This window comes from Ambystoma mexicanum, chromosome 1p (assembly GCF_040938575.1).
Source record: "Ambystoma mexicanum isolate Mex_15411 chromosome 1p, UKY_AmexF1_1, whole genome shotgun sequence".
Lineage (NCBI taxonomy): Eukaryota > Metazoa > Chordata > Amphibia > Caudata > Ambystomatidae > Ambystoma > Ambystoma mexicanum.
This window is the reverse complement of record NC_090921.1, coordinates 260,420,520-260,564,698: the sequence shown is the minus strand read 5'-3', so window position 1 is coordinate 260,564,698 and position 144,179 is coordinate 260,420,520. Positions and strand designations below refer to the sequence as shown.

The following is a 144,179-nucleotide window of genomic DNA, read 5'->3' as shown; positions in this document are numbered from 1 at the left end:
CATCATTTCTTCGTAGAACTTCGGCAACTAGGAGACAAAAGAAAACCACAAAGTGAGCCGAGGGAACCAACAAATACAATTCTTACCACCATAGACTTACCTGATTTACCACCGGAGGCATCCTTTTGTGACGCTCCATATTTTCACGTGCCGCATCTGTAAAGAAAGACAGAAACAACACGTTTTCCTCGTGCAACATTTACTAGACAGCGCCGGGTAATACAGACTCTTACCTGAGCGCCACCAGCTGCCACAAGAGCATCTTTTCATGAGCCAGCTGCAAGACAAGAAAGGAAGGGGGGAACAAGAGTGAACATTGGACATATTGAACTCTATGAACTTAATACTTACTGGTCCTCACCAGGAACCTCAGAGTCAATACTCTCCGGAACTCTCCCGAGCCTTCAAACCAGTGAAGTAACTGGAATCGACACACCCCTGCAAATCCACGCAGGATGGAGAGCTCATCTTTCAAGAATATAAGGAGACTATTTCTATGGGTTAAGCAGACAAGATTATGAGGGCAGATCCAGTCAGTCATCGCTGCACTACGCATCACGTGGGTGGAGACCGCAGCTGTCTGGGTCCGACTGATGCCTCTGTGGGAGCCAGGTGAGCGTAACAATGAACTCTCAATTGCCCAGTGGAGTAAGGAGACCCCAGATGCTGATTTGATCACGGCACAAAAAGGGGATTCAATTATTGGGAAATGTTACCAACACATTGAGGACCCTGTGAACTTTCCTCTGATGGAAACTGATTACATTGGGAAAGAGAATCTCCGGTTGTTGATGTAGTTTCCCAAAATGTTCTGAATCCAAGACAGTTTGTTGGTAAGGAGATCCATTTCAGGATGTGACCGGTGGGTGGTACCTACCTCATTCCAAAGCCTGATGCTAAGGCCCGCCCATGAGGTGGCCACTGCCAGTCATCGGGGTTTCATACTACTTTAGAAATCTTGCGAGAGGTCACATACTGGCCACACATGGGCCAGGACCTAGACCAATATTTGAAGGGGTGTCTTGTGTGTCCACAATTTCAACCAAGTTCACTCACACACCGAGCTCCCCTCCAGAAAAGGGGGGTGACACTGCTGTGGTCAGATTTACAAGTAGAAATCATTGGGCCCGTGATTTGCTCCTCTAGAGGGAACAAGTACATGTTAACAGTAACATGCTTGTTTACCAAATGGGTGGAATGTCTCCCGGCCCCAAATTGCAAGGCAGAAGCAGCAGCTGCCCTGATGATCAAGCACATCTTCTCACATTTCGGCCTTCCCCAAAGGATTGAGTCAGACCGGGGTAGTCAGTTCACCAGTGAAGTGATGACAAAGATGTGGGAGATACTTGGGGTAAAGAGAGCACTCCATGTTGCATACCGCTCAGCCTCAAGTGGGGGAGTCCAGAGGTACAATAAAACCATTGTGAGCATTCTTAAGACATTTGTGGCGGACTCTGGGCCTAGTTGGGACATCCGATTGCTGCTTGTCCTGATGGCTATCAGATCTACACCATCTTCTTCGATCAAAATGTCTCCATTTGAGCTAATGACTGGACGAAAAATTGTGCTACCTCAGCATCTGCTCTATAGAACACAAGAGCAGACACTGATTAACACGTCCACAACACATGAATATGTTGAGAATCTGAGAAAACACCTTCAGTATGCTTTTGCGTACGCTCGTAGGAATCTGGAGAAATCAGCAGAGGGGATGAAAACCCACTACGATTTAAAGAAAACTAAAAAAGAATATCAAGTAGGAGACAGAGTCTACTTGTACAATTATCAGAGGTACCAGACCAAGCAGCAGAAATTCCTCCCCTCCTGGCGCGGTCCCTTTGTAATTGTAGACAAAATTTCACCTGTTGCCTATAAAATCCGGATCCCCAAAGGAGAGCTGTCCGAAGAAAAAGGGGTCTGCATAAATCAGTTAAAAAGCTGTCACCCCAGACACACTTTACAGCTGATTGATGAGCCAAAGGAAAATCAAGCAGAGGAACCATTGGAAGAATGAGAAGAAAGGAAAGAAAAAAGCAGAGGGAAGTATTTAGATGCATAGGTATAGCTATATAACAGGGATTATTTGACTTGATGTAATTGTACAAAATCAGAAAAAGTTGTTGACCTTGTTCTGTTGAGTAATTTATTTGGTGTGATTCTAAAAAAAAAAGGGAGAGGGATACATATCCTGAAAATTGTAAATGATAATCATGGTTCCACTGTTGTAAATCTTCCGGGAACAATGTCAGTATAAATTACTAAAACTTGTTTTTATCTATCTTCTATTAGATCATTAACATCATTACCTTATAGCCTGGCAAGGATCACCCCGGGGACCTGGAAGGGAAGGAAGGAAAGAGGGTGCCTTCCCATACCCTCCAACAAAAGAGGCAAGGGGATCCTGGAGTGCCGCTCCATGATGAACGAGAATTCTGCCGAATGAACCCCACTCTGCCCTACTCTACCTCAACAAAAAGTCATGGAAGAGCAGGGGGCGGGGGGAATCTGTGGGGTACATTTGAGGCCCTAAGCAGAAATCCCATTGAAACACACCCCTGCAGGCCTTATTTCATCTGATTGCCAAAAGGTTAGGCCATACCTCCCAAGAACGGCATTGTCTACTAATAAATCTCATGAGGGGCAGAGAGTCCTGTGTTTCACTCAACACAGCTTTGTTTCCTTTTGATGTGAACCATTGCACTCTAATTGCATTAAATGAAAGAAATAATGTGGTGTTTCTTCTTCCATGTAAATATCAATGAAATCCTGTGCAGCATCCTTTTGTGTCCATTAACCAACATATATGCAAAAAAAAAAAAAGTCTCATTGGAAAACAATCCTGTGGTCTGCAGAACCACACTTGTAAACTTGCAATGAAAGACCTGCACACGTGTGAATCTGCTCTTTTGAAAATAATGAAAATGCTGTTTAAAAGTTAAATGTAAAATGACAGCTTTTGAACACACAGAAATGTGATTGAATATGTGGGTAGGGTTCGGCTACATAATGTACATTATATTTGTCCCCACAAGACTTGGTTACATAGAAAAAACTCAGAAACCAGTAAAACCTGGATTTTGGCCCAGGTGCTGAATTCAATGGCCAGCCCTGCCTCCCACTGAAAAGTCGCATCCATAAGTGAACCGGCCCACAATGACATATGAAAAGGCAGGGAGTCTGAGGATTCACTGCCCTGCTAGACTATCAGGCAGCCCTGGTAGAAGAAACAATGTGAGCCAGTACGGCTGGTGCATGTCCAAGGGGTGCGAATTCCTCCAGTACCCACTCTGAAGGAGGAACTGTCAAACTTCAAAGGGCATCATAAAAGTCCTTTGTTGTAAACCGAGCCTGGCAGAGACAGTTTGCTGTGGTGGTCTGCAGCACCGCACACACATGTGACAAATCTACCCCATTGACATTAAAGAACTTCTGCAGTTTAAGACATTTTTCCCAGCACCCTAAATAAATAGTCATTTTGTATTATGCCAGTTTTCCATGTGATTTTTAGACGAATGTGAAGAGTCCAAGTACATGTTTCTAGCACTTGGTAATGAAAGGCGCATTTCGGGGTGAATTATAATTAGGAACAATATGAATCTAGGTGGATGATGCAAAGTGTTATTGGGAATATGTGTAGTCAATGGCAGAATTTTGTAATATTTTGCATTTCATAAAATGATGAAAATGTGCCAATTCCCTGTGACCTATTGAATCTGCATATCTACTTCTTATGGCGGTGGCTAGTATAAGTTTGAAGTGTTGATCTATAACTCATTTTGGTAAAAAGTAGGCTGGAGAGACAAAGAAAGGTTATACATGCAAACACATAAATTATGTAATTTACCCTGAACCAATCGTCCCAGGGTGAGGAGAGAGGACCGGTAGGTGGTCCTGTCCCAGGAGAGGAATAATTCCAGGGTACTACCCCCAGGTTGTAAATTCGATGATGCCATTTTGGCTACATAAGGGGGAGACAGAGAAACACAAGGGACTCACTCAGGACTCAAGAATAAAAATCCATTCATCCAGATCCAGGCACACCCAAGAATCTAGGCAGAAAGGGGAGGAGGAGGCTGATCCCATCCTAGTGACCAGTCATTGCTTAGCTGTCCAGCATCCCATCCAGGAGTGCCTAGTGACCAGATCACTTGGCCCAGCTGTCCCAGTGACCATATCCCTTGGCCCAGCCATCCAGAGTGACCAGATCCCTTGGCCCAGCTGTGCCAGTAACCAGATCCCTTGGCCCAGCTGTCCAGTGTGACCAGATCCCTTGGCCTAGCTGTCCAGAGACCTTGCTGGCTTTCTAGAATCCCAAATATATGCTTTCATTGTAAGTAACACATAACCCCAGTTACTGCATATCCCGCTCTTTTGACCCTTGCATCCCATTGAAATCCCATCAAAGTCCCAAATTGACAGTATAATCTGTTCACCTTTCCATAGACAAATCTGTATTAGCCTGTGCATGTTAGTGCATTCCTTTCATAAATCTTTCAAAAGTCTGTATAGATCCTTAGCTTTATTTGCAAGTAAATCAATTAATTCCCCTATAAGGAGAATCACAGTGAGTATCACAGTGAGTTGGTTGACATTCAAAATCAAACACCTCATATCAAGTGCCTTCCTTTAATGATTATTATAATATCACCTCAACAGATTTAGTCCTTGTATAACAAAAACTGAATTTGCCTATGTTTTATGTTCTTCCTACCATTTCTAAGTTGCATTTGGCCCATAGAAAAACCCAAACTGTAGTCCCATTAAGAGTAACTCCTTTCTGTCAGAATCCTATTTGTTATGTGCCTCTGTTCCTTGTCCTAAAAACTGATTTTCGATTCTGACAGCCAAGCCCATTCCATGGCTGCCTGTCATCACAAGTCCTGTGTAGAAACAAATTTCCATTCTGCTGCATGTGTTTCTTTTGCATTTCTTTTCTTTTTCCCAAACTCAACTTTCTTACCTTGTGTTCACATTGTCTTGGTGCCCTGCTGAGTAGTCTGTAAGCTTCTTTATCTCTCAAGTGTAGCAACACAAAGGTCTGTCCTAGCTATCCCATCTCGGTTGTAAACTGCTGTGCGAGTAACAACTGAAATCCGATTATACCGTTTTGCTCATGAATAAGGTTTTCATTTTCCTTCCTGGCTTCCCATAAAATTAAAAAATATCATATTGTTGCATACCGGCCTGGTTCTTTGTCCATTGCGACACGGGGTGTTTGTTAAGGTGTGTGTGAGACGGGTTGGGGGCCTACTCAAATAAAGAACCCGTGGTTGATTAAAGATAAAGAGCATTTTTATTGTGCGCCACATTCATTGTCAGTGGAAGGAGTCACTGGCTGGAGTGTGCCATGTTATAAAACCGTCACAAAAGTATTTATGGATCTAAAACAGAAAAACCAAAAAAAAGAGATTTTTTTTGTGTCAAAAATACTTATAATGAAGTTAAAAAAATGAATCACTTATTATACCAGGATCACAATTTATGCTATGATTTTTGCCAACAATTCAGCTGGTTACTCGCCCTTCTTTTCTCTAAGTAGATAAACAATTAATGTTTGTATTCTTCAATTTACAGGTTCTGTTTAATATCCATCTTAATAGTCACTGCTGATCTCCTGTGATGCTTGATTAATTAAATTTCTGTTTTATGGCTCGCAAGCTTAACATGTGTATAGACATGAGTCTTTATACAATTGCAAGTACATTTTGCAATAGATATGAAAATGCCGGAATGCTCGCATTCATGTGCAGCGTCATCGCGTCATTTACCGCAAAAATATCATCACGTTCAAAACATGCAGCAGACAACTTTTTTTCATGAAGCTGGTACCCATAGTATTTACTTGAGTGCAATGTGATTTTATTGGCTTATATGCCATAAAACATAAGTGTAAGAGGAGCCAAATCTTCATTCCACTACTTATGAGTTCTATAAGCAATCTAAATCTTGGAAAAGATGAAAAAAGAAAGATTGATGGCTTTTTGAAGTGTCAGCTCGTTTTTCAGTGCCATGATATCATCACGTTCAAACGTGTGGTTACCATTGTAATTGCAGCGTTTTACTACCATGGGAATATGTTGCGTTTTGATGATATTGCATGGCTATTAAGCCAAACAATTGTGGAGTGAATATGAAGGTTTGAGAGGATTGAAAAGATTTGTGTTTCTCAAAGTTTATCAGTTATATACAGGTACTCATGTATACTAATGGCCTCATCACGAGTTGGGCAGTGCAGTAAAAATGTGGCGGTAATAGCGTTACTGCCGCATTACAGCATCACTCAACTGAGAGTTTTGGGGAAACTTGGAGGATTCACATCCAGCTATTAGCTTGCAGTAAATCTGCCAACTTTCTGCCCATTTTTTACACAATTACTGCCACAGTAATTGCACTGAAAATGCCCCATTGATTCCTATGGACTCATAGAAGATGGGGACTTACACTGCCACCACCACTTGAATCCACTGGTAATACCGCCAAACCAAGTGGCACTAACGGAGATTGCGCTGGGCGATGTTCCGGAGGATTTACTATCGGGACACAGCCCAACTCGGGATGAGGCCTTAACTGTTATATCTTGAGTGTTCCTGACTTATGTTATACTTGATAGATTTACTGACAATAGTTATCTGCCAGATATATTTTGCGTATTTCTTCTCCATAATTAAGTTGAAACAATTAATGAGGATACAGATATGCTTCACAAATAGTTGTACATTTCATTGTTGATTTAGGTCGGATTCACATGTGTCTAATTTATTAATCCATTTTGCTTCTTTCTGACATAGCAGCAATTCTGTATTTCCACCTGTGGGTGGTAGTTCCAATTTTTCTAATCCCAGCAATGCCGTTGCTAATGATTCATTGTTATGTTCTCTGTGGAAATGGGTTGCCATTGGGTATTTGGTATCATTGTTCTTGACAGCTCTGAGGTGTTCCATGATCCTTATCTTGAGTGGACCTATGGTGCTTCCCAGTTACCATATTTTACATATACATTCCATTCCATAAATGACATATCGGGTATTGCAATTAATGAATTTGTGAATTGTCTCTGTGTTGCCATTTGGTAGATCTATGTTGTCATTACCATTCATCATTTGTAGGCAGATCTTGCAATTTCCACATTTGTGATTACCTATTATTGGTGGCAGATTCCACATGGATGTAAGATCATTGGATTTTTTCATGGGCCTCAGAAAACTGGAAGTCATTTAGATTTTTATGGTTTGTGCCTTCTGATAGGTTTCTGCCAGTTGATCATCTATATATTTACTAATGTCTTTATCCAATTTTAGCATGTTCTAAGGTTTACTTAGAGATTTTCACATATTTTTGACATCAGAAATTAAATCTAATTTTATTTATGGTTTTGCTTACTGCATTGGTTTCTTTGTTACACAGTAGATTCAGTCTCTCCTTGGTGTTTGCTCTTGTCAATTCTCTATGTAGGATATTGTTGTTATATCCTCTTTGTTTGAATGTATCCGCTGTCTTCTTTACATGTATTGCATTTTCATGATTGTCACTATATTTTCACTATATTTTGTTTTGATTCTGAGTATCTCTCCATATGGTATATTGTGTATGATGTGCCTAGGATGATTACTATTTGCTTGTAGGATGCTGTTTCTTGCTGTTGGTTTTATGTACAGAGTTGTTTGGATTATATTGTTTTTGAAATATAGTTCTAAGTCCAAAAAGCGTATCCTTTCTGTGCTTTGGTTCATTGTCAGTTTGATGCTGTAGTTATGGGTGTTAAGGCGCTTGACATATTGTAATAAAGAAGGTTTGTCACCATCCCAGATCATAAAGATGTCATCAATGAAGCGCCGTCAGTACACAACATTCTTATTGTCTGTGAATGATGGTTGTGTCCAGGCATGCTCTATTTCATAATTCCCCAAGAAGAGATTTGCAGTCGCTGGGGCATATTTTGACCACATGGCAGTTCCTTGCGTTGCTGATAGATTTGATCATTGAATAAAAAGATGTTATTCATCAGTGTAAAATTGAGCATTGGTATCTGCATCTGGTTTTGCACTTGATAGATATTGGGCCTCATTCCGACTCAGGCGTTAATGGGTTTACGGCGCCGTAAACGGCGCCGACCCTTAACGCCTGATTACAAGGTTCCCTTTGCGGGATGGCTGTTTAACGGCTGCTTTTTGCAGCCGTTAAAATCCATGCCGCAAAGGGACCTTGGCGATAATTACGGCACCGTAATTTACGGTGCCGTAATTATCGCCTTTCCCCATTCCCATTATGCCCTATGGGGCAAAAATGGGAATGGGGAAGGGGCCATTAGTGAATGGGGAATTACCGCCCCACTCACCTTGGAATGGGGCAGTAATTCTGCCATCCCCATGGCGGAATTGCAACCTTAGCGGCATGGACCATGGTGCTAATAGCACCATGGTCCTCCGCCAAGGTTGTAATGAGGGCCATTGATTCGGATTTAAGGAAGTATTCTGTGGTTTGGAACTCTCTTTGTGGGACTCTACACCAAGGGCCTCTTGTGTGGATACCCTGATTTTCTGCTCCTCTTACCCGGTTTCCTAGTCTTCCACCCTGATACTTTCATCTCTCCTCATTCTCAACATCCATTGACGCAAAACATTTTTTTCATTTGTCATTTATAAAGTGCTCACACAGCCCGCATGCATCGAGGCGCTGTTACAGAAAGTGTTTGTTTTTCTATGTTGCCATCGTGGTTTTTTTGTCTTAGTTACGCATTTATAACGCGCTTAAACACCCAAGCGCGACCCGGGGATCGAACCTGTTGTTGTTTCGTGTCGTCTTGCTTCCAAGACGCGCACGCTGCCGCTGAGCTATCCTCCCGGGACGACATTACTGCTAGAGATTCCATCTTCAACCTACTACTAAAGATATGTTTTATAGTTCTGGTTACCTACATTTTATACCCTACAAAGGTTCAAATGGGCTTTAAAAAGCATGTTTTGAAACCCAGTTTTTTTCAAATTTGGACACGAACCCTCCAAACCCTTTTTAGGGGCTGATTAAAAGTTTGTCGGCACTAGGAGAAAATCTGTTTTTTTTTAAAAAAAAACGGATTGTTTCACCACTGCATACAACTACCACTGTCAATCCTGAAACTCCTCATCTCCACATGCTTGTGTGTTACTGTAATTACTGCAATGAAGAAGCCTAACCACATGCATTGTTTACTCCACTCAGAGGCTCATTGCAAGTTTGATGGTGTGTGGAAAAAGTGGAGCTAATACCATTTTCCTCCATTTTTCACACACCGCCACACTACAAGGTTGCCGGTATTAACTCCACTGGTATTACTGGATGGTAATACCAGCGATTTTTCGAGATAAAGTGGAGGAGTTACCATTAAATGGAGGTCTCCATTAACACCAGGAAACCACCACTTGTAATCAGGTGATATTACCGCCAGAGGTAATACCTCCAGTGGTAATACCAAGTGGTGATATCAGTAATTCTGTTTGTTGGTGTTCTGGAGGATTTACTGCCAAAATACTGGCAAACTCATAATGAGCCTCTAAGTCTCCAAAATGGAGAATACATTTTGGGTCCACATGACTCAATCATGCGGACGCGTAAAGTTACAGAATGCTTACTGCATGCGCTAATAGTATTACCATTTTGCAGTATTTCTGGTGGGAATTCTACAAAACACGTGATTACGCCCGTGGAGGGATATGCCAGCTTGCACAGTGTAATATAGAGCAACTTTGTAAAATATTACCAGGGCCACTTTCGGTTCCCATTCCACCCGGCCCATATGCCCTGTGGTCCTTCCAGAACATAGAATTTCACATGCAGCAGGTAAAAATGAAGAAGTCTGCTGGCTCTGTACATTTAAGTCGCGGCCCGCACCACCCTCTGTGGCTCAGGTGAAGAGTGAATAGGGTCTGTACCCTAAGATGAAAGACAAACTTCAACTGGACCCTTTATTGTCAAGAGATGGTCCCAGCTATTGTTTCAAGGCCCAGTCGAAACTCCTAGCAACATCAGCCACCACCTCGGCACTCTACATCTCTGCCCGTGCAGTCCGTGCAGTCCTTTGTATGGCCATTTCCATCACAGAGTCGCCGACTCTGGCGAGGGAGGAGGGAGAGGGGCGTGCCTCTGTGCGTGCCAAATGGAAATAGAAAAAAAATAAAACAACGTGTCGATTTCACTTAAAAACATTTTGGTCTGACATTAAAGTGCCTTACCGCCATCATGTAGGGGAGCTCAGTATAAGCGCAGAGACTATGCACAGAAAAGGGATAGGCATTGTTCGAAACTGCCATTTCTGCCGCTTCTGTTACATTTAAAGGACGGAACCTGAGCAGGGCCGACGTTAGGGGTGAGCCACCCAGGAGACCGACCGGGGCTCCCTGCCACAAACCCCCACCATAACCTGGGCATTTGTCCATTATTATACAAATATACATTACTCTTGCTCATTCATCTCAACCCCTTTCTTCTCCCAACCAGTAAGGTGCAGAATGAGACATGTCTTCTTTTTGGCATAAAAAAGGCAGCAGATTTATTTTCACACATAATAGAAAACACAGCAAACAATTGTGAAACTAGTTCGGAAGGTGCGGCGACTGCTCGTGTCCAAAACCTGCTTCCACTTTAACCAACAAAGTCCACAGCAGGCACAACTCTTCCAACCCTTCGTGCCTGAGACCAGCCTGCCCCTGCAGGTGTTCATAGGCTGGGAGAGTGCCGTTTCTTAGGGGGAAGCTTAGGCTCCCAAGAGGCGCTGGTCCGAGAAGAGCGAAGACCATTCCGGCTGTGCAATGGCTCATTCAGAGTCTGTCTCTTGTCACCGGTCGCCAAAACACCACCTCGCCGTCCCGCGACTTCAACATCCAGGCCTCGCCGTAGCTGTCCCTTATGCAGGGTGGTTGGGTGGAAAATGAAAATCCTTCTTGGAGTTGGCGGGTGTCCTTCTGCTGCAGGCTATAGTCTGTGCAGCCAGCGCCCGCTGCTTATATGGGGCTTGCCAGCCCCTTTCTTTTGTTGCCTTTTTGCAGGCTTTCCAAGTGCTTTTGGCGCACTTGGACTTATCCCTCCCCCTAACCCAGGGAGGAGGGAGGAAGAGGACCCTGCCCGGGTTATCGGGGTGCCTCCTCCATCTTGTTCTGTCTTTCCATCGTCACCTTCATAACCTTGGCATTTGTCTATTATTATACCAATATACATTACTATTGTTCATTCCTCTCAGCCCCTTTCTTCTCCCCACCAGTAAGGTGCAGAATGAGACATGTCTTCTTTTTGGCATAAAAAAGGACGCAGATTTATTTTCACACATAATAGAAAAAAACACAGCAAAACATTTTGAAAATAGGTGCGGTGACTGCTCTGTGTCCGAAACCTGCTTCCCCCTTTTCCCAACAAAGTCCACAGTAGGCCCAACTCTCCCAACCCTTCATGCCTGTGACCAGCCTGCCCCTGCAGGTGTTCCTAGGCTGGGAGAGCAATGTTTCCTCGGGGAAAGCTGGGTCCTCATTGCTACCACCAGGCGCCCCCGCTGATTAGGCTCCCAAGAGGCACTGGTCCGAGAAGAGCGAAAACCCTTCCGGCTGTGCAATTGCTCACTCAGAGTCTGTCTCTTGTCACTGGTCGCCAAAACACCACCACGCCGAAGGTGGGTTACTGCCCACCACCGCTCCCCCCTTTCCTCTTCCATAGTTCCAGGAGCTTAGTGCACTTAGTGCACAATTTTTGTAAAAAAACATCCATGCCCCATGCTAGCCAATGCACTCCCTCTTTTGCATATTCAACCAGGGACTTTGCATTTGACCAGGTCATGCCTGGTCTTGAGAACACTTCTGCCCCTTCCACCATTCTTCCTTGCCTTGGCCTGATCTCAAACCACCGGCTCCTGCTTTTAACCCCGCTGTGTGGTCAACTCATTTGTCCTACTTCACCTGCAGTCATTTCCTCACCATATTTTATTAGGTTAACGCTCCCCAACCAACTTATCCTTGCTCTGCCTGCCTTTGCAGGAGTTACCATGTCGGGAGAGCGCCATACTTGACAGGTGAAGTTGAGCTGCAAGTTGAGCTGTATTCCTTTGCAACTTTCAGTAGGCCACAGCTCCCCAGCCATAGTCCCCACAGACTGCCTAACTGCATACAATCCGCGACTGGGGAGTGCCATTCAAGACCTGGATAATCTGAGCTTGTCCTTGTTTCCTTTAGTCCATCCTCGGCCATCTGTCTGGCACTTAAGTAGTGTCTTACTAAACGTATACTGCTCCCTATCAGCTGCACCAGCACCACTGTTACTTGTCGGTCAACCCCGGAAGGATGAAAGGCTGAGTCGACCTTGCTGACCTGTTGATCCAAAACCCTAACCTAAAGCCCATACCATGCCCCAATTCATTGCTTACAACCTTCATTTAGCAAATTAAGCCTTTCTTAATTGACCTTGTAGTTTGGTAGTGTCTCACACACAGCCCCAAGTCATACCTTCAGAAATCTAGCCGTCCCCTGGGGTAGCCGCCTCGTGCGAGTTAACTTTCCCCGCGTCCTGCATGCTTCAGTGCCCCACCAGATCCGTACTGTTAGTGTGACCTGGAGTACCTCACTCAAGTTACGCCCCCACGCTATCCGCCATCAATGGGTCATTAATTCAATACTATCCTTCCAATCTGTTTTGCTCTCCTACTGACCGTCGCTGTCCCTGTAAAGACCCAACTACCACTAGCGACGCCCAACCTAAGATCCATTCCTTTAACCGCTGGTTAAAGCCACACACCCATTTTGGGTGACTGCCTTAAAGGATAGTTCCGGGACTTTTTTTTTATTGTCCCTACGGTTCGGCCATGTGTTTTTAAGCATAAATCGGTAGATCGTAGAAAACTTTCCTATGGACCTTACCCGACTTTTCGTCCATTAACGCACTCGAAATCAGCCGCCATTTTCTGATAATCCTATCATTTCCCCCCATCGCCCTGGCTCACCTGCTTTTGCGGCACTAAATCAAATCCCCCGCCCCTGAGCCTGACATCAGCAGACGCGTACCGCCCATTTCCCAACGCCAAAGCACGTTTCGTGTCAACAATCGCTGCGCCTCAGCTAATGAAGTGTCGCCATGGAAATGGCAGGACGCCTCTTTCCTCAATAAGTATAAACACACCGTTTCACAACACACAGCAGCATATTTTCGATTCCATTACTCTCTCTGTGTTACTTTGAGTATTCTGTGACTCGTTTCTGTGCTCTGGTCAGCTACCTTCGCAGTTCTAGGCCTTGTGAACACCTGTACCATCTCTGTAAATTATTTTACTTTCTTTACCACACAATGGCTACAATAATGCCGTATATGTACGAGCCCGAGTACACCGAGGAAGAACTACTGGAAAGGCAAGCACGCGAAAACGATGGGGATTCGGAAGGCAGTTGGGAGGACCAGTCAACGGATGAAGAGCCTGGACCATGTCGCATGGACGGCGTCTCCACCTGGTGCACGTGCAATCGGTGCGAGCTAATGCCAACTGAGGAGGAGAACTGCTGCTGCCGTGAAAATTCCGGGTGCTTGGCCTACATTTCGGAAGGCGAGCCAAGTCCGCAATGCATCACCGAGCTGCCAGAGTTCAGGGAAGCCTGCCTCTCACGGACCGTGTTGAGGATGATGATGGTGCTTATGCACGAATTTCGCGGCACTGTTCGTCCGCGTAATCCGAGTAACGAGTAAGTATGATCTGGTTGTGATGTCAGTGATGCCACTACTATTTCATGGTCGTCTCCCACATATAAAATTACATCTACATATCATTCGAATGCATGTAAATTGGTTCCATATTGTGCATTTTCTAGATAGAATTTTTTTCAAAGCAGAATGACATTTTTTACCTGAATCGACAGTGATAAGAAAGTTTTGTCATTTTAATACAGTTTGCATCTTTCATTTTCACAGGTGGTACAGGCTGGTGGCCTATCGTTGCTTCACTTGGTGGCTTCACGGGAGGCTCGGACACCGCGTTCGGAGAGTAATACCTGCCTGTGCGGTACTTGCCATTAGACAACATTTCCCCAGCGACAGTGGACAATACCGCAGATTTTCCCTGGATGTGCTGCAACCGGAACTTTACAATGTGTAATGTTTAATATTTATGTTCAATTGAAATTAAGATCTAAAATAAAACCCAACATATATTTTAACAATGGTTGTTTTGATTTTTTAAATGAATCTAGTGTGTCTCCATTGAATAGTCTTCCTGTGCCTTGTCTTGTCACACCACATGTCTCCGGCCAGCATCCTCCCTCACGCTGGCCGCCCACCTTCAATCCACATAACCGTTGAACCCATATGCAGCAGACATACATATGTTATTTTGCGGGTTGGCATCAAGCCTCCCGGCCTTGCCTCCTCCCCCAAAAATACTTACCACACCACTTTGTTCAAGCGTTGGCAATAAAAGGAAGGCCGTTGGATTTTATTGATACAAAACATGGTTATAGGTAAATAATCCATATGGTTGATCATAATAAATCATCCTTTTGGGCACCGGGTACAGAGATTACCCCCTCTGGCCCGTGCCGCCTTGCCACCACAGGCCAGCCTGCTGCTGACTAACTGCCTAGGCATCCAGGGTCTCCAGGGTGAACTGCACCCATATATTCTCCTGGGAGGGTGAGGTATTTATAAACTCACACCCCTGCCTTCCATGTACTAGATCCTGCAGCCTGCCTCTTACATGCAGTTAGATGGCCTCTCCTTGGTGAGGCCCTGCGGCAAACGAGTCTTGTTTGCACGACCACCGCCCCAATCCACCCCCCCGCCCTATCAAAGGCAGTTCGCACCGGGGTACTTGTGCTGGCAAGTGGAGCTGTCAGGGAGCGATAAAGGCCAAGAGGTGCCAAAGACCATGTACACTTCAAAGTGGTCTATAGAGCATGGGTTGTTGTTCCCATGTCTACCTCCAGACCCCGTGTCTCCTGCCAAGCATCCCCCCTCACGCTGGACGGCCCCCTGCAATCCACATAAGTGTGTCTCCATACACGAGTCTTCCTGTGTCTTGTCTGCACGACCACCGCCCCAATCCACCCCCCCCCCGCCCTATCAAAGGCAGTTCGCACCGGGGTACTTGTGCTGGCAAGTGGAGCTGTCAGGGAGCGATAAAGGCCAAGAGGTGCCAAAGACCATGTACACTTCAAAGTGGTCTATAGAGCATGGGTTGTTGTTCCCATGTCTACCTCCAGACCCCGTGTCTCCTGCCAAGCATCCCCCCTCACGCTGGACGGCCCCCTGCAAACCGCATAATGCCACGACATATACACGTCATTCATTCACAAACACACCCCTGTTTTGAATTCTTTATAACCCACCTCATATTTCTAATGAGAACTTCTTTGCGCTTTGCTAGTCAACCCGTGAAGGTGCTGGTTATCTGCTCTTCGTCTCTGTGAACTTCCGTGACCACTTCGAGGAAACTCGTCAGTTTGCAAACCTGTGAACTGCTCCCTGTTTTACGACAAGAAACTACTCTGATCCCTGCATCTAACTGTTTGTTCGTCAAGGTAAGGCCATGTACCATAATCATTTTGCCTCCAATTTCTTTTTGTTCAAGACAGTACATGCAAGGAACTAGTCGCATGTTCTGAGTTTAGTCAAATTATCTTTCTATTTTTTTTAAGTTATTCGAATACTTATCCGCATGTGAATAACGTGTATAGTTCCAAGAACCAAAACGAACCTTGCATTGAACCTTTTATGTGTCATTTAATTTTTTAACACATTGGTATTCATAGAGAATTGTTGATCTTTACTTTTCAGAACTTTCCACAATGCCTGCCTGTTCCATTGGCGGTTGCCCTTCGAAGACCCATAATAAATCTGAAGGTACTATAATGCATGTTTTCCCTAAGACAATAGATCAGATAAGAGAATGGGTCCGATATTGCGGATATCCACCGTCTGAGCTTGAAAGTAGAGTCCTAGAAGTCTTTGCGGACAAGAGGGGTGATCGATACCGCATCTGCAGCAGGCACTTTAGCTCAGACATGTACTCCACATCGTTGCTAATAAAGAATAACACACCGCGAGCGAGGCGAAAATTGCTCTCAACCGCTATTCCCACTCTATTCGTCCACATCCCTCCACTGGTGAGTCAAGTTTACGTATTTATCTCTCGGCCTTGCGGTAGTGTGTAGCATTAGCTAACAATAATTTCCCCATTTATGTATCCACTCAATATGAAGGCGGAAGATTCTCCATCCGTGTCGTTATTGCAGTCATCAGCCACTTCAAGCGCCTATCGGGTAATCTTACTTAGCTATTCTGCCACTGACTTGTTTTAGGCATGTAAATCAATAGTTTTAATTTATCGTGTGATTATTTTACCTAATGGTACACCCTTGTACTCGTCCTCTAGTCTTTGTTTTCAGTTATAATTATTGTTATCCAAAATAATGCAAGTACTGTCTTTCAGGGAGATGCTGAGGAGTCCAACGTATTGACGACAACCGTTGATGTCACTCAGATGCTCGAGGTACGTTTCCGGACAGTTCCATCGATGGAGATCATCAGATCTTGCATTCTTGTAGCGTGATTGTTACACACAATGTTTCTTTTGTTTTTAGCCATTGATATGTCCTTCTGTCGTCGCCCTCCTATGTGTCTTCTTTTTTCAATATTGTGTTCATTACTAATGAAAGTGCTATGTTTCAGGGAGTCGATGGAGCATTAGTCCAAGAAGAAGGGGGAGCATGCAGTTACGGGTCGGCGCAACAGCTTGCAGAAGTGTGCACCGCAGTTACATCGTCCCTTGAAGTTCTTATGCATTTCGAGGTATGGATACTGACAGTTCGATCAAGCGAAATCATATGACGTGATTACATCCGCTATACTTCCTTCTTTATTAACGCAAGTACTATGTTTCAGGGAGATGACGGAGCTTCTTCTACAAGAACATCACCCCTAGTAGTTGGTGCAGATCTCTGGGTGGTGACACTTCCAACGATCGAGCAAATCGAATCATATTTACATATCCATTATTTATTTTAGACAACTGATCATTTGTGCAGGTCTATTTAGATGAGCCGTTGACGCCTGCACAAAGTTTATGTTCTTTTTAACAAAATAGAAAACCATACTAATGCAATTACTGTGTTTCAGGGAGTTACTGAAGCATCATCTTCAATAATATCATCAATGGAAGTCTATGAGGAGCCCGAGGTATGGATCTTGACAGTTCCATCTAACTAGATCAACAATGCGTGAATAATTGTCGTTTGAATGTTCTACAGAAAGCATTCATTCGTGTTTTGCTATTGAGATGTACGTGGGTATTGGTCCCCAAGTACATTTTGTGTTTTCAATATTATTATACATACTAATGGAAGTTCTATGTTTCAGGGAGTCGATGGAGCGTCAGTGCGTGATGGATGTGCTTATCATGAAAATATAGTCGTTGCAGCGCAAGAGGAAGTGGAGACATGCACACACGAGTCGGAGCAACAGCGTCTTGATGTTGAAGTTCGAGGCAAGAAAGTTTCAAAGAAAAGAAAGCAAAAGAAGGTTAGTGTCCTGGTCACTATATTATGTTGTTTTTCACTGTTAATAGTTCAATACTGTAAGTTGTGTTTAAACTGAACATCCCTTTTCCAATCTGTCCTCTAGTTGCGAGTGGGTGTACGAACTAGATCTACACAGACAGTGAAGCGAACGAGAGATGTTGCTTGTCAAACCTTTTGACAGGGACTTGAGACTGGAGATGCATCGTGCCAATGGGAAGAATATGAAGTGATTGACAACGGAGCTATACCACCACCAGCCATTGATAGTGAATGTCCTCCTGGTAGTTCGGATGCAGTCGGAGATCAATTCACAGAATCCACACCCGCAAAAACTAAGACCACGAGAAAGTTGAAGAAATTGTTTTATTCACCCATCGCCGGAGAAGGAACAGATGTTGCAATGGAAGAGAATGAAGTGGACGACAATGAAACACCATCAATATCACTGAACATAGCGGAAGACGATATCAGAGATTCTACCCTTCATGTGAGTGACATGTCCTCAACGTTACAGGCCGAACCAGCTGGGATGCATAGTGACAGTATAAGGAAAGAGGCCAAATTCATTGTATTCGATAGTTGTTTGATTGATATTATTATTCGGATGAAATGTGGGCATTCGGTTGGTGGGGAAGTATGTGGGGAGCCATTGATTAATGTGACTCGTGCAATTCGAGGCACTAACCTTAAAATACATGCCACCTGTACAAAATATCATCCTTTCTCATGGTCTGCACAACCCATGCTGGGGCAACTGCCAGCAGGCAATCTACTTTGTGCAGCGGCTGCACTTTTTAGTGGTTCAAGTTTTAAAAAGTTAGAGTCTTTCTTTCAGTTTGTGGGAATCCATTTCATTGCGAAAACTCAGTTCTACAAATACCAAACCGATTATCTATTTCCAGCCATTAGCGAAGCTTGGAGAATGGAAAAAATGTCTATTGATAGTACATTCGTGGGCAAACGGTTCAGGCTAGCCGGTGATGGACAGTGCGACAGCCCAGGATTTTCAGCCAAGTACTGCACCTACCACTTTCAGGACATGGAAAGTAAGAAAATTGTGAGTTCGGTGGTCGTGCAGGTGTCACAAAGTACATCCTCAGTGGCCATGGAGAAAGTTGGCTTTGTAGCATCATTGCAAGAACTACAATCGCGGGGAATGGTGATCGACCTGATAGCCACGGACAGACACGTTTCAATTGCCAAGACAATGAGAGAAGAGTACAAAAATATAAATCACCAATTTGACGTTTGGCATCTTGCAAAAACAATCAATGAAAAAATGTCGGCTGCAGGTAAAAAAAAAGATATGCAAGGTATTTCACAGTGGTCCAAGTGAATCAGCAACCATCTTTGGTGGAGCTCAAAAACATGTGGAGGGTCGTTGGAAATTCTACTGGAAAAATGGCGGTCAGTAATGTTACACTGTAGCAACGTTCACTGCTGGAACACGAACCAACATTTCCACAATTGTGAACATGGCCATTTGTCCACAGAGGAGGCACGGAAGAAGAAGTGGTTGATTCCTTCATCACCCACTCACAAAGCCATTGAAAGGATTGTATTTGATAAAACTATAACAAGAGATTTGAGGGGACTCACGGAATTCTGCCACACAGGAGATTTGGAGGTGTTCCACAATATGTGCCTAAAGTACAGACCAAAACGATTGCATTTTGGCATGGAGGGCATGATAAATCGGACTCTTCTAGCGGTCTTGGCACATAACCATAATGTTGGCCGTCAACAAAGTAGGACGACCGGAACTTTAGGGACGCTTCGCTACAATAAGGCCTTCACTAAAAGAAGTAAATAATGGGTGATCAAACCAGTGTTTGAGGATATGCAATATGAGTTTATTGAGAGACTTATTGTTGATGTTATAGATAGGCACATACATGGAGTTGTGAACAAACCTGTGCAGGGGACAACTGCATTGCCACCCAACATTGCCTCTGTTCCATGTCCACCTAAAGCAGAGCTCATTGAGAAATACACATCACGGTTTAAATGATTGTAATTTGATTGTCTGTTCTCTCGAGTCTCCTCATGTTGCAGGCCCATTGAATATGTGTATCTATGTAATGTGTAAATAAAAGTGATTGCTCAGTGTACATGCAATGTGTCTATCCAACCTTGTTCATTTGCGCATTAAATTAAACCAAACAGTAATATAAATCATTTTTCAAAAAATATAGAATGTCTCCGTATTTATGGTTCTCTGGGGCTGCAAAGCACGCAGACAAAATGCAAAGATGGAGTGTAAATTTCAAGTCCTGTGAGATGGCCTTACACTGAATGTAGCTAACTAGGAATGTGTGCTCGTTCAAAGTGAAGGTCAGCTGCTTTGATTTTTTGCTCGGGTGCCGGAATGGCCCACGACTCAGTATAAGGTTCTATTGTTATTTGACCTTGACAGGCCGGGACCATCCCGAAAGACTTCTTTTTGGGGGTGTGGTGCAATAACGTAAGAAACGATAATGAATAAAATTTCAGAAACGATAGCCACGTTCATTAGAAGAAATAACGTCGCCATAGAAGGAGTGGTATTTCGGGGCTGCCCTACGCACAGACACAATGGAAAATGCAAATATAATGTAAGTAACTCTTTAGATGAGTTTATACCGCAATTTAATTACTATACAGTAGCTTTAAAGACGTGTTAAGTTGTACTTGTTCGTTCTATGTGGCATATTGTTTTGTACCGCGCACTATCTTGAGGAGAACCATCTCCTTTTAGGGAAGCACCTGAAAACCTTCCTCTTTACTTCTGCTTTCTCTCTCCCTCTACCCTGCTACAACTGGTCCACTGTCTGCGACCTCGGTCCTGGGCCCTTCCACTCTCCACCTGCACTCCCTCCCTGTCAACCCCTGCACTGGGGGACTGTCTCAGTATCCTACAGCCCCCCCTTCCCAGCACTTGTTCTGCACTTACCTTGCACTTGCCACCAGCTGGCCCTATGTATTTATTATTTTATGCTACTTACCTTGTACTCCACTTCCCCCCTCCCCTTCCCCTTGCACTTTTACCTTCCCCCTAACCCTGCACTTGCGCGATCTGAATGACACCTGGCCTAGTAGGATCGTTGTCTGTCTTCTCCTTGTCCACCCCCCCTCCCTGCCTCACCACGCCTTCAAACACTTGTGTATAGGCGCGTTGCAAATGCCATATTATATCATATCAGTGACGAAGTGGTCCACTGGCGCTCAGGCGGCTCTGAAAAAGGCGGAGGAGAGGGGGTGGGTTACTGGAAATGACGTATAATACCCAGTAGCGCTGTCCTAGCTATGAAATGAATAATTTTAATAAAGATCTGATGGTGAGACTAATTTCATTTTTTATGTTTTTAAAACAGGTACATCCTTCATTATTGTCTGTGTCACGAGTACCAGACACCGGCGGATGGCTTTTTCAACCGCCAGTTGCTTCTCCGCGTGAACAACGTTACCACCCTGACCATTTTATGGGACGATCGCCAAGTACAAGTATGCCCTTACGCGGTACTAACGGCTAGATGCAACATACATACCGTTGTGGTGGCCTAGTGCCTCGTTGTTGGAACAGCCATGCGATTATCAGTGCGACCGAAGAGCTTATTTTATCGTAAACCAACACCCTGTGTACTGCACACGAACATCGCTTGCCTCAAGAAGAACTATTTTGGATCGAGAGCAAAGAAAAATGCAAATCGCTGAATATTCTCTAAACATTTGATGTCCAATAAATGTACTTTACCAAATTTACAATCTTGCGGTTTGATTTAAAAGTACAGTTTCATATTCCGAATTGTGGCGCGCTGTGTTGTGAGCTGATCTGTGTTGGTTTCCGGGTTCTGTGTGGAGTCGCGTAGAAGACGCCTGGGCGCGTTTGCCTACGCAGCACAGTCACGTCACGGATAGAGGCGGGGAATATGAATGTTTTGATAAAGTCTGTTTCAGGGGATATGATTTAGTGCCGCAAACGCAGGTGAGCCAGGTCGATGGGGGGGAAATGATAGGATTATCACAAAATGGAGGCTGATTTCGAGTGCGTTAATGGACGAAAAGTCGGGTAAGGTCCATAGGAGAGTTTTCTACAATCTACCGATTTATGCTTAAAAACACATGGCCGAACCGTAGGGACAATAAAAAAAAAGTCCCGGAACTATCCTTTAATGTAACATCCCCTAATGCAATCCTTCGTATCCCAGCAAATCTCCTTAGCCATTTCTCACAGGCACCTTTATCGTTCTTTTCCGCTAATCCCAGCTTGGAGTGCCAGAAGTACGGGTACCAACCGGTTCCCCTCCCTCTCGGTAAAGACCCAGCTGCCCCTAGCTGCGGGCCGTGTCCAAAACCGGTTACTGCCGCCCTGTGATCCCCCAATGTATCGCGCAGCCTCAACAGAAAAGAGCTGGATAATACCCCAGAGCACTGCTCCGCTTTCCATAACCTAACCCTAACATGAATATTCCGCTCCCTCTCGTCCTAGGCCCAGTGTTAGGTATTCCAAGGCTCCTTCCGCATTGCACCCCAACCAACCATCAGGGTGCGGTAGGCACATAACCTAGTGGTTTACTTGCAAAGCTTTCACCCGTGGGAGCCAACTGCCTCCTCCAGCCATAACTCGGGCATTTAGTTCTGTATTTACTCGTTCTTTTAACTCCAACCTTCTTCCCACTATAGAGCCTTAACCATACCTAGCGCCTGTAACCACATTATTGCATCTCCTCTGCATTATGTTATTTTGTGCTACCTCAACAAACATATACTCTTACGCCTGCGGCACAGGCCCCCCCAAACGACCATAAGCATACCGCTGCCCGCGATAAACTAGCACGATACATCGCAATTGAAATTCGCCCCTACTCATGCAGCTGTAAGCGATAACTAGCAAGTTACAAATAAGCCTGGTAATCCACGGCGCCGCTGGAAAGTGGAGGGGTCACCCCTTCGCTTAAAAGCGTGCCTTGAAACACTTGTGTATAGGTGCGTTACGACCATCCTATCATAACATAACATGCAGCACGAAAACAACCCATATCTGAACAACCTTTGGCATGCGGCGGCCATGCCCCATGTCCTGCGTCTCCCCACTTCGCCTCCCCCCGTAACTTCCCTTTTATAGAAACTTTGTTTGCGTCCAAGCAATCCCACGAGTAGAGCAGCGGCGACGTGCTGTAAAACCAGAGATCAGATGTAAAATCATCCATGAGCAGAAAATCAGCCAATTGGGCGGCCAAAAATGGTAGGTGAAAGGTGCCCAGCTAACACCTTGACCCGCCTACAGGCGGCCGTGTGTCGTACCACCCTGTATTTTGGCTGTAATCTGCTGGGCTGTTAGTAATTGGTAGGTAGTAGAAAAAAAGGGGGACCAACCTTTGCTTACTATACTGGTTTAGTGAGCTCAGTACCATATTTTATTTATGGAAAAGGGGCTGTCAATTGACCAGTGCTGTCACAATGTTTGGCACCGGTACCCATAAACCCTTGTCTGAAGGCAACAAAACACCTCCGGACGCGGTTTGCCCCCAGAGAACAGCCTAACGCGTGTCTGTGTTTAACCTCTACTTCCAACCGCATAGTTACGTAAATGACACTGCTCAACCACTAGCAATACGTGAATTTTAAAAGCTCCAGCCTTGATATTTTAATACCACCCGACATACGACATCGGACCTTTGCAAAAGATACAACCATGCTGTCTTATAGCAAGTTGTCTCGCAAAAACTTTTAATTTCCCCTACGCTTCATTGATTGCGTGCAGGCCCCAGCTTATGACAAACCAAAATCCTGCCCCAGAGCCGCGCAGTACTGCTGACAACCAACCAAACCCCTCATACCAAACCAACTCCCCCATCTTGCCTGGGCCCATGAGACACAAATAGTGAGATCACAACCTTGCCTGACACAACTAGCCAAATCTCAACCTTAACTCCTTAAATGTGTCCCACCGTCTTTTATAAACAAGCGTGCGCAGGCCCTTTTGTCATGCGAGTAGGCTGCACGCACTCTATTTCACATTATAGTTTGGGAACGAACCCGCACATATGGCACAGACATGCGCAACCTGAAGCCCTCCTTGTGCTTCCAGTGTTGGTTAACCAGCGACCAGAGTCTGACCAGCCCCCGTAGGGGGTGCTAGAGGGACATCCTACATAGCGGGCTGTGCCCTCTGGCCACCCCTTTCCGGGGGTTGGTCTAGCCTCTACTCTTCCTCCCCTGCTTGGGCGGAAGAGGCGTCCCCGGGGAACTGGTTTCCGGTCTAGTGGACCGGGGACGCTTATAAGGGCTGGAGCTGCAGGTGCTCAGTCTCTTTGAGCAAGCAGTACCCGCCGTCAGTTGATCACACACCCACCCACTCCAATGTTTATAGCAAGGGACTGAGTGCGAAAGGAGTATTGGTCTGAGGACATGTGAGTTTAGCATTAAGTTGTGGGTAGCCTTTTATGTACATATAAAATAATTTGTAGAATCAAGGTGATGCATTCGCAGCACCGACAGTAATAGTTTGTGTAGAAGTTGAATCTGAAGTATTGTATAAAATAATAGTATTGTGTTGTGTGATGAGATGCTAACTTTCTTTTTTGTAAATTTTCTTTTGTTGCAGGCGGAGTATCGGGGCGGTCCTAGCCAGTGAGGGACTTCACGCTGCAGCTTCATCGGCAGCGATTCGGGATTGGCCAGGCTCGAGCCGATCCCTTAACGGGCACTGACTTCTCTTCCTTAGGGCTCTAGACCAACAGCCTCCTGGTCAGTGCCCCTGAGTGTCCTGCTGGTAGTAACCAGTGTTAGCTGGTAGTAACCAGAAATGTGTCAGTTTTTGCCGGTGGCAAATAGGATGACATGGTTCACCTGTAACCTGACTGTAATTATTATGCGGCTGGGACCTTCCCAAATTATTGTCTTGCTCCTAATAAACTGCGACCGTGTACTTTCCAAAAATCTTACAAAGTTGTCTGTTTACTTATTCTGGTATCTGTTACACAGACCAAAGGAGGTGGGGGTGTCCAATGGGGATCTCCCCGCTATGTCCCTGGGAACCCTCAACCCATCCTGCACCAACCACCCCTTCTCTTTGCAAGGGCCCCTACTTCCATGTAATCTTTATAACGTGCCGACTTGGTGCGCCGCATCGTGTCTAACACCCAGAATGAACAGGGTATTAATTAGGCTCCCCAGACAATCTATGTAACACATGCTGAGATTATGGGACTGCGCCCGCAGATCCGTGGGCCTTTTTTGCCAATGTTGTTACCAGGGGAGTTTTGCTCAGTAATTTCGCCACTAAGACCGGGTTCATCGCCTAGCGATCTAGGAGTTGAAGCCTCTATTACCCCATAAAACTGGCTGAGTTGAAGAAACAGAGATCTCTGATGTCATTTGGGAAGTAAGTTTTTATATATGTACCTGCACCATGATATTAATGTGGTTAACATTCTGTTGCAACAACCTGCACAGGGACAATGTTGGCCCGTAGCAAGAAATGCAAAGTTCCCTGTGGGCCAGAGTAACATTTCACATCAGTGCGGGATCCAGTAATGTGTAAAATAAAACGATTGTACATACAATATCAGCCCGCCTTTGCTGGTTCTATATTACCCGAAAGCCCTGTACCCGCTATGGGTTGCTCACAGACTTCCCCAAACGCTGCGCCATCTACCAACCCGTAACCTTACATCCTTGAACTGCACTTTAGCCTCCAGGTTTTCACCCCGTAGTCATTCATTCAACTGCATAACTGCCTTTCGATTTGTACGACAATTATGTCGAAAATGCGCAATCTCAGGGTTATATTTAAGTGGATCCCTTCCCAACTGCCCCCGTCGCCATTGACCACGCGGCTTTGAGCTGATTCCCCATGCACTTAACATTGTTCCCAGTTCAAAACCTTTCGTATTGCCGCAAACACTAAGTTCGCTAAACAACCTATCAAACTGTTTCAGCTATTACCCTACAATTAGCACTGTGCTAATACTAGCATTCTGGGAGCTCTGTACTCGCTTCCCATCAATGTTAGCTGGTTGTGTGAAAGATTCCAAAATCATTGTTGTCTGTTAGGTATTGTAAACGAATAATGACATTGTCTCATGGTTCCTTGTAATTGTGCGTTTTTAACAAGCCTGACTAGTACTGCTCGTGTCAGTTCCGTGTTTTATGAGAGAAAGTCACTGCACCACGTGACTTGTGCTCCCGCACCTACGAGGCAACCCCCCCTTGGACCCACTCCACAACATTTCATAAGCGTTGCCCGGGCAGTTGCATCGTAACTGCTGAACCCATATGCATGCATACATTTGTTTGCCGATCCCATACCCTCATCCAGAATAAATTGGCTCACACATTGTTTGTCAAGTGTTGGCAATAAAAGGCTGCAGGTTTTTATTGTACAGATATGGTTATGGAGATAACAATAATCACATATCATGATAGTAACATACTTTTGGGCACCGGGCTTGAGGTTACCCCCTCTGGTCCATGCCCGCCTTCTCATGTCCCACGACTTGTTGTGGGCACCGTACAGTGCCTTGTACTTCTTATCCTTTGTTCTTCTCCCTTATTTGTAGGGTGGGAGGGTTTTGTGGTAAAGAAGCAAAGGTTTGGAAGGCACTGAGTAAACAGTGCACCTCCTGTGTGTTTGGGTCCCCGTTCAGGGTCCACAAACTGTTTGTGTTTACTCAGAGCATGCCGCTCTGTATTTATAAGACCCAGGCGAGCCCTGGTTCTTTGATATGTATAGTAGTGGGGGCTGATATGTTTCAGCCCCCGGCCGGATAGCCGACTATCTGGCCACCGGGGGGCAGGTCTTTGAACCGGATCCCTGCCTGCCTGTTGGTTTCCTTAGGTGCTTAGCACCTTGCTGCATGACGGAAGGGTGAGGTGATTGCTCACACCTCACCCTTACTCAGCATTGTGTTGCACAGACTGCGTGTCTCTTCGGCTTGGGGGAAGGAGAGGAGCAGAGAGGGGGAGAGGTTGGGCTGCCCCTCTCCAGGCCTACTGATGGTAACAGCAGTTACCCTGCCTCGCTTTGGGCAGCCCTGCAGCATTGCCCATAACTGCTGAACCCATATGCATGCATACATTTGTTTGCCGATCCCATACCCTCACCCAGAATAAATTGGCTCACACATTGTTTGTCAAGTGTTGGCAATAAAAGGCCGTAGGTTTTTATTGTACAGATATGGTTATGGAGATAACAATAATCACATATCATGATAGTAACATATTCTGGGCACCGGGTCTTGAGGTACCCCTCTCTGGCCCGTGCCGCCACACGTGGGCAGGTTGGCGGCTGACCGTGTTCCCCCAACAAGTATCTCCTACTGGCAACCCATGAAGGCTAGAGTTGCTGTAATTTCTCAAAAGAAATGTTCCATGCCCTGTTTTGATGGGTGCAGTCTTTGTGAAAAAGGTCCGGGTCACCCAGTGTAATGGCTGGGTGCTTTATGACGCCCAGTCCTCTTGCTATACAGAATTATTCTAGCCTCCTGTTGAGTTTTCTTCTAGAAATGTCTAGGGATTTGTAGCAGTTGGCCCGTTGCCATTTCTTTCTGGGTAGGATGGCTGAGAAATATATTTCCGTTCCTTTCCAATTGTGTGAAATGCAAGCAAAGGGAGGAGCACATGTCCTCATATAAATTTCTCCTTCCAGTGGACACTAGGTCATTGCCCCCTAGGTCTATGATCAGAAATTCTGGCAGGTCTCTGTATGCGACCAGCTCTGCTAGTGTTTTGTGGATTTCTGCCCATCGTAGGCCTCTGTATCCCCACCATGAGGAAATGGTGTTTCTGAAAGGTGGCCTTTCTTTGGTCTCCTCTGCCCATCGGCCCGTCCTGAAGATAAAAGAGTGGCCGACTATGCATGCTGATTGGAGAGTGTCCCTCCCTTCGCCTGGTGTTTCTGTATGAAGGGGGGAGAAAGAAAAATGAGGGCTGCTGGCTATATTAGCTGTGGTCTGATGTATCTTTTGTAACAATCTGACTTCCAACCCCTATGTTTTTTAGTTATTGAGGAGCTAAACCTCCTTGCCATGCTGAAGTGGCGGAACCTATTCTGAAGGAGTGAGTGCCAAAATCTTTGGGGTCCCACCCTGCATTGCTGATTGCTTTCATCAGCGCCCCTTTGAATTGGTAGCGGCTTAGTGCTGAGGTGTCCTTGTGGATTAAAAACCTCCCCCAACCTTGGGTATTTGCGTGTAATAGAGGTTGGTGATACATACCCGGCAGTTTACTGCCTCATTAATGTAACAAATGTTGATAGTTCTTTTTGCCCCAGTTTTAATTGTTGGATTTCTATGCTGTCGCTCTCCTGTCTAACCCTGACATCCATGACGCCCAGACCATTGGTGGCCTTGGTGCTGGAAGCAATGAGCTCTCCTACATGGAAGACCCTGAAGTACGCCAGGAAAAAAGCTGTTTTGAACAATAAGATCTCGTATGGATGCCAGCATATGGCTTCCAGCTGGTTTGCAATTTGTACCAGTTTGTTGAAATCAAGGGGGCAACGGGTGTCCACCTGGGGGCCTTCTATTCTGCCCCAACCTTTCAAACCGTAAGAAATGAGAGCGCTTTCGGTGGGGTCTGAATCACCCCGTATTTTTGAGAAATATGAGATTGCAACTAGGTGTCTTTTAGCCCAATCTCTCATAAAGCCCTGTTCATGCACCCATTTTAAAAATATTTCTATATCTTTAATCGTTATTAACTCTACATGGTATACGCCTGTGGCTTTAAATACTGTTTGTAACCACTTACTGTACTGCGCTGTGGTGATGCTTGCCAGCCCTTTCCCTGCCATCTCTCTGAGGAAGCATAGGGAGTTGTTGGCACCCATCTTTGAGGTGCCTAGTTCTTGTTGGACATCCCGACCTTGGCTCTCTGGCACTGGCGTTGATGCCGTTATATTGTTGGCACCCGTCTTTGAAGTGCCTGGTTCTTGTTGGACATGTTAGGCTCACCTGGTATCCACAGGGACGCCACCCAGCTGCGGGGACTCTGGTGCCCTTCTCAGCCGCTTCCTGGTATAATCAGCGGGGAAATTCTGCCTGGAAAACAGGTGGGCAATGTTCAAGACTGGTCAACTGGGGTAAGAGCCTCCCAACACCCCATATGCCCGCAGCCCCTCCCCAGACCTTTCCTCACCTTGTTATGGATTTTGGCATGCTCTCTGTCCTGCCTTCTTGGCAGGGGCGCGTTGTCCTTTGTGGGCGAGTGCGATCTAGTTACTTCACTGATGCTGCCCTTTAGAGTCTTTCAGGTAGGTCTTATTACGGTTATACTGTAAGCCTTTCTTGGATTCAATAATGTCTTTTCTCTCTCCTTAGGTGCACGGAAGTTCGCTGTGGAACGTTGGCTGAATTTGGACTCACCGGCAGGTGATGGTGTTTCGAGAGCGCCATGATGCGGTAAGTAGGCGCTATGCGCAGCGCTATGATGCCTTGCCTTTGCTAACCTGTTGTCTTTTGTTCCCGTAGGTTGCGGTGCTCACCCGGAGCAAGAAGTCCCAAGGAGGTGCTGGTCGATGGGCGACTTGAGAGGTAAGCTGCTGGCACAATTGTAAATGTCTAATGTCTTGTTGCTCTCCTTTTGCAGATCTGACGGTCCGGGAGGCTCGCTGTTCCTTGGATGCTGTTTGCAGGAGCAGAGGGCAGCTAGCGGTGGAATCACAGGTACGCTACTGCTAATAACAATGTCCCTTTTGTTTTTCAGGTGCTGTTCTTCCGAGGTTCGCAGATGCTGCTCAACACGATGAGCGTCACGTTGCAGGATTGCAAAGTAATGCGAAGCGTGTTCTCCAAGTCGGGTGTGGCTTAAATAGCATCAAGTAAGTAGTCCAGGTAAAATAGTCCCTAGGCTACCACACCCAAAACCCTATACCGCATAGCTTGGTTCCAAGGAGCCAAGCTATGTGGATGCCTCCATGTTGACTGGCATTAAAATAAAGTAGTTCCCAAGCACAAGTCTTCATTAAGTATGAGCCTGGCGCCAAAGGCGCCAGGACTGGCCCCAAGAGGGCCTAGGCAAAGGATGCCTAAGCTTGTTGGGGGCCCGAGCCGAGACCCCTCCTGGCCCATGGGCCTGCCGGGGGGGGTTTCAGGAAGTGGGTCGTGACAGGACATCCTGACCTTGGCTCTCTAGCACTGGCGTTGATGCCGTTATTTTGTTGGCACCTGTCTTTGAGGTGCCTGTATCTTGTTGGGCATCCCGGTCTTGGCTCTCTGGCACTGGCGTTGATGGCGTTATTTTGTTGGCACCCGTTATTGAGGTGCCTGTATCTTGTTGGGCATCCCTGCCTGGCCTCTCTGGCACTGGCGTTGATGCCGTTATTTTTGGTTTCCCATTATTTCCCAGCATTCCGCCGGTATTGGCGTCATCTGTAGCCGGGCATACAGCACCAGGTCCCGGAATCTTGGCCACTGAAAGCGAGATAAAGCATCTGCAATGTCATTATCTGTCCCAGCGATGTGCTTTGCTTTGACCATAATGTTTTCTTGTAGTGTGATTGCTGTGATGGCTCGTAGGACTTTTAGCACTAAAGGGCATTTGGTAGACCTTCTGTTTATGGAGCCTACTACTGCCATGTTGTCGAACCAGACCAAGAGTTCTGTGTTAGCTAGCTGCCTGCCCCTGATGTATAATGTTAGCCAGATGGGAAATATTTCTAGGAGGGTGATGTTTTTAGTTCACCCTGCCTGATGCCATGAGTTGGGCCAGTCTCCTGCCACCGACTCTGTGTCTAGTAAGGCTCCAAACCCCTTGCTCCCGGCTGCATCGGTGAAAAGGACCCTTTTTGTCCATGTATTCAAAGGCGTTCGCCAAAGTGAGGTCCCGTTGAAATCTTTGAGGAAATTCCCCCAAATTTCCAGATCTTGTTTCACCTCTGCCCCTAGTCGGATGTGTAGATGGGGTTTGGTGAATGATTTGATTTGACTTCTGGAAAATACCCTCCCTGGAGGGAGTATTCTAGCAGCGAAATTGAGACTGCCTGCTAATGATTGAATTTCTTTAACTGTGCCCTTGTCTTCTGTTGTCAGGGCTTGTATTTTCTCCACGAGCTCTGCAATTTTTGTTTTCGGGATCTTGTATAAGCCCTGTGCAGAGTCAATTTCAATGCCCAGGAAATATATGTTGGTGGCTGGTTTGGTTGTTTTTTCTTTTGCTAGAGGTATGCCCCACTATGCGGCCATTCCTTCTAATTTCACCAGAGCCCAGTTGCATTCACTATAAAGTCATCTAGGTAGTGTACTACCTTGGTCCCTGGTCTCTGTTTTTGGAAAGCCCATTGAAAAAAGGAGCTGAATTGCCCGAATAGGGTGCAGGATACTGCGCTCCCCATGGGGAGGCATCTGTCTCCATAGAATTTGTTGTTAAAAGTCAAACTTAACCATTGCTGGGAATCTGGATGGACTGGCAAAAGTCTGAAAATGGATTTGATGTCTAGTTTGGCCATCAGGGCGTTCCTGCCACATTCCTGTATGGATCTTAACGCCTCCTGGAAGTGTGTGTAGGATACTACGGATTCCGTGTGTGGAATGCCGTTGTTCAGTGATTGGCCTTTGGGATAGGATAAATGATGAATTAGCCTCATTTTCCCAGGTTCTTTTTTGGGGACCAGTCCTAGTGGTGATATTATGTAATCTTTGAGGGGCATGTGGTCCCAGGGTCCTGCGATCCTGCCTAAAAGCAGTTCCTTCTTGATTTTGTTCTACACTATTTGGGGGTTATCCCTGGCCAACGTTGGGTTCAATGGGATGTTCTGTGACCCTTTGCCCTTAAATGGGATGATAAAGCCCTTGGAAAACCCCCGCCAGATTGCCTCGCTGGTTTCCCTGTCTGGGTAATTCCAGAGTGCTTCTCTAAAATTGGTTGGGTTGATGGGAGTTATGTCTGGTGCCAGGCCTGGGGTTCAAAAGGCATGGTTGGCACTAATCTTTTGAGTTTTTGTCTGATAGTCTGGTGCAGTTGCTTGCTGCGTGATCACCGTTGCAATTTGTGCAAGCGTGTTTGTACCAGCATTCCTTACCCCAGGTGCACTGGTTTTTCCCAAAATTCCTGCATGTAACGTTGCCTTTTGTAGTGTGGTTCTTATTTTGCCTGTGGGTATTAAACTTAGCCGCCCATGGCTGGTTCTTACGAAAGGGCTGTTCCCCCTTTTTATGTTCGTCATTATCGTTATTTCTGGAACTTTGTGTATTTTTGTTATTTTTGGAGGAGTTCTGTGAGGCCTCTTCCTCCGCTGGGGCTCAGCATTTAACATGTACAAGTCATTTTGTACCTCGTCCCATTCTATGGCTGGCATCTCTGACATGGTTCTCCTAAATCGGATGTCGTATGCTAGCAAGGTCTTCCCTTTCTGAGCGACTTTCACTTCTCTTATTTTGTCCATGTAAGCCCATATTTTTCTGCCATCGTGGGGAAATTTCTCCTCGTATATTGTTGCCAAGATGGCAAACGTCTGAAGCCAGTTGTCCCAGTTCTGTCATACCTGGGCGTTTCAGGCTATGGCTTTCTCTTCAATCTTTTTGGGTTCCCAAAAAGCATCTTTCCCTTTGCGTTGGGCTTCTATTAATGAAAAGATTTCTATGAACTCCTTGGCCCATATAGCTTCTTTGATTGTGGTATCAATATTACATGCTAGGCATCTTTTATATCTATTCAGTATTTCAGTCTGAAAGGATTTCATTTTTAAATCTAATTGGGCATTGCAGATCATTGCTATGCCTGTTGGGTTGCTGTTGCTTTGCCCAGTTTGGCCCATTGGGTCTGTACTGGGGGTTACCCATGCTTTTAAAGCACCTGTTGAGTCTGCCGTGGTTGCCGTTGGTGCAACTGTGGTGGCAGCTTTTGGCGTTGCTGGCACCTGTGACGTGATGTGGCTGGTGCTGCTATTGTTTGGATAGTTGCTGGTGCCGGGGGGGGGGGTAACCAATATGGTAAATTCTTAGGGTATGTTGTGGTTTGTGGGCCCCTGTTGCCTTGTTTGGGGCAATTGTTTCTCTCTCATTTCCCGCAATAACTGTTGCATTTCTGACATATTCTCGTACAATTCCACCAGTTTATTGTTACCTTTTCTAGGGCCATCTGTCACTTTCTGTCTCTTTGATGGAGTTGTGATGTCATCTTGACTGGGTGGTATGGGAGTCCCTTCCCTTGGTAGGCCGTACATATTTTCCCTGACCCAGGCCCAACCGTAGTGTTCTGCTGCCTCGAGGGCTGCCCGCAGGTGGGGTGATTTGGGCTTCTGTGCTGGTGTGATGGGTTCCTGTGATTTCCGTTTGGGACCCATGTTTCCCTTTCAGCCTGTTTTGATTAAAAGAAAATAAATTTTTGAAAAGACTGTGTTTGGCCCTGTAGGGGTTTGAAACCGTGTCAGCAGTCTCTGTACAGATGTCAAAATAAGTTTTCTGGTTGCTGCGGAAATGTACTGGCTCTCATGCACATTATTTGTGAGATTCGTTGTGGGTTTGAAACTGTTGTTACCCGTGCTAGGTAACTGACCAATGTTGCCCCAAAACATTAATCTGGTTTAGTTCAAATAAACAGTCATGCAGTGGATTTTTGGGAGCAGGTTATTTCTTGTGCCCAGATTCGCTTTCTCTTGTTAGCTGTAACTGTTTGTGCATGCCCGTTGTTGTCATGGACCTTAAGAATGCCCCAGTTGCTGTATGAGGGACAAAATTGTATGCATGTTGTCAAAAAAGAGGGGGGGCGTTGTTGCCTTAAAAAAAGCCCCCAGGTGTTGTATGAGGGCACAAGTATATGCCCGCTATCGAAAACGGGACCTGTTTCAAAATTCGTCATGCATTGAATATAATGTTCCCCAGCACAGGATTTTCCCGCAGTCTCTGTGTTTCAAATTTGCAATTGTACTCTCAAAATAGACACGCAGTGCGTGTTCCGAGTCCACCGGGGAAACGGCTGCCTGCGGATGTTTACTTTGTTTGCTCGCACTTAGAAACAGTGTTTCTGTTGCGTGCTCGGGGGCCCAGCGAGGCGGCTTACCTTGTAATTGACAGCTTTCTTGAAGACATTCCCTACGCCGGGCTGAACTGCAGGCTCCTCATTCGTGCTGGTAAGTGGAACTCCCGCTTCTTTGTTTGTTCAATGTCCGCCGCTCGTCTCCCGGCCGTGCAAAGGTTCATGAACAGCACAATGTTCACAGGGAAATAAAGACGCTGCGAATGCAGCGAGCTTCAAAGTTTGCTAAAGAAGCAAAGGTTTGGAAGGCACTGAGTAAACAGTGCACCTTCTGTGTGTATGGGTCCCCAATCAGGGTCCACAAACTGTTTGTGTTTTCTCAGAGCATGCCGCTCTGTATTTATAAGACCCACGCGAGTCCTGGTTCTTTGATATGTATAGTAGTGGGGGCTGTTATGTTCCAGCCCCCGGCCGGATCGCCGACTAACTGGCCCCACGGGGGGGCAGGTCTTTGAACCTGATCCCTGCCTGCCTGTTGGTTTCCTTAGGTGTTTAGAACCTTGCTGCATGACGGAAGGGTGGGGTGATTGCTCACACCTCACCCTTCCTCAGCATCGTGTTGCACAGACTGCGTGTCTCTTCGGCTTGAGGGAAGGAGAGGAGCAGAGAGGGGGAGAGGTTGGGCTGCCCCTCTCCAGGCCTGCTGATGGTAACAGCAGTTACCCTGCCTCGCTTTGGGCGGCCCTGCAGCATTGCCCACAATAATGTTCACCCCTGGTGGCGCGGATGTGCACTAAGCCATCTCCCAATGTTAAAAAAGGCTTCCCCGTCAATAAAGGTTTCCCTTGAATTCAGCTTTGTCGTGTTTAATTAGCCAAATTCACCCGATGGCAGCCCAGATGTTGGACCACTTTGTTATGGCTCGAATTGTTCGTCCCCCAGGCATCCACACTCTGATGTCTTTCACCCCTTCAGCGGCCCTGCTGCTCGCTCGGGCAAGCCCACAATGTTTTGTAATGTCTTTCACCCCTCAGCGGCACGGGTGCCTTTCAGCATCAACACGCAGCTTCCTCCCCAGTTCCGCCTATATTTGCTCCTCACGTAGAGTGTCAGGCTGCATGGACCGCGTTGCCGGAGTGGTCCAACCACTCCGCTCCTCTCGCTTGCTGCTACCGCTGTCCCTTTTTTCCTGCGCCGCTCTGGTCTCCACACTCAATCCTGCGCCGACGTCCGTCTGCTTCCCGCCTGCAGTTTCTTCTCCTGCTGTGCCCGCAGCAGCCCCCCGGTCACCAGCACCGCTGCACCAGCTTGCCTTCTCTTGTTGCTGCGACTATTCACGCGGCAGCCCCAGGCACCAGCACTGCAGCTTCAGCCATGCATCCTCGCCCGCTGCTTCTTCGCTTACGTTGCGCATTGCGGCTCCCGCCCGATGTCTTCTCTGCTTCCTACAGCTGGGATAACCGCTCCAAAAGTTCTCCGGCTGCACCTAAGAAATGAAAATGAAAATCCTTCTTGGCGTTGGCGGGTGTCCTTCTGCTGAAAACCTTCTTGGCGTTTGCGGGCGTCCTTCTGCTGCATGGTTGTAGTCTGTGCAGCCAGCGCCCGCTGCTTATATGGGGCTTGGCCCGCCCCTTTCTTTTGTTGCCCTTTCGCAGGCTTTCCATGCGCTTTTGGTGCCCTTGGTCTTATCCCTCCCCTAACCCAGGGAGGAAGGATGAGAAGGACACTGCCCTGGTTATTGGGGTGCCTCCTCCATCTTGTTCTGTCTTTCCGTCGTCACCTTCATGACAGCTCAGGGGAGTCTTTCATGGTCTAACCCGAGCTGGCGTGGTGCGAGAATGCATGAAAGACGCCCTATTGAAATTAAATCCTCTCCGCTCTCGGGGAGCTGATGCAAAGCATCGTCGCCTATTGAAAAATGTTGCGTGCCCCCCCCTCCATCAAGTGCGTCCCTGGTCATGAAGTGGGGGGGGGGGTGTCACATTTTTTTTGCCGTCCTGGGCACTACGGCTGCAGAGGCCAGCCGTGACTCTGAGGGTCGCTCACTTCATCCACTCCAGGGGCAGGCGCTATTCGAATTCCAAAACCAGGCCCTTGCTTGAACTTTGCAGTCACACCTATCTAGGGGACTCTGGGACACCACCACTGTGACCATGTAGCCGTATCGTGCGTAATTCTATTTCACAGCCTGCCATATTCTATGGGTTGCCTTGCAGGTACAGTTGGGGATTGTTCTCTTTAGGTCCCCCTTTCGTAGCACTTTATGGCACCATAGCGCACAGAAGCATATAGTGCCTACTTCACTCCCAGGCTACATGCACTTCTGTGCAGCGCACTTGCAGCCTTCACTCTTTAGGTGGGCTACGCCTCGTAGCAACCAACAGTACTGAACCCGGTGCTGGGTGGTCATGTTTTCTCAAGTGCGACTACAGGGCCTGCCACGCTCTGCCTGTCCCCCATCTACCACATTATCCGTGTTCTGGGCCATTCTTTCATTTGCCTTTTCTTTCTTGATGCTGATTCCGTTAATTTCACTGTTTTCTTCTGTACAGTGTGTAGTTGTCCCTTAAGTGCGTGTGCTATAACGCTTAAATAAATATAAAACGTGTTCACAGTGCCTAACTTGAGCTTCTGGAGACCTGCTAAAGACGGATTGTGAACAGTAAAAAAAAGGACCGGCCTTATAACTCCATCCATTTGCTCAGCGCATTTCAACGAGTTGTTGGCCACCAGCCTTCCTTTACCCCTTTCATGTTTCCAATGTTAGGAGGGGTGTTTATAGGAGGAGGGAGAGGTGGGTATTCGGGTGCTCTGTCTGTTTTGATTGGCAGGTTCCACTGTGTTGCCGAGGCCACTGCCCCTATCTTTCCTGCATTGCCATTGGCAGCAATGCCTTTCAAGCACTTGGGGCACCTCCAGCAGGCGTGGCCAGCTCCATGCCCCCACTTGAAGTGTGTCCTTGTGCAGTGCCTGTATGCCAGCGGGGTCAGACCGTCTATCCTGGCTTCTCTGTGATGTGGCCGGGGAGCTGCTTAATCAATACACTGCGTAATCTTGAGGACTGAAGGGCACGGGTTGCAGGAGAAGCAAAGACTGCAGATTGCGACCTCCAAGTAATAAGCCTGTGAGCACTACCGTATACTGGAGGGGAGTGTGTGATCACCACAACGTGCCTGCACCTTCTATTGCACCTGAGACCCACAGAGCCTGTGAACCTTATAGTGTGAGTCCCACACTGGAAACAGAGACCCGGTTTACACCCTAGTAGAAGATCTGGCCGGAGCCATGGCTGACCACAAGAGTGGGAAGGACACTGCACTGGACTTCTGCCTTGCAACTGGAGAGGACTTTGAAGGGGTCATGGCCATCTCTGGAGACGTGTACGGAGGCATGGACTACTTACCCCAGCAATACCATCGATGGATGCAGGACCCCAACCGCAGGACGTTTGTTGCCAAAAGGGAAGGACAAGTGGTGAGTGACCCAAGGAGCTGGTCTTGCAGTGGGCATCCCGGTGGCCTCCTGTGCCTGCCCCACATCAGCACCCACACATCACTAGGCCTGGTGAGGGGATACCCAGAGCTTGAGAGCCATCCACCTGCAGCTCACACCCCCTACCCAGCTCTATCCTTTCCTCAATTACTGCATCTAAGTTCTATTCTCCCCACTGTGATTCTATGCCCACCTCTGCACCTCATCCCTAGTTCAGTCTTCTGCTTTGCTTGAGTTACTCTTGCTAACTTCCCATTCCTCTGAGTGCACCTGGGCTCTCGGCTTCCTCTCGCTCTCTTTGGGGGTCTGTACACACAGTTCTCTACCATTTTCCAGCTGCGGTTTCTCCGTACTATGACTGTACCCCAGTGTCTATTCATATCCCATCTCTTTCATCTCCCTCTTGTGATAATTGCTTTTCTGGTCTCCACTCTTTTCCTTACTATGACCGTGTCGCGTCTCTTTTCCACCTTCACATGTCTCTGGTCTGATTACGTGCATGGATCCTTTTTCACAATGCTTAGAATCTATGGGGGTGTCTCTGCCACCCTAAAGTCTCTGATCTCTCTTTTCTGAGAGTGCAAGGGCTTCTGCCCAACCTGCTGTCACTTACTACCTGCTCACAGTCCGTGAGTGCTAAAGCCCCCCACCCCACCACCCCTTAGAGTGGCTTTTCATTTTCTCTTTATTTCTCTGTTGTTCCTGGTTTGACTCTGTAGCCACGTCTGTTCTTGCTGCTCTTCCATTGAAAGGGACCCAGGCAGCGGTGGATAATGGGCCTGCTCTCTCCGCATCCGAGATCCGGCATCAGCTGTGTCACCAGATCTCGGGATCCGGCCAGCCTCAGCCAAAACAACCCATTGAACAAACCAAAGCACATGATTTAAAAAAAAAAAACAACAACGCCCTCGCCGCACATCGGTATGTAGCTGATCTGCTCTGTGCCAGCTCACCGCAGACAGAGCAGAGCCTGCAAGGCGGGGTCTGGGCTCCGAGATCATCTGCTCTGTGGGCGTCATTTTCTCAGCAAATAAAGTGCACATTTTATTTCCTGCCGATGAATTCCCTTAATTCTGTCCCTTCAATCAATTTTGATTTTGCCAGTCGTGTAAACGTGAACTTCACGTTTTGTTATGTGAAGTATTCAGATTTTCACCCGTTTACGGTAGTGGAATTTAAACTTTACAAAGTGTGATGGAAAAGGCTAGTTATACCTATTTCTTTGTGGTTATATATATTTTTGTTTTGCTTTTGCGTGAAGCTAGTGCACGGTCTACATTTCATAGAAGAGGCGCATAGGCCACCGCAGTCAATGGGAGACACCTCTTCCCATGCAAACTACATGTGCCCACTGCGAATCGGAGGCTGACCCACCCATTGGGGGAACAAACTGTCTGACGCTGGTGGGAGCTTGTAGTTATTTTGTCGTTATTTTTCCCTGCTTGTGGTCATGTGCGTGCTGGTAACATATTTTGGGTACACCACTGTCATGGAAGTGGTTGAAAGTGTAATTGTTATACAGTATGGACTTTGGAAAAGAAGCAGCATGAAAGAAATTGCGCCATTTTAAAACTATTATGTTGGACATTTCCTTTGATCGGAGGCCAACTGCCAGCTCTGCCCCTCTAAACTCGGCCTCCTCGGAACTCCGCCCCTCCTCCAAACTCGGCCCTCGCCCTTATGGGATCCCTATCTAAACGTTTTCCATTTCCACCATTGGCCCCTGGTCCCTCTTTATAAGTCTTCTTATGATTATGTGATGAATACTCGGGCTGCATGAGGGGTCCCGTTGCACATTTCCCATAACTCTTTTCTCCCGGCTCAGAATGCATGGGGGCTATGGCCCTCTTCTTCTAGCTTCCCTCTGCTCAAGGCTTGGCGAATGCTATCTATGGGAGTGGGGAAGGAGAGACTTGTCCCTCCACATGCTTTCTTTCCTCATGATCTGACCGCCTAAGGGTCTCTCCTCCTCCCTTACTCTGGCATCTCTTTCAAAGTGGTACTGCTTTTGGGTCTGAGGGCTGACGAATGAAAAAATCACCTATCAGCAGGCAGAAAAAAAGGACTTTTCAGTAACCTGTATAAGGAGTGAGGTGGGTCATTAATTTACAAATCAAATCAAATTAACTTTATTTAGAAATTCTCATTTCATAAAAGTACACAAATATCAAAACCCTCTCCTAAAATGCAAACCTTTTTAAACATTACCTTTTCTTAAATAAAAAGCATTTTCAATAAAATCATATGTAGAATCAGCCACATTCTTACAGGGAAAGGAAAACAACGTCTTGCAGGCCAATTCATAGAATTCAGCACAGAAGTAGCGCATGCGCCTGGCGCAGAGAGGGAGGGTACGACACGCGTGCGCCAGGCGCAGTGCAAAACAGCGTTTTGACGCACCGTAAATTCATGGATTTCCAGAGCCATTTGCAGCCGTGGCACAGCGAAAATCCAGCAGCACCAGTAACGCCTCCAAGAACACCTTGTGCGCCAGAAAAAGCCATAGAAATCCCCAATACGGCACATAGGGCCGCGCTAACCCTGGCCCAGCATACAGCCCTTACACTATATTTGCCTGAAAAATAGCGCGTACCCCGCTCGTGGCAGCCAAATCGTGTGAAAATGGCCTAGCAAAACCCTGTGAAATCTCATCCGAGGCTCGCGCCAGCAAAATCGTGTGAAAATCTGCTTGCGCACCCCCTTGAATAAGTGTACCCCGCTCGTGGCAGCCAAAACGCTTGAATAAAAACTACCCACGCATGCCCTTCAATTTGCGGATCCCACTCGCGCCAGCCAAAATGCATGAAAAAGGCCTGCTGTTACCCCTTCAATACCTGTACCCCGCTTGCACCAGCCAAAACACGTGAAAATCTACCCACGCACCCCTTCAATATTCAATATGCGTAGCACGCTCGCACCATCCAAATCGAGTGAAAAAGGCCTACCGTAACCCCTCCAATACGTGTACCCTGCTCGCGCACACCAAAACGTGTAAAAACCTGCCCGCGCACCCCCTTTAAACGCGTATCCCGCTCTTGCCATCCAAATCGCGTGAAAACTCCTCGCGCACCCCCTTGAATATGCGTACCCCGCTTGCGCCAGCCAAATCGTGTGAAAACTGCTCGTGCACCCACTTGAATACGCGGACGCCACTCGCTCCAGCCAAATCGCGTGAAAACTCCTAGCGCACCCCCTGAAATATGCATACCAAATTCCGTGAAAAGCGCATTGCGTACCCCGTGAACTAGCGTAACCTGCCCATGCATGCCAAATCATGTGAAAAATGCCTCACGTGCAAACACACCCTGCAGGCAGACAACACCACAAGGGACCCCCCCATCAGCCATCACCACACCCGCAGGCAGCCCAAACCACAATGGACCCCCATCAGCCATCACCATGCCCGCAGACAGCCTACACCACAAGGGACCCCCCATCAGATGTCACCATGCCCGCAGGCAGCCCACATCACAAGGGACCCCCATCAGCCGTCACCACGCCCGCAGGCAGCCCACACCATAAGGGACCCCCCCATCAGCCGTCACCATGCTCGCAGGCAGCCCAAACCACAAGGGATCCCCCCCATCAGCCGTGACCATGCCCGCAGGCAGCCCACACCACAGGGGACCCCCCATCCGCCGTCACAATGCCCGCAGCAGCCCACACCACAAGGGACCCCCCCATCAGCCAACACCATGGCCGCAGGCAGCCCACACCACAAGAGACCCCCCCATCAGCCATCACCATGCCCGCAGGCAGCCCACACCACAAGGGACCCCCCATCAGCAGTCACCATGGCTGCAGGCAGACCACATGGCACCATACAACCCATGGAGGACCCGGCTCATGTGGCCCCCATCAGTGACGGGAACCTGCAAGCAGGGCCCGACTCATGTCCCACCGGTGACAAGAAACTGCATGCAGGCCCCTAATCATGTCCTCCCACCCCACCAGTGATGGGAACCTGCAAGCAGGCCCCGACTCATGTCCCCCCACTCCACCAGTGAAGGGAAACTGCAAGCAAGGCCCGACTCATGTACCCCCACCCCACAAGTGACTGGAACCTGCAAGCCGGGCCGGCTCATGTCCCCCAACAAACACATTGGCCCTCATTAGGACCCTGGCGGAGAGGGGTTTACGCCAGCGTAATGCATGGCGTACCTCTCCGCCAGACTACGACATTCCGTAGCGCCATGGAGATTTTTACGCCTGCTTTTTGCAGGCGGAAAAATCCATGGCGCTACGGGACTTGTTGGTAATTACGCCACCGTAATTTACGGTGGCGTAATTAACGCCTTCCCCACTCCCATTATACCCTATGGGGCAAAAATGGGAATGGGGAAGGGTAAATGGGGATTGGGGACTTACCGCCCCGCCAACCTCGGAATGGGGCGGTAAGTCCGCCAACCCCCATGGCGGTATTGGCAGCTCTGCGCCATGGTCCATGGTGCAAATTGCACCATGGACCTCCGCCAGGGTCGTAATGAGGGCCATTGACACAACATACAATCATGCAGCAAATGTCCACCCAAATGCCACACCACGGTGCCCCACCACAGTGCAACTCCACACATATCCATTGGCCCCACTTCCCAGGCCATGGCATGTTCTGCAAAAAAGCACACATGCCTGAACCCAAAAACATGCCCAACATGGCCCCACAGCAGTGACACTTGACTGAGCCAATGACGATTGCAACATGCCCCAAACAAATGAGAGCAGACAACACTTAGATTGAACTGCATGCAGATGTATTAACAAAAGCAAAATACACCAAATGAAAATAAAACATTAGAATGAAAATGAAATGAATGCAAAGAAAAATGAAATCAAATTCCAAATCAAAAAACCAACAATGGCAAAATCCACAAAGTGGTCCTTGTCCAAAGAAATGTATTCCGTTCTATACGAAAACCATAAACAAAATTACTCCATGTGTAATCCAAAAATCAAACAAAGCCCAAATATATACAATGGAAGGATGAAGGGTCCATGATCACAAAAGTCTGATAAATCCATGGAAAAACACCACAAAAAAAGAACTATATACAAAAAGTGAAGCAATGTCCATGGACTCCAAAGAAAAAAGAAAAAGAAAGGAAACCTAACCCTAATGAACTATCTACAAAGGTGATGGGATAGTCCTACAGCTCACTGTTGTTACCAAGAGTTTTGGCCAGGGCCTCATCGAGCTCAGAGTCTATAGCCCGGAGGCGGGACTGTGCTCTCTCCTCGAGGGCTCACAGGGACGCCGCCATGCTCTCCACCAACTCCCTGCAAGTCTCCTCGAGGAACTCTGCCCGCCTCAATGCCCGCAGCATGGAGTTCTCCGCCCTGACCATGGTGAGCCATGCCCTCTCTGCCCGCCGCCGCTCTGCACCTATTTGCCGGCCCATCCGCTGCCACACGGAAGACACACTTTGTCCAGGGTCCTCCTGCCCTATGGCCGATGCCTGCCCCCGTGATGTAGTTGGCCCGAGTCCTGACGCCTCCTACTTCGAGCCTGCTTCTGCCTTGATGCCATCTGCCTGTGCCACCACGACTGCCTCCGGGAAGATGGCAACCCTGGGGGCCATCGTGCACGTGCCCTGCTCGAAGGTGCCTGCACAACCTCCATTGCCAGGGGTCCTGTTGCTGGGGTGACCATCTCTGCTGGAGCTCCGACTCCCGACTGTGGCAGGGATGGGATCTCCACCAGCATGGCCGTGGTGGCTGGGGCAGGTCCACTGGGGCATATAGTGGGTGAAGAGGAGGAGGTGGTCGCAAGAGCGCCCAGCACATGTAGGAAACCCCTGACAAAGAGCCGTCCTAGCCAGTTCAGGATGGCACACGCCTGTTTGTGATGTCGTGCGTGGTCCTGCCAGGAAGAACACACATCATCACAAATGACGTGTGTGTGCATCGTGATACTGACTAGGACGGGCTCAACCCAGTCACGGATTGCCTCGTCTGCAGGTAGAGGAATGTCAGTTGACGTGTACCCTTCCCCTACCTGCAGACTGGCCTGGACCGAGGCATCCGTGCCGGTGCACAGTGAATGCAGTCTCAGTATCAGGGACAGGATTAGACACAGGCCCCTCCGCTGTGACCTGTGCTGCCGCCTGCCCTGCCCCTGGACTGCACCACTTGCACCAGTGGCATCACCCTCCCAGGCTCCATGCGCGGGTCTGATGTGGCCTCCTCCTCCTCAACCACCACCAACCTGGATGCCTCTGCACCGGCTTCCGCACTGGATAGCCCCTTTGGGGGCTCACCTGCCCCTACCGCTACCGAGGAGGCCACTTCCAACCTCGCCCTCTTGGGCATCCCCTCGGCAGCTGCGGACGCGCACCAGTCCCCTCGCTCTCGGAAGATGACATATCCAGGGAGGGTGACTGGGCCTTGCGTCTCCACCTAGTGGAGGCATCCCCACCGCTTTGCTCCACAGCGTTGTCTCCGCCCTCTTCCTCAATCGCCGCTCCAGATAGGGAGAGATTGAACACAAGCATCAGGGCACTGTACAATAGTCTGTTAGACACAAAGCTATTGCACATGAGTGGCACTGTCAAACATCACTTCCATCATCACAGTCCACAACGCACGGGTCGGTGCAAGCAACACACATGCACAAACAAGCATGGCACGTGCAACAGACATTAGCATCCATGTCCAAGGCACTGTCGGAACATCAGAAGGGAGGCTGAATGTCACATGCATCATGGGACATGCCAATCACATGCACACACACCACCGGACAGTCATGCATCTGGCCATGTCTACCTCCCGTCACAGTGGATTCATGGACAACTAGGCTGCATCAGTCAATTCACCCATCGTGATGGTCACGTGTCATGCATCCATGGCGTTTTCCAGTCAAACACACACTACTCAGACACGCGCACCTGTACACCATGCATGGCCATGATGGTGACATTAACATCCATGTCTCACACCCCAAACATGGCCAAGTCCAGACACAGTCATGCAAACGTGTGTGTCATCACATGCTGGTGCACATCATGCATTGCAACACAGACACCATTGAGGTAAAACACACTTGAGTGGACTCACATGCATCACTGTCATGGCCCTGCACACAGACATCCATACATGGGGCATGCACATTTGTTTCATTTTTTTGGGGTACCTGAGTGTTGTGTGACCCATATCTTTTCACCAGGGGTCACAGACAGCCTGGCAGGAGCACAGGGGTGCGTCTACCATCACGTACCCTGTCCCCTTCACTCTAATTGCCCAGGACAATTGTTGTGTGCACCTCCCATTGGCAATAGTCCATCTGTACCATGGTTGGGAGGCCACCAAAAGGTAAGGGCGGCAAAGCTGGGCAACCTCCCAGGGAGGGGCGTGGTGGGACATGTGGCTGGGGTGGCCAGGGAGTCCAGGGAGGCCAAGGTGGATGAGGAGGGTGACGTGGCCAGGGTGTTCCACCGCGGCAGGATGACCGGCCACATGCTGGGACAGCCATGCCACCACCCCAGCGGCTCAGGGAGATGCTGCCACTGCAGACATCCCTGGTGCCCATCTGACCCGACAGCCAATGTCTCCTGCTGGCATGGGCCACCTGGTAGTGGAAGCTGCAGGTGCAGCTGCGGCAACCACCACCCATGCTCGTGGTCAGCCAGTGCAGGCTGCCTTGGCACAGGAGGACACCCAGGCAGATTGTCAGGTCAGGAAGGCTAAGCCACGTGTGTCTAAGGTAGCTGTGACCAAGGCACATGTATCTGGGGCAGTGGTGACATCTGCTGCCCTGAGCAGTCGGTGGTGGGAGCTGCATCAGTAGATGCAACCAACACCACCCTGGCTGTGAGTCTGCCAGCCAGGACTGTGTCTGTCACAGCCCTTGGCACTGAGGTAGTTGTGCCGCTGGGTCCTGGGAACAGCACCCTGGAGCCAATGTCTCAAGACAGGCCTTCCGTCTTCATGCCAATTACTACTGCCATTGGCCAGTCCACCAGCGCCATTGCCCGTAGTGACCAGGGCGGCATTAGCCACGCAGGGTCCGCACAACCTGCCAAGAAGAGGAAGTGTGTTTCTGCGCAAGAGGCTGGGACTCCAGACACAGCTCCGGCCTCCGGCACATCAAGGAAGAAGTCTTTCAATAAAGAGGAACTGGACTTCCTTGTGGGCTACGTGTCAGCACACGAACGCGATATGCTGGTGGGCCCAGGGTGCCATATTACGCCTGCCCAGCGTCAGGTCCACTGGCAGTGCATTGCGGAAAGTGTCAGTGCCATGGGATTTGAGAGACGCACAGCTCATGATTGCTACAAGCATTGGACTGACCTCCGACGCTGTGCAAAATAAAAGCGGGCCTTTGACTCTAGTGACTGGCAGTGGGCCACCACCAGACGAGGATGAGCTCGCTCCACATGAGGAAATCACTGCAGAGTTCATTGATAGGGACTAATCCTGGGTGTGGGAGAGATGCCGGATTATAATGCAACGTCCGATGAGTGCTGATGCATGTGTGTCCAGCCCACGTGTGTTTTGCCTGTGTGATATGTTGTGATTGACTGCCAGTTCAGGCTATGTATTCATGTGTGCCATGTGTGACACATGCAATGCTTGACTGATGCGTGCTTGTTGTGATCCAGTCTGCATGCAGGCCATGTTCTGCACATGGGGGCAGTCCTCATCACCACACATGCTCCCTACTTACATGCAAGTCACTCGGCAGCCTCTCCTGTCCATGTTCAAGCTCACTGACATGTTTGCATATGGCCTGTGGTGTTGTTCCACTCAACACTCGGCCTATGTCGTCACATGACTGACGGCTATGTGAGGTCACCCTGCTAGCTGCTCCTCCTCACAGGCATGCCTCCTTGCCTCTCCGCCACCCTGCAGCTCACTGTCTCCATGGTACTGGTGATTTCCGTGTTGGACTGCTGCAATGGCCAGTTCCCCATTCTTGTGTACATGGACCATGTGCATTCCCTGCAAGCCCCTATGGGTCCATGGCAGGCTACTCATTGCACTGCATCTCCGGTATTTTACCCATCTCATGGTATTTAGTCATCTATTTCATGCTCACTCAGGTTCACTTCCTCATCACGCACATGTTTAGGGTGTCCGTGTCTGTGTCAAGCTAGGCCTTCCTCTGTTACAGCCACCCTGCCTCTAGGCAAATGGTGTTGTGGCTTCTGTGTGTATGGCTGTACTTATGAGGGTTCCTCATGTGTCCTGCTTTCTGTCCCCCTCTCATCTGCTGTAGTCTCAGTTGACTGAAATGGTGGAATTGACATTTGCCAACACTGCAACTTCACAGTACTCTGGTCAGCCATTCAGAGTCATGCACTGCCTCCCTGCCATTCCCCGGAGGGGAACAGGGGGGTGTTCACTGTATCCCTGCAACCCAGTGCCAAAACTTTGCACATGATGACTGCACTTGCCCTTACACTGCCGTCATGTCACGAGATTGACATCACTACGTTTTTGTTTATGTCGATAGTTGAGGCCGTACACATGTACTGCACTGCACTCACGCACTTCTGAGCCATGTTTCACCCTTCAACATGCCTTTTCACATGTGTGATGTCAAAGTGACCTGGCATGTATGTATCTATGTGCCTCCCTTACTGTATTTAAAGGCACTTGCGTTGTTGCATCCTGTGACACGTGTATTTTTTATTGATGTTTATTTTCTTGTAGTGCATGATGACATGCATTTTACATGTGTCATGGACAGTTCTATTTGACTTTCTGCTGTGACTAATTGGGAATTCTGCCATGGCTATGCTACGTGCCATCTCTTTGTTGCCATCTGTCATTTTCGGCTAAGATCTATGCCTGCCAGTGGGTTGGGTGTGATGCAGGTGTTATGCAACATGCAGTACATGTGTGGGCTTCATGTTTGACACGCATCCATGTCTGCTTTCAGGGTCCCCTTCCATTTCATTGCCACTGCATGCATGCCAGAGTTTGTGTTGTGTGTGACATGGCTGCTTCATGTGTTGGCTTTCAATGTTGTGATGTCTATGTGTGTGGTATTTGCTGATGACATGTGTGCTCATGTGTTTTTTTATTTTGTTACAGGTGATGAGGCACTGGAAGCAGAGGAGGAGGAGGAGATGGCAGACAGGGTGTAGGGTTCAGGTCAACAAACATGCACCAGTGGTGGTCGTGGTGTGGTAGGCCGTGAACAGCCATCGGTGCTCTAGGCCATTGTGTCCAGGTATGCCACTGGGTACTACTCTTTGACTCTGATGTTGAATTGGATGCTCATGAATCCATGCCGTCGACGGTGGGGGATTCTGCCGTGGATGCTGTTCTGTCAGCCATACCTGCAGTGGGGGTAAAAGCCTCAAGGGGCCAGACAGTTTTGGAAAGTCGGCCTATGGTGGTTACAGGTGCAGGGCCATGCTCCACACCAGCTGCTCCTGTTCCTGGGGCAGCAGATCGATGGAGGGATGCAGTCCTGCAGCCACAGGCAGTGCCAGCACAGCAAGGACCACGTTTCCATGGGCCTAGCAGGTGTGCTGTCTGGCAACGCGGTAGCCGTGCGCCACCGGGGAACACTGAGTGGGAGAATGCCATGTATGCCATTGCATAGCAACAAGGGGGAGCGATTGAGATGTTGGCTCAAGGTATGGAACGTGTGGCCGATTCCATTCTCCCCCCTGATGGGCAGGTGGAGCTCCAGAAGCAGGCAACGCAGTCCATTTGCCACTCACTCAGGCTGGGCACGGCTGCCTCCAACAGGTCCCGCTGGGCTGAACTGGTGGCTGTGTGCACAGTTATTGCGGCTGAGTAAGAGGCACACAGGGAAGCCCTGAGGGAAGATAACACCTCCGTCAGAATTACTCTGGCTGCACTCATGATGGGCCAGGGGACAAGGGCAGAATAGAGGATGGAGCAGCTGGAACGCACCATCTCGGCTGAACTCCATGCAAGCCGGGAGGAGGTCCTTCTGTCACGTGAGACCTCGCAGGCAGAACTCCGTGCGACACGTCAGACCTTGCAGGAGGAACTCTGTGTTTCACATGAGGTGCCATATTCCTGCAGAACCAGGCTTACCAGGCCTGTATGCTTGCTGCTGTGGAGCGGCTTACTGGGGCTATGTGTGGTCAGGCACATGTACCACATGCACCTCCTGATGTACAACCAGAGGGTGACAATGGCGACGAATCTCTCACATAGTCGGGCCGTGCAGACCATGAGCCCATGTAGGATTTTTTTAAAAATCTCAACATCAACACATGTGGGTGTTGATGTGCACCCTGCACCTCCCCCCTCCTCGGGACAACTCTCCCCTCACCCATTCGACTATGGCCATTTTCTATTTTTTTAATTTTTTGGCTATTGTGCATTCATGTAACAGTGTGGTGTTTTGTGGCATCCGAAGGCATCCACTGTGTGTTCCGGCTGGGCCCATACAGGCTTGTCTCGTGTTTGTGTTTGTGGCTTGGGGTCCAGACGCATATGCCACTCCTGCTTCCCCATTACATGGACTCACAAGGATGGCACCGCATTGGGCTTCCATCATATCTGTGGCCAGTCTGAAGTCAAACTTGTGTATACAACTCTAGTGGGGATTCATGATGGTTTCTCCAGTGCATGGTTGGACTGCATTTTGGTGAGTACATTGTTGACTGTAGATGACTTCATGTTGCTTATTCATGTATTGCCTTGAATGTGTACGTTGTTGATGCACTTCATGCTGTATGCGGTCAGATGGAACGTTGCCAAAAATATAAGTACGTGTTAGTTGTGATTTGTGCCTTTAGAAAATGGGTTGAGGCTTTCCCACTAAAGGATAACACTGCTATGTCGATGGCTAAAGCCATGCTAAAGGAATATTTTCCCAGGTTTGGCCTGCCGAGAGTCATTTGGTCCAACAACAGACCACACTTTATCGCTGATGTAATTCTGCAAATATGTGCGAGATTACAGATTGATAAACGTTTTCACTCAGCGAGACATCCTCAGAGTGCCGGTTTGGTGGAAAGCCACAATGGTATTTTGAAGAATTAATTAGCAAAGGTGTGTGCATCCAGTAATCTGAAATGGCCTGAAGATTTACCAATAGCCTTACTTTCAATGCGGACATCCGCACAGTCAAAGACAGGACTTTCCCCAAACAAAATTGTAATGGGAAGGCCTGCAAATGTATGGAATGCACTGAGACCTAAAAAGTTGGCTGAAATTGAGTATCCATTATTGTCAGACTATTGTGAACAGTTGACTCAAAATTTGCGATTGATTCACCAACAGGTTCGAGCAGCCTTGCCAGAAAAAAATGAGGGTCCAGGCCATCAAATTTGCCCTGGGGACTTTGTGTTGTTAAAAACTTTGAGAGGAAGACGTGCCCTGCACCTCGCTGGAAGGAGCCTTACCAAGTGCTATTGGTCACGAAGACAGCAGTACGTGTCACTGGAAAGTGTCATTGGATCGATGCGACGCACGTGAAATGACTGCCACTGCTTTTGCTTCTCGACAAGTGTGACGAAAAGGGAATTGATCATTGTGTGCCTGTCCTGATCGATACCAAGAGTGATACGAAACCACTTCCTGAGTCCGTGGGGCTTGGGAGACAGTTCTTTCTTCTTCCTCTTTATCGACTGGCATTGTTTCTTCAGAGATCGCCAATCTTTTGTTCATTGATCATTCTGTACCTGCAGCTCTGAGATACAATCTTCGTCCACGAAATCGGATTTAGTTCCGGGATTGACATTACGTTTTGTAATAGAATAGGAAAGTGTAGTAGGAATACTGCACCCACAAGAAACCAATGCTGTGCCATTCCCTCGTCATTTCCCTTCAGACAAGATAAGGGGCAGGGAGTGGCAAAGATAATTTCAAGCAAGATTGGCCAACTGGTCAGGTGCCAACTAGGGATGAACTTATAAAGCCTATCAGTGAGGCTTCTTAACGGACGCTGAAGGACTATGCCCGTATTTGGGGATGCTTGTATAATTGAGGACATGGTACATTTCCAGACTGATGGGCCTGTTTACCAAGGGCCATGGCCTCCGAGGACCAAATGGGTAATAATTCTAGTGATAACTTGTATTATGGTCACATCGATACCCATACTATGGTATTTGTAGAGTGCACATCCACTTAATACTCTATTGCCAACTATTAGTGCATCCACTATGTCTCCCCTATACGTGTAAACACACACTACATACGGGGGGGAGATGTTGCATTCCAGACTTTGCTATCTATGGGTGCTATTCGTGTCCTGGGAGCCAACACGCTCTAATGGGGCTCAGCAAAGGGGGGCCATAAGAAAAGCATAATTCAAGCCTTTAGCTGTATTATTCTAACATATTCTACCATATAACGAGACTGGCTGGCAGCTGCGAAATGATTAAATGCCCTGCAGCTCTGCTTCAAGGCTACATTCGGGAGGGAGCCGGGCATTCTTCCTGGCGCTGCCTACGTTGTGTTTCAACGAACTCTTGTTATCCTCACGGCCCTGCGGCCTTGTCCTTTTTGCATGCACACAACAATGTTTTACAGTCGAGCAGTGTTAGGCCGAAACCTGTGCAGTTCCCTCTGGGACCACTGCAAAAGATTTAGGACTACAGGTGTTTGGCAGTAAACCCACTTGGTAGCAGTCTGTACCACACAGATTCACTTGGTAGCTGTGGCTGAGCAGTCAGACTTCCCTCAAGAAGAGTTAGGCAGTATACAGAGTATTCACAATAGGTCAAGAGCACACAATAGAACAAGTAAACACTGACCACGGCTTGGTGTAAAAAGAGATATAATTATTTATTTAAGACCACATCTAGAAAAACACACAGGCACTAATAATAAACAATTCAAAAACACGGTCACTAAAAGATATACACTCCCTTAAAAGAATATTAGACAAGTCTTAAGTAAAGCCACACTTATTTTCAGACAGCGGTAGATGGCACTCTAATAGTTTGTTTTAAAAAGGGAGAGAAAAGCAGAGAACAAATTGAAACAGATCCCAACACTTTTTGAAGAACACAACAAGAGAGGAAGGCAAGTTAAAACCGTGAAGTTAGGGTTCAATAGGCCGGATCCACTTTCAGAGGATCCAAACGAAATGTGTCCAAGGTCACACGGTTGCAGTGCACAAAAGTGTTGTAAAGGTTCAAAAAGGAGTTGGACCACAGAAAGGGACCAGTTAGAGGGTCAAGGCAGCCAGCCCAGTCCAGAAGGTTAAGGGGTTATTATTACCTTGTAGCAATCTTTAGAAAGGGAGGCCTGGCGGACACAGTACCTTAAAGTGGTGAGAATGCTCCAGCGGGGGCAGTTGTTCCTGGCAGCGGGTGCAAGTCAGTGCTTCGTCCGGGGGAAGAGAGGATCTCGTCGTGGAGGAAGACAGGAGTCCATTGCACTGCCAGGGAAGAAACCAGCCGCGGAGTTTCTCAGGTACAAGGAGTGGTCCGTTGATTCGCGGTTCAAAGGTGAGTGGCTACCCAGCTGCCGGGATGCTTGGCACGGGCAGTTTGACCACAAACCGGGCTGGGGTGCGGAGAAAGAAAGGAAAACTGGTTGTGCCCACCAGTCAGGGGAAGAAGCCTCTCCAGCCGGGAGATCCTCTCTGTCGTCGGGAAGTGGTGAGTCGGTTCTGCAGGGCTCCACCAGTGGTGTTGTCGTGGTAGGTCAGCTCAGCTTCTCCCTCGTCGGATTCTCAGGTCCTGTGGCGACTTCTGAAGTTCCAGTCCCCAAAGCCCTGCTTTTATGCAGAAAGCCCCCATTCACTCAGCCTAGCTGTCACTCAAACATGCTAAGTGGTGAGCCGGCCGGCTCACCACTTGGGCCAATCACACAAGAGTGTGACCTGAGTTACCAAGGTAACTCGGTCCAGGGTGCCTAAACCCCCTCCCACACCCCCTGTGGTACCAGACAGAGTGGCACCACTTTTGGAGGCTTCTGTGGCGAAGCCCGCCAAAAAGTGGAACAAAGGGCTCGACTTGGGTTGGAGTCACAGAAGAGAACACAAACGCCATTTTAGAAATGAGTCTTGGCAAAAAATACCCACCGGAGAATTAATATTAATTAAATAAACCGGCGGTATGTTCGAGGCTATTAGAATTAAATAATTAAAATTGGTAGCCTCGAACAATGGAAAAATCCCATAGGAAAATATTTGCGGTCGAATATAAAACGTACTTTCCACTGCCACCAGCCAAACTCGATCAGGGTGGACGGAGACGTGCCCCCTCGACTAACAGACCCCGGGGCAATCGAATTGCCCCGACCAGTATGTCCACAATATGATGGTTTGTACTGGTTTCTGTTAATAATTTGGGACTAGTAAAGCCAATGGTGACTTTACATGCCCTGGGAGACAGTAGTCAGTCCCAGGGTATGGAGTCTATGGTGGGGTGTCACTATGACACTCCTGTGTTACTGCACGGAGGGTGCTGTATAACACACATAGGAAAAAACACATGAGACCCTATGGAGTAAAGGACCTCATAGCCCATAAAACACATTACCAGTCAAAGGAATACCATAAATCATGTCCAAGAGTGGGAGGTAAAGAGTCTCACTCTTGGCAGGAGGAAAAAAACAAACTCCAGAAGTCCAGCAAAGCTGCTGGGGGACTCACTAGGTTAGGAAATTCAGCCTAAAGAGAGAATTCTCCCTAATACTCGCCCCCCGCCAGACTAAGGAACAGGAGGATTTAATCCACTCCTGGAGGAACCTCATACCTCTAGTCGATGACATACATCCTAGAGAGTCCATCAGCATTTTGATGGTGACACCCTGACCTGTGCTCAATGGTGAAATCAAACCCTTGAAGGCAGATTGACCATCTCAATAGTTTTGGATTTTCCCCTTTCATGTGCATTAACCATCTCAAGGGTTGGTGGTCAGTCTGAATGACAAAAGTAGAACCATACAAGTATGGTCTAAACTTCTTCAGTGCCCACACAATAGCAAAGCATTCTCTTTCGATTGTTGCCCACCTTGTCTCAGGATTCTTCAGCTTTTGGCTGATGAAGCAAATGGGGTGCTCCCTACCTTTCCCATCCAGTTGACTGAGGACTGCACCTATTCCTACATTGGAAGCATCTGTTTGCACAATGAAAGTTTGGTGGTAGTCAGGAGCTCTGAGTACTGGGGCTTGGCAAAGAGCCTTTTTCAGGGTTTCAAAGGCCTGATTGCATTCCTCATTCCATCTAACCTTTTTAGGGAATTTAGGAGAGGAGATGACATTCAGTGGAGAAGCTATGGACCCATAGTTCTCAATGAAATTCCTGTAATACCCAGTGAGACCTAAGAAGGCTCTCACCTGGGTCTGAGTAGTAGGTGATGTCCAATTTTGCACAGCTTCAATATTACTGGGCAAAGGTCTTATTTGTCCACCTCCTACCTCATGTCCAAGGTAGACCACTTTACTCTGTCCAATCTGGCATTTACTTTCCTTTATGGTCAGATTGGCCTTTCCAAGAGCCTGCAAAACATATCTTAGGTGGTCCACATGTTCCTCCCAGGAATTGCTGAACACTGCTATGTCATCCAAGTATGCCATGCAGAAGTCTTCCATCCCATTCAGAACCTGGTTTACCATCCTTTGAAACGTAGCAGGTGCATTTTTCAATCCAAAAGGAATAACCTTAAACTGGTATAAGCCAACTGGGGTAGAAAATGCAGTTTTCTTCTTGGCATGGTCTGTCAGGGCTATTTGCCAATAGCCTGACGTCAAGTCAAATGTGCTGAGGAACTTGGCTGCACCAAGTCTATCCACCAACTCATCTGTCCTTGGCAAAGGGTGGGCATCAGTCTGAGTGACTGCATTAAGAGCTCTGTAGTCCACACAGAATCTAAGTTCTTGAGATCCTGCCTTTGGTACTAACACAACTGGGCTAGACCATGGACTAGTAGAGGGCTCTATTACCCCGAGATCAAACATCTTGCTGACCTCACCTTTGATGTGGGTTCTTACATTTTCTGACATTCGAGATCCTCTGCTTTTGACTGGCAGACAGTCACCAGTGAGTATGTCAGGCTGTCCCCAAGGGGTCAAGCCTGGTGAAAGTGAGAACAGAGAGGCAAATTGATTCAACATAGATTTGCATTCTTCCTGTTGCTCAGGTGTCAGATTTGAAGAGAGATTTACTCCTTCAATCTTTTCATCCAAAGGTAAGCCTCTGAGGAGATCAGGAAGAGCTTCACTCTCTTCTTCTTCCTCTGATGATGCTAGAAGCAAAGCTCCTACATCAGGTCTGGAGACATACGCTTTTAGTCTGTTGGTGTGGAAGACTGTTGGAGCCTCCTTGGGGTTGCCCAAGTCCACCAGATAGTTGACCTCTCCAAGTTTACCCACAACTTTGAAGGGTCCCATCCATTTGTCTTGCAAGGCCCTCTGCCTTGTTGAAATCATAACGAGAACTAGCTGGTCTTGAGTAAACTCAACCATGTTAGCCTTTTGGTCATGCCAGTGTTTGACCAATGCTTGTCCAGCTTTCAAGTTATCACTTGCTTCTGCCATCATTTGTGACATTCTCCTGCGGAGACCTATCACATAGTCAGTCACTCTGACTGGCTTGGGGGGAGGAGCACTCTCCAACCCCTCCTTGATCAGGCCAATGGACCTCTGACCGGATGACCATAGAGAAGTTCAAAGGGAGAGTAACCTACTCCCTCCTGATGGACTTCTCTATAAGCAAAGAGAAGGCATGGCAGTAGAAGGTCCCACTTTCTTTTAAGGGGGTCCTCTAAAGCACCTATCATGCTCTTCATGGTTCTGTTGAACCTTTCAACCAGTCCATTTGTCTGAGGGTGGTATGCGGTTGAGAACTTGTAAGTAACTCTGCAGGTTTTCCACATGGCCTTCATGTAGTGGGACCTAAAATTTGACCCCCTGTCAGAGATTACTTCCTTAGGAAACCCAACCCTGGTAAAAATACCAAGGAGGGCCTTAGCCACAGCCAGAGCTGTAACAGTCCTCATAGGTATTGCCTCAGGGTACCTAGTAGCATGGTCTACTACAACAAGTATAAACCTGTTGCCTGAGGAAGTTGGAGGATCAAGGGGACCAACAATGTCAATCCCTACTCTCTCAAATGGGACTCCCACAACTGGGAGAGGCACTAAAGGTGCCACATTCTTGGAGCCAACCTTACCAGAAGTCTGGCAGGTGTGGCAGCTCCTGCAGTATTTATCTACTTCGGCCCCCATCTTTGCCCAATAGAAGTAGAGGTAGAGCCTTTCCTTAGTCTTCTTGAAACTCAAGTGACCAGCCAAAGGAATCTCATGGGCTAACTGCAAGAACTGTGGTCTGTTCTCTTGGGGTACTACAAGTCGTTTGTTGTCCCCAGGTGCAGACTCGGTTGGTTCACTGTAGAAGAGGCCATCTTCCCAGTGTAACCTATATTTCCCAGGCTCTTGCCCTTCAGCCTGAGCATCTGCCTGGTGGCGAAGACCTTCCAGAGTGGGACATTCTCTCTGACACTTACTGAAGTCTGCCCTGTTGGGTCCACCTTCTGCCAGTAAAGACTGCAGCTCAGGATGGTCAACAGGGTCCAGATCTCCAATGAGTTCCTGACCTTCCACTAGCTCTTCTTCAGAGTCTAGTTCAACCACACAGGGTTGTACCTCCCTCTCAGCCTCAGCTGGAGGGGGAGTTACGGGTGTAACTTTGGACAACCTAGGGGAAGTCCTTGTTGGCTGCACTGGAGTGCTGACTGCTGGTTTCTTGTTAGAGGTCTTAGGTTTCCCCTTTGCTTCCGGTTTCTTAGAGACAGCAGCTGACATCTCTAGTGGAGCAGGAGTGATCTCTTTCTTCATCATCTCCTTGGGAGTACCTCTCATGGTTCTCTCCCTTGCAGGTCGGGTGAGCTCCTATAACCTTTTACTAGGAGGTCGGGGGTATGTGAGACTACTCCAAGAGTTTTCAAGTCATTACCCAGCAGAACCCTTCCTGGCACCTCACTTTGTATGCTGACAGGTATCTTCACAGTCATGTCATTACACTGGATGAGAACTGGTAATTGGGGAAGCATCTGCACAGGCCCTCCAGCTAACTTGGTGAGGCGTTTGGGTGCCTTAGCAACATCCTCAGCCTGAAAAAACGATTTGTCCACCACAGTTATGCTGGCCGCAGTGTCCCTAATGGCAGGAGTCTCCTGACCATTCACCTGGACACTGTCCTTATAATACTCTTTAGTATTATCTGGGATAGAATTATAGACATCTAAGTTCTGTTGTTCCCACAGACCCAGAGACACTAAAGAAACACTAGCTGAGACTCCAATGGGTTAATCAGCCAGTAATAGAAAGTTTCCACTTGCCATTTGTACTTCCTCCCCTGGAGCGAAGGCTAAGGAGACAAGCTGGACCCCTGAAGGTTTACCCTTACATCTGGCATCTCTTTTCACATTTTCAGTAGAGCCACAAACAAAGCATTTACCAAATGCTTTCTGGAATGGTGGCTTGTTCTGACCTCCTTCTGGTTTGGCACCAGAAGGTACACTAGCCTGATTTGGTTTCCCTTGTGGCTTACCCTTTTGGTTTTGTTTGGGGCCCTCTTTGGAATTGGAATTATTGGAATTCTCTTTGGAGTCCTTTTTTGGCTGTTTTCCCTCATCCTTTTTCTGAGTAGCCCCAGAATCCTTGTGAGTGGCCCTGTTGGCAACCCACAAGTCAGCAGCCTTAGCTAACTTCCTGGAATCTAATTCCTTTGAATCAGCCAAGTGCTGTCTGAGCTCAGGAGAGTGTCACGCTGCGCGCTCGCTCGCGTGCGCCACTTACCTGCTACGGGGATCCGGGTCCTCGGCCTCGGCAGTCTCCTCCTTCATGGAGACTCTATCCGCGGTGGCGTCCCCACGTTCCGCGGTCCGTGGGCACAGCCATCTTGCGTATTCTGCGCATGCCCGGATCGTCAGTGTTCGACGTTCGCGCATGCGCAGTAACGCGAACTTGCGTTCTGGGCCTCGCTTTGGCCCCAGACCTTAAAAGGGCTTCGCATACACGGAGACAACGCGTCTCAACGCGGTTGTTGCCGTGTATGCGCTGCTGGAGCCTGGTTTCCTGTGCTGCAGTCTCTCCAGTTTCCCTTGCTAGTTTGCCCTGCCTTGTCCTGCCCTCCTACCTTCTTCTCCTTCCAGCCCCCTGGTACTTTCAGTTCCTTGTTTCCCAGCCCTGTCCTGTCCTTACCTACTTTCTGGTTTTGGGGTTTGGAGGGGTCTTCTCTGGGTGGCCTGTCTAGCCTTCTCCCTTCCTTGTCTCCTGCCCCGTGGAATTCCCTGGTCAGTCCTTCCTGTCCTTGCTGCCTGGCCTTCTCCCTTCCTCCGCCTTGTTCCCTGCCGGTACCCGTGCCTTACTGCCATCCTGGAAGTCCCGAAGAACAGCTCATCCATCTACTGGTGTTTCAAGGACTCATTCGCCTTCTCTGCCAGTGGAAACACTGTCCCGACGTCACGTTAATGCAGAGAAGTGCCACCCGTGGCGTTGGGAGTTGGTTCAGTGCTATCCTTCCATTTAATGTCAGGAGGGTGTTGGGTTAATTTCCTGCGTTACTGCTTCATCGGCATCGTCGCTCCGACAGACTGGCTGCCTCGACTCCACGAACCCCGGGAAGAAAAGGTAACCCGTGAAACCTCGTTTAACAGAGAGCAGGCATCATAAATTGACTCCAACATTACAAGATTCTTCATTCCTTCATAAGTGTTAGCTCTGTAACCCTTAATCCATCCCTCTAAGTTTTTCAAACTTTCACTCACCCAGGTAGCCCAAGGGGTACCATCATGCTTGTTGAGGGTCCTAAACCTCTTAAGGTACTGGGAAGGGGTCTTCCCAAATCTAGCTATCAAAGCTAGTTTCACACATTCATAATCCTTCTTATCCGCCTCCCCCAACTCCATTACCGCAACAGGGGGAAGCCTAGAGAACAACCAGGGGAGTAACTCATTCCCTGTGATGTCCTGGAGCCCATGATTATACTTCAAACATTTTCAACCAATCCAACACATCCAATCTAGGTTCATACATACCCACTAATTCCTTAGGCATCCGGGGTCTTTTGGGACTGGAACTCCTAGAAGAACCAGAGGAGAGAGAAGCATTTTCCACAGACAACTTTTTCATTTCTAACTCATGATTAAGCTCTATTTCAGCTTGCTTCTGCTCAGCCTGGGCATTCATTCTTCTGAACTCTAGCTCTTGGTTTCTTTCAGATTGAGCTAAAAAACGTTTGTACTCTATTTCAAGCTTCATTTTTTCAAGTTCAAAATAAGCAGGGTTACATGTAGGACCTGGTATAGGCCCAGTAGGTACAGTAGGTAAGGCAGACAGAGGCTCAGAGTGGCTAACTTCATTAGGTTCACTTTCCTCTTCTGACTCATTCTCAAGACTTTGATTCAGATCAATACCATCACTGTTTTCTACATTTGCTGGGGGGGTAGATTCCTCTGTACCACCCAGACTTTGGTTTTCTAACAATCTTTCTATAAGTTCCATTTTCTTGCCCTTCTCAGAGAGATTCTTATGTCTACACAATACTTTTAAGCAATCAGCAGTTTTGGCAGACAATGATTCTAGGGTATAACTCTCCATAGCAGACATAGTTAGAAAATCAGCTTTTTAGTGCTAAACTCTGTGGTTAGTTGTCCTAAAGTGTTCAACAAGCACTCTAAAGTGTATACTCAATACAAATCCCACCGCTGTACACCAGTGTTAGGCAGAAACCTGTGCCGTTCCCTCTGGGACCACTGCAAAAGATTTAGGACTACAGGTGTTTGGCAGTAAACCCACTTGGTAGCAGTCTGTACCACACAGATTCACTTGGTAGCTGTGGCTGAGCAGTCAGACTTCCCTCAAGAAGAGTTAGGCAGTATACAGAGTATTCGCAATAGGTCAAGAGCACACAATAGAACAAGTAAACACTGACCACGGCTTGGTGTAAAAAGAGATATAATTATTTATTTAAAACCACATCTAGAAAAACACACAGGCACTAATAATAAGCAATTCAAAAACATGGTCACTAAAAGATATACACTCCCTTAAAAGAATATTAGACAAGTCTTAAGTAAAGCCCCACTTATTTTCAGACAGCGGTGAGCGCTTAACGTAGATGGCACTCTAATAGTTAGTTTTAAAAAGGGAGAGAAAAGCAGAGAACAAATTGAAACAGATCCCAACACTTTTTCAAGAACACAACAAGAGAGGAAGGCAAGTTAAAACCATGAAGTTAGGGTTCAAGAGGCCGGAACCACTTTCAGAGGATCCAAACGAAATGTGTCCAAGGTCACACGGTTGCAGTGCACAAAAGTCTTGTAAAGGTTCAAAAAGGAGTTGGACCACAGAAAGGGACCAGTTAGAGGGTCAAGGCGGCCAGCCCAGTCCAGAAGGTTAAGGGGTTATTATTACCTTGTAGCAATCTTTAGAAAGGGAGGCCTGGCGGACATGGTACCTTAAAGAGGTGAGAACGCTCCAGCGGGGGCAGTTGTTCCTGGCAGCGGGTGCAAGTCGGTGCTTCATCCGGGGGAAGAGAGGATCTCGTCGTGGAGGAAGACAGGAGTCCGTTGCACTGCCAGGGAAGAAACCAGCCGCAGAGTTTCTCAGGTACAAGGAGCGGTCCGGTGATTTGTGGTTCAGTGGTGAGTGGCTTTCCGGCTGCCGGGGTGATTGGCACGGGCAGTTCGACCACAAACCGGGCTGGGGTGCGAAGAAAGAAAGGAAAACTGGTTGTGCCCACCAGTCAGGGGAAGAAGCCTCTCCAGCCGGGAGATCCTCTCTGTCGTCGGGAAGTGGTGAGTCGGTTCTGCAGGGCTCCACCGGTGGTGTCATTGTGGTAGGTCAGCTCAGCTTCTCCCTCGTCGGATTCTCAGGTCCTGTGGCGACTTCTGAAGTTCCAGTCCCCAAAGCCCTGCTTTTATGCAGAAAACCCCCATTCACTCAGCCTAGCTGTCACTCAAACATGCTAAGTGGTGAGCCGGCCAGCTCACCACTTGGGCCAATCACACAAGAGTACGACCTGAGTTACCAAGGTAACTCGGTCCAGGGTGCCTTAACCCCCTCCCATACCCCCTGTGGTACCCAGACAGTGTGGCACCACTTTTGGAGGCTTCTGTGGAGAAGCCCGCCAAAAAGTGGAACAAAGGGCTCGACTTCGGTTGGAGTCACAGAAGAGAACACAAACGCCATTTTAGAATCGAGTCTTGACAAAAAATACCCACCGGAGAATTAATATTAATTAAATAAACCGGCGGTATGTTCGAGGCTATTAGAATTAAATAACTAAAATTGGTAGCCTCGAACAATGGGAAAATCCCATAGGAAAATATTTGCGGTCGAATATAAAACGTAGTTTCCACTGCCACCAACCAAAACTCGATCAGGGGGGACGGAGACGTGCCCCCTCGACTAACAGACCCTGGGCAATCGAATTGCCCCGACCAGTACGTCCACAATATGATGGTTTGTACTGGTTTCTGTTAATAATTTGGGACTAGTAAAGCCAATGGTGACTTTACATGCCCTGGGAGACAGTAGACAGTCCCAGGGCATGGAGTCTATGGTGGGGTGTCACTATGACACCCCTGTGTTACTGCACTGAGGGTGCTGTGTAACACACATAGGAAAAAACACATGAGACCCTACGGAGTAAACGACCCCATAGCCCATAAAACACATTACCAGTCAAAGGAATACCATAAATCGTGTCCAAGAGCGGGAGGAAAAGAGTCTCACTCTTGGCCGGAGGAAAAAAACAAACTCCAGAAATCCAGCAAAGCTGCTGGGGGACTCACTAGGTTAGGAAATTCAGCCTAAAGAGAGAATTCTCCCTAACAAGCAATGTAAGCAGAAAATATACTGCGAAGCAATATGAACAGAAAGCAATGAGCAATGGTTAGAAAAACAAAATGGCGATTCTTGTTACATCAAAATGGCCGTTCATTGGCAAACTCGGAAACCTATATTCTGTCATATCGTGCATGAGACGGTTGGCCCACGGCCACCAAAATACGTTTGCGGTCACACAGTAGAGGTATACATTTTTCTAGACTGACACACGTGACCTCAGTCATAAAGGGGGTTATCATAACAATACCCTCAAGATGATAATCAATGCCACAAATGCTATTCTGAATAAAACTAATTGTTGGGTTTGTTCACATCTGCCACAGAATGGTGAGAAGGGGTTAGTTTGGTATATTCATCCTCTCCCTCTGTCAATGTGTGTTATGCTTCATTTAGGGCACTGTTCTTTGGACGATGGAGCGACAGTGACACTGGTAACTTCAATGATACAAACGTTAATGAATTCGATCAATTGGTTTTGTTGCCTCTAGGATGTTCGGTGTTTGCAAACAAAAGCACACTCAATACTGCCTCTGCTGAGCATTCTGACAGATATTTCAGACTATACCAGTCAATGATCTCTTTCAAAATTACTCCACTGGGGAATAAGGAGGCTGCTCCTCCATCATACACCATTAATCATGACCCTGATTCTGTCCCATTCTGTTTACAAAAAGAAGGTTCCCGACCTATGGCTTGTATGATAAATGCATAAACGCTGCTGTTCTGGTAAAAGAAGCTAGACCTCTGTATATAGGTGGTACCATCTATTTAGTCTGTGGGAGTGAAGCTTATCCTTGGTAACATAAGGACTGGAAGGGTACATGTTATTTGGGAATACTTTTACCAGGGGTATATATCACTTCTACTGCCAATATATGGCAAACTCGTCCCAGGAGAGATACAGAAGGTGACACTCCCCTGCAGGTACTGGGGGATATTGCTAAGTCCATGGTTCCATTCTGGGGACAGATAATCAATTGTCAAGACATTAGGAAATTGGCTAGGATTCTGGAGAAAACAATGAATGAGACTACTGATATTATATTCAATATGACATTGGAACAAAAGGCTATTAGATTAGTGGCACTTCAGAATAGGATGGTTTTAGACATCCCTATGTCTCTGCAGGAGCGATGGACGAGCCTCCCTTCACCCCGAGTCTTCACTTCCCCTGTTTTACCCGGAGGAATACCTGTCAAATACAAGGTGTTGTAACGCTCACCTGGTATCCACGGGGACGTCACTCAGCCTGTTCTGACCTCTTATGACCTCAAACCCTTCCCTGGAGTCTACTCGACTGGAGACTGGGCCTGAAACACAGGATTGGTAGAGTTTAACTCCCTATTGTCTCTGTGTGCTTGAACCCCTCATTCCCCGGGGTCCAACCCTTCCCTTTGATCCACAGCTCACCTTGTTTTCTTGGAAAGTGTGCTCTCCGTCCTGCTTTCAGAGCAGGGGCGCGTTGATTGATGCAGGCTCGTTGCTGCCTAGTAACTTCACTGGCAAGAGTCCGACAGGTAAGTATAATGAGTCTTTTGAACAGTTCTCTAACTTCGTTCCTTTCATTCCTTCGATGATGGCCGGCGTCCGGGAATGGCGACGTGCTGCTGAGGTGAGTAGCGCTGAAGGTGAGTGAGAGCGCGATGCAAATGCGACCCTTTCGTATTTGTATTGAACTGAGTTCTTTTTCTGTCTCTTTTAGGTGCCGCAACGTTTTCAGCGTGGATGCCGGTTATGAAGAAGAAATGCAGTGAGTAAGCGCGGTATGCAGCGCCTTTAGATGTTTCCACGCTAACCTGGAGTGTCTTTTCCCACTTGCAGATGGATGAGAGGTTCCGGAGACAGAGATCCCCCAGAGCGTCTGGGATTCAGGTAAGCGTTTGAAGCTCGTACAGTCTTTAAAAATAAGCGAAGATTTGCTGAATGCTTATGTCATGATCTCTGCTTCCAAAAGGTCAGGGTTTTCCCAACTCCCTTGGAAGCAGATCCATAACCCAGGTTCCGAGTGCCAACCAGTCCCAATTGGGACCTTTTGGACCCAGTCCTGGCGCCAGTGGCACCAGGCTCATAAATATGCCCAGTCCCAGCGCTGGAAGCGCCGGGCTCATAATGCTTGGGTGGACTTACCTTCAGCAGACCATGCTGCTTACTTGCCTGCCAGTTGAGCCTCTGATCCTCTTCTGTTTGGAACTACTTTTCCTGTTGGGTGGGGCTGGAGCCACTCCCTAGATTCAGAACACTGGAACTCTTCTGGAAGGCAGGAACTCTTTTCTTACCAGGAACTCTTTTCTTACTTAGGCGTGGCTGTGGAAGGAGACACCTAAGCACTACAGGAGGCTATTTAAACCACACCCGGTGGATGAATCTTGCTTTGCGTTATTCTGCAACCTCTGCAGCAGAACGCTCATCGTGTCTTCTGCATCCGGTCCTGGGCCTAAGGAAAAAGGCTTACCATCCTGAATCCAGTCTTCAGCAACACCTATAAAGACAAGAAAGAACAGGTTAGCATTCCGGCATCTGAAAGGCAAAGGCTTACCATCCTGAATCCAGTCTTCAGCAACACCTATAAAGACAAGAAAGAACAGGTTAGCATTCCGGCATCTGAAAGGCAAAGGCTTACCTACTCTTCGTGCGCTCCGGAGGTCTTCACACTGCATTCCGGCATCTGAAAGACAAAAGTTTACCAACTCTTCGCACGCTCCGGAGGCCTTCGGCGCTGCATCCCGCATCTGAAAGACAAAACAAGGTGCGTTTAAAGACATTGGGGAACTTTAATACTCACGTGCCATTACTCCTTTCCACATCTAATCCAGTGGGTATTCCGGCACCCTGCAGCCGCTCCGAACTCGTACCTGCAAAATAAAAAGACAGTTAGAGCGCATAGTGAAGCAGCAACAAGCGCTTACTTACGTGCTTCCAGGCGCTTCTATTCATCACACGGGCTCCATCTTCAACTCACTTCAGCCCGTCATCCGCCATCGCCGGAACCCTGCAAAACAAGAGACATCATTACTAAAGACTTTAAAGACATTTGAATGACTCGAAACTTACAGTTCGTGCAGTAAACGACGGACAGCAGTCCTCTGAAGTCAAGAGGCCTGCGCTACCTATCCAGTGAAGAAACTGGTTACAGCACCCTGCCCCGAGGCAGATGGAGAGCTCGGCATTCACTTACCTAAGGTGAGAGCGTTAACCTTTGGGGGTCTACAGGAGAGGAGAAGAGGAAAGAGATAGGGACACCCCAATAACCCCAGTTCATTAACCCCATATTTTCTATCTGCAGACATCTTACTCTACACGTCAGGCATACAGTGCACAGAGGTCCAGCCCAAAGAGCCAACCGGGTGCTACACATCACCTTTGAAGATACGGTAGTCGCCCAGTCAAGACCGGCGCCTCTGCGAGAATCAGGTGAGCGTTACAGCTTACTAATGCTTTTTTTCTGTTCTTTTCCCTTTTCCTTAGCAAGCGGTGTGCCGGGATGGGAATGACACCGCCGAAAATGCCCACAGAACAGAAGGAACGATGAATGATTGGCAGAAGCGCTGCAAGGTAAGACTGTTCCTAACGGTGTTCTCGTTCTTGCAGGAGGTGAGCGCAGAAGAAAGATGCAGGCCTACTGGAGACCGATCCGAACACGCTGAGTGTCACGCTGCAGGTGCAGAAAACGCAATGCATGTTTCTCAGTCTTGGTGTGGCTTAAATAGTCTCTGGGTATCCCAGGTGTCTCTGGGCTGAACCATACCCAAAAGACTAGACTGCACATGCAGTTCTGGGAACCGAAATATGTGGGGGCATGTCCCCATCAATGCACTACAAGTCCAATCCCCAATGTTATCCAATAGGAGTGAGTGAGTCTGGTGACACAAGCGCCAAGTCTGACTCCAAGTGGGTCTTTGGAGGGATGGAGAGGCCCTTGTGGGCCATGTAGGTGATTGTGGCCTGGCTCCAGCCTGACATCTTCGAGGGCTGGGGACATGAGGGGCAGGAATCATGACAGGTGTACACTCAGACCTGAATTCACCCGATTTCCCTGGGCCCTTCCCTTCTCTTTACTGTGTGCTGTGATGTCCCCCTATGGATTTACCTTGATCTTTAGTAGGGTGTGCACTCCATCCTGCATTCGCAGGGGCGCGATTCACTCATGTGGTTGGTGCCAATGTCTGTAGGCTGAGTTCAGATGCCAAACGCTGTTTTATGCCTTCACGGTGAGGCTGACAGTTCAAGGCGCCAGTTCCCTCACTGGCTAGAAAGTCCTTCCCACAAGTGAATGTTGCGCGGAGAATGTTGAGTGTCCAAAATTGTCCGTATTGTCGTTGTTTGCCGGTATTTTTGTGGGTGAGTAGCGCTGCGTGTAGAAGCTGGCTGCTGGTAGGTTTGCACAGCGCCTTCAATTCGACAGCACCTGGTAATGTCACTCCCTTTCCCTTGCAGGAGAAATTATGTGCTATTAGCGCCTCAAGTCCGGGTTCAGCGCTACTGGAGACTTGGTGGTTAGGTAAGTTTTCACAGAGGCTTTTGGTAAGTATGCACCGCATAGAGAGAGAGAGCGCAGTGAAATAAGTGTCTGCGTTATTCGAGCGAGCGCAATGAATAATGTCTCTTCTTTCTTTTACAGGGGTTTGTGCGCTCGTACAACTAACCTGGATTCCAGCGTCGCGGGAAGATTTGGTGAGTATGCACAGCGTTACTGATGTGCGCGTTTTAACGCTGTTCTTCTTTGTTCTTACAGGTGCCGGTGTAGAAGTTCCCTCTTGACTGGAGATAGCTGCGGCGTGGAGTAAGAAACAGGTAAGCTGAAGCTGTATGATCCGGAGCGGGTAAGCAGAAGCAGGATGATCTGGAGCAGGTAGGCAGAAGCAGGATGATCCGGAGCAGGTAAGCAGATGCTGGCTGATCCAGAGCATGGCAAGTGTGTTGCTGATACAGCTCACAGTAAGCAACACGAAGCACTGGAAGAATCATGGGTGTGGCTTATATAGCCAACCACACCCAAACACTAGAGAGCTCATGAGTTATCATGCACTTCCTGTTTAGTAACAGGAAGTGGTAACCAGGAAGTTACTACAAACACTAGGAAGGAATGAAAGGAGGGATTTGTTATGGGTTCTTTGTGTGCCTATGCCAGGCCTGCCAAGCCTCCACCCAGCTTGCCCCAACTCTCTGCCTGATACCCATGACAGTCTTCCCCCTCAAGACCCCTCCCAATGGTGTGTATGAGGGCTTTGGTTTCTCAGGATGGTCCCGGTGGAATTTCCGCATCAATCGGGGTGCATGCACGTGTGTGATGGGTTCCCATGATCTTTCCTGGGGTCCGTACCCCTTCCAGTCAATCAAATAATACAGGGTCTTTCGTACTTGTTTGGAATATAATATGTTCTTTACTTCATATTCTGGTGCTTCTTCACCCACTTGTATGGGTGCGGGAGGTGTGGAAGTTTGGGTTCCTGGGTGTGCTGGTTTTAATAGTGACACTTGAAATACGGGATGTATACGCATATGTTGAGGTAACGCCAGTCTCATGGCTGCTGGATTAATTACTTTTTCTATTGTGTACGGGCCGATGTATCTAGTCTGAAATTTCTTGGGACCCTTTAAAGCAATGTGTCTAGTTGCCAGCCAGACCGATTCTCCCACTTGATAATCTGGGGCTTTTCGTCGATGGTGATCACCGTTTCTTTTCTGTGTTTCTTTGGCTTGCTGTTGGTTCCTGCTGGCTTCTCTGGCCACTTTCATGATGCTGGCATGTAGATTCTTTACTGCAGGCATTTCAATCTTTTCTGGCGGATCGTAGACCGACATTCTGGGGTTTCGACCATATATAGTAAAGAAGAGTGTTGCTTGGGTTGATGAATGTGTTGAGTTGTTGTAGGCATAATCTGCCATCCATAGAATATCTGTCCAGTTTTGGCTTGTTTGGTGTAATAGACAGCGCAAATACTGTTCCATGGTCAGGTTCGTGCGTTCGGTTTGGCCGTCCGTTTGAGGGTGGTGACTAGAAGACAGACAGACTTCTACTCTTGCCAGGGCACAACATTTTTTCCAAAAACAAGATACAAATTGGCTGCCTCTGTCAGAAACGATTATTATAGGGAATCCATGTAACTTGATGATTCGGTCTAGAAAAACCTGCGCCAGGGTCTGAGCTGAGGGAATAACTTTTAGAGCTATGAAATGGGCCATTTTGGAGAAGAGGTCCACTACTACGAGGATGGTATTATAACCTGAGTTAGGCAGCAGATAAGTGACGAAGTCCATTGATACTCTGTGCCAGGGCGCTGGCGGAATGATGATTGGCTGAAGGAGGCTGGCTGGTTTTTGCCTGGATGTTTTGCATTGTGCACACACCTCACAGGTGCCTATGTAGGTGGCAATATGCTCTCGCCAAGTTGGCCACCAATAAGATTTGTTTACTTTCTTCATGGTTTTGGCTATACCCGGATGGGCATCTAACAGCGAGTCGTGGTAGTTTGATATGATTGCTTGCTGCAGATCAGTAGTTGGAACGTAGAGGCGTTTTTGGTATTATGGTAGTTTGTCTAGAATGGTGAACTGATCTCCCTTCGTGTCCCAAGCCAGTAGGTCTTCTTCAGACATATTTTCTTTTATTGTTTCCTGCAGAGTATTTAACGGAGATGGGCCGATGCAGAGGCCGAGAATTTTATGGCTGGGTATGATCTCCACCGGGTTAGGGGCATTGTAGACTTCCTCTCCTGTGCCAATGCGGGATAATGCATCTGTTTTCCCGTTCTTAACTCCGGGGCGGTAGGTGATTAAAAAGTCATATTCCATTAAGGATAGGGCCCAATAGAGCTGCCTAGAAGACTGAGCTTTTGCTGAGCGTAAGTATTGCAAGTTCCAATGATCTGTTATTATTGTCATGGTGTGTTTTGCTCCTAGTAAGTAATGTCGCTATTCACACAGTGCGCTTTTGATTGCTAGGAGTTCTTTCTCAGAAATTGGATAGTTTTATTCTGCTGGGAAAATTTTCCTTGACCAAAAGGCAATGGGATGAAGGCATCCGGTTACAGGATTTTGTTGAGACAATACGGCCCCCAGGCATGGGCATATTTTTAGGGGGGGGACAGGGGTGTTTGTCCCCCCCAACTTTCATGGCACACCATTTTATCCCCATTCATTTGGCTGTGGCACCTTTTCTTCAGATGGCATGTCCCCCCCAACATTTTCAGCAACGTTACTCCACTGCCCCCATGGCAATGCTTGAAGCGTCCATTTCCACGATATACGGTAAATCAGGCTGTGGGTGTTGCAGGATTGGGGCTGAGGTGAATTTTTCCTTGAGAGCTCGGAAAGCTTCTTCCGCCGCTGGTGTCCATTCGAACTTTCGGTGTTTGCGCAGCAAGGACGTTATTGGATGTACAATATGTTAGAATCCTGGTATGAAGCGTCGATAAAAGTTTGCAAACCCGAGGAAACTCTGTACTCCCTTTACAGACGTGGGTGAGGACCAAGTGAGGATTGCCTCCACTTTTCTATTGTCCATCTTGATCCCCTGTGGTGTCAGTACATATCCCAGAAACTCCACCTCGGTGACGTGGAAGGGCATTTTTCTAGCTTTGCATACAGTTGGTTTTCACGCAGTGTGCGGAGTACAGCTCGCACATGGGTTACATGCTCTTGGGGAGTGGTGGAGTAGATCAGAATGTCATCGATGTAGACGACTGCGCAGACATCGAGGAGTTCCCGTAACACATCTGTTATAAAATGCTGGAACGCAGCCGGGGCATTGCAAAGCCCAAAGGTCATGACCTGATATTCGTACAAGCCATAGCGGGTATGGAACGCAGTCTTCCACTCGTCCCCTTTCTTCATGCGTACCAGGTGATATGCGCCGCGTAAGTCTAGCTTGGTGAAAATCTTCGCTTGTCTCACCTGGTCTATGAGTACTGGTAACAGAGGTAACGGGTACTTATTTTTTATGGTGACTTGATTTAGGGCCCGGAGGTCAATACACGTTCTTAAGTCCCCCTCTTTCTTCGGTACGAAGAAGAGTGGGGAGGCAGCTTGTAACTTAGATGGTCTAATGAAGCCATTGGCCAGGTATTGATCCAAGTAGGTCCGTAGATTAGTGTTTTCTTCCTCAGTTAATGCATAAATGCAGCTGCACGCTACTTTTGCCCCTGGTTGCAGGTCGATCTGGCAGTCGTAAACTCGATGTGGTGGTAGTGTATTAGCTTGCTCCTTCGCGAACACATCCTGGAACTCCTGGTATTCCTCTGGTAAAGTACCCACCAAGCCTAAACCTGCTAACTTTTCCTGTGAAGCTAACAATGGGCTTCCTTTTATCCCTTTGATGTCGTAACAAGAGGTGCATTCCGTGGAAAAGAGTAAGGTTCGAGCTTGACAATCTCTCTTTGGGTTGTGCGTCTCTAGCCACGGTATCCCAAGAATCAGCTGGAATTCGGGTGCAGCGATAAGGTCGAATTGAATACTTTCTCTGTGGCCATCTTGGCAGATTAAGGTGATGATGGAAGTACACTGTGTTTCTTGTCCCGAAAGGAGTTGTGTGCCATCCACAGCTGTCATGCTTTCTGCAGTGTCCTTACGGTGGAATACTAATCCCAAGGTCTTTGCAGTGTTTATGTCCAGGTAGATCCCAATAGCCCCACTGTCTATGAAAGCCTTGAGGGCATGCATGCGGGTGGGCTGTGAAGGGTCTACCAAAACCACAGGAATACTGAAATGTGAGATCTGAGTGCTCCGTTCCTGGCTTGACAGACCAACCTATACATCTGCCGGGCTTTGAAGTTTTCTGCTACCGCACCTGTGTCTTCCCCTGTGTTATCTAGTACCCCCATTGTCTTCCTTGGGGGTTTAATCGTGCAGTTCCGGAGGAAATTACCAGATTGGCCGCAATATAAGCAAAGTTTTTCCTGACGTCTCCTTTCTCTCTCCACCTTGGTGAGTGGTCCCCTGAGAACACCCAATTGCATGGGCTCTGAGTGTGTTTCTGAGGCCTGTTGATGGGACGCTTCCTTTGGTCAGACATACACTGGTCTATGCTCTGATCTGGTTCGGTCGGCCCTGCTATCCTGTAACCGGTGGTCTAGTTGCATAGTTAGGTCGATGTATTCACTGCAATTTTCGGGAAGATTAACTACTTGTTTGTTTGTTTGTTTGTTTATTTGTTGTGCGCACCGGACCTTGAGGTAGCAGGGCACAAGAGACAAGGATGTTTACAGCTTGGTTACAGACGTTGCAAGTTACAGAGCAAGCAAGTTACAGAGCAGACAATTTCTTGACTCTACAGGTGAGACAAGTACACGTGCAGATAGAGCGCCACCAAACAGTCAAATCTATGGTGAAACAAAATAGCAAGTCAGGTGGAGTACAAGTGGAGGTGCGAGAGGTAGAGTGCCATTTATGTCGCATTCTCAGTAAGCCATTTTATGGTATTCTTTCTGAAGTTGTTGAACATTTGGTCGGATCTAAGTGCAAGGGGTAGGGCGTTCCATAACTGTGCTGCCTTGATTCGGAAGCTGGATCCTCCGATAGTGGTAAGTTTAAATCTGGGCACTAGGAGGCAGTTAGGGCTGACTGTCCTTGTAAGTCTAGAGGGATTTTTTCTATTGAAGCGTTCACGAAGGTAGCTGGGGGCTTTGTTATTTAAACATTTGTGGATGAGGGAGGCAGATTTAAGGTTAATTATTTTCTTGAGTGGAGAGCCATTTGTGTTTACGTTTTATTTCTGAGATATGTGCTCTTCGAGGGATACTTAGGGCCGCTCTAAGTGCATTATTTTGGAGCACTTGAATTCTATTGATGATTTGTTTGGTTGTCCCTATGTAAAGGTCGTTACAATAATCTAATTTTGATAAGATGAGGGCTCTGGCTAGGATGAGACAACTCTCATCTGATAAGAAATGTTTCCCAGCTCGTATTAATTTACATGTATAGGCCGTGGAAGAGGCCAGTGAGTTCACCTGTTTGGTTAAGGATAGTGTCACATCAAGGTAAAAACCTAAGGTTTTTACTTCTCTGGCGACCTTGATAGTGTTGCCATCAATGATGAAGGCTGAGTAGTTTTGGTTGAGTTCGGAGATGCGGGCTGCCGTGCCCAGGATGTTGAGCTCTGTTTTGTCATCGTTCAAGCATAGGCCATGACTGGCCATCCATGCTTGAACGATGCTATAGACTCTGTACACCAAAGCCAGGTCTTCAGCCTAATCCCCAGTAAGTGGTAGGAGAATCTGGGTATCGTCTGCGTAGTTGGTATAGGTGATACCCAGATTATCGAGATCGTCGAAGAGTGGCTTGGTGAAGATGTTATAGAGTGTTGGCGAGACACAAGAGCCCTGGGGCACTCCGCAGGTGATAGGAATCGGGTCTGCTGCCTCTGCGGGGGAGAACACCCTCATGGTCCTGTCATTAAGGAATGACTGTATCCAGGCTATGGCCTCCCCTGAGAAGTGGGCCGCTGAGTCCAAGTGATTGCATAGGACTCTGTGGTCCACCAGATCAAAGGCGGCTGAGAGGTCTAGAAGGAGGAGGAGAGCTAGTTTACCCTTGTCTCTGAGTGAGTCTATTTGGGCCTTTAGGTCAATAAGGGCAGTCTCTGTGCCGTGTTGCGGACGGAAAGTGGATTGGCATGTTCCAAGGAGATGGTTTATCTCGAGGAAGTTCTGGATTTGGGTGTACGCTACCTTGCCTAATATTTTTAGTAAGAAAGGCACCGTAGTGATAGGTCTATAATTTGTGGGAATGTTGGGGTCCAATGTTTGTTTTGTCAGAAGGGGGAGTACCCAAGATTCTTTTAGGCTGCGAGGGATGGTGCCCATAGTGAAGGAGGCATTAATAAGTTTTATGATGAAGGGGGCTAGATCTCTAGCCGCGTCCTTGATCAGTTGTGCAGGGCATAGGTCTCCTTTACAATTAGACGGTTTAAGAGTCAGAATGGTCTTTTCTACCTCAATTACTGAGACCTTGGAGAAGCGGAATTGGGTAGATTCTCTGGGTTTGGGTGTGGGAGTTTTGTCCACAGGAGGTTGGGTTGGTAATGAGGCTTTCTTTAGGGCAATTTTAGTTTGGAGGTTGTCCACTTTGTTGGTTAGTGCCAGGTGTATGTCTGTACACCAGGTTTTATCTTTGATGGAGTCGTCCTGTGCTGCGATAGGAGTTTCCAGTTCTTTTAGGATGGAGAATAGCTCCTTCATACTGGAGTTGGCTTGGGTGATCCTATTATTATAGGTTTCTTGTTTGGCCACGATGATATCTTTTTTGTATTGCGAAGAGATGTTTATTAGGTTGGTTTTATTTTCAGCGGTAGGATGTCGGTTCCATACTGTTTCACATTTTCTCTTCTGTAGTCTTAAGTTTTTTAAATGGGGTGTAAACCAGGAGTTTAGGTGCTTTTTTGGTTTACTGTTTCTAAGTTTAAGCGGAGCAACTCTGTCAAGGGCAGTGGACATAGCATTGTTGAATTCCTCCACTAGGATGCCTGGGTCGGTATGGTCGGGTAGAGAGTTAAGATTGGGTAGGATGTGGGGCAGAATGTTATCCACTGTGATATTTTTCTTATTTCTGGTTATAGTGGGTATAGCGGGATTGGGTGTTAAAACTGTAGGTCTTTTAGTATTGAGGGTAAAGGAGATAAGGGGCCTCATTACGACCCTGGCGGTCCGGAAATAACGGTGGCGGTAAACCCGCCGCCACCGTTGTTTCTGGACCGCCTGATCCCGACCCCTGCAGGCGGGAGGTGATGTTCCCGCCAGGTCTGACCTGGCGGGTTTCACACCTCCCGCATGCAGGCGGACGAGGAAACACCGGCAGCATTACGAGATGCTGCCGGTGTTTCCATGATCCCGATTCCCATTGAGTCCCATAGGACTCAATGGGAATGGGGATTTACACCGTTCCGCCTCCGTGATTCCCAGAAAACCGGGGTTGTAATGCCCCGGTAATTCCGGGAATCACGGAGGCAGAATGGTAATACGAGTCCAGGGGGAACCAAGCGGTTTTACCGCCGCGGTTACCGCCGGACTCGTAATGAGGCCCAAGGTGATGCTCTGACCATATTTGGGGGCAATGGCTGTTATAGAGGGGTTGCAATTGTGACTAGCAATCCAGTCAAGAGTTCTCCCTTTGGTATGTGTGGGAGTGTTCACGAACTGCGTGAAGCCTAGTTCTGACAAGGTATTAGCTGCGGCAGTGGCCTGGTGGTCATTGATATCATTGTACCCTAGGTTGAAGTCTCCTAACACCAAAGTTTGAGAGGAATTCTTTAGCTTCTCAGAGATAACAGAGGTGATATCTTCATAGAAGGAACTGGTGGGCCTTGGGGGTCTATAGAGGAGGTAAATATTAAGTGTTTGGGAGTTGGCGGTGGGAAGTTTGATAGAGAGACGCTCACACGATTTAAGGTAGGGTGTGGGGTGATTCTCATAGAGAGATTGGATTTGGCAATCATTGCTATTCCTCCACCTCGGGCGCCTGGTCTGTCAGCTCTGAGGATGGTATAATTTTCTGGGACTGCTAGAGTGAGTGCAGGACCTGCTGCCTCGTGGAGCCATGATTCAGTAATGGCGATGAAATCAATGTCATTTTCGCGTATGACATCTGCTATGTCCGTGGCATGAGCGACTAACGATCTGGCATTGATCAATGCGGCTTTTAATTCCGGTTCTGGCTGCACTGTGAGAGGGAGGTTGGCCATATGTTTATTAGTTTTATGGTAGAGTTTGCACCTTGGAGGGGCGGTAGTTTCCAATGGTGGGAGTAATTTGGGTCGAAGGTGTTCCAGGTTGATGTTATATTTAATGATGGGTTCGAATATTTTAGGTAGTCGAGCCCAGAGTCTAAGACCCTCTGTGCTAGGTTGCAAGGTTTGGAGTTAGGTTGTATATAGGCTCCTGAGCCCTCTATGGGCAGAGATGTAGGCATGGTCATATAGACGATGGTGAGTATAGCTATCAGATTGGTGAGTAATGCTAGGTGGACTAGGTTGGGCAGGTAAGAGTGCATAATGTTACTTCTAGTTAGGCTAAGGAGACTAGACTTAGATGCCGTAGTTGGATGCTGGGCAGAGTAGGCTGCGTACAATCATCAAATATTAGGCCGGATAAATGCAGCAATCAAATACTGGGCAGGATAAATGCGGCAATCAAATACTGGGCTAAATGCAGCAATCAAATACTGGGCTAAATGCAGCAATCAAATACTGGGCTAAATGCAGCAATCAAATATTAGGCAGGATAAATGCAGCAATCAAATACTGGGATAAATGTAGCAATCAAATATTAGGCAGGATAAATGCAGCAATCAAATACTGGGCTAAATGCAGCAGTCCCACACTGGGCTAAATGCAGTGAACAAATACTAGGTAAAGATAGGCTATTTGCCGAGATCGGAGTATTAGGAATGGAATGGAAAATGTGCTATTAGGGTGTCTTAGAGCTTTCATCACATACTTGCGCCAAGACATCTTTTAATTCTCCTCTCAGTGCTCGATAAAATAACATTATTCGTTTCTCCTCTGGCCAACCTGATTTGGATATTAAGCGATTGAATATGGCGACATATGAGATAAGATCCTGACCATCCTATCGCAGAGAGAGCAGCTCATCATCCAGGGCTTGACCTCGAGTCCGATGGGCAAATAGTTTTTCCAGTTCACGCTGAAAACCTGGGTAATTTCTCAGTAAAGGGTCATCCCTAAGCACTAACAGGACAGACCAGTCCGCCACGTGCCCTACTAAATAGGAGAGGACAAAAGCTACTTTAGCTTGGTTGTTCAGAAAAGGTGTCTGGTTTGCAAATGAAATATAGCTGGCATTGATTCATGAATGCTCCAAATTTCTTGGGATCCCCAGAGAAGCGTTCTGGGGGTGCTAAAGGGATGTTGCCTGGAAGCAATACCTGAATGGGTGTGGCTACAGGTGCCACGGTAGGTTGCCCCTGTGGAACTCCACCTGGTAGGGGTGCTAGACAAGCTTGGGTCTATAGGAGCTGTCTTGCCAAGTCGTCTGTTTTGTCCCTGTTGACTACCAGTTCGCACCTTAAGGCATTTGTCTCTGAGTGGGCTGCATGCACCTCGGCCCGTAGCTCACCTAACAATAGGGAAAGCTGGTCTACCTCACTCAGAGGTTTCCATCGCTCGGGCAGAGGGATTGAGGATGGCTTTGTGTTCTGTCACACTCACCTGTGTGTAACGCTCACCGGGTATCCACGGGGACGTCACTCAGCTGGTCCTCGCCTCTTATGACCTCAAACCCTTCCCTGGAGGCTATTCGACTGGCGACTGGGCCTGAAACACAGGATTGGTAGAGTTTAACTCCCTATTGTCTCTGTGTGCTTGAACCCCTTCCTCCCCGGGGTCCAACCCTTCCCTTTGATCCACAGCTCACCTTGTTTTCTTGGATGGTGTGCTCTCCATCCTGCTTTCAGCGCAGGGGAGCGTTGATTGATGCAGGCTCGTTGGTGCCTAGTTACTTCACTGGCGAGAGTCCGACTGGTAAGTATAACGAGTCTTTGAACAGTTCTCTAACTTCGTTCCTTTCCTTCTTAGATGATGGCCGGTGTCAGGGGATGGCGGCGTGCTGCTGAGATGAGTGGCGCTGAAGGTGAGTGCACCCTTTTTGTATTTGTATTGAACTGATTTCTTTTTCTGTGTCTTTTAGGTGCCGTGACGTTGTCAGCATGGATGCCGGTTTTCAAGAACAAATGCGGTGAGTAAGCACGGTATGCGGCGCCTCTAGATGTTTCCACGCTAACCTGGAGTGTCTTTTCCCCCTCTCAGATGGATGAGAAGTTCCGGAGACACAGTTCCCCCAGAGCGGGTGGGATTCAGGTAAGCGTTTGAAGCTTGTACTGTATTTAAGAAAAAATAAGCGAAGAGCTGTAAAATGCTTACTAATGCCTTTTCTCTGTTCTTTTCCTCTTCATTAGGAAGCAGCGTGCCGGGATGGTAATGACACCGCCGAAAACGCCCGCAGAACAGAAGGAGCGTTGAGCGTTGAATGATGGGCAGACGGGCTGCAAGGTAAGGCTGTTCCTAACTGTGTTCTTGTTCTTGCGAGAGCTGAGCGCAGAAGAAAGATGCAGGCCCACTGGAGACCAATCCGAACACAGTGAGTGTCACGCTCCAGTTGCAGAAAGCGCATAGCATGCTTCTCAGTCTGGGTGGGGCTTAAATAGTCTCTGGGTATCCCAGGTGCCTCTGGGCTGAACCACACCAAAAAGACTAGACCGCACCTGCAGTTCTGGGAACCGAAATATGTGGGGACATCCATCTTGTCCCCATCAATGCATTACAAGTCCAATCCTCAATGTTATCCCATGGGAGTGAGTGAGTCTGGGTCACAAGCGCCAAGTCTGACTCCAAGTGAGTCTTTGGAGGGATGGAGAGGCCCTTGAGGGCCATGTAGGTGATCGTGGCCTGGCTCCAGCCTGACATCTTGGAGGGCTGGGGACAAGAGGGGCAGGAATCATGACACTGTGTCTCTGCAGGAGCGATGAACAAGCATCCCTTGACCCCGAGTCTTCACTTCCCCTGTTTCATCCAGAGGAATAACTTCGAAATACAAGGTGTACACTCAGACCTGAATTCACCCGATTCCCATGGGCCCTTCCCTTCTCTTTACTGTGTGCTGTGATGTCCCCCTATGGGCTTACTTTGATCTTTAGTAGGGTGTGCACTCCATCCTGCATTTGCAGGGGCGCGATTCACTCATGTGATTGGTGCCAATGTTTGTAGGCTGAGTTCAGATGCCAAATGCTGTTTTATGCCTTCACAGCGAGGCCAAGAGTTCAAGGTGCCAGTTTCTTCACTGGCTAGAAAGTCCTTCCCACGAGTGAACTTTGCGCGGAGAATGTTGAGTGTCCAAAATTGTCCGTATTGTCTTTGCCGGTATTTTTGTGGGTGAGTAGCGCTACGTGTAGAAGCTAGCAGCTGGTAGGTTTGCACAGCGCCTTCAATTCGAGCGCGCCTGGTAATGTCTCTCTCTTTCCCTTGCAGGAGAAATTTTGTGGTATTAGCGACTCGAGTCCGGGTTCAGCGCTACTGGTAACTTAGTGGTTAGGTGAGTTTGCACGGAGGCTTTTGGTAAGTATGCACCTCGTAGAGAGAGAGAGAGAGAGAGAGAGAGAGAGAGAGAGAGCGCAGTGAAATAAGTGTCTGCGTTATTGGAGCAAGCGCAATGAATAATGTCTCTTCTTTCTTTTACAGGGGTTTGTGCGCTCGTACAACTAACCTGGATTCCAGCGTTGCAGGAAGATTCAGTGAGTATGCTCAGTGTTACTGATGTGCACGTGTTAACGCTGTTCTTCTTTGTTCTTACAGGTGCCGGTGTAGAAGTCCCCTCTTGACTGGAGATAGCTGCAGCGTGGAGTAAGAACCAGGTAAGCTGAAGCTGAATGATCCAGAGCAGGTAAGCAGAAGCAGGATGATCCGGAGCAGGTAAGCTGAAGCAGGATGATCTGGAGCAGGTATGCAGAAGCAGGATGATCCGAGCAGGTAAGCAGATGCTTGCTGATCCAGAGCACAGCAAATGTGTTGCTGATACAGCTCACAGTAAGCAACACGAAGCACTGGAAGAATCTTGGGTGTGGCTTATATAGCCAGCCACACCCAAACACTAGAGAGCTCATGAGTCATCATGCACTTCCTGTTTGGCAACAGGAAGTGGTAACCAGGAAGTTACTACAAACACTAGGAAGAAATGAAAGGAGGGATTTGTTATGGGTTCTTTGTGTGCCTATGCCAGGCTTGCCAAGCCTCCACCCAGCTTGCCCCAACTACCTGCCTGATACCCATGACAGTCATCCTGGCTGAGTGTGGTGGTGTATGAAAAATGGTCGGGTCTGCGTGTTGCGTTTATTACCTGACTCCACATTTCTCAAGCAATCAAAAGACTACACATTTTGGGTTCAAAAGTGCACTTTCCCTGAAGGGATTGGGATCTCAGTACATGGTTATGGAGTTTACTACAAACTTGGGGTTGGAAGTTATTTTCTGTTCTAGCTATTGTCCTTAGTATAGTGCTATTCTGTTGCTGCTGCATACAATGCATACCTGCTCTGTGTTCCATGTTAGGGGACTGTTGTGCACATACAGTGGTCAGATTGAAACACTCGCCTGTACATGTCACTACGGCACTGATCATGCAGGACACTGCTATAAAAGAGTTTATGACCATGAGTGTCTATGATAGTGACGATTTGGGGTGTTCTGATGACAACACGGCATCTTGGTCGTCTGAGGATGCAATATTTGGATGATGCATTTGGTTTAGTCCAAAAGGAGGGTTTGTGACAATATATTCAGTTTAGTGACCTATAAGGTATGCATATTGGCCTAAGCACATTTGCATCACACCACATTTGCTGCAATAACGAAGGCCACGTTGCCATTTTGTTTTTTCCGCCATCTTGGCTGCATTATTCAGTTCCTTGCTCATTCTGCATTTTCGCTCTCAACGCGGTAGAAGACCGCTGCATGAACTTTCTGACACTTACAAGACAGGAATGCACATTTTGTTGAGCGTGTTGTTTGTCTTACACTGTAGAACCTTGAAGTCCTTGCAGAAGCATAGCTAATCTGCACGTTAGGTGCCCTCCTGTCTCAACCATGTTTTCTCTGCTTAACTGTTCATTATAATAATGTGCATCTTAAACGTGGTGCTTCACAGAAACCCTATTTCCAAGCTTTGGAGCAGACTGACCCTAGACTCTAGAAGCAACATAAATGCTGCACAGAGAATGTTATTTTGTACCAGAGAACACAATATTCCCCCACGCACTGCCTTGCCCTGCTCCCAGACAGTAAATTGTCTGCAGGAAGACAGGGAAATATGCAAGTATGGTGTCATGGTAATACCATCTACATGGAAAGGTCATGAACCCTATAGTCCCTATCACATGAGGGGCCTGGCAAGCATATCATATGTTATTCCTAATTGTATATATGCTGTTGTTTCCTATGACTCGGGGTTCTCTTCCTCCACCGTGTTTGTGCGCATGCATTGTGGGGTGCTGAGACCCAGTCACGTGACTGTAATAAACATTGTTCTTTGACCTTGTGACTGGCGTATTTCCATTTCCATTTCTTTGTAGTAAGCCTCATTTTTGGTCTTTCAGAACATTTCATAAAAACTACATATGGCATGTTTCAGATACATGTTAAAAAAGTTAATCAGACTAAATCTATCTTGACTTCAGGATATTTGAAAGTCTTTTTCAGGGTCAACACACATCTTTCCTTTATGTTTTTTTGCTGTTTTCTGTGGTAGCTCTGGTGGTTTCTTTATTGTTTAAAAAAAAAAAAAATAGGATGCATGGGAGTTCCCCTTTAAGCACCATCGGCACTTTTGATATCCAGGAAGAGGAGGACCTGGACACACCCTTACCTTGGCTGGCAGATCAAAAGCTAGATGTAGGCAAAGGATTGAATCCCACAAGGTATGAAGCAATTAGCTATGACAACAACAGTGGTAGGCTGGGCATATTTAAATAAACAAATGTATGCTGCTTAGCAATGAGAATTTGCCAACAATGAAGATTGTTATTCTATTTGAAAAATTCATGCTATCCTTTAATGATTTGTATAATTGTTTAACCTGTCACCCTCCTGTAATGCTGCTTCCTGTTAGAGCAGTGGCCTTCACACTTTTGTGGCCTGGGACCCCTGTGTAAAATTTGGGCATTAAGGCCCCCACCAAAAATGACAAATGGACAGTATGTACAAATGGTTATGAACTATTGTGTGCCGTCATCGCACCCTACTTGCAGTATAGTCCCAGGGCTCCTCCACCTGCTCCCATCACAGTCGCTGGGCTCCCCATTCCATTTCTACCCAGGCCCTGGGCTCTCCCCACCCCATCACAGACCCTGGGCTCTCCCAACTCTGTTCCCACCACTATCTCATGGCTCGCGCCCATCCTGCTCCCACCAAATTCCCTGGACTCCCACCACCCCATTCCCAACACAGTCCCAGGGCCAGTGGCAGCTGGTGAATTCTTTAAGTGAAGGGGCATAAATATTTCCCCCAAAAATGCCATAGCAACTGACGGTAGCCCAATCCAATCAAGCAGGGTTTCTTTAAAATAATGGGTTAAAATGCTGCATTATAGAGAAAATAAAATTGGTAAATAGCCAAACAGTTTAAAATTGGGGCTAGGCTGCCAAGGGGGCAGGCATGACATTTTGTACTGGACATCTAGGATTGATGTCCAGTAAAAAGATACCATCCCTGTCCCCTGTGTCCCACTGGGCCTAACACAAGCAACATGATTATGTGTGTATGCAAGGCGCTGGGGTGCCAAGGGGGAAAGCATGGTATTTTTGCCTGGACATCTCTGATAGATGGTCAGTAAAAAAATACCATCCTTGTCCCCTGCAGTCACATGCCCCCTTCAGCTGTCGAAGCCACTCTCATGATGGAAGGGGGATGTGTGGTGAGAAGAGATCTCTTCAATCACACCTCGGTGTATAAAATCCAAAACAATACTCTTCAAAGCACGATCTCCCTCTACTGAGATTTTGTACTGTGGAATACGTGGCAGTGTCATTCCTGACTTCAAGGTTATCCGAACTGGTTCAACTTTAAGAATACCAACATTATTATCATTCACCGCCCATAAGTGTGTGGGTACCATACTCAACTCACTCAATATGGCAAAGACAACAATTCTGAAGCTGAATTTTGATGGGGAGATATTGTCAAATACGCTCCATCCAGAGAACAATAAATCACAGCATTCAGTTTCTTCAACAAATTGAATCCCAACAAGTTTTCATTGCAATTCGTCGTCAAAAGTAATGGACATGAATCAGTAAATGGACCTAGTACGATCGGTACCGGGCGAGAGACCAGACTAACCACTGGTGTACCGGAAAACCCTACAGAAACATTACTCTACCCTTACAGTGGAATATCTGGAACCCGCAGATGGTCAATGGAACACTTCTGTGCTCCGGTATCTACAATTCTTGTGGAATAGCTGAATCAGTCAAATCACCCCATACCTGAGCCAGATATATCCCCATTTGTTCTAACAGTATCTTCTGTTCTTGAATACCCCCACGGTCTGACATCACACTTAGGACAGCTGTTTCATCAACCCCTTCTATATATGTCTCAGCCCATTCATGCAATTCCCTTTTTCTCTCTGCAGTTATCATACGACGTGTCACTATTCTCGAATTAGTGTCAATCACATCCTGCACTGGAAGTGGAGTGGAAATAGCCGGCAATGAAAGCAAAAACAAATCATGCGTGCTAGGCGGTGGAGGAAATACTATCGGTGCAGTTGGTACGACTGGGATAGCAGCAGCCGCTACAATAGGAATGGGTGCAGATGCAGGAGGAGATATATAAGGAGGTGGTGCATTTGAATCAGTTCCTGAATCAGACCTCTGCTCATTCAGTAATTTATTCAACAATTCGTCTGATACATGCAAATCTTGTGATGGGCATATTTTCTGCACATTTTATAGAAAGGCCCTATCCATACTCCTAATGACTTCTACCTGTTTCTGCTGGTCATGCATTAAAGTTTTCTCTGCATTCGTCATATGTCTATGTGCATGCTTTTCTCTACTTTTAAGTCGCTTATTCTCTTCCTTCTTCCAATCGCTAATAGTGTCAAATGCAGCTGGTTTAGCTTTCTTACGAAATAACACAGTTTCCAAATATTCTATTCTGGCCACCTCAAAACTACCCAACACTGGCCACTGAAGGGATGGAGCATGTCTGGTTTGTCGGTGCCAAATATCATTAAACACAATAGAGCCTAGGCCGTAGCCAACATTCATGTCATACGCCGCCGACCCCTCGGGTGGCGCGCGTTGACCATATTCCAAGTTACTAGATTGTAAAACATTGCTAAACAGAATGACAACTTACCAGGGATACTAAAATCAGAGTCTTACCTGGCCAAAATATTTACGCGTAAATACTATTACCAATCAAATCATTAGGGCATTTCCTGTCTGAAACAGACTCACCTGATTTCCAGTCAAGTCCAACTGACAATTGTCGTGGCTGGCGATTCCTCCAAACAAAACAAGCCTCAATTCTGGGACCCTCGCCTCGATGGCCTCTAAGCGCTGCAATTGGCCTCGAGGCAGACTGCAAAGAAACACGTCTCTTTTGCAGGGGCCTCCTGTACTCACTGATCTCGATTTGACAGCCTCGTCTTCGCCCAACAACGAATGGAAATCAACAGCCAAGATGGCGGAAAAAACAAAATGGCAATGTGGCCATGGTTAATGCGGCAATTGTGGTGTGATGCAAATGTGCTTAAGCCAATATGCATACCTTATAGGACACTAAACTGAATATATTTTCACAGTTCTTTACATTTCTTTCTTTCCTTCTCGTTTCCTTCCTTTCATTTGCTTCTCCTTTTTCTCGTTCACTCTCTTTCTCTAGCTTATGTTAATTCACTCTATTTTCGTTTTGCTCTTTTTCCTTCTCTTTCTTTTGCTTGCTCTTTCTTCCATTCTTTCTTTCACATACTACCTCTTTCATGCACACACTCAATCTTTCTTTCCCTTTTTCTTTCCCTGTGTTTCTCTGGTTCTCTTTGACTCACTCTATTTTCGTTTGGCATTTCATTCTTTCCCTCTCTCATTCACTGGCAATTATTTTTTCTTTTGAGTCACTAAAAAATTAGATTGTGTTTTGTGTGTCTAAATTATCATTGCTACATCCACTTTTAAGCCTGCTGGTGGTTTTATAAGAAAGAAAAATAATGAAAGAAAGAGAGTAAAGATTGATTGAGGAACAGAAGTAGAAACTAAAACTAGCCGAAAATTAACAGGAGAAATATTAGTAACAATTTAAAAAACATGATTCTTCTCTAGTAACAGTCTGAGAATGTAGATCCATGGATCTGTCATTCTGGAGACTAATCCCTGTGTTTTCAAATTTGCCTTTGCCTGGTGTACTAAATATTCACTGGACGTTCCTCAGGTCGCCGATGGACACAACGACACATTCGTCTTCCAGGAATGTGGTGCCGGGGGCGCTTTGGTTGAGGAGCCTGGACATGCAGTCCGCTTGTGCGTTTTTCCAGCCCGCAATGTGTTGTATCTCATAGGTATATTCTTGGAGCTTCGCGGCGATCCTGGCCAGTCTGGGGGTGGCCGTCTTGGTGCCGCCCGGGCTCAGCATGTGAATTAGGGGCTTGTGATCGGTGATCAACTTGAATCTTGTCCCCCATACGTATGATCTGAAGTAGTCGACGGCCCAAGCGCATGCCAACATCTCTTTCTCTACCGTAGAGTGATTCTTCTCGGTTGAGGATAATGCCTTGGATGCAAACGCCACAATGTTCTCCGTGTCGCCCTTTTTCTGGGTCAAGGTGGCCCCTAGGCCGTATGCGCTGGCGTCAGTGGTGATGTAGGTGTCCCATTCAGGGTTGTATGGTTTAAGGCACGGCGCGTGTAGAATCCTATTCTTGATTTTGCCGAAAGCCTCATCTTGTTCTGGGCCCCAAGAGTACGCTGCCCCCTTCTTCAGAAGCTCCCTCATGGGAGACGTGGTCTCAGAGAACCTGGGGACGAATTTGGCATAGTACTCAGCTAGGCCTAAGAATGAGCGTAGTTCCTCTTTGGACATCGGCGCCGGTGCCTCAGTAATGGCCTCCATGAGGTTCCTCTTGGGGCTTACCCCATCACTCGAGATGCAGTACCCAAGATACTCTACTTTGTTCACCCCGAAGACACACTTTTCATGGCGTAGGTGAATGCCTTCCTCCTGAAGTCTGCTTAGGACTGACTTGAGTGCCTTGTTATGGGTCTCGTTGTCCTTGGCGTATACCAGAATGTCGTCTTGGAAGAATGAGACATTGGTGAGGCCTTTCAGTAGGGAGTTCATCATCCTCTGGAATGCGGATGCTGCGGACGATAACCCGAAAGGCATGCGGGTGTATTGGAAGGTGCCAAAAGGAGTGATGAACGCCGTCAGGGGGCGGGAGGACTTGTGTAGGGGAATCTGGTGATAGGCATCACGCATGTCCAGCTTCGAGAAAATGGCCGCCTCTTTCATCATGAGGACGATCTCATTGATGCTGGGGAGTGGGAAGCTATCTGTGATCACCTCCAAGTTCAGGCTTCTCAGGTCGATACAGATCCTGAGGTCGTTGCTGGACTTTTTCTTTACTAGTACTACCGGACTCAGCCACTCCGAGGATTCCACGGTTTCAATGGTTCCTTCTTCGACCATCTTCCTCAGGTGGGCGTCCAAAGCTGGTCTTGCGGTGGCAGGTACTGCCCTTACTTTGTGCTTGACTGGAGTGGCGTTGGGTTTCAGCCGAATTTTGTGGACGAAGTTTTTCACTTTTCCCGGTTTCTCGGAAAACAGGCTTGGAAAGATCTCCTTGTAGTTTTGTGCTGCTCCTGACGAGATCATGAGCACCTGTTCCGGAGTGCTGGCATCTAGTTTCATGCTGAGTTTGTGTTGGTCATCCCACCCCAGCACGGCCGGACCTTTGGGAGAAAAATACACTTTGGTGGTGGTAGACCTCCCCTTGAAATCGATACGGGCCTTGATGTAGCCCAACAGGTCGACCGTTGCCCCTCCAAACACGGTGGGTTTTTGCCTGGTTGATCTAATCTCCACTTTTTCTTGTCCCATCATCTCCTTGTACGTGTTGATGGGCAGAATGGTGAGGTCGGATCCCGAATCAGCCATGACGCGCGTTTCCATTCCGTCCACTTTAATGGTGCAGTGGGGCTTTTCTCTTCTGGCATGGGGTGCATTGACCATGACAACTATGGGTCTGTCCTGCAGTTCATCCTCATCGGTTGAGGTGCAGTCACCGTCAACACGGGACACAGTTTTCTCCCGCCACATGCATGCTGGAGCCACGTGGTCAATGCGTCCGCACTTGGAGCACTCCTTATTCCTGGCGGGACAGTCGCGGTCGTTCGCCATGTGCTTGAGGCTGGCGCATCTGTAGCATTTCGGTGCCTCCTTTTTCCTGGGACTTTTGTCTTTGGGGCCGTCGCGGGATTGCTTGTCTCTGCGACCTCTCCATTGTAGCGCCGCCATTTCGGGCACGGGCAGGTGACTTCCCGCCTCCTTGCGTCTGCTGGAGGTTTCTCCTCCGCCCTGGCAATCTGGATGGCTTTATCGAGGGTGACCTCCTTTTCTTGGATGAGCTTGTCCTGTACTTTCCTAGAGTTGGTGTGGACAACGAGTATGTCGCAGATGACCTGTTCTGCATTTTCTCCGAAGGCGCAAAGAGAAGCGAGTTCCCTCATCCTGGTGATGTAGTCATCCACGGGTTCGCTCCCTTCCTGTTTGCGAGTGTAGAATCTCAACCTGTGCAGTACAATGTTCTCCTTGTTGGTGAACCTCTTCATGATGCGACGAGTGGCTTCTTTGTAAACGTCGTCGTCTTCGGCGTCATCGTCGGCCGCAGGTATTTCTTTAAGGCCGGCAAAGATACGCTGACCTTCAACCCCTAGCGCATTCAACAGCATCGCCCTCTTCCTGATGGGGGCATATCGCGTGCCGCCCACCGCTTCCAAGTAGGTGGAAAAAAGGGGTTCCCATTGCATCCACGGAATCGCCGGTGTCCCTGGCAAGGGGAGAAACGCAGGGGGTGGTGTGGCGCCTTGCATGGTGGGTCCGTGGGACTTCAGGTATCCTCGTCGCCAGTTATGTTGTGGCCTAAATAGATGACAGGACGCTGTAGGGTTTCTAACAGTCTTTATTGACTGACAACAAGTGGAGAGGTTCTAAGGCGGCCTGGTGGCGCGGGGCGCTTACTCACTGTTCAATGCGACCAAGTCCTGTGTTTCCCCAGTTGCTTCACTGTGGATGGGTTGTGCTCACCCGTGGCACGCTGTAAACTCCTAGGGCCCCCATGAAGCCTCCAGTGGCTGTGGTGTTATGCCCTAGGAGCTGTGGTGAGAGTTCTGCAACTCACTCTCCTTCTCATGTAGTCAGGAGCAGCGCTCCTGCACGACCGCTTCAGCTGGCAGGGCGCCAACTCTGAAGCGGGAACGTTTTCTCGCGGAGCGTGGGCTCGCGAGATCCCGCGAGAACACGCTCCCGCGATCACGTGATGTCCCCACAGACTGTTATTTGGTTAAAAAAAGATATGTCGAAAGAGCCGTATCAGTAATTTTTTGAGTAAACAATATCCTTTAAACACTAAAAAGACTTTTTGACATTTCCTGGGTCTTCGAAGAAGTACAAGTCATTAATATCATTTGAAGACAGTGAAACTGTAAGAAATTTGACTGACATTGATTCAGTAAATAGAGTTGTGCAGACGACGTGACACTTTGTTGGTTCAGAATGCATGCCTGGAGCCGCCTGGGCATGAATGGGACCGTGGGGAGCTGACAGCATGCCCGGGGCCCAGACTAAGCGAGCCAAGCAGTGAAGATCCCAGGAAACGTCGGCAGTAGACCTAGGGAGATGAGCAGGGCCGCTCATACTGAGCCATGTGTGTGGGGTGGCCTCGTCCAATCAGTGCAGCCGCACCATGTACGATAGGCATGGCGCAGTACGTGAAGCAGATCCCAGCCACTTAGAAATTCTGCCTCGCCCTTTTCCCCTCACCCTTTAAGAAAAGCCCAGGTTCGACGCATCCTTGTGGCGCAGGTAACGATTGGTGGAACTCCGGCATGCTGGCCAGAGTTCGGAGAAGTGTGCAACCTGCACCCTTCCACCACCTCCAGTACAAAGAAGATTCGGGGTGGGCCCCTGGGTCAACTATGCACTAGAGCATGGCGGTGAATGACGGCAGCATCCCCTTGACAATGAGGACGCCGCCAGTGGAAACAACATGCCGCCAGCCATGGTGGTGACACCGCAGCACCCCCCAAGGAGGGCTACATCATGGGTGCGACGGTGATGCTTCTGTACCTGCGGACATTGAGACAGTCAGAATGTGCATATTGCGCGGTGGGGATTGGATGGCCCCACGTGGTGGACAGGGTCACCCACAACATAAAACAGGCATCAGTGACACACAATATTATGCACCATATGGTGTAAAGGGCACCACCAATAAAAAGAGCATGACTGGAGTGGGTCAAGGACAGCACAACATGAAAGAGTTACTGAAAAGGGGTAGCTGACTAAATCAGCCACCCCCTTTTAATATAATATATACATGTGTTTGTCATTATTTGTAAAGCATTTAAATGTATATTTATGTCTGTGTGTATTTAACAGTTTGTGTGCATGTTTATGATTACTATTATTCTTAGTTATAGTTATTAAGTTGATTGGGCATGTAATTCAGTTGGGGAGTTCGGTGGGAGTTTAGATACATGAGGGGGAATCGATAGTGTTGTTGTGCACCCTGGTGTGATAGGGAAGGGAGAAGGGGTGGCCTGCCCAAGAACCACCCGCTGGGGGATCTCCTGGCCTTTCCCCACAGTGGGTGGGGACAGGAAGGAAGGTGGAGTATGTTCTGTTAGTTTCACCCCAGGTGTCTACCTTTGACCCTGCTAATGGAGGGTGGGCTGGCGGGCAGCTCCCTCCGATGGAAATCACACCAGGGGAGCAGAGAAGGGGTTTTAGAGTGTGAAATGCTTACAGAGGTATTATGGATTTTTGTTCAAATAAAAAGGGATACCCATTGGAATCCCTAAACATGTCTCCTTGGTGTCTGTGTCGCATGGTATTGAAAAAGGTAAGAACTCGGGGCCCATGTCCTGTTTCAACATCAATTTTATTTGCAGGTTTCATAGTGCCCCTTCCTGCCCAGCTTGTCTGGGGTTTTGGGTGGTTGGCTTCAGTGTGGATCTGCCCCTGGCCTAGCGTGAGGATAGGCACACGCCCTTGCCAGGCTGGGACCAGAATAGCGGGGTCTACATTATAGTATTTGTTCGCTCTAATCTGACTGCACTACAGTCCAACTTCACACTGGTTTGACATTACAATGGTCTTTGTTCTGCGTGCTCTGACTGCACTGGGTTATTTTGTGTCGCTGCTCCAACTGCTAACAGGTCTACATTCTCTCTACTCTGACTATATTGTGCCCAGATTATGTAATGGCCGTTTCTCTTTCTCCTCTGGTTGTATTAGAGTCTCGCTTGTCTTTTCTCTGGCTGCATATGGGTCGCTGTTCTCTCTGCTCTGACTGGATGTGGTCTCTATTTGCAGGTCGCTCTGGAGTCGGTGCTTGTTGTGGATGATGGACAGACTGCGGTTGGGCAAGGCCTGAGGGTGGCCCCCTGGGAGAGGGGGAGGAATGTTGCTGGATTAATAAGGAGCTTCGTGGAGGACTTTTTAAAGAGCGAGTTTCCAGCTGTCAAGATTTTTAGAGTAACGAGAATAGAGAACCCTCCACCAGGCTTGCTCTCAAAGTACAGGTTGCTACATTCCAAGGAGAGAGGGCAAGGAGTGATGGGAGGTTTGGGGGGCTAACTGAAGAGATATTGATCAGGGCTTGTTTGTTTCAATTTCTAAAATGCCTTTCCTAAAGGTGCAGTACAGTAATTAATGACATGGTACAAAATTGCATTACAAAAATAAGGACAAATACGAATTCAGAAGAAAACCAAGGAAAAAGTAAGAGAAGAAAAAACAATCATTTATCATGAATAAATAAATCCTAATCATATGGAGAAATGCAATTTCTCCCAGAAGCCAAATATTCATGGGGCAAGGAACAATCAAAGTCAGTATGAAGAGGGCTGAGAAATACAGGCCAGCAATAATGAATGAAGAGGGCTAAGAAAGGCAGGCCAGCAATCATGAATGAGGAGGGCTAAGAAAGGCAGGCCAGCAATAATTAATGAAGAGGGCTAAGAAAAGCAGACCAGCAATCATTAATGAAGAGGGCTAAGAAAAGCAGACCAGCAATCATTAATGAAGAGGGCTAAGAAAAGCAGACCAGCAATCATGAAAGAAGATTGCTGGGAGAGGCAGGACAGCAATGATGAATGAAGGGGGCTGAGAAAGGCAGATCAGCAATCATGAATGAAGAGTGCTGAGAAAGGCAGGACAGCAATGATGAATGCAGAGGGTTGAGAAAGGCAGGCCAGCAATGATGAATGAAGATTGCTGAGAGAGGCAGGACAGCAATGATGAATGAAGAGGCTGAGAAAGGCAGACCAGCAATGATGAATGAAGAGGGCTGAGAAAGGCAGACCAGCAATGATGAATGAAGAGGGCTAAGAAAGGCAGGACAGCAATGATGAATGAAGATTGCTGAGAGAGGCAGGACAGCAATGATGAATGAAGAGGGCTGAGAAAGGCAGACCAGCAATGATGAATGAATGCCTCATCTGCAGGCTCTCTCTCTCCCCTAGCCATTCACTTACTGTGGCTACTATCTATCGGCCACCTGGTCAGATTTCATCCTTCCTCTCTGAGTGGGCGGACCTCTCCTCCTCACTACTGGCCTCAACTACTCAACTCCTCCTTCTTGGAGACTTCAACATCCACCTGGATGCCTCCTGTCCTCCCTCTGGACTCTTTTGCGACCTCTGCGACTCTCTCTCACTCACTATTCTCCCCTCTGGCCCGACTCATTCTGCAGGGCACACTCTTGATGTTCTGATCTCCTCAGACCTTCCCCTCTCTGTCCCTCTCACCACTCCTCTCTCCTGGAGTGATCACTTTCTCCTCTCCTTCCACCTCACCCTCCCTACCCTTCAGGCCAAGCCACTTCCATCACTGCCACCCACCTTCTCGGTCATCCGACCCATGAAGCGCGTGTCAGCTGAGGCTTTCGCCGCCACCTTCACACTCCCCCTCCCCCTTTCGCTGACTCTCATCCTGACACAGCCCTCTCCACGCTCCACTCTGCTATATCTGATACTCTTGATATCCTTGCCCCTGTCATGAGAATCCACCTGAAGCCCAAAGCCAAGTGCAACTCCTGGTACGACTCAGACCTCGTCACCCTAAAACGCAAGTGTAGGGTGGCCGAGAGGAAATGGCGTGCTTCATGTACATCCTCTGAAAAACTGGCCTACCACCAGCTACAAAGGCAATACCGGTTCTCTGTCCTAACAAAGAAGAGAACGCATATCCAAGCCTGCGTCTCTGCAGCATCTAACAACTCGTCTGAACTCTTTACAAACTGCAAGGAACTGGCCATACCAGCCGCAGTCTTTACCTCTCCTGTCCCCTCCCAGGCCCACTGTACGGCACTGGTGTCTCACTTCATCTCTAAAACTCAGGACATCCTGTCTTCTCTCTCCTCCTATCCCCTCCCACCCCCCCACTCCCTGCTCTTCCTCTAGCCATTCTGCAGCCACCTCTCCTCCCTCCTTCTCTGCCTTTCCCCCGTTCTCCGCAGACGAGGTTTCTAGACAAGTCCGATCTATGAAAGTCTCGTCGAAACAGGTTCACCCCTGTTCCTCCAAAACTATCAAGGATCACATCGACTCCCTGGCTCCTGCCCTGGCTGATTTCTGCAATCACTCCTTCGCCACTGGAGTCTTCCCACCCCCCCTGAAGCACTCCCTTGTTCACCCTCTTCTTAAGAAACCCATTGCCGACCCCTCCTGCCCGGCCAACTATCGGCCAATTTCCATCACTCCCTTCCTGGGCAAGCTCTTGGAGAAACTGGCCATCTTCCAGCTTAATCTCCACACTGAATCTGTTGGTTGTCTCCATAACCATCAGTCTGGCTTCAGCGCTGCCAGAAGCACAGAAACCGCTCTCCTGAACATCCGTGAAGACCTGCTCTCCAATCTTGACTCTAACACCCCTTGCGTCCTCATCCTGCTTGATCTCTCTTCTGCCTTTTACACTGTCAACCATGCCATCCTCCTCAACCGTCTCCGTGATAACTTGGGTATCACCGGTCAGGCTCTGGCGTGGCTGACTTCTTTCCACTGCAACCGACCCTCTCAGGTCCAACTTGGGTCCTTCTTCTCCGCTATCCTTTTCTCTATCTGTGGTGTCCCACAAGGGTCTAACCTCTCTCCCTGGCTGTTCAACCAATACCTGGCACTCCTGGCCCACCGCATCGCAGCTCTCTGCCCCAACTTTCAGTGTTATGCCACCCGGATGACACCCAGCTCATCTTCAGGTTACCCTCAGCTTCCTCCTCTACTTCCCTCATCTCTGACTGTCTGTCTACTATCCAGGAGTGGCGTGCCGCCAATGACCTCTGCCTTAATGCCAATAAGACTGAGATTCTCCTCATTGGCACATCAGCTCCCTCCTTTCCTGTAGCTCTCTGGCAGACCTCTCTTGGCCCTCTTCCTGCTCCCACCTGTGAGGATAAAAACCTCAGCGTCATCTTCGACTCTACACTCTGCTTCTCTCCTCACATCTCCGATGTCTCTAAGAAGCCACACTATCAACTGCTTGTCCTCAGAGGTATTCTTCCTTTCCTCTCCTTCCCCCAGAAGCTCACTGTCTCCAGAGCTCTGGTTCTCTCTAGGCTGGACTATTTCAACAGCCTCTTTCTAAATCTGCCTGCTTCTACTCTCCGCCCTCTGCAACTTATCCAGAACAGGACTCTGAGACTTGTCCTTGGCCTCAAGCCCAGGGATCGTATCTCTCCAGGACTGAAATCTCTGCACTGACTCCCTGTGGCTGCGAGGATTAAGTTCAAAACCCTCTGCATCATCCACAAGGCCTTCTGGGGCCTCAATACCTTCAACTCTCTCTTCCTAAATACCTTCATTCTCGAGGTCTTCGCTCACCTGCCTCAAACTCCCTCAGGGTCAGTCGCTTCTCCAAGCAACGCGTTGGTGGTAGATCTCTTTCTTCGGCTGAGGCCTCCCTCTGGAACAGCCTCCCTGCCTCCCTGAAACTTGAGGAGAATCATCTTTGGTTCCGGAAGCACCTCAGAACCTTTCTCTTTGCTTCTGCTTTTTCTCCTCCTCTCCCTTGCTGACTTCCTGGCTGACACTGACTTTGCACTGGTTGCCTGGCCGCCCTCTGATTTCGGGCCGAGGTCCCCTCCCCCGCCAGTCGCACTCCTGCGCTGCCCTTCTGGAAACCCTGCACTTGGGGACTGTTTTCTGTATCCCTACAGTCCCACTGCCAGAACTTAACACCTGATGTCTGCACTTACCCTTGCACTTGCCACCTGCTGGCCATACTTCACCTATTGTTATTTATTTCTAATCCCATGTACTGCACTGTCCTCTCCCTCTCCCCCCCCCGCACTTCTCCTCCCTCCCCTTCCCATGCACTTGCGCAATCTGAATGACACCTGGCCTAGTAAGATCGTTGTCTGTCTTCCCTCTGTTCCCCCCTTGCCTCATCGTTCCTTGAAACACCTGTGTAGGCACGTTATAAATGCCATATCATATCATATAACCTGGGAGGGAGGAATGCTGAATAAAGTTCCTAGATTAGCAGATGTCAAAAACAAAAAGAAATTCTGAAAACAAAACTACCAATAAGCCCTCAAGTCTTAACAGCCCAGATATTCCAGAGTCATAGAGACTGCCTTGATCCTTGTAGCCTTGTAATGGAGGTTCACTTTACAAGTCTATGGAATATTGATAATCTCTGCTTCCCTTTACTCTTCTGGGTCCTTATTCGCGGCACAGTGAGCTGGCTTGGGAGTTCTTGAGTGCCTTTACCTTTGCATGGGTAGTCCTACGGAGTTTCCCTACTCTGGACCTGTGCACGCAACTCTATTCACTAAGTTCATTGCTTAGTTGGCTACACCCTCTGGTTGTGAGTTGTGAGTTGTGGATGCGATGGTACTTCCAACTTCTTTCTGGCACCCAGAGATGTGCACTCTTAAGGAAGGCGTGAATGACCAAAGACGCTTAGTTCAGAGTTGATGAAAGGCCACTCTGTTTCAATTCAGTCTCACTTTTCCGAGATAAAATATCTGAACCCTTTGCCTTCCAATATTCTTTTCATTGTCCTATTGTATCTGTTGCCCTAGCTCCTCTCTGTTCCCCTACTTATTTCCTCCCACATTTGCCCACACCAATCTTACAGTCGCCAGTCTCAATGCCACTTTAACATTTGGTGCCCACTTCTGCGTTTCCTGATCCATCTTACTTCCTGTCTTGTCTGCCTCCTTCTGCACCAGGTACGGCTGCTTCTTTCCCCTTGTCCCAAACACCAACAGCAGGACCTTAATCAACATTTCAACATTTAAGTACAAACTTCCTTTCCTGTGCTCTAATAAAACCTGCATTTGACGATAACAGCCATTAAACACGCTTGCAAAATATTTTCAGCGATCTAACCTGCCTGGAAGAAAACAACCATCTCCTTAACCGAAAACGCAAATGTGTAAGCCAATGGGTGGAAGTTGGCCCATAGCGCTCATCATGGCCTCTCTCAAAGCTACAGTATCAGAGAGAGACGGCCCCTTGGGCCCCATCATTGCAGTCCAATGCAGCATCGGTCTACACTCTGGATGGGTCCTCAGCTATCTGTTTCTCCCTCTCAGACCCTCTCCCATGAGCTCCTTTTGTCTTGGGGTCACTGAAGTCTCTCTCACAATGACTACTGCATATCTCTCTCTCCGTGGGACCTACCTGGCAATGGAGGTACTAAGTGTTCCAACTTTACATCCTCTCTCTGTAATGCTCTTTACCAGGTTTACCCTTAACCTCCACTACTATTAACAGGTCGTAATGCCACAATGCTCACTCCCTATCCCCTGACCTTTCCACTCCACTTCCATTAACCACCCTACTCCTGCTACATTGCTCCTTTCTTCATCATTGCTGCACTTGGACCTTTGAGACCGAAGCATCGCTTGTACACCACTTGTACACTTGTATCTTGCCACGATTACCTCTTGGAGCTCTGCTTCGCCTTTGGATGTTCTCAAACCACCCCCTCTCCTCAAGATCTCACATTTGCACCTATACACAATCCAATAACGGCCGTTGGCACCCCGCGTGGCGCTGCTCTCGCCTCTCTCAGCATTTTTCTTCCAGCTGCCCTCAAGACAGAGATGGCTGCGGTAGATTGGTCTTTGGACGAAGCTCAGGATTTGTGGTCATCACGATCCTGACCCCGGCCAATCAACTGGTTTTAAGAGCCTGCACATGATTTCTGCCTTCCCAATGGCCTCACGGGCAGGAAGTGGAAACCCCTTGACCGGCAGGGAGCCAACCTTACAGCAGTGCGAGCCTTGATCACAGTGGTTTCTCAGGTGCCAATGATCTCAATGCCACCCATCAATCCCTGAACATTTTTCCAGAGTCAGATTATGATGTAGGGCTCAACCTTTAAATCATAGACTTATCAGCTTTTGGTGGGAACATCCTCCAACCTCCTGGTGTAGCTTGCTTGGTCTAGACCCCTGTGTTGGGTCTTTTTTTAGACATTGTGTTCAGAGCGAGAATGGAATGATATTTACTCCAGGATCTCAACAGGAGAAGGTTAGAGTGTATGGGCTGGTAGCATGAGGCTAGCGATGGGATTATGATGAGAATACGCTGGTAAAATGGGGGACCTATCAATTTCGAAATAAATCTTCCATGTCATTAGTACTGGTCCTATTCATCTGGTCTGAGTTACTGCACTGCTGCATTTTCAGCAGGTGTTTTATAATTTCAGTCTGAGAATATCAGCACTTAATCGTAATTCTGCTTTACTTTTAATTTGAACATAGCAGAGCTTCGTGAAAGGGTTGCTATACTTGGACGACACCAGCATTTCCAAAAAGGGCTGCTATTCTGCATTGTTCATTTTATTGGGCCAGCCCTACTTAGCAGGCATGTTTTTCTTTTAGTCAGGCTGTACCCGCACTTCACAAAAGGGCTCCCCTACTCATATTGAACACACTTCTCAAAGGGGATGCAATACTTTTAATCTCATGGCACCAAACCTTTTTAGCACGGCAGCCATACTTTTAATGTAACAATAGCAGTCTTTTTCAGGTAGGGTGACCAGATAAAGAAAAAAAAAACGGGACAGGCCATAGACATAGAAGCAGGACTAAAGTAAACACAAATTAAACTGTAGTCCTACTTCTATGTCGTTGGCCTGTTGCGGGGGGAGGGCGTGGGGGGGGAGTGGTGCTCACAGGCACACTCCTCTCATTGGAGGAGAGCAGTCAGAGAGGGGAAGGGGGAGGAAATATGGGCGTGAAAAGCATTCATGCCCAGGAAGAGTCGCGCCGGGCCCAATTTCAGGATTTCAAAATTGGGTCCCGGCAAAAACGGGGATCATAGCCACCCATCCATCCAATCCCGGGGCTGGGTTTATAAAATTAAAAAACTCCAGAGACTCTCCCGGGAAAAGCAGGTCGTCTGGTCACCCTATTTTAAGGAGGCATGCTATACTTCTGCCACAACAAGCACTTCTCTTTATTATTGGCACATACATTTCTCAAAAAAGCTGCAATACTTTTAACGTGATGTTGCCAGCACTTCTCATCAGACCTTGTATTCTTTTATTGTGGCAGTGCCAGGACTTCTGAGCAGGAATGTTCTTCTTTTAATGTGACAATGCAAGCACTTCACAGCAGGCCTGTCATACTTGGAATCTACCAGTACTAGCACTTCTCAGCAGTTCTGCTTTACTTTAATTGTGACAGCATTGTTGGGGGTCGGTCGGGGCCCCCATGCGGTCCCGTAAGGCCCCGCACTGCACAGACACTCACACACACGTCTTGTCAGTTCGGGCTTCCCGGTCTCTCTGATGCGGCCGGGAACGCCCCGTTTATTTATGCAGCACACGGTGGCGTGCAACGTCACGCCGCCGCATGCGTGTTACATCACGGGGCAGCGCCACACTTCTCCTTTTTCCGGGAGAACACGAAACACTTTGAACATACACTGCAAGCCACACAAACACATAAACTGTTTCACTTAACAACACAACTTGCCCAAACCCCTTTATTGTCAACCACCCGGATCCCCTTACTCAGGTTGGTTAACCAACAGTCCCAAAATATAATCGCTGAGGTAAGCGGGTTTCCCTCGCCCAGCCCTCTGGGGGTACCTCCCGCTCACCTCCAGCACGTGAAGTCTTTCAGCAGGCATCTCCCGGGCAGGGGACGCAGGGGTGCTGGAGGGACCTCATCCGTCCTCCGGTATATCCCATACGTCCGGTTCCAGCTGCGGTTCAGTTCGTGAGTCACCCAGTTTCTTGAAGAAGCTGACATTCCGGGTGACAGCGGACCTTCCGTCGGATGCCGTTACCATGGATCCCTTTACGGCCACCACATCCAACGTCTCAGGCTTGTAGGGGAGTGACAGCTTTCCGTGGGGGTGTCGATTACGGATGAGGACTTCGTCCCCCGGTTCCAGCCGCTGGGGGCGGAGCCCTCTTCGCAGGTTTTCCTGCTCAATCCTCACTCGCCGGTCTGCCTAGACCTGTTGACTGTCAATCACCCCGGGTTCCTTCTCTCCGACCTCAGGCAGTAGTCCCCGGGGCATCGCTTGAACAGGGCCTCTGCCGGAACGACCCCCGTGGATGCATGAGGGGTGTTGCGGTACACCCTTAGAAACTGATACAGGGCTCGCTGTAGTGACTGTCCTTGTCCCTGGGCGATCCTGAAAATCTTGTTGAGTGTCCGCATCAGTCTCTCAGCATCTCCGTTTGCCCTGGGCCACAATGGGGATACCTTTCTGTGCTGGACCCCGCAGCTCTCCATGAGTTCCGCAAAACGCTCACTCTGGAATGGCGATCCGTTGTCTGAGCACAAGGTGTGGGGAAAACCATGAGCTGCGAACACCTTCTCCACAGCCACGACCACATGCTCGAAGGCCACTGATTCGACAAACTCCACCTCCGGATATCGTGAATATTCGTCCACGATTGCCAGAAAGTGGGTGCCCACAGATGTCGACCCAAAGTCCGCATGGACGACCTCCCATGGCTGCGTGCCCCGGGGCATCGATTCAATTGCGGGCTCTCGCTGTAAGGGAGACGCCACCTGGCACCATATGCAGGCCACCACAAAGTCATCGACCTTCCTCTCCAGTTCAGGAAACCAAACCTTCAGACGCAGCCTGGCCTTAGTCTTGGCGGCGCCCTGGTACCATGGTGAGCCAGAGCGATCACGTCTTGTACCTTGGACTGGGGGACCACGATCCAGTCACCTCGCAGCAGCAGGCCAGACGCTGAGAATCAGAGTTCTTCCTTAACCTTCCACAGCTGCTCGAGTGCTGTCTTGGCCTCCTGGGTCCGCCCCGCCAGGGATTCTAGGACAGACTTCCAGGAGCCGTGCTGCATGGAGTGCTGGAGGATCTTGAAGCACTCGTCCCCGGCAGCTGCCGCTTCCAGCTCTAAGAGAGGCATGGCGTTCGGCGTGGCTGCCTCCACCACCATCCGGACGTGATCGTCGGCTTCCTCCTCACAGGTGTCGTACTCCTCTCCCCCACGCACTCCCGGATGTCGTGAGAGATAGTCCGCTGCGTTGTTGGCCCCTGGCCGGTACACCAGTGTCACTCCTTACTCGAGAAGGGCGAGCATCCACCTCTCGATTCTGGCCGGTGGCTTGGAGGATGACCCTGCCAGAATGGGCAGCAGGGGCTTGTGGTCCGTCACCACCGTCACTGGACGCCCCAAGACGTAGAGCCGAAAGTGTCTGCAGCCCCAGAGGACCGCCAGAGCCTCACACTCAATCTGCAAGTATCTTTGTTCCATTTCAGAGAGTGCTTTGCTGGCATAGGCCACTGGCCGGATGCTCCCGTCCCGGTCCACCTGAGTTGAGACGGCCCCTAGACCAAATGGACTGGCGTCCACAACGATCTCTGATGTTAGCGCCGGATCGAAAAATGCCATGGTGTCCTCCGCTGCCAGGGCGCTTTTGATGTCTTCAAAGGCCGCCTGCTCAAGCGGGCCCCAGTGCCAGGCTGACTCCTTTTTCGTCATAGCCCTGAGCGGTTCCGGCCTTGAGGCAAGGTTCTGGATGAAGTGCCCACAGTATGTCACCATGCCAAGGAAACTCCTAATGTCAGACGCCGACTCTGGAGGCTGCGCCTTCTTAATGTCCTGGACTTTCCTCGGGTTTGGTGACGCACCCCCTTCTTTAAAAACAAATCCGAAGAATTTGATGGAAGGGCGCAGGAACTCACAGTTGTCCCTGTGGAGGGTGAGACCTAGCGATTGCAGTCTCTCAAAGGTCTTCCCCAGCTTTCTCAGATGGTCCACCTCGGTCTTTGCGAACACCAGAATATCATTGCTGATGTTTAAGACACCCTCCAGATCTGCGAGGGCACCTCGAATGATGTTTTGAAAAACCTCTGCAGCCGATGATACTCCGAAGCTGAGTCTCTTGTATCAGTAGAGCCCCCGGTGAGTGGTGAAGGTGGTGATATACCGGGACTCCGGATGGAGAACGACCTGGTGATTTCCCGCTCGGAGATCTAATTTGGAAAAGAACCAAGCCCCTTGCACTTCCGCAATAATGTCATCGATGGTGGGGGTGAGATGCCGCTCCCTCTTAATGGCCTTGTTGGGGAGCCTCATATCTACACAGATGCGGACAGAGTCAGGTTGCTTGGGCTTCCTAGCCACAACAATCGGGGATACCCAAGGTGTGGGGCCCTCCACCTTTTCAATAATGTCCAAATTCACCAGGTTGTCCAGCTCCTTATCTACCTGCTCCCTGAGATGGAACGGTACCCTCTGGTGTTTCAGGGCAATGGGCTGCACAGACTCATCGATGTGTAACCGCACCGGGTCACCAGTCATCCTTCCAATGCCCTTGAAGAGGGCGGCATATTTATCGAGCAAGTCATTGATGTCTTCGAGATACACCGAGTACGCAAAGCTGACAATTCTGAGGGCCTCCGCAGCCACACAGTTTAGCAGAGTGTTGTTGCTCACGGGCATCACGTAGAACCGGGCTTTGATCTGCGAGCCCTCATGCTCCACCTTCGCTACGAAGGCACCATCCAGTGGTATCGGTTCCAGTCCTCCAAACGCAAATATGCGGGCCCTCGGTGTGAGCAGCTTCGGGGGGGACTCAAGGGTATCGTAGTGCCCCCTGGCCAGCACATTGACCGAGGCTCCCGTGTCCACCAGCACCGGGACCGGCGAATGATTGATCTCAACCGCACACCTCGGCTGCCTTCTTTTCTTTCCTTTTAGGACCTCCACACTGGACACAAAGAAAATGTTCTCTTCATCCTCCTCTGCCTCCTCCTCCTGGGCATCCTCCCCGCCCTGGTCCACCTGGGCCACATTTGGTGGGCGGTTCTGGCGCGGGACCCAAACTCGAGCCTGTCCTCTCGGTACCAACACGGGCAGGGCAACCCTGCATACTCTCGAAAAATGGTCAGGCAAGCCACACCTACCACATGCCTTTCCAGGTGCCGGACACTTCGTCGGGTGAGGGAGGTCGTATCCGCACTTCTGGCATGATTCCCCCGCTCTCCCTGCTCTGTCCCGGGGACCCACTCCAGGTCTTCTCACTCCTCTACCACCACGCCATATAGCACACACCTCCTCAGACTTTACTGAGTGGGATCCCGCCTCATTCTTAGTTGCTCGAGCTTCTGCCACCTCATGGCGGCAGCCCAGTTCCAGGATGCGGGGCAGAGTGATACCCGGCTCTCTCAGGACCTGCCTCCTGAGTTTGCCTGAGGAGCATGCCTGAATTAGCATTGTGCGAATGATGTCCTCCGTGTCTCCCCACGCACAGCACTGGGAGAGGCGACGCAGGCGTCCATAAAAAGTGTCCAATGTTTCATCGTCATTTTGCTTGGCCGACAGCATGACAAACCTCTCATAGTCCACGTTGGCAAGGGGCAAGAAGTGGGCCAGGAGTGCCGCCTTGGCTGCGTCATAGCTGCCATCCCCCGCAGGAAGCGACTCAAAAATTTCCTGGATCGACGGCCCAGCGGAGTACAGCATCGTAGCCACCCTGCTGTCATCATCCGTCACCTGGGCGGCCCGGAAGTACATGTCGAGACGACCAACCCACCTCCTCCACCTAGGCCCCATGCTGGACGGCGGGCCTGATGCATCAAATTCTGGGATGGGCTGCAGGGCTGCATGGGCTCGCGCTTGGGCCATGATATGAGGTCCTGGCTGGGCAACTGGCTGCACGACCGGTGGCCCCTGAGGTGCAGGAGCTTGACCGCCTACTTGGGGTTGAGGGGGTAGCTGTGGAGCGGCCACTGGCTGTAGAGCTGGAATCACTGGAGCCTGAGGAGCTTGTTGTTGACCTCCCGCTTGGCCGCCGTCCTGGGGAAGTGGTGCGGCTGCAAGGTGCCCACCGTCTTGCCCACCAGCACCACTCATGGGCCTGAGCGCACAGGCACCCCCACACTAGGATCAGGGGGCCGCAACTCAGTCACCCACCACCACCATACACCTGGATACCCCTTCCACAGGCACAGCGACAGTCCAACCTGGGGAGGGTATGGTGCAATCTTGCCTTCGGCTTTGATGAATTAGAAAAGATGACTGCCTACTTGAGGATCCGCCACTGTAGTACTCCGCCCTGATGATGAAGAGGACGAAGAAGAGGCCACAGCAGCCTGATGATGAAGAGGATGAAGAAGCACAGTGCCCCTCCACTGCAGCAACACCAGTGGTGTAAAAGTTCCAAAAATTGGCTGAAGAACAGAAGAAGAAAAAGAAAAACTGGGTTAGGCAGGTCCTGCCATTTTAGCCCTTCTCCTTGCTCTCACTCGACGAAGGAGGCCCAAATGTGAAGTCAAAATCAAAAATTGGGCATGTATATGCAGGTTAGACTGCCTGCAAGCAGTTTGTCCAAAAATGAGACCTGGATCACCTTCCCCATCCAAACCGGAGCTTGGAGAAGTTCCACGGTCGTGTTCACAAAATGGCCGCCAGCCACGTGTGCGATCCGCAGCCACGGCGTGAAATGAAATGTCGTCCGTTCCTTTTCCATGTAGAAAAATTGTGACATTGATCACCGCCGGGCCCGGGCATCCTCATCCACTCGTCGCCACTGTTGGGGGTCGGTCGGGGCCCCATGCGGTCCCATAAGCCCCCGCACTGCACAGACACTCACACAGACGTCTTGTCAGTTCTGGCTTCCCGGTCGCTCTGATGCAGTCGGGAACGCCCCGTTTATTTATGCAGCACGTGGTGGCATGCAACGTCATGCCGCCGCGTGCGTGTTAAATCACGGGGCAGCGCCACAAGCATCAACACTTATCAGCAAGGCTGCTATACTTTTGGTAGAGAGCTAAGAACATTTCGCAGACGGGTTGTACTGTAGAAGCACGTCTCTGAAAAGCTCTGTTAACCTCCATCGATAATTCCCAGTAAAAAATGATCGCACCAGCAATTCTCAGCAGGCAGCAGATGAATTGCCCCCCTGTTTGGCCGAATGAAACAAACGAGTAGTACTCCTCTTAAAAGTACCGAAACGACCCCTTCGCTTTGGTGTGCTGGGAAGCCCTCATTTCGCATTCACTTTTTTATTTTTAAATGTTTTATTAGTATTATTCAATATGACATATAGTCAACTTTAACTACAGTTCAACATCTCATTAATATAATAAATGAAAGTAGACATTATTTCAGAATATTTACAGTTTCAGAAGTTAGTAATAATTTAATAAATCCAAAGTTGCACCTTTTTTCTTGAAATTCTACGACCAAAGAGTCAACTCGTATCCGCCATCCAGTTGCTCTTTCCCCGGCTGCTCTTCTGTGCACTGGTGTCTCATGTTGTGCAGAGAAACCCAAGTGGGTCTGGGCACGAGATGACAACTAGCGGGGAACTACTTTCACACCCGACTCATATCCTGCAAATCGCAGACAGCCTCATTAAGATGGCGGCCATATTTCCTCCAATAATATCGCTCCTCATGCGGAAATGGTAAGTTAGCAGACTCAGAAGTTAGTCATCACTTTGGTGTCCATTGGGAAAAGCGGTATGACCGCGTGTGATGACGCTGCATGGGTATTACATTTGTTAATGCATTCGTGTGCAGGCAATTAGCTCCACACCAAAGCAGGAAGAGCAGTAAAACATGTAGTATTCAGAAATGCATTCATTCATGAATTTTTGTCATTTGTTATAGCACCTTTCATCATAATACTACATATTTCACTGTTGCCACAGTGCTCAGGAGGCCGTAGTGGTGCCATATTTGAATGATAGAATAGCGCAGATCCCAAATCCTCAAGCGTAGCAGAGCAAAAAGAGTTGTGAATGCATGTGAAGTAGAAAGGAGGCTCTTGGCTGGAATATGATGATTATAATAAAGCCTTTCCTAGCAAGAGTCAGCCTTGAAGGTTGGCTGCAATGAGTGGATATTGTGGTCTCTTCTTCTAATGAACACTGCAACCTTTTCTCTGCTTTCTCTCTACCAGGCTGCCCTAGTACTGACTGTGACGCCTGGAGAAGTTCCGGAGATAGTCCACTCTCTCAACTCCAGGCTGGATAAGGAGGGTCTTTGTTTCCAGCCGCCGGTGAATCTGGGGGCTGACGATGTGAGCAGAATTTACCAGAATGAGTCAGTGATAGAAAAACTCCTGCCGGCCACAATGCTGATCCAAAGCTGGCTGCCAGTTCACCCGAAGCGATCGAACCTGGACTATCTACTTACCCAAGGAATCACCTGGTTGGCCGACAAGGTAGAGGATCCCAACTTCCTTAGCCTGGGGTCGCCCCCATTCCGGGTGCCCCTGGAGGAAAACTCATTCCAACTGGACATTGATCTCTTTGGCACGGACCCAAGGAGTGCAAAGATGCATTTCCTAGCCCAGTTGCTGGCAGCGACAGAGGCCATGAAGGAGGGAGTTGTGTTCTGCAGCCTGTACATGGAGCTAGCCCTGTTCCCTGTGCTGGACGTCTTCACCGAGGGTATCAAGAGATATAATTTATGGAAGGAGCAGCTGGTGATGGAGAAGGAACTCTGAAGCAGTGGAGTAACTTTGCTGAAAATGTTGGGGGGACGGGGTGGGGTGTAGGGAGGGCGGATGGTGCGTTTTAGGGATCATTTCGGACAAATTGTTACAAAAAATCTGGTTGAATGGTAGATTTGATTGAATTAGGTCACCACCATTAGTTTGAAGCTGAAGATACCGAACATGAAGAGCTGGGGTTGCGGGGGTGTTTCCGTTATTTGTGGCTTCGGCAGTGTCCCCCGCTTCCTCAGCATTGGTGGCAGGGGACCCAAAAAAAAGAAGAAAAAGGCACCCTGCAGCATCAGATCCGACCCACGTTAGATGGATGGATCTGACGCTGCAGGGTGCAGGAGAGCCGGCGGATAGAGAAAAGGTAATTAGGGGGGGTTTTGGGTGTTCTGGCAGTTTGGGGGGACATGGGTTTGGTTTTTTGTACTGAGGTAAAAACATATTCGCAGCAAAAATTACTACGGTTAATTCTGCCATGATTTTGTATTTCGGTCAAACAACCTAAATCCCTGAAGGATAACACTAGACTACTACACCACAAGAGTCCATTGCTGGCGCTCTGTTATAACTTTCATAAAACTGGTGGCGTATCTTTAAAATTCAATTGGGCCCCCACACATCTTCAGCCAGCCTGCCATGCACCCAGTGACACAACATAACATTCACATATTTAATTCCATTAGAACATACAAACAATGCATTATTTATCATTCATTCAGACACAAAGGTCAACACACACATTTTTCCACAATCTCTCACTCACACACAAATGCACCCAGCACCTCCATTGACATACACTTTGTGCACACAACATTTATATGTACATATACAATAACACACAGAAACAGCGGTGCAACGTCCATTGAGCAGACCAGACTTTATCACTCCCTGATCCCTGAAATGTTGTGCCAAATTGACTTGACCTAGCTGAACTATAAAGCCATGGCCGAAAGGAACAGATTCACTGGAATGGCAGCAATTTCCTTGATTTTTTTCTTTCATTCAAAGGCAGAAGCCATCAGTTAATGCAGTGCAGTGGGTGACCAAGTATACTTGGTATCAATTTTTAAATGCCATATATCTCCAAACTTGGGTTCTGCACAGCACCTTATATGTGTATGTGCTGATGTATTCTTTCTACAAGATTCTGACTGATCAAGGTATGTTTTCCTGTGTTCAATTGGCTCCAAGTAGTGGAGTACCGAGCGGGAGAGGCAGGGGGAGCAAGCTACGCCCTGTGTCTATTCTAAGAGCCAGACCAGGACATTTGTCATTGGGACACCTCTCCCATTCGGCACCTCAAAGGGGGCACCCAACGGCAAAGGCAGCAGGACACCTTACCCTTTCCGAATGGTAGAGGTGTCCCGCTGCCAACACAATGGGCCTCATTCCGAGTATGGCGGTAAGGGATAGTGGCCACCGGTAACGTGACCGGTGGCGGTAATCCCTTACCGCCATACTCTGAGTTCCCTCTGCGCCCTCGCCCTTAACGCCTGCTTTGAGCAGGTGTTAAAGTCGAGGGCGCAAAGGGGCCTCCAAGCCAATAACGGTGACCGTAATGAACGGTCACCGTTATTTGCATCTTCCCCATTCCCATTGAGCCCTATGGGGGCTCATTTGGGAATGGGGAAGAGCCTTGGTGAATGGGGAATTACCGCCCCGCCAACCTTGGAATGGGGCGGTGATTCCGCCATCCACCAAGGCGCTGCCGTTCCGGTTACGGCGTCAACCAAGGCGTTAATAGCGCCATTGGTTAGCGCCGTACTCGGAATGAGGCCCAATGTCCCAAGGAGCTCCGGGCAGCAGAGGGTCCTCACGTTGCTCTGTTTCAACAGAGCATTACAATGTGAGGCATTAGGCACTGATGGGAGGGAGGGAGGTATTATTAGGAGGGACCTTTGTTCATTTAGATATGTGAATGGGAGGGAGTGATCAGAAGTGAGAAGGGTGCATAATGTTGCATGATTTATGAAATAATGACTATGGCTTTAAAACCCCATGAGGATTTGTAGACTCACATTAATCTACATGATGCTATTGTGACTTTGCATGCAGAATGGGGAGAATAGAACTAAAGCCATGCTCCCATTGCTCAACATATTTCCTATGACAATGTATATAGAGTATGGCTAGTTTATTATGTAATGTGGTTTGCTTCCAAGGCATTGCTATAAACAATGATTAAGCACACGAAATGTAAAGAAAAACCTTAATAAATATCTATATGAACTAAACCTGGAAAGATGTGCGCGGTCGTTTAAATTGTCCACATCCCAGTTTCACCATTTAAGCAAGTGTGTGATCCTGAGCAAATTATTTGATCACATTGTGCCTTATATGCAGCTCTGCAAGTGACTCTGATTCACTTAAAAGCTTATGTTAATATATCATGGTATTATAATGGAAAATCCTAATGACTATAGAGTTGCTCCACATATAACAATAGTGCAATTTAGGTATTTTGCACCACAAAGTTATTTGTCACTTGGCCTATTTATGGCAAATTATTCTAAAGTCAATTCCATGGAGCCTCCTAGTATCTAAGACTAATGATGTCCTTTGCAATGTCCTTTTCTGTGAAGTCACTTCTGTTGGTGCAATCCATATAATAATTAGGAAGTGTGCATGTATTTTGCCTCAGAGGGCTTGGACAGAGCTCTAATAGATGGGTTTCCTGCATCTGGAATGATCCTGCAGGTTTATTATTTTAGTTGTGTGTTAAAATGCCATCTTCCACTAATGTTACCAAAAGGTAGATTGGGGCTGGGGTGAGCGTTTGGGGGTGCCAATGAGACCATGTGGAATTCCACACACTGCATTTTGTTGCTCACCTCCCCCCACACTCTTGCTGGATACTCCCTTACTTAGTTTGATAAGTGAAGACGTTTTTGGTGGCTTGTAACCTGAACCATGACTCCCATTTACTAATTTACACCAAGCTGTCCTGAAAAGGTGTCAGCAAAACTCGAAATACTTTGTGCCAGTTTGGTGAAGATTATTTTTGGCAGCAGGTGGAAAAGTTATCCAGGGCTCCTAAAAGTGCGCTTTTAACACTAAATCCCATAGGGTTCTTTCTGTGCACCTAGAAAAAAACTGCTTAACAAAAGTTCACCATGTTTGGAAGGCTTTGGGCACTCAATTCCGTTTCACATGATTTGCAGAGTAAGACAGTTTTGGGTCACAGGTTTTCTCAGATTGACTCTTTCCACTCTACATGGGGAGGGAACACCCTCCGACAACTTAATTTTGAAATAGGATGGTGGTGCTTTAGTAGCATCTGAAAAGTGGCAAGACTAATTTTAGAGGCGTTGCAGAGCTGTGGCCTTAATGTGACACGTGCCCTCACTAGGGTCAGCCAGCGGTCCAGGCCCCTACAAACTTATACAAATACAATTAAAATGTTTTTTTTTTTTTTTAAGTCCCTCAGCTCTGCTTTCAAATGCCGCCCGGCCACGTCTCATGTTACACTGACTTAACCTCGCACTTGCACACTTCCAGACAGAAAGCAGCAAGATGAATGAGCTTCCTAGTTCCTGTCTGTGTGTCGCACGAACACAAAGTCGGAAAGGGATTCTCTGCGCCGTCGACTCTGGTAGTGCTGCTGCTAGCGTGGCAGCACAGGTGCCAGGCCTTGCAACACCCAGTTCATCACCCTGGCTTCTCACTTTGAGTCAGACCAGCCAGGATGAGGGACTGAGCCACGCAGGGCATCCCGGCCCTGAATGTGTTGCAGCGCGGCTGCCAGACATCTCAGCATTATGCACTGAGACAGCACAAGCCTTGCTGGGCACCCCAGCTGGGCTCACGCTGTCCAATTACATAATTGATATTGCGGCCCCCCTGCACTCCTCCAAAAGATGGGGGGTACAAAAAGGCATACCATAGAAGTTGGGAGGGACAAGCCCCCCTCCCCCTATAGTTACACCCATGCTCTGAAGTCCCTATAAGCAGAGTCAAAGGAGCCTGTAGATCTGGGATGGTCTGCCTTGAGTCACCACAAGCTTCTGGAAATAGGGGTCAAACGATCCTGTCATGCAAGTCAGCTGCACATCTGGTTCAAAGGTTCATACTGTCAGAGTGGGCAGATCATGCAGGGGTGACAAGCTACAATGTACAGCAAATGTCTCACAATTGACAAACTCACAACAATATACATTATTGCCTTTTTTTATTGATCAGGAGATTGAGCACTTAGAACAGAAATGCTGTACATTAGCAGTGAGTAGGGACATCTCTTCCTGGGTGCTGCACAAACTGTGAAAGTAGACAGAGTATGTAATATTGAGGCTTCACATGGGAACATTGAAGGGGGTGCCACAGAATAAGAATACAAGTCATGTATGTTATTTACAGATGATGAAGCTCTTTGCCCTTAGTAGACATTGGTGGGGAGCAGTGGAGCAGCACAGAGGAAAGTAGTTCCTCAGAAGGCACGCATTGCTTCCTCCCTGGATACAAAAAGTGATTTCTTGTTTCTTGGTAGTTTTGAAGATTAGAAGAGGGTCTATGTATTTGAATGTGTGGGGGGTAACGATATGTTCCATTGGCCCGGATCAAAGAGAGTGAAGGATGAGTAAGCAGCACAGGATGCTTGGGAACTGACAGACTGAGTAGGGCTAGTGATCGAATGATGCATAGAGGGGAGCAATGGAGACAGAATTGGTCAGGTGCATGGAATTCCATGAATGGATATGAATCGAATGAGTAGGAATTTGAAGAGGGGTTTGTGCAGCATAGGTGTGTGTTTACAGATAGTAGTAACGTTGAGAAGTTTATCTAGGGTGAGAAAGGAGTAGAGAGGAAGACCGAGGTGAGAGATAGAGCAGTGGTCAAGATGGTTGATGACCAGAGTGGAAATCAATATATTAGTCTAGCGGTAAACCAGATTTAGACAAATATTGTGTTCATATTAAGAAACGTGTAGTCTGGGATAGGGGAGAGTGGGGCGATGAGATTAGGGTGGTAGATGACTTCAGTCTTGGAAGAGGTAACTGTGAGTTACCTAAGAGATATCTAGTGGCGGATGGTGGAGCAACAATTGGATACTAGGGAGGCTAGAGCAGGGATGAAGAAAAGAAAAAAGAAGAGGTTTTGGGTGCCATTGGCAAATAGAGGTAACCTAAAGGAAGAGATTATTTGCTGATAGACCATGAAGAGAACTGAGCAGTGGGGCAGCACAGGGTCTTACTAATCAATATTCACCTGCTCTCTGGGCTGTACTGGATAGTAATTGAGTGGGGCACGAGTTAATAGGTTCCAGCATAGCAAGGGTCTTTAATGTGGGTCCGCGGGTTGTTGGCACAGGGTACAACAAAGGGAGCCAGTGAATGTTGTGATTAGAAACCTAGATTATTGTCCGGGGGTGCAGCTAACAATGTATGTGTTTGAAACAATGGGCTGTGGAAAGCAAATTGTAGGGGATATTTAATGTAAATTGGACGCGACTAGGAGAAATATATTAGGACCTGGTGTTATGTTTTTGCATCTCATGTGAGAAAGTTTTCAAAATATTTGTATGTGAAATCCCAGCCTGTAATAGTTAAAATGCAAAATGTAACATTGAATAATGTTTGTTTCCATAACTATAACAGATGCACTATGTCATCTCTCTATACTGCACTCTCTACTTCTTCTCTTCCTTCCCAGGCCCTTCTGTACAGCTTAGCCTCTCATTTCACAACCAAAACCCAGGAAATCCTGTCCTCTCTCTCTACCCCCTCCCTCCGCCTGTACACAGACCTCCCTTGGCCCCCCTCTCTCCTTCCCCCTACTCTCCCCCTTCTCACCCATTGCACCGGATGGGGTCACTAAAACTGTCGGCTGCATGAAAGTCTCCTCCAAACAGTTGCTCTCCTGCTCCTCTAGAACTATCAAGGACAACATTGCCTCCCCTGCTCCCTCCTTGGCTGAGTTCTGTAACCCGTCTTTTTCCAATGGCTCTATTCCCTCACCCATCAAGCACTGCCTTGTGCACCCCCTCAAATAAAAGACATCTGCGGACCCTTCCTGCCCGGCTAACTACCGTCCTATCTCCACTGCTGCAATCTTGGGCAAATTCCTGGAGAAGTTGGTTATCTGCCAATTGATCCATCAGGCCAAATCTGATGGTTGCCTCCTCGATCACCAGTCTGGCTTTAGAGCAGCAAGAGGCATGGAAACTGCTCTCCTGAACACCTGTGATGACTTATCCTCAAACCTCAACTCTATTTCTCCTTCTCTTTTCATCTTCCTCGATCTGCATTCTGCTTTGACACAATCAATCATTCCACCCTCATGAATTGGCTCTGTGATACTCTGAGCATTACGGACCTGGCACTGGATTGGTGGACATCCTTCCTTTTGAATCGGCCCTCCCAAGTGCAATATGGCCCTTTTCTTTCCTCCACCTCACTCTCTACTTGCAGCGTCCCTCAGGGTTCTATCCTTTCGCTGTGGCTTTTCAACATTTACCTTGCCCCTCTGGCCCACCTGATCTACACTTTCTCCCCTCACTTCCAGTGCTTCACTGATGACACACAGCTCTCCTTTAAGTTTCCTTCTTCTACCTCCTCATCTTCCTCTCTCATTACCGAATGCCTGACTGCTATTCAGGCATGATGTGCTGCAAATGACTGCCAGTAAGACAGAGAACCTCCTCATTGGGACAGCTTCCCCATCCTTCCCTCCTACTCTCTGGCTTCCCTCCATGGGCACAGTCCCCTCACCTTCATGTGTGACTAAAAACCTTAATGTCATCTTTGACTCCTCTCCTTCTTCACTCCTATCACTGACCTTGCCAAAAAGGCCCTCTTTCAACTTGACCTTCTCAGAGGTATTCTCCTTTTCCTCCCCTTCCCCCATAAACTCAATGTCTCCAAAGCTCTGGTTTCATTGCTGTAACAGCCTATTCCTTAATCATCCTCTTTCCTCCTTCTGCCCTCTCCAACTAATCCAGAATAGGACTGCAAGAGTTATCCTTGGCCCAAGGACCACCTCTCTCCAGCCCTACAAACTCTTCACTGGCTCACAGTTGCTGCAATGATCAAATTCAAGACCCTCTGCATCATCCACAAGGCTTTCTGGGGCCTGGGACCTCGCCACAGCCAACTTTCACTATCTAAATACTTCACTGTTAGAGTCCTTCAATCTGCAAGTTCTAACTGTCTGCAGATCAGACCGTTCTCAAAGCAGAGTGTTGGGGGTAGATCTCTTTCTTCGGCAGGAGTCTCCCTCTGGAACAGCCTTCCTGCCCCTTTCCGTCTTGAGCCAGAGCTCCTTAAGTTACGGAAGCTTCTCAAGATCCTCCTTTTCTCCTCCTCCTTCCCTCTCCCTTGCTGATCTCCACCTGCCTTGTGACTGGTTGCCTGTGTCCCCTATGAGTCTTAATGCAGCATAGTCCTCCTTCAACCAGTCTTCCCCTGCACCACTTTACCAGCACTTGCCCTTGGACACACTTCACTGCCCAGACTACTATTCTAGTCCACCCTCTCCCTCACACTAGTTGACCCCTACCACTGTTTTCCCTTGGCATTTGCCCTCCTGGGCTGCCACCAGCACTTGCTCATTCCCTGTGGCCCCTCCCCCCGCACTTCCTCCTGTTCTCCCGATCCCATCCCTTCCCATTATCCCCCAGCACTTCTTGTTACTGCAGTTGCACAATCTGAATGTCACAAGGCATAGTAGCACCGTTATTGTTGATTTCTCTCCCCTGTGCTCACCCCTTTCTTTGTCTTGTGGCATCTTGAAACACTTTCTGATGTATAGGCACCATATAAATGTTCAATACATAAAATAAATAAAAAAAAATAACTATATTAATGCTGTCTCATACATTTTATTGTTAACATCTGGGAATGAAATCATGCGCACGTTTAAATGCACACAGAAAATAATGCAAGAAACAATATTCAGTTGACAGGTTACATTATAGATTTCATTGACAGAAGTGAGTGAGAAAAGCATTACTATTTGAAATTGTATGCTGAATACATGGTCCCCTTAAGAACCAAATGCGTGATCTATTATACTGCATGCATGTTTTTGAAGCTCAGGGGGCCAAAGGCTTTGGAGCTCAGGGGGCCAAAGGCTTTGGAAGTCATGAGTCAGACAGGTGCTAAAGCCAGACTTCCCGTAAATCTGTATTCAAACCCATTAACCTGGGTTGCACTCAAAAAGTCTAATGTTCAACTTGGAAAATGCTGAATACATTGAAGTAAATAAAACCAGACAAATACATTTCCACTTTTTGACTGGTAGTTAGTCACATGTTGAAAGGCCTCTGTTTTCAACAATACATCAAAGAACCTGGCTACAGACAGATTTTGACCTTTGACCTCTAGCTCAGCCATAAAATGCTATGTGTACCTGCCTAATGGATGGCTTGAACACTCAGAGTCATGCTCTTTTCAAGTTAAACATCGAGCTTAAATTGAGCTCCATGCATATGGCTTTTCATTTAAAACAACATGTTTTGCTTTTGTCTTTGTCTTTGCAGGTAGTGTTCCCTACAGCATGTGTTCAAACATAATATATTAACATATATCAATTATTAATATATTTATATACATTTAATAACATTGTCATCTAATATTCCCCTGGAGCATCTCGAATGTTTACAGATGCTGATTTGGTGCCTAATCCTGAAAATATATGTATTGATTATGTGAGAAGTTTAGACAAATGTTATTGAAGAAAAATGGGTTTAGGTTAACAACTGAACAGAACCATACCTTGTCATGTGGCTTAATATGTTGGGCATTTCCAATAAGAACTTGCTTTCACTGGGAGTGTCAACTCCTGAAGGGCACAATCAAAAATGATGATGTCAAATGAAACTACATGGGAAATACCTCAGGGTTATAGGAGGACTCCATATGAAAGCCTTGTCCAGAGGAAGCCTGAAGCCAGACTTTGCCTAAATAGCACAACATTCCCTGGGAAGCATGGCAGAGGCTGAAAAGTGTTGCTGACTTAAGCTGTGAATTGCTATGCCAGTTCATTTCCTTAAAAGAGAAAATCAGAAGTGAGTATGCATGTCTCAATACAATTACACATAGGCTCTCAATGATCCTTTACCTTTTAGCCCACTAAATGGGGTGGGATGCCAGGGAAGTAACTGGGGAAATCTATTTACAGTTGAATTCTGTATCATTTTCAGCCCAAAATGCATCGTTCTATCTGAAAATAGCCAAAGTGACTGAAGAAGTATTTCTGAATATAATTATAGCAAGAAATGCAAAGTGTTTTTGACAGTACCCAAGTAAATGAATACCTGAGTTTTCACTGATGTAGTTGAAAACTGGAATTGTGAATTGTGTAAAACATATCACAGTTTAAATAGGATTAATAAAGTGATGATCTGTGAAAGCCATGGTTACAGTAAAGTCATGCTAGTCTAATAGGATGGGAGAGAGTTTAATTTGTGCATTTGGTTTCCCAGAAAATGATGCCAAATTAAATGACTTAACATTTTTCTGATAACATTACCCTGCAAAGAAAAGTGTCTCTACCATAAGAGAATTATATTTTAATGGGTGAGTGATTTTTCATTGAACAACTACTTAATGCTCAACCAAATTAAATCGCTGCTTCCTAAACCCAATTATAGATACCTAATGCAACCCAGCAGAGTATGTGTTTTACATATGTGGCTACAGAAGAAGACAACAGCACCATACCTATATATGACAATACTATATAAATGAGGAAATGTATATTTAATGTTATATGTTTTGATTTTCTCTACTGCCAATACCTTTTAATGCAGTAAGAAAAACTGCAATTGAATATTAATTTTAAACTGTTCTCTGATACCGTCATTTGTTGTTGTTTCAAAAAATAAAATGTACTGAATTATATGTCATTTAATACATCAAAGGAATTTTGCACTGTCCATTGATGATGGGAATTATTAAGACACATGGTTGCCGACGAGCAGCAACATGTTGAAGTAGATTGGATATTACTGCCAAGAATATACTATAGAGATGTATATGACTGGTTGTTTGCGTGTTTTGTAAACTTGTCAGAAACAGCAGTCATCCTAGGTTCCTTTCTGTAGACAAGCTGGCTTTATCTGTGTAATATTTTTGGTGACTTCATCAGCACAATGTTAGGGGACCAACTTTGGTCTTGATTTACTATTCTAAACAAATTGAATGTTAACCCCAAATACAGATTGATTCTTGTCCCAGAATGTTGGGGTGGGATCATTTAATAGGCAGTGATAGATCATGGGATGCTGCCTTGTAGAATTAGTTTATAATCAATAAATCCTCTGATTGATTGACCCGTTGTTTTAAAAACATACTCACCCAACATTGCAGCCATAGAAATGAGAACAAGGCTCCAAGCACCTCTCCCATTTCCATAACAAGCCCGGGATTCGAGAGGGGAGGATAAGAGGTGCCACATCACCAAGTGGTGAGGAGGAGTCATGGAGAGGAGAATTAGGATGGGGAGGCAAGGAAGCAGCGGGTATTCCAGGGAGAGCCAAAAAAATGGCAGATGTATGCCAGGAGCCATGAACTTGCATGGAAAGCAGGCTTGGATCAGGCAATTTCAGAACCTGTGTTCCAAGCAACCTGATTGGCTGCTGCACCAACCCAGGGTGCTAATCACTCTAACTGACAAAGCTTGATGTGTCTCTCTCAACATTACGTCCCTTCACTTATTGTCTTCCTATGCCAACATTAGGATGGAATCAAGTTCAAGACCTTGGGCATTAGAGAAGGTAGATGTGATGAAACCTTCATGAGAAAAACGAAGCGTCATTTGGGAGGCATTCAATGGTGAGGCCATGATTAGGAAATAAGGACTTTGTAGTGCCAGGGGTAGATAGATGAGAATTGGGAGAGAGGTTGGAGCAATGCAAGTAGTTTCGTGGATCGGGATGGGGGATCGTGGATGGGGGAGTCAGAGTGGGGAGAGGTGCAGACCTGGCAGGTCGGGTTGATCTACAGGTGTATACTACTGCCTCTCTTTGATAGTCTGGGCACGTGGAAGAAAGTTGGTGCGAAGAGTAGCTAGTGTGGCGTTGTCATGGTGATGTGATCCTTAGTGATTTTGATAAGTTAGAGATTAAATTAGACATCCCTCACAAGCCCTCCTCCTACATTTTACACTCTGCCCACTCTGCCATCATCCTGTGTCTCCATCTCCCCCTTTAGTCACAATAATACTGACAAAGTGCTATCTCTGATGAAGGCTAACCCCTTCTGTGTCCCATCGGACCCTCTTCTTCCTTAGCTAGTCAAGCCTATTGCCCCTTAAGTGGCCTCTCACCTCACTGAACTCTTCAACCTGTCCTTCAACTCTACTTGCTTTAACTCTGTTTTCAACACAGCCAGGGTCATCCCTCTCCCGAAAAAGCAAGGAGCTGTCCCGAACCTATCGGCTAACATTTTCCCTGTGTCTCTCCATCCACACTACTCCAAAGTGCTCAAAAGGGTCAATCGTCTTAGCAATTTCTTAGACATCCACATTCAAGACCCCCTCCTGCAGGTTTCTATCTCATGATAAGCACTACATCCTATTCTCTATCCTAATTCTTCTGGACCTGTCTGCTGCCTTTGACATTGTTGATCACTCTGATCTCCTTAAAACTCTCTTCCTTCTTGGGATTCACGATCAAGGCCTTCTCTGAATTGACTCCTAGCATGCATCTCACTGGGCCTCATTCCGAGTCATGCCGGTAAGTAACTGTATTTTCCGGCATGGCGTAAAGTACGACACCGTGCTGGTTGAAGTCCGAAAATTACGGCCCATTCCGAGCTCACGGACACGCGCTTTCCGCCATGCCGGAAAAGGACCGCGCGGCCTGCCGCAAAATCCCCCGAAAAACCCCTACCGGCATGCAACCAACACGTAAAGTACTACACCGCCCTGTAAGCATTAGCGACAGTGCATAACGGTGACCGTAAATTACGGTGACCGTAATTTACAGAAACCGTAAATTACGGTCTCCGCCGAAAAACGGATCCAGAAATTACGACATCGCACAGGAACGGGAAGGAGAGCGGCGGCCATCTTTAAAACCACAATCCATTGCCATCCGCAGCTGCCAGCAGCCCTGTGAGGAAAGTAAAGTCGTGAACCGGACCAGGCACCGCAGGACATGCCGAAAGCACCAAAAAGGGCGGCGGATCGCGTCCGCAAGGTGAAATTCTCCACCGATGAACTGCAGGTCATGGTAGACCACCTTGCAGAGCATGCTGATGTAGTTTTCAGCGGCGACATGCGCAGGGAATCAACCCTCCGCAAGAAGACCATCTGGGCGGAACTGGCACAGAGGCTGAGCGCTGTTGGAAGCACCCCCCGCACCTCAAGGGACTGCCGCAAGCGGTGGGACGACCTGCGGGTGCGGGGCCTCCTCTCCACCAACCGCAGCCAGGCCCTTCAGACGGGAGGTGGGCCAAGTACACAAGTCCAACTAGAGCCGTGGGAGGAGACCTGCGCGCAGCTTATTGGCACGGAATCCATAGAGGGCGTGGGGACCATGGAGTGCGGCGGAACGACTTCTGCAGAAGGAGGTGAGTGTTGACAGTGCACACTGGCAATGTCCATTGCATCATGTAAACCGACCCAGGGGCCATCGAAGGCACCCTCTCGTGTTGCCCTCCCCCCATCTAACGCATCCCCCCATCCAACAAATGCTGAGGCAAGTGCCGCCTAATGCTGGCCCAAGTGCGAGTACATAACGCACATAAACCATACTGGACTGACTTGCACAGCCCATCATGCACCCCGTCCAGCGTGGTAGGCATAGTACCTGCCGAAATGTACACGAACAGGGCACAACGAATCACTCCCAAACATGTGTATATGTCTTCACCATGCACATGTACCACTGCCATAGCTACCCCCCAAACTGAACAACCCGTGAATGACTGAAATGTCCATGCAACCATGTATGCAAATAGGACATAGCACCTACACTAATGTTGTCCCTCTCTCCTACCCCCACAGGCACAGACCATGACAGCACAGAGCCCCAAGGAAGCCGGCCAAGCACCTCCGCGGGTACTGGCAGGGCCAGGCCGAAGCCAGCAGGCAAGAAAACTACCCCTCAGCCTACGGAAAGGCCACTTGAAGCTGGCAGACCAGCAAGCCACACAACATCCGTGGCAGCAGCCGAGCAGACCCCTACCTCAGCACAATCGAGCATTTCAGGGGAGGCTGCCGCTACTGCACCAGATGAGTGGGAGCCCAGCCCACCACCCATCCAGGGGCCCATGTCGGAGGACGACCAGGAGAGCATGCAAATGCTGGAACCATGCCCCGTGACACTGGCGTCATGCAGCGACTCCGGGGATGCACCATCACCAGTGCACAGCCTTGAACTTGACCCGCTGGGGTGTGACGTCGTTCCCCCCAGTCCACCCATACAACCCCTTGCACAGCATGCTGGTGCAAGTAGATTATCTGATGGCCCCCCTTCACCTGACCAGTTCAGAGTCCAGCAATTGAGCGATCTCATAGGGAACTACATTGAGGATAATCGCCAGACCAGGGCTGGACTGCATGAGGAACTCGATCAAATGCGCCAGTCCCTCAACGACTGCACCACCAGATTGTGCGACTCCCTGACGGACAATACAACCCGGCTATGCCATGTCCTGAACCGCATTGCTAATGCCCTTGAGGCAGGGAGTCAAAATACGGAGCCGCAGCAGGAGGGCACGTCCAAGACAAGTGAGGCCACGCAAGGCAGCCCGGAGAGACGCCTCCGGCGTTCCTTGCGCAAACGGGATTTGCCTCCCCCAGACAAGGGCTCCAAGGGACATTAGCCATTCCTGCCACATGTGGTCCCAAGATCCTACGTGGGACGACTGCTCGGGAGTTGGGGGGAGGGGGTAGGGGGGTGGCGTTGTGTTCTGGAGTTGGGGGGAGGGGGGTGATGTTGTGTTCTGGGGTTGGGGGGAGGGGGGTGATGTTGTGTTCTGGGGTTGGGGGGAGGGGGGTGATGTTGTGTTCTGGAGTTGGTGGGAGGGGGGAGGGGGCATGGTCATTTGCTGAAGTAAGCACTTTTTTTTCATTTCTTGTTATCTCAATACACAATTGGTGTTGCAAAGTTGAACCATTGTGGACATTCTTCATTGCACTTTATGTCCATCTGCACATATGGCATGGGCCCATTCGACACCAGATATCAGTGGAGGGGTCAGCCACCAGTCCTGGTTCGCGGGCACATATGTGCATCACGCAAACCTGGTGACTGCTGCATCTACACGCATGCACGGGTATGGCCATGGTCTGGTTGCCCCATGGGTCTGTTCAGGGTGTTCATGACAGGGGTCATGTGGCTTGCTGTTAGGGTACATCCACCAACAGCTGCATGTGTCTCAAAATGAGGTGGGTGTGTGGACTGTCATGGTGGTGAACAGCACTTGGCTGTCATGGCAGGCTTTCGATGATGGCCATATGTACATGTACATAGATATATGCGGCACAATCAGGGACACAAATATGTGTCCGATGCAATGTAATGCTGTGGGGTGTCGTGTCTACATGATGGTCCGTGAACGGTGGTGTGGACATCTTGGGGTACATGTTCCTTTGTCGAATGCTGCTGTTCTGATGTCGGATCATTCTGGTGCTGTGTACTGTGTACATTCTAATTTGGCTGTGGATCATGTCCATCATCCAGCTCTGATCCATTCTATGGTGATTCCCAACACTCCTATGGGGGTGCCATGCCAGTGACGTGATATCGTACCCCTGCTGTCCTCCGTGAATTCCACTTCCAGGTGTGGGTCTCCAATGTGGTGCCAGGCTGGGGGATGCCGCAATGTGAATGTGCAGTGTGCCCTCGGATATGCACTTGCGGTTGTGGTGTCCGCCAATGAGTGGTGCTGGTGTACTGTGCCTATCCCTTGTCATTTGGTGTGGATGTAGTGTGATGTGGGTGCCTTATTCTGGCAAAGTGAAAATATGTTCATATGCGCCGTTGCCCTGGTTCTTTGGCAGGTTTGTTGTCAGGGTGAACAACGTACAATGGCTCCATCTTTTCTACGCAGTTGGTTCATGCAGGCACCCACCCTGTGGCACCAGTGCACTTGCATGACACAGTCAGACGACTCAACAGCCAGCCAGACAGGTCATCCTGCATGTTGGGCCATGTGGCGCGGTAGCGTGCTGACCTCTTTCCTTTTCAATCGACCCTCCCAGGTCCAACTTGGGGCCCTCCTCTCCGACATCTTTTCCTCCACCTGTGGTGTTCCCCTGGGATCTAATCTCCCTCCCTGGCTGTTCAACCAGTATTTGTCCCTCCTTGGCCACCGCATCGCCACCCTCTGCCCAAACTTTCAGCGCTATGCGGACGATACCCGGCAAATTTTCGGCCTACCCTCGGCGTCCTCCTCTCCTTCCCTCATCTCTGACTGTCTGTCTGATATCCAGGAATGGTGTGCAGCCAATTAACACTGCCTTAATGCTAGTAAGACTGAGATTCTCCTCATCGGCACACCCACTCCCTCCTTCCCTTAAGTTCAAAACACTATGCATTGTCCACAAGGCCTTCTGGGGCCTGGGGCATGAATACCTTCTACTCTCTCTTCCTGAATGTCTTCCTTCCCAAGACCTTTGCTCATCCGTCTCCGACTCACTCAGGGTCAGCCGCTTCTCAGAGCAACGAGCTGGGGTTAGATCTCTCTCCGCGGCAGGGGCCTCCCTCTGGAACAGCCTTCCTGCATCCCTGATATTTGAGGAGAACCATCTCTGGTTCCGGAAGCACCTCATGACCTTCCTCTTTGCTTCTGCTTTCTCTCTCCCTCTCCCCTGCTGCATTCTTCGCTGAAACTGCACAGGATCTGGATCTGGGCCACTCTCGCCGACCTCGGTCCTGGGCCCAGCCACTCTCCACTTGCACTGCCTCCCTGGCAACACCTGCACTGCGGGTCTGTCTCTCTATCCCTGCAGCCCCCCCTTCCCAGCACTTGTCTGCATTTACCTTGCACTTGCCACCAGCTGGCCCTATTAATTTATTTTTGGATATTCGACTTACTTTGTACTGCACTTCCCCCGTCCCCTTGCACTTGCACTTTTTCCATTCTCACTACCCCTGCTCTTGCGCGGTCTGTGTTACACCTGGCCTGGTGGGATCGTTGTCTGTCTTCCCCTTGTTCCCCCCTCCCTGCCTCGTCGCGCCTTGAGACACTTGTGTATGGGCGCGTTCCAAATGCCATTTCATATCATATCATGTCATTTCAGCAGGCCCTTTGAGTCATGTGTAGTTGTTTGGTGTCGGGCCCACCCATGTATGCGGTTCTTGGTAGTGTTGCATTCCATCTGCACGTAGGGGGAGTGGTATTGTTTGCAGTTGATGTCCGCAACGTGCATGCCAAGCTGGTCCACATACGACCGGTGGGTGCTGTCAGGGGCAACATTGTCATTTGACATGCCTCCATTTGCTTTTGGTCCAGCTTTACTGTTGTGTGTCTCATGGGTGATCCATGTTGGGGATCGGTGGACCCTTGTGTGTTTGGGGATGTGTTTGGGGGGGTAGGGCACTTGGATATGTGGCCGCATAATGGACGGTTGTGACATGCCACTGTGTGCTGGTGGGTGCCTTTGGCATGGGTGTGGGGCACAGGCAACACCATCACTTGTGCCGGGTTGGCACTGTACATTTGTATGGTGCTCGCTTGTCTTGTGTCTGTGCCGCAATATGGTGGTGACGGTGTCACAGTCTAGGTGGTCAGGGGTGTCTGTCTGGTAGGCCTTCTCCTAGAGCGTCAAGTCATGCTACGTGTGCATGGGGGCTGCAGGGGTGGTAACGGAGGATGCACTGGTGCTGCATGCAGGTCCTGTCTCCCCCCTCCTTCTACCCCTGTGTCTCCTCAGTGGGGGTGCCTGGTGTTGTTGCAGGGGTTTGTGTGGTTGTGGACTTGATTGTTCAATTGGTGTCATCTTGGTGTGGGAGGGTGGTGGTGTATGGGTGTGTTCCTTTTCTACTATGCCAGACTCCTGGCCTCCGTCTGTGTTGCATGTGTGCACCTGTGGCTCTGGGTCCCACTGCTCAGGGTTCTTTACTCCTTCTCTGAGATGCCTGTATGTACTCCATGCAGGTAAGGTACTTTACGGCCTTGAGGAGGACGTAATTTACGTGTGGTCCTTACTTGGAATCAGCTCCGGTTTACGCCATGGCGTTAATTTCACCATGGTGGTGCGCGCGCGCGACCCAAGACCGTAAATTACGATATTGTAGTAATTACGGTGCCGTAATTTACGGTCTGAGGGGTCGGAATGGCATGGAGCGGAAAACCATGCCGGTAAATCAATACCGGCATGGTTTGTACCTTACCTCCAGACTCGGAATGACCCCCACTGATTCTTGGTCCCCTAGAGCAACAACACCTCTGAACTCAGTCCTCTAACTGTTGGTGTTCCACAAGGCTCTGTCTTTGGTTCACTCCTCTTTGCACTCTATGCCTGTGCTCTTGGGGCACTAATCTCCTCCTTTGGGTTCTCATACCAACTCTTCACGGCCAACACCCAAATCTGCTTCTCTTTTCCTGAACTCTCCTCTGTTTTCTCTATCAACATTTCCATTTTCTCTCTGTACTTAAATATTGGATGGCATTGCACATTCTGATGTTAACCTCTACCAAAAACAGAGGTGCTCTTCTTCTCTGCCAAAAGTTCTCTCTCTCATCTCTTCCTCTGCGTATCCCGTTCCCACCTGACACTCTCCCCTACACTTCTTCAGCTAGAAACCTCAACTTCATCTATGACCCTTCTCACACCGTCTCTACTTTCATCTCCAAAACTGGAACCACAGCTCACGTCAACCTCCTATACAATAGGACAATCAGGCACCTCATTCCTTTCAACACAGCCAAGCAACTCTTAACCACTCTTGTCTTCTCTAAACTGGACTACTCTGCCAGCACCCTTGTTGCTCTCCCCAACTATGCATTAAGTCCTCTCGACAAGCTCATTAACTTTGCTACCAGGACTCTCTTTGAACCCCCTCAGTTCACACCTACTTTCTCGTACCGTCAACAGGCTGGATGGCTGATGATGCACAGCATGGCCAGATTTAAATGTCTTGCCCTTGTTCTCAAATCTAGCCACGGTAAGGCACTGCTGTATCTATCCTCCTCTATCCAACTCTACCAGCCTTCTCGTAATCTCTGTTCTGCCACTTAGACTACCCTTGCGGCTCCTTCTCGCCTTCCCTGTGCTTCCTCTCACTTCTGCTCTTTCTCTCTTCTTGCTCCAATTGTATGGGATTCTCTTCTCCCGGCCATCCAAGAAACATTCCACATGGATTTGTTCAAAACCAAACTAAAGGCCTACCTCCTCGCCTCTGAGTTACCCTGTTAACCTACCTCTCAGCTGCCTGCTAGCTCACATATTTCCCTCACCTCTAACCTGCTTCTGACCCTCAATCTTCTGCCTCCACTCTAGCACTCCACCCATCATGCTCTTAACCCGAGTACAGCTGGCCATACTTCCTATCTGCAATTAAAAATGTCCAATGTTGGTTGTCCTTAATCTATGTAAGTCCACTTATGTATTGTCCCTGGTGACAGTTCCATTTACTGCCATCCACAACCTAGTCACAATGTCCCTCAAACTTACCCCATTTTAAGAAACTCACTGCTTCCTGTCAAAACTGGTTTCTTATCTATTGTATATTATTTTGTGCTCTAAAGAGCATTGTTCTTCCTGCTTACATAAACACATAAATAAAATAAAATAATTACATGGTAGGAATTGTAGAAGCCAGTGAGAAAGGGGGTTTGCTGCAGAGTGATTGACCCTTCCAGAACCCTATAGTTTTGGGAGGGTAAAAGGGATCCTGATGGGAGCTTGAAAGGTAGATACGATGAATGTCAGTAAAGAGGACAAAGTACCATTTGCGAGGGCTGCATGAGGGTAAGTGTATGGAGGAGGGAGGAGGGGAGCAGATGTGGAAGTAACATGTGGAGGGAACATGTAATCCCTGTGTGATGGGTTGGACCATTGCAGTACGTAGAAGGCAGAGGATGTGGAGATGCAATTTTGGGTTAGTTCAGTGGGGACAATCCTAACCTGTTAGTTATCAAGGATTGCAGTTAAAGGCCAGTAGTGACAATAGGTAATTTAAAAGCACACAATTAAAATAAAGGCCAGGGATAATAAGGCACAGGGATAATAGGGCATCATAGCAGGCTGGTTAGAACAACAAATTAAAGTAAAGGCCAGTAGTATCCAAAAACAAATAACGATTGTCTGTTTAATGTCTGTGCTTCCTGAATGTTAACTGTTCTCTGTTTAAGGGATGCTTTTGCTGCAGCCGCTCTCTCTCCCCACATCCTTGTTCACTATAATGTCAGCAGAAGTTTCAGGGGTGTCCCCTGCAGTCTTTCAAATAAAGAGATACAAAAATAAAATAAAAAAAGTACCATGCAATGCCCGTTCCCGATCACCAAAGTGAGTGGGAACAGGCGTTGCAGGGACAGAGCGAGTCGTGTGCTGTCATAAGGTAAGTAACGGTGGGCTGGGCAGGAGTAGCTAAACTATTGGTTTTAGGTTGTTTTACTGTAACTGAAAAAAAAAATGTATTTTCGGCCAAAACCACGAAAACCTTTTCTGTTGCGGTTTTTTCAATTCTCGGTAAAACAACCCAACATCCTTGGCACCAAATTGGACCTAATTCCACAGGGTGATGGAAGGATGCTCTGCTCATGCTTTTCTGTACCTAGAGGGAATACTTGGGGCCATGGCTATCTCTGACCAGGTTCCAAATATTGTACTCAGCCCATTGCTCTGGTAATATGATATGGAACCCCAAACCTGATTTCACCAGCCTTAAAGTCAATGAATGATAATCAATTTCAATACTGCTTTTCACACAAAAAAAATTATCAACACTGAAAACCCATTGAAGTTGGACTTCCTGCACTCTATGAGTTCATCACTCTTCAAACTATTTTCCACACAACATTGTTTAGAAGTTCACAATATTTGCACATCATACTGTAAACAAATTATTTAATGTGTATTTAATAGGTAATCATTGCATCAAATCAAAAAAATCTAACATACATTGTCCATCATTGTTCATATTTGCATAGTTAAATCCATCAGTTTTATAGTCAAAACATATTGATTGTTCTTAGTTTTTAAAAAGAAAAACTCTTTCCGTACAAAGTGTAATCCCACTTCATCAACTCTAATTTACCAAGTTTCAAATCAATTTTCTTCTTTAGGGATGTTAACCACTTGAAATATCTGTAAATTACAAATAATACATTTAAGTATTAAGTTCCAATTATTCTATTCAACTCCATCTACGGCAAGTACTCCACTTACTAATCTTCAGAATGTCCAACATTGACATCTATGTCACAGAGATCAATAAAAAATAAGCATAAGCAAGCATCTTAAATATCCCAGGAATTATGTAGATGAACTATACTTTTATACGATAACTACCAGTACCACTCAGCGTTGTGTGGGTCTGTATGTGACAGGCACGTGGGGGTATGCTAAGCCTTGTGCTTGTTTTGTGTCATAACTTCCCAAAAAATCCCAAAATAGACAATCTCCCGAAATCCCCTAAACTGATAGCACAAGGCCGGACCCTTCTCCACCCCTGTGCAGGGTGAATCAGTGGGGTTGGTCAAATGTCACTATCGCCAGTACACCGCAGACTGGTATGCCGATCTTGTGTCCTAACTTCCTATGATTGGAAAAGGTGCACAATTGGAAATCTCCCAAAATTGCCTATACTGATAGTATAGGGCCGGACCCTGCCCTGTGCAGTGCGAATGGGTGGGGTTGGCCAGATATCACTATCGGCAGTACACCCCAGACTGGTATGCTGACCTTTGGCCAAAATTTCAGCCCACCAACTGTTATGGCCCTGGAGCCAACTCTGAACATAAAACTTTCACAAACATATATATAGATTTAAATAACCTTGCTGGTAATGTTGAACGGACTTCTAAGGAACTCCAATTTTCAAAAATCACCAAAAGTTGATAATTATCTATGGAGCCAAAACCTGTATTACATATAAATATATTTCAGTCTAACCAATCTGTTTACACTCACTACATCACTATCATGGTAGTTCGTATCTTTCAGTAATTTTCTTCCTGTGTACTACTCCAATTTTCAAAAATCACCAAAAGTTGATAATTATCTATGGAGCCAAAACCTGTATTACATATAAATATATTTCAGTCTAACCAATCTGTTTACACTCACTACATCACTATCATGGTAGTTTGTATCTTTCAGTAATTTTCTTCCTGTGTACTAGTGATGCAGTAGGTTGCAGAAGATGTTTGAGTTTAGCATGGCACTAAGAAGGACAAAATTAGCGTGAGGCTTTGAAAAGGTGTGGCAAGTGAGAGCAAAAGAACATATGTGTGTGCCTTCTTGTCCTATGTTATAGGCACAGACAGGTATATGCATAGATAAACACAGGTTACACTAAGGTATGCACAAGAGGGAGAAGAAGCAGCCATTAAATGAGATGAAATGATAGGAAATTTACTAGCAAGTCTTTTAGGCGGTAGGAGTAATGTTTTAGAGAAATAGGAGCATTGAAGTATTGATTTTTAGGTTTTTGGAGGAAGTGCTGCTAATAAAATGCACTCATTTTTCAAGAAACTCACCCAGTTTTTATATTTCAAGTGGACAGGGTACACCTGCACTTCGGGTGATTTCAGCAACTGAGCCTACGAGAGGGAGAAAGGACCTAATTGTCATGAAAAAGGGCTTAGAGGACGCAGCCAGATGCTCATTGCGCTGAAGTGGAGAAAATAAGAAGAAAAATAATCCTCTTTATGGACTCCCCCATCCTTATATGCCCTCGATTGACTATTTTATTCAAGAAGACGATGCATCCTAAAGCATGGATTTTGCCTGAATTATGCACAGCCCTGTACCTGCTGCAAAGCAGAAGAAACAAAAACAATAATGAACTGATGAAAGATCATTGTACTGGAAATGAAGAAGGAAAGAGAACGCGATGCAAGATTTTCCAACAGAAGTGAAGCCAGATGATGACCAGGAAATGCATTCCAAACAGGTGGCAATTGGGACAGGAACAGATAAATTGTTATGGGTTGGAAAAGAGTAATAACTTACTATCTACAGGAAGAAAGAGGAAATAGAAGGGAAGAAAATAATAATAATACAAATTATGAATGAATGAATGAATGAATGAATGAATGAATGAATGAATGAATGAATGAATGAATGAATGAATGAGCTGATGGGTCCCATCAGAAGAAAAGATACAAAAGTTGTTTAATTATATCGCCCGACTCTCGTAGTGGCATAATCACTTTTTGTGCATGTAAATTAACATTTAATTGGGTAAGAGGGGTGTGAACAAGAGTGAAGTAATCAATGTTACTCTTTGGATGTGCGTACATTTACACAAATAATGAAAGTGGGCAGAAATGCCATACCTTTGACATATACAATAGATTAGGAGAATAAAATATGATTAGAAACATTATTGATTCTTTAGAAGTGCCTTTCACAATGCCTCCCATGTTGAGAGCATTAAGATGAGGGTGTTGACTAAGATAGGGATGCATAGGTACACTGCATGCAGGGGAGGGTAAACAATAGGTATGAGGTCAAATAGTGGTCAAATATGTCGACCAGAGGGTGGAATGTAGAGGAGCAGCCTCTCCCCCGCTCTCTGATAAACAGACAGGTGACTATACCATTTAGGGGCAGAGTCCCGCCCCCTGGTCCAATAGTGCAAATATGAAAAGAACTGTGCCCTCAGACAACTGTATTAGCCATACCCTAAGCAGAAACAGTGAGTACAAATTTGATGTGGACCAAGGATGATAGAGGTGATGTCAATTCACCTATGACATCATATAGTTGCATAAGAGACAGGGTAAAATCCATTTATTATAGAATAGCACAGAGATTAGGCCACATTGTGTTTAAATATGAAGGAGGTTATTCACACTCAATAGACATTAGACATTAAAAAACCGCTGGTGCTCAAATATAAGCAGGAAAGTAGTTCCTTGGCTATAGAAATATGGCTACTGCAGATGTCCATTATCTTAAAATGGACTCCACAGTTTGCCTTCTAAATGAATTTAGGCTTTAAGTCTGACAGGAGTTTATGAAGGTTTAAAAGTGCTGGAAGCACAGAAAAGGTGTTGGGTGCAGAAAATTGATTATGTTGGGCAGAAAGCCAAAGTACAGTAAGATGGCAAAAACAAATAGCAGAATATGTGATTTTCAGTCATGTGACTCATAAACGAAACTGGCATACAGTCAAAAATTAGATAAGCAGGGTGAGATGGCCTTGAGCACAGTGTGCTAGAAAGATGGAAGATATCATTTCTGGAAACATGTTTTGTTCCGTTTTAAGGTTGCAACATATATCTCATGGTTCAGAAAATGTGCAAAGTACCTAGTTATGGTAATTTGCATAAGAAGTCATGTGTTTCAGGAAGATTTTATGTCCTACAGAAATCAAGTGATATTTGACCTTTAAGTAAAAAGACCAATGAAAATCCCATTGAAATATAAGGTTCAGATTTGCTGCATATTATTGTGCAATGCTGTATTTTCTACAAAAGTTTGTTTAAAATGGGCATGCTTTGAGTCATTGCCTTGCTAATGGTTTGTGTAACTGCTCCCAGTGGCTGAAAATAACACTTTTGCTGTTTGCAAAATCCCATCTCTAAAAGGTCTTTTATTGACTGGGGTAGGGCCCCCCTTACAAACTGTTTCACTTTCATTTGGGCTTGTCTCAAGTAATCCTCTTGATATTTCGTTTGTCTAAGATTGGAAAGTAAAATCTTTTCTTTGCGGTTATATTAATCTTCATGAGAGATAATACATTTGTATCTCATAAACTGGCTGTATGGAATAGGATTAACAAGATTTTTGGAATGAAAGCGTCCCCACAAAAGATTTTTTTTATGATCTGGTGCTTTAGTATAAACTGTTGACATGCATGTATTGTCCAAAATATATATTTCTGTGTCCCAATAGTTAATCTCGGTCTGACTCATTTCCCATGTAAATTTAATATGTGGGTGCATCTCATTCATGTGTGAAAATAATCAACAAATGTACCTCAGTTCCTTTTCAGATACCAAAAATATCATCTATAAACCTCTTATAACAGATCCAGTGATCTTTATATTCTCTTCTTCAATACATATTCATATTCCAAGTAATACATTCAAGTATTTGAGTATGGTGGAGCCATACTGGCTCCCATAGATGTCCACGTAATCTGTAAAAAATACTCCTCCCCAAATTAGAAGAAATTATTTGTTAATATTAATTTGTATAAAGTAAGCATAGAGATGTTATTTGCTCCAACTTCACCAAAATAAAAGAAGCCACCTCAATGCCATCTTCGTGAGGGATTGATGTATACAAACTTTCCATCTCCATTATAAATAAAATATTTTCTTGATTACTAGGCTCATGATCTTTCAAAATTTTCGAAAAATGGCTACTGTCTTTTAGATATGCACTTGACTGTTGTATTAACAATTGTATAATGTCATTCTTCATCATTCAACTGATGTTAGATCTCAGGTATATAATCTGCCAAATTCAAAATGACTAAAGCACCCACAAACCCTTATCTGCTGGTTCCATAACAATGCCGAATTGTTTTGCAAGTTGATTAAAGCTCTCATTTCTACTCTAGTAAGATTGTCTCTGCTCTTTTTTTTAAGCTAAATATTTTTGGGATCTTTCAACACTGTTTTATCAAAGCAGTCAAGAGTACTATTAAGCACTTCAGGATTAAAAGTACTTCTGGGAGTAAACTCCTCATACAATAGTAAATCTCCTGCCATATTGTCATCATTTTCAATTCTTGAAAAAGAAAAACTTCAACTTCAATTTGTGAACCAATTTAAACAGTGCTACTTCTTCTTCTAATAAAGTACTATTATGACACAGAACAAATGGAAGACCGGTCCCCAATAATTTGGTTTCAATTTATGAAAGGGTATGGTCTGATTGATTGACTACCAGACTCTCTGTGGGTGAGGTGGATTTCTTTTATTAGTGCTTCTTATTGGAACTTAATATTTAAAAGTATTATTTTTAATGTACAGGTATTTCAAGTGGTTAACAAATCTGAAGACAAATATTGATTGGGAATGCTTTGGATACAAAATGTTTAACCACTTGAGATTGGTGAAATTTGTTGAATTTGAATTCATCAAGTGGGGTTGCACTTTGTATTAAAATAGTTTTTTTCTTTATGAAAAGTAAGAACAATCAAAATGTTCTGTCTATAAAATGGAATGATTTAATCAGGCAAATATGAAAAATGATGGACAATGTATGTAATTTGTTTTGATTTGATGGAATTTTACCTATTAAATACTCATTAACTAAAATGTTAGAGTATTATGTACAAATAATGTGACCTTCTAAACAATTTAGTATTGAAAATATTTTGAAGAGTGAAGAACACTTTGTAGAGTGCAGGATGTCCAACCTCAATGTGTTTTTAGTGTTGATTATTTTTTGTATGTTGAGTTGTCGGGATTGAGCCGTGCCCTGTTCAGGCTTCCCAGCACAATACATTTTTAGGAACTAGAGTGAATTCAGAAAGTGCAGATTATATAACTAACCTTAAATTACTTAGTTGAGTTAATGTCATTTGAGTACACTTTACACTTGTTATATTGTGTACAATACTGCTCTTCCCCATTGGATGTCACAATCACCCATGTTTAGAATCACTGCCTCCATATTCCAGAGATTTGGATTGACATTTTTTATTTTCTAATCAGCACAAGGGAAAAAATAACATATAAAACACTTTGTGTGATTTCTGAAACATCACTATGGCTAAAGAACACACAACATCACTTCTTATGATGACATCAGAGTCAAAGGTCATGTAATGATGCTGGTGATTTCATCAGGTGTGTGATGTCATTTCAGCTACCCCTGGCCTTTTGGTAAATGGACAGCTGCATCTCATCAGAGATATTCTCCCTTTCCTCTCCTTCTCGCAGACGCTCACTGTCTCCAGAGCTCTGGTTCTCTTCAGGCTGGACTACTGCAACAGCCTCTTTCTAAATCTGCCTGCTTCTACTCTCCGCCCTCTCCAACTCATCCAGAACAGGACTGCAAGACATGTCCTTGGCCTCAAGCCCAGGGACTGTATCTCTCCAGGATTGAAATCTCTGCACTGGCTCACAGTGGCTGCAAGGATTCAAAACACTCTGCACTATCCACAAGGCCTTTTGGGGCCTGGGGCCTCAATACCTACAACTCTCTCTTCCTAAATATCTCCCTTCTCAAACTCTTCGCTCCTCCTCCTCCAACTCCTCAGGGTCAGTCGCTTCTCCAAGCAATGAGGTGGTCGATCTCTTTATTCAGCTGGGGCCTCCCTCTGGAATAGCCTCCCAGCTTCCCTGAAACTTGAGGAGAACCATCTCTGGTTCCGTAAGCATCTCAAAACCTTCCTCTTTGCTTCTGCTTTCTCTCCTCCTCTCCCCTGCTGAACTCCTGGCCGAAACTGAAACTGCACTGGTCACCTGGCTACCCTCTGATCTCTGTATTCTGAATATATTTATGCTATTAGCATGTTTTTAAAACATTGGGAAAGGATAGTCCCCACAAGGCAGGTTCCCGCACATAGTTGCCACAAGGTAAGTAAGACACGTATGTGTGTGTTTGTGTGTGTGTGTTTCACTCCTGCTTCATGATCTGTGTTTGTTGTGCTAGATCAGAGATAGGATGAAGACACCTGGACGGTTTTTGTGAAATACTTCAGATTTATAAAATTAAAAGAGACTCCTCTATTGCTATGGCAGAGTTTCACTATCTAATAAATTGAAGCAAAAGTCCTTGTCAGAACGTTGTACATAAATTGATTCTGCCCTGTGTCCAAACCTAAGCTATCTACTTGACCCTACCACTATTAAAAGAAAAGACATTCAGACAAGTGCTATGTTTGGTATTGGCTGGTGCTTAACCCCCTCTTAACAAATGTCTCTGGCAACTGCCTCTCTCGGTTTCTCAGGATTTCTGTTGCTATCAAAGTTTCACTAAATCACAAAGCTTTTGATACAAATAAAAATAGAAATGTTACTCTTGTCTTTCTCTGACCTGGCTTCCTGTTACAGTCTCAATAAACCATAAAGTTCTTCAACAATTCCTCAGAGCAAAGATGGTAAACTCCTGTGTCTTTCCACACAATTTCCGGATATCTTTAAAAGTCTCTTCCCTGTGTCTATAACCAGTTTGAAGGGGTACTTTGGTTGTTCAAACTTTGACTCACCCTTTTGAGTTGGTTTTGTTTGGACCAAATCCCAAGTATGCCAGAGGGCCATTAGGAGTTTGCAGACCCTTGAAAGGCCCAACACCTTCCCCCAAAAGGAACGTAGGACTCAGTCAAACGGCAAGTTCAAACTGCGGTTTATTACAGAAAAATCAACAGGGATCAGTACAAGGATAGAAGAAATCTGTGGATCACTCAACGTCTCCTGGCATGCAGGCCAGTTTTGTATCCTGATTCCGTCATAATGAGGTCTCCAGAAAACCTATCGCCATCTGGGAATGGGTACTGAGTAAGAGTCCACCTATAGTGGACACTATACATATTAATCTACTGGGTCTTGCATTTCAGGTGGCCGGTCTGGTCAATCCCCAAATCACTATCTATAAAAAAGTTGCAGTGTGAGGGTCTTACCATTGGTTATTGCCTGTTGCTACCCAGACCTAGGATACCGAACTGTGGTTGTCTAGAGCTGATGTCGCCAAACCTGGGATCTGCAAAGGTTTGTGAGTTCAGCTCCCTGTCCCAGCACTGGTTTGCTGTCCATTGTCTGAGTCGACCGGGTCACGTGTTTGGTGACCATGATTTGGAGCTCTGCAGCTCTGAATAATGAAGAATTATTTGCATTTACTACAGCTGGTGTTACTGTCGTTCAGGGAATGAAATGTCATCAGTATCTGATGGCCTTGGCAGTGGGTCCTGTCTCACATGTTTGCTGGCTGTTCAGCCTGAATTCAACTCAGCTCAGCTCTTGCTGAGAGGCCTGTGGCCTGCTGTAATTTTCCTGAACTATTATGCAGTTCCTACAGTGTCCATGCTATTCTATATTACCCATATGTTAGTCACACTTTGCTCTGTCAGGTCCATAGGTGCTCCTGCAATTTCATAAGGTTATTTTAAAATAAGCATCTGCAAGCTTTACTCAGGATCTCTTGCTTCTTGCTGTTTCTGCGCTGCTGCGTTTGGCTAATGGCAAAATAATAAAGTAATGACAGTATGTATATTTATCTCTCCTCAACTATAGAACTGTATGCTCATGTTCTTTATGTATTCAAGTGTGTGTTTGTGTCCTGATGTGCGGATGGCACGTGTGTTTCGTGTCTAACGCTGCTATGTCATGCTGTCTCTATCAACGTCAGCAACATGGCTTCTTGGTGCTTTAGTCAATACTGTCAATTGAGGTCTATTTAGTTGCAGCCTGGGGCTCCTTGTCCACTCTGGCGTAGACTTGTACCACTCCTGGCCTGTAGGGCTGACTGAGTGGGTACCTCTCGACATACTTATCTATCATTGGAGCACTAGGAATTGGTCCAAAGTAGTATGGGCATTCACTGTATCTCTTAGCATTCTTCCGTGTCATATAATTTATAGGCAGGAGATGCGGGGGCCAACTTCCCCATCCCTCTTCAGTCCCCCCTCTGGTTAACCTGTCAACCACATCCTAATATGACAACCCTTTTGCTCTGGGCTGCCATATCTTTGTTATTGCTACAAGGTGTTTGCATTAGTTTGTGTAGTCGTTGGATGACCAGTGCATGTAACAGCATACTACTTCAGGTTGCACCAAACCCACTTCGCTTCATAGAATTTTGGACCATGTGGATTGTCCAGCTTTATGGTCGCTGCTGGAAATAGTTCATATTGTGCAATCTTCGATCTGACCTGTCTCACCCTGCAACAATCTCATATTTTGTTCCTCCTATGTTCACATCCATCAGGATCTGCATTCTGAGAGCCACTTCTGCTGTTTTCTTGCATCTTGGCATGCAGATCATGATCCCGCACACTGATGTTGCTCCCAGCATGAGGGCTCCTGCTATCACTTTAAGTCCGTCTGACAGCCATGATGGCATCCAGGACCATATGTATGCTAGCCAGCTTTTGTTCTTACCAGTTCCTCGTGCTTCATCTTTCATATTCGCATGCATCTGTGCCAACTGTACTACTGCGTCTGAGAGAGTTCTGTTATCCTCATCGTTAGCTGGTATAAATGTGCAACAGGAACTCCCTATCTTTGTGAATACTCCTCCTTCCATAGCCGTGAGGAAATCCAGAACATACCTAATCTGGAGCACCACCAACCTTATTGCTTTGAGCTCTTCTTTTATAGCATTGAACCCATTCCCTGTAGAGCTAATCATTACCATCAGCTCCCAACGAGCGATCTGTAACCACTTGGAATTTGTGTACGTCTGTATTCCTGGTATTATTGATGCAAAGAACATCTGTGTCCTGCTAAACAGTCTGTGTTCTGGATCTTGTCCAGTGCCATTTCTGATGCCTCTGAGAAGTAATTATACCCTCTTTTCACTCTGCTCAATCCTTCTAGTTTTTCCGCCTTCTCTACCTGGGCTGTTGGTGCCACCGTGACCGGTCTCTTCCTCCTTTTGTTGTTGTTCATATGTGGGAAGTCATCGTGCTTCACATCCTTTTTGGGTACAACCAATGAGGGCATATTGATGTGTACCAATGAGCATACTCCTCCCCATTCAGGTGACAGCTTCTCATATGCATCCCACACACCCAGTAGTAATCCATCAGCACTGTTGTTCCTGTTCTCATTGCTGCAATTTGTTTGATTGTTTTACATCCTACGTTCTCGCCAACTTCAACATTGTCATTGTTCTGATAGCACAGGGCTGGCATCTTCAGGGGGTTATTGGCATCTGTCAGCTTCATTCTCCACCCACCTCAGTAACTTTGCACTTGCATCCCATTCCTTTAGGCACTTGTTATTTTCCTACTTGCACCTTGTTCACTGATAACTGGGCTAGTGTCAGTGCCTTGCTCCCCACCACTCCATCTTGCCATCCATTGTTAGTATACACTCGTCCATACAGTAATATCTGTGTCCTTTCCCACCATCCAAGCTCTCCTCATATCTCCTTCACTCTTGTCCAGGGACATGGCCATTCCTTCAGTGTGTTAGTCTTTGTTTCTCCTTACTCATGTCCATCAGTTATGTACTGCAAACCTTCATCTAGCTGCCAATAATTGTTCATCATGTCTAATGTCTTTGTGTAATTATCTTCCTATGGTAATGTTTCTTTGGACATCCATCTCAATGTTGCTGTCTTCCCTTGGAATTTTCCTTGCGTTTGTATCATCGTGAGATACATCAGGGACTGTGCTTTTCCTGCTGGTATTTCAGTTGCTATGAATGTTCTAGAGGCAGACATGGCATAGGGGATTAAAGAGCAGACATAACAGCTATCACCAGTGGTTTCCTTACCTACTTTGGACATGTTTTTATACCACATGTTGTTAGATACTCATGCTGTGTCAGTGTGATAGACACATGACCACAATCACTCCTACCACAAAAACCCAGTATCCTATCGCCACACACCACACCAACACTTCCAAACCTAAACCTAGTATATATGAGCCCTACCAAATCTAACTTGCCCTCATTAATGCTAGATCACTGCCAGCCCATGCCACAGAAATACATGACTTAATCTCCGACCTCGAGTTAGATGCTCTAGCCATCACAGAAACTTGCCTACATGAAGCTTCTGGACCAGCCATATGCCAGTCCCTTCCCTCCGGGTACATCATCCTCCGTCAAGATAGACCAACACACAAAGGCGGAGGGGTTGCCCTGATAGTCAAAGAAACACTTAAGGCTAGACAAATCCACTACATCTGAGAACTTTGACGCCTTATAGTTTAGTTTAGTTTAGTATCAGTAAAGATCTCCTTCACACCCAACAACACTATGACAATGCACCTCATCTACTGGCCTCCTGGCCCGCTTCTGGACTTTCAAGCCAACCTTCTACACCTCATAGGCAACAACCTCAAACCAAACACTAAAGCCGAACTCCTACGAGATTTTAATCTCAGATTCAATGACACTAAAGACAAACACAGTAAAGCCTTTGCTAAAGCCCTCCAGGACCTACAATTCATCCAGAAAGTTGACTCTGACACTCACAATAAAGGTCGCATACTAGACTGGTTAGCCGACCACAACTGCAGAGAAGATATCAGCTCAAACCCCCCACAACCATGGACCAACCACCACCTCATCCACTTCTACATCCCAACAAATGCAGCAATTACGCAAATCCTGCCCACGCCAGCTGCCCTAGCCAGATCTAAAAAACTACTCACTAAAGAGAAAATGTGCCCACTCCTAGAAGTCTCAGCCCTATTATCACCCACTTCAAATAACCACAAAGAACTGGTTGAACTTCACAAAACCACTATTAAAGAGGTGATCGACCCAATTGCTCCATTAGAGAACAAAAAAGCTAAAAAACTCTTTCACGCCAACTCATAGTTCAACCAAGACCTACGCGACCTGAAAGCACTCAAAAGACACGCTCTTAACAAATGGCAATCCTGCTCCTCTGTTCCCTCACATGACTCATACCTAGCTACTGCTAAACAATACAAAAATGCCATAGCCAAAGCCAAAGCTGCTGCCTACAACACAAGAATGGACAATGCCCAATCACACTCAAAAGAACTATTCGTCATCTTCAATGAGCTAGTCATACCTCCCACGTCCAAACATCAAATGGTCAAGGACGAGAAATGGTGTAATGACATCAAGAATGCTATGCTAGACAAAAGTGAAATACTCCAAAAAAAATCAAAGCCAACTTTGACAACCTACCCAAGTCCTCCCACACAACACAAACTACTCCAAACTCTAGGACCCCTATCAGGCTTGACAGTAACCCACCACCGCTATTTACCTTTAGAAAGGTAACTACTCCTAAAGTTCTATTCTTTATGAAACAAATAAAAGCCTCACTTTGAAAAGGTGACATATGTCCAGCAAACACAATCAAAAACAGACTGCGCTGAGTCTCTAGCTCCGTTCATCGCAACCTTTATTAATGCATCATTTGCCACTGGCTCAGTACCCTCTTCTCTCAAAGAAGCATGGGTTCGGCAACTGCTAAAAAAGCCCACCCTAGACCCAGACTCACCTAACAACTACAGGCCAATCACAACTGTGCCATTCTTGCTGAAGATCTTGGATAAGGCTGCGTATCTACAGATACATGCCTACTTAGAACACAACATCCTAGGAAAGAGACAGTACGGTTTTCGTCTACGGCATGGCACTGAGTTGGCGCTGCTTGACTTAAAAAAACAACTCCTAAGAAATATGGACAAGGGCAAATGTGCCATCCTCCTGCTCCTTGACCTGTCGGCTAGTCGACCATAAAATCCTAGAGACACACCTCACCAATACGGCGCACTTCTCCACTGAGGCCACTACATGGATCTCATTCTTCCTGGAGGGCAGAGCTATGAGGGTGTTCTCAGACCAAGCATCAGCCACCCCCTCCCCTATTAACTGAAGAGTACCACAAGGTTCTTGCACCTCCCCCATGCTATACAACCTATTCACACTTCCCCTCTTCAACGACCTAGAAGAATCCGGCATAACCTTCACCAATTATGCTGACGATACACAAATTATTCTCCCTTTATCTGGTGATTACGAGCAAGACCTAAAAACCTTACAAAACACATATGCAATCATCCAGGCCTGGATGGCAGCCAATTGCCTCTGTTTCAATGGAGACACAACAGCGATTTTACTAGTGGGTCCAAAAGAAACCCTTAGTAAACTAGACAGTAAATACAGTAACTTCAAAATTGAGAGCTCTGTAATTTCAGTCTTTGTTGTGGCACAAACTCTGGGAGTCTAGCTAGACTAAACATGTTAGCTATATCTCCTCCTCAGCTGCACTGACAACCAAAACAATCAATGCGGTAAAACCTCACCTGTCCACTGAAAACTGCCTCAACATCGCCAGGGCCACCATAGGTGCTAAACTGGATTATTCTAACGTCCTCCTACTAGGCACCTCCGCCAGAAACATTAACAGACTACATATTACTCAAACAACGTACTGAGGGCAGCCCTCAGTATTCCTAGGAGGGAGCACATCTCCCTAGCAAGACAAAATGCCCACTGGCTCCCAGTCAAAGACCGCATCCAGTTCAAGACCCAAACTATTACCCATAGATGCATATCCCAATCTGCCCCCAGCTATCTATCTGAACGAATACAACAATTGCAGACACTTAGGGCCTCATTACAAGGCTTGCGGTGACGGAATGAAGGGGGCCGGTACGGGACCGGCCCCCTTCATTCCATCAAGGCTGATTACGAGCTTCCAATCTCGGGACCCAGATCAGACGTCTGGTAAACCAGACATCTTTTCCGGGTCCCGTGAGGGGAAGAGGGAGGTAACAACGGGACACTTAAAATGTGGCCGTTGTTACCTCCATCCCCATTCCCATTGAGCCCTGTTGGGGCTCAATGGGAATGGGGAATGGTTCCTGCAAGGAGGACTTACCGGGTCCTCCTATGTCGGAATGACCCGGTAAATCCCCATTGCAGGAACCCGGTAATGGAGCCCGGTTTGTAGGCAGCCATGGAGCTAATAGCTCCATGGCTACCTCCAAACTCGTAATGAGGCCCTTAGACCCAAAAGGGATCTGTACACAAACCAACTCTCAGTCCCTAACTTCAACAGAGCCAAAGCCGGCGTCTCGAGCTTCGAAGTTCTAGCACCAAAATCCTGGAACTCACTACCACCTAAACTGAGAGCTGAAACATCCCTCCTGACGTTCAGAAAGGCACTGCAAACCATCCTATTCAAGTAAATCTGTACCTAAAAATGCTAATGTAAACATGAATAATGGCTGTAACCAACAATTGCACCTATGCTCACTGTTCTCATGTAACCTTGGAACATTAGCAATGTCTGTAACCAAGCGCCCACTGTTTTTGCCAAGTAAGTTCCATGTAACCTTGGAATATTAGCAATATCTGTAACCAAGTGACACTGTTTTATGCCAAGTAAGTTCTCTTGTAACAGCGCCACGATGCCCGAGGGCAGTTGGGCGCTTTAAAAATTCAAACAAATAAAAATAAATAAATAAGTAAAATGTCAACCCCCCCCTCATGTCTGTGTCAAAATTGCATTTACCGCTCCTTACATTATCAGCAATGTCTTCTCGTCCACCTGACATGGTTGTCCCTCCTGCTTGGGTTAGGGGAATGTTAGTATAGGGTACAGCAGTAATGCTAACAACAACATATAGTTGCCAAAATACAAATCCCATCAATCCACTGGGAATTAATAGACACAGCATGATAATAAGCTTCTTTATTGTTTCTTTTATATCCACTTGCGCTGCTTGATCCTTGCAGCCTCGTGATAAAGTTGCCTGGTTGAAACTCGCAAAAGAAGGTGTTACTGTGTTAGTATTTGTCAGTACCCTCAAGCCCCATGAACCAACTAATCACTAATGGCAAGGCAAAGACCGCCCCCCAGACTTTTCTTACTGAGGGGTCTCCCAATGTAGCCAACACTGGAAATTCAGTGTGTTCAAGTTGTGGGTATGCTTGCGCCAAAAACTCTACAAGAAACGAGATAATATACTGCAGGGGATTGTGCGCTGAATCGTCTGGGTCTCTTTATATAGTGTACAAACTGGTAAGAAAATATTTTGGGTGATGGATGGGAGGTAGCATCAGGACAACAACCTGTACAATCCCCACAACATTTGTGTCAACCTGCGTGTGCAGAAAGGAAAAATAACAGACAGTGTTTCATTAATCAATCTGCACAAGTGTTCCAGTGGCCACTTCTGCTGCTTGGGATCAACTAACCAAGGGGTGACTGGGTATGCCTAATTCAGTGAGGTCCGTACACACTTGCAGTTCATCGAGGTTCTGAACATTGGTCCTGTCGGTCATGGAGACTCTGTTGCCAGATGAGGCCACTGCTTTGTAGTGCTTGATGTCTTGAAGGTGATTCCAGATGGTCATTCCTACTAATTTAACAGCTCTGTCTGCTTCGGCCTCAACCACGTGATGTCCGGTGAATCTGGGCGCAGTCCAGTGCCTCAAAAAGGTCTGCAGGAGAACGATATCTCCTACCTTCACAGAATGCTTTAGTTCATTGTCTTGTGGTGTGTCATCGCAGACAATCTCTTCGCTGTCTTCTGGGCCCCCCTGGATCCTCTGTATCTGGAGAGAGATAAAAGAAGCACTGGAATCCAGATAAGTAATGTAATCATACATTTCCTGTCCTAACAAACCTGCACTATTCTCACAATCCTTCAGTGCTCTTGTGGGAGGAGCCAAGGGAAGATGAATGCGTCGTCCTGTCACCACCTTACAGGGCGTTAAATGGTGGTAGGACCATGATTTATTGCGTAATGCATACAAGGCTAGAGGTAAACATTGCAGCCAGTTTTCCTTGGTGCTCTGCTGAGTTTTGACTATGCACTCCTTTAGGAGTCCATTCAGATGTTCACACACTCCATATGCTTCCGGGTGGTACACACAGGCAAATGTATGCGTGATGCCTAGCAAGGTTGTGATGTGCTGAAATAGTTAATTGGTGAAGTGAGGACCGTTGTCAGACCGCAGGACCTCACACACGCCCCATCTCAGGTAAACTTCCCTGACCAAAAACTAAGCTGCTCTAAGGGCATCAGCATGTGAACAGGGCCCTGCCTCTATTGACCTAGAGAATGGGCAGACAACCACTATTATGTAGCAGTAACCTTGGCAAACTTGGACTGTGTCCACGTAGTTCGTTTGGAGATGCAGAAATGTGCCCTCAGATTTTGGTATGGCTCCTCTCACAACTCTCAAAGGATGACCTACTGTAAACTGCTGGCAGGTCAAACAGTTACTTATAAAATCAGCTACATGTTCATTCAAATTTGGGCAAAACCATGTTTCTCCAATACGTGAAGCAATGACCTCCTTCCCTGTGTGTGTTGGATAGTACAATTGTACTAATGCTGTCTTCAATAGTGCTAGTGGCATGACGATTTTCCCTGTATTGTTCTGCCACCATAAGGCATCTGTCAGACACATGGAACATCCTCTCTTTATCCATAGCGCCTTCTCCTCCTGGGGTGCAGCTCCCTGTAGCTCCATAATCTGTGTCTCTTGTAGTACATTGTAACCTTCCTTCATCACCAGGTTCCTCACTCCTCCCTGAGCCTTTGGTCTCTCGTTCAGTTCCCACAATTTCCAAAAATACGCTGCACATTTGGCCTCATAATCTGCTGCTTCATTTCCTCTTGAAATAGGGTCTTCTCCTTTGTGTGGGCCTGGCACTTCACTAGTGCTACCTGTTTTGGATATGCAATCACCTCGATCAATTTGCCCAATAATAGCGCATGTTGCACTGGCATCCCATTTGCTCTCCTGAACCCTCTCTTGAGCCATCGCACCAGTCCTGAGTATACAGTTGATGTCACATACGCGGAGTCAGAATAAATTGTCACATACTTCTCCACGCTGTTTTCTAGTGCCAATATGAGAACCACTAGTTCTGCTGCTGGTGCTGAATAATGGGTTGGTAGTCACACACTTACAACCACCTTGCTTGTCCCGTCCTCCTTCATTCTTACCACTTCAGTCCCAGTATGTCTGATCCCATTAGTTTGATCAATTGTCGATGAACCATCAATGTACAGCACGTCTCCCCATTCGAGTGCATCCTCCAGTGGTGTGCATAATCTCCTATCTTGAGAACATCTGCCAAAAATATTGCTGGATTTACAGTCTTGCATCTTACTATCTTTAGTCCTACATTCGATAGTATCACCTCGTACCCTGATGCTCTCTTTGTTGTCAGTGTGCTCTTTGGCTTATGCAGTATCTCAAAGAGGGCGTGCTCCACATACAATGTGATGGTGCACCCCATTGACACTGCTGATGACTTTTCCACTGCGAAGGCTGCAGATGCCAATGGTTGTTCGCACAAATAATGTCCTCTCATCACTGCGTAAAGTTGTCCACTGTAGTAAGCAATTGGCTTATGGCCCATGCTTGTCTTCTGAGTCAGTACCACCTTCATCACTACACTGTCAGTGTGTGAGAATAAGAAGAATTCCTTTTTGTAGTCTAGGGTCCCTAACACTGGAGCAGTGCTTATGGCTTCCTTCAGTACCTCAAAGGCCTTGGTCATCTCTGTGTTCCATGTCAGTGTCTTTGTTCCCCTTTGTTCCTCTTTCAGAGCGCCCAGTAGTGGCCTTGTGTATGTGCTGTAGTCAAAGACCCATCCTCTGCAGTAATTGCACAACCCCAAGAACAGTTGCATTTCCCTCACTGGCGTGGGCTGTGGTGTTTTGTGTATTGTCTCTGCTCTCTTTGGGGCAATGTGTTGGCCGTCCTTGGATATCATCTGTCCAATGTATAGCACCTCCTTCTGGCTGTACTGTAGTTTGGACTTGTCTACGTTGTACTCTTTGTCAGCTAACATTATCAGCATGTGCACTGAGTACCTTCTGCACTTGTCCTCTGTCTCACTGCAAATCAACAGGTCGTCCACATATTGTAAAACTGCATTCGGCCTCTATGTTACTTAGATCCATCTTTATCAGCCTGTTAAAGATAGATGGTGACTCGCACTACTCTTGTGGCAAACAAGTATGTTTCCACTTCCGGTTTCCGGTAAATAAAATGGGCCATGTCTTGTGAGTCTGGGTGTAGTGGCACTGAAAAGAAGGCCTTCTTCAAATCAATGACCGTGAAACAGACAGCTTCTGCTGGAATGCCGCTCAAAATTGTCGTCGGGTTTGCTGCTACAGGATACTCTGTTTCTAGAATGTGGTTAATATGTATTAAATCCTGAATAAAATGCTGTGACCCCCTGTTGGCTTTGCAAACAGGGTACACTGCTGTGTTGCATGGAGATTCTAATGATACCAGAATGCCTCTATCAATCAGCACTGTGATTGTTTCATAAATGCCTTCATCTGCTTCTTTGGTTAGGGGATACTGCCTTACTTTTGGCAAAATCGCTCCTGGTTTCAGTTTAATCTTAACTCCCCATATGCTCTATATACAGCCCACGTCATAAGGACTTGTGGTCCATAAACTGCTTGGTACTTTGGCCATGTCTTCCTCCCAGAATGAAGGTTGTGCCTCCAGCACCATCGTCATTCTCTGTGGCACTTCTCTGTAGTGGATCTGTAACCAGTAGGTAACACTCATTTCGAACACCATCTCCACTTCCTGTCTCTCTTCCTGGAAAAGTTCTTCATCGGTCACTGTGGTCAGCCTGCATCCCTCTGAAACTGCAATAATTGCTCTCCACGCCTTCCCGGTGTCATCCATTCCGTGTAGTGCAAACCAATCCTCCCTCACCAACACAGCCTCTATCTCTATGGACGTGTGTTTGAATTGAGATTAACAGGTAAAGAGCGCTATGGTAATAAGTACTGAACTAACCAAAAGAGTTCAAGGAGATGTGTCCGCTGCACCCCCGTACAACTGCAGGAAAATCCCAACCTGCAAATACCACGATTTATGAGGGGAGGCTTTGTATGGGGTGTGCCCAGGCACTTAGATGGGAAGCGATGTCAGTAAACTCTGTAAGTAAAAATACTTTCACTGGATCACATACAACCCCAAAAGTGTATAAGAAATCCAAAAACCACAATCATAGAAAACAGTTGGTTTAACAGTTGGTGCCCCAGTTGGGCTGATTATTTTTTAATTCAACATGTGGAAATCATAAGTGCGGTCCTCTTGGTAGCCAACACGTGTTTCGACCCTCTTGGGTCTTTTTCAAGGCTGGGCCTATGTAACATGTACAACAAGGTAGATTGCCGTAAAACATAAGATGTTCATATTTTTTTTTTATTTTTTTTATTGTAACATTTAGTTTATTACAAACTTTTTAATTACAAAATCTTCATATCACGTCATAACACATCCACATCAACACTTAAATGTCTGCTCCACTACTGTCCTGAAAGTTTACTACAGAGCAAATTAAATGCACCGAACTCCCACTCAAAATGCAAGTCCACAAGTCCTCCATATTTTCAGTTTTTGGTGCATATCTGCTCAAATGTAAAGATCTCTGATCTCTAAGAGCAGTACACTCCATTAACAAATGCTTTAAACTTTCCTTGTTAGCATCACAATATCTACATACATCATCCATAGTGTTTTCCATATGACGCATAAATAGCATTTGTTTAGATTTATATGCATTTAGACGTAATCTGAGGAAACCATCTTGGTGGTTCCTTGGAGGAAATTGTTGTAGATAATTGGGCATTTTCTCCAATTTATTCATCGACAATCCAAGATCTAAGGCTGTCAGTAACTTTCGTATTTGGACACATTTTTAATCCAAGACCATTCTTTAAGTTTTTTTGTTGTTGCAATTTGGGGAAGTACCAACAGTGTGTCCATTGTGATATTTGCTTCATGCATAATTGCTTTCACCCTTTGAGACCATATCAGGAGTAAATCAGTCTTTAAGAGCTTACCCTCTGAGGTGAATATTCTGTAGGCTGGTTCCGGATTTGGCATATTCATCTTCCGCCACAGAGACAATGATTTCCACAGAACGACGCTGTAAAGATGTTCATATTGTGTAGAACAAACCCCCATATATACATAAAATCAGAAATCCCACGCATCACAAGGGGAAGAATAAAGGAACAAGGGCAAAAATGAATTGCCATGATTTGAAGAAAACCAGTGGTGTATCAACATGTGAATCATAGACATCAGGTATTGAGAAATAATATGAAATTATTGTCTATCCAAAACAAAAACAAAAACCAGCATCAAAATGAACATGCAAATGAGATATTATTCCCACACAATAAGATCCATATAAAGTTCCATCCATGTTTCATACAAATAGCGCAACAGAGAATGGATTGAACATATGACAAAAAGAAGAAAAAAAAGAAAAGAAGGAATATCATCACAAAACAATATAAGTACCACCAATACGATATCATAAAAAAAGCAATTGTTTGAAATTTTATAAATATACATGGTCTTGTATTCCATTGTGACAGAGCCTAATTGTGCTTCAGTCCCACCACGTGTCTAACACCTCAAACCAGGTGGATGCCGAACCCCAAAGCATTGTCTGGAAGTGCATGCTCCAGTATGCAAAGTAATCCACGTGAAAAATAATATTCCCTAGAAAGGAAATTATGAAACTTGTAAACATTGGACAAATACCAGGACAATGTAGGTCCATCAAGGGAGTTGTATATCACTAAACCTATATTGGATAAACCACACCATATGGGAGGCCAGTACTCTTGCTCCCGAAAAGATATCAACCCTCACCCCGTGTTCCGTCAAGCGTATGAAAGAATTGTCCAGTTCCCTAAGCAACGCGACACTCCAACACAATGTATTCAAAAAGGAAAGATGAAATCAAAAGAGACAGAGCTAAAGCCAACCCGTACCAGTTACAGTTGTATCCATTAAGCATTATCTCAGAATACAATCAAAGTAAATAAATAGTTACCCAAATTCCTTGAGTCAATATGGTGACCATATTCATTTCAAGGTTTCATAGACATAGCTGAGCGTTGGCGAAATAAACTCCTTCCTGCTGGTTCCGAACAGTAAATGTGCACGCATCGTGATGCGGGGGGATTTCTGAATTTCTGAATATATGAGGGTTTGTTCTACACTGACAGCTGATTCGTGGAATTATTTGCGTGAAACACGCAGATTTGCGCGCCTTTCTGCCTGAAAATCCCTGTTTGAAGTATGGGGATTTTCGGGCAGAAAGGCGTGCAAATCTGTGTTTTTCACGCAAATAATTCCATGAATCAGGCAGAATATGAACATCTTATGTTTCTCAGCAATCTACCTTGTTGTACGTGTTACATAGGCCCAGCCTTGAAAAAGACCCAAGAGGGTCTAAACACATGTTGGCAACCAGGAGGGACACACTTATGATTTCCACATGTTGAATTAAAAAACAATCAGCCCAACAGGGGCACCAACTGTTAAAACAACTGTTTTCTATGATTGTGGTTTTTGGATTTCTTATACATTTTTGGGGTTGTATATCATCTGGTGAAATTATTTTTACTTACAGAGTTTACTGACATCGCTTCCCATGACCTAAGTCCCAGCGCACACCCCATACAAAGCCTCCCCTCATCTATCTCTATGGACACTATTGTTCCTTCTGGCTCGTCTAATGGTGTCTCTGGCCTGAACAAATATTTATTTGATACTCGCCACAACTTCCCCACAATTCCTGCCATCCATGCAATGACAATGTCAGTCTCATATTGAAACATCTCTGGGTCCACTGGCACCCCCATCTGTTTTACATTTAACATGTGTATGCCTGGTGTTGAGCACACTATGCCTTTGTCTGTGAATGTGATGGTCATGTTTAGTCTGCTCATGATGTCTTGTCCCAATATGTTTAAAGGTGTCAATCGAGAGTAAAGCAAAGGTAGTGATATGTTGTGATCTCCTATAGCTAGTAAGATATTATCAGTGAAAGGAACCACTTCTTGAGCCAAAGAGAATCCTTAAGTGTTCATGAAATCGCCTGGCAACTTAAATGTTCTTTCCCTAATACATGACCTTGTCGCCCCAGTGTCAATGAGAAAGGAAAAAGTGCTGTCACCTATCACCACTCCTATGCAAGGTTCCTCCGTAGAGTTGGGTGTGATTGACAGGATGGGAAACATCAAGTTCGTCTGTTGGCTGTCCTATTGGGGGTACATAGATAACCCATTCCATGTAAAGGGGTTGTTCCTCACCATTATAACTCCTCCCAGTTGTCGACGAGTACTGTTGCTACTGTGTCCACCTGTGCCGGTG

General features: G+C 47.2%; 1 protein-coding gene across 1 annotated transcript; it reads left to right on the top strand.

Moving 5' to 3' along the window:
* Positions 1 to 36,392: 36,392 nt before the first annotated feature.
* LOC138474270 (histidine N-acetyltransferase-like) lies at positions 36,393 to 102,387 on the top strand. Its single transcript, XM_069612221.1, has 3 exons — positions 36,393 to 36,884; positions 87,736 to 87,975; positions 101,779 to 102,387. Exons 1-3 carry the CDS (start codon positions 36,696 to 36,698, stop codon positions 102,325 to 102,327), a joined length of 978 nt encoding a protein of 325 aa, XP_069468322.1. The 5' UTR covers positions 36,393 to 36,695; the 3' UTR covers positions 102,328 to 102,387.
* The last annotated feature ends 41,792 nt before the right edge of the window (positions 102,388 to 144,179 follow it).

Coding starts and splice junctions, on each gene's coding strand:
- LOC138474270 (XM_069612221.1), top strand. CDS start 36,696: ATGGCTGACCACAAGAGTGGGAAGGACACTGCACTGGACTTCTGCCTT. Junction 36,885..87,735: donor CCAAAAGGGAAGGACAAGTG/GTGAGTGACCCA, acceptor CTCTATTTGCAG/GTCGCTCTGGAGTCGGTGCT. Junction 87,976..101,778: donor CCAAGGAGAGAGGGCAAGGA/GTGATGGGAGGT, acceptor TCTCTCTACCAG/GCTGCCCTAGTACTGACTGT.